We start from the raw sequence: 144,179 nt of genomic DNA on the forward strand, positions 1-144,179 counted from the left end.
AAATAACTCACTGATATTCATTTAAGGATTCTTTGTGAAATGCAACACCCATTAGGGGTCAAGCCCCCTTTGAAGGGAGGGTGAGGCTCCACGCTTGGTTGGAGCCTTGTTGTAGTTGTAGTGAGAAGCCCCTCCCAATTACATCCTATGGTTGGGGGGTTGGGGTTGACTCCCTTCCCACCTCCCAATGTTTTTGTTTTGGTACTTTAAAAAAAATCTCTTTTCATATTTTTTATTTTAAATATTATTTCTTCTCTAATTTTACTTTAAAATAATCCATTCAATTTGTTATTTGTATTTTTTACAATAAGAACTTTTTAAACTTAAATCTAATAAATATAATTATATATATTTAGTATATATAAATATACATAATAAATATATTATATTTGTTTATGAAAATTTACATTATACATATACATTAATAAACATGTATTTTTATCTTTTCTCAAATCCAACAAATATATTTATATCTCCCCTTAGTAAAAATGTCACATTTTGATAAGAAAGAAAATATACATATTTTTTCAATACACATGCATTTTTCTCAATAATTTTTAAATCAATAAGAGACTTATGAATTAGCCTTATGAATTAGCTTGTAAATATGATAATGAAGAAGGAAAAAATAGTTCAAAACTTCCACTAAATGCAAGTCAAGAATAGGGAGGTACATGTAATTTTCAAATTTATATGATGATTTACTGAAGTGAAGTTTTATGATGCATTTTTTGAAACAAGTAATCAAGAAAAACACCTACAACATTATGTTATTGCTAGTGAAGGGAGGAGTCATTCTATAGTTGAAGAAATATAATTCAATGTCAAGAATAGAGCTACTTGTGAAGGGCTTCATGCAAGACATTTTTTCAACCTTTAGACCTTGGAAGTGTTGGTAAGGGAACTTCTATTGATGCCAATCACTTAGAAACATTTAAAGTTACTTGTGAAGCTAGTTCATTTTATAAAATGTGAACTATCATGAATAAAAATCATGATACAATAGAGAGCAATTTATTTTTGGATGAATTTGTAGATGATCTTATCTTTCTTCTAAATGTTGGAAATGAGTAAAACTTTTCCATGGGTAAAAAAATGAATTACAAAATGTTGGTTTTTTTTTTGGGGGGGGGGTGGAAGTTAAGGATTTTGTACATGGGTAGGACATGTTAAGTATTTTTTTTTTTTTTTTTTTTTTGAGTATGATCATGGGATGACCATTAGAAGATGAACTAAGTTGATATGCATATTTGTGGATGGAAATGAACTAGAAGAATAAAGTCAAATGATTATTTGTCTTCATAGCTTAAGAAAAACTATGGTAAGTATGTTTTGTTTTATTTCAAGATACAAAAATATTGGATATAATGTGAAATCATCTTAGATATATGAAATACTAGAAATACAAGATGGAATGAATTCAAAGAGTTGATTAGACTTTGGAACAAGAGATAAAATCTTGTCATGCAAGTCAAGATATTATGTTTGAAATTAAAATTTTAGAGAAAAATATTCACATGGATGTTCATATTGAATTTAAAGATCCTTTGGTTGTGACTCGTATGCGACTTCTATCAATCAAGAAGGTTAACTTTATGGTCACTTAAGTGCTGATGTAAACACATGCATTGATGAAAAATAAAGCTAATTCTTTATTATAACGAGAAAGGATTAATAAAATTCAACTTAAGGAAGTGAAAGAGGACCAAGAGTGCCATGAAGAGTCTATTATTGATCCTAGACAACTTCAAAATGACCATAAAAGTAAAACAAGGGAGCATCTTTGTGATTTTAGTATTGTTGATCCAATACATTTGAATGAGTCATTTGAGGAAAGTTAATGATCATCCTATATTCATGGTTATAACCTTGGCAATTATGAACTTGGTTTTGATTCCTATATCATTAATAGTGAATGTTGGCGTAATTCATGTCTCATGTGATTACACTTTACTTAATTTGACACAGGATAATGCATTTCATACTAATTTTGCATATGAGACACTTAGGGAATTGTGCATATAGGGAAGATGGTTTTAGGAGAAATTCCACTTTCGTGGTGTTATCTTGTTATCACTTTCCACCTTTGGTGGGTGATCCACCTTTAGTGGAATATCCTATTATTTCTCCTACCTACCCCTACCTACCCTTGTATCTCATTGAGCCACATGTCATGATTGTGTGCTATCATTTACCTATGGACTTGCTTTTATAAGCAGGCTCATTTACATTTTATGTTAATCCAATTGTATCAGTTGATTGATTTTTGCATCTTGATTCAAGAATACAATTTGTTCTTTTCTATTTTATTCTCTCTTGCTTTTGTGCTATTCATTGGCCTCTAGATCTTGGTCATTATAGGCAAATTCTTACAATGCTACATGTAAGCTTGATAAAATAACCCATCTCATGAGGTAGAAGATTCTCAAACTAGAAAAATTAGCAAGTAAGATGGCTTGCAAGATTCTTCATTGGATGAGACTAACAAGGTGCTTGACCTAGATTCCATATTAAGTAAAGAGATATCAACTCACATGTATTCCATGCATATATCAAATGTTTTATCTCTTGATTCATGCATAGTTCATCCATTTGATCCACATCTTAAAGTAATTTGTCATGAATTCTTGCTAGCTTAATAAATTGCAATAGTAGAGTAAGGTTGGTTTTGATCATGTTTCTTTGGGAGCTAATCAAGGTAATGATTTGTTTAATTATATTCAAACTTAAAAATTCTTGTTTATAACTAAATTGTTTAGTCCTAATAAGGTTAAACTTGTCAATTTCATATCTAGGATTAATTTTGATTGTAATAGGGATGATCTATACATGGTGCTTTGCCTCTTGAACCTTGTTATGATGTTGATAATCACTATATTGAATTACTAATGAATACTATTTATTTGAACATGTATGCACTCACGATCAAGATGGAGTGGTGCACCATGAGTTGAGACTCTCAAAATTTGTGAAATCCTAATGCATAAGCATGTTCTTGAAGTCGAGGTCATTGTAGTCTTCTAAGATGATTATTATTAAATTATTTATCAATTTGGGTGTGTATAAGGTTGTTTGTGATAAGTTTTCAAGTATTGATGCAAACAAATTATTTCTAATTGACGTCTTACACTATTTAAAATGAAGGTAAATATTAAACTATTAAATTATTGAATTTATACACATATTTCTAGTAAGGAATATTGCTTGCATCAAAATACTAAGATAATAAATACTAGAATGAAATTATATAAATTGAATTTTCCTATATCTATCTATCTTTCTTGGAATCAAAAGAAGAATGAAATACTAAAAGGGAATTTTTTTTTTCTTTTTTATAAGATTTACACTTGCAATTTTTTAAATAAACAACTTTGCTGATAATTACATGAACTTATTTACTTATGATAACATGAAATTTAGTAAAAACAAACACTAGGGATTTCTCCTTGAGGTGAGTGGGTTTGACTTTCTTTTTCAATCTACCTATTACTCCAAAAGAAATGTCAAATTGTATGTTATTTTCTCACAACATTAGTGAAAATAGGGTATGAAGTTAATTTTTTTAATTACAAACAAGAAGTCATGTCCTACTTTTAGTCTAAATAGAAAAAAAAATTCATCTATGAATTCTTTGGCAATTTCTCTATGGCCTTTCTAGTCTCAAGAAGGAAAAATTCACTAATCTATAACCATTGGATTTTATTTGACTAATAGTCCTATTTATTTATTGAATTGCATGGAGATAAGCTCCAATTCCATGGAAGAGTCGTCATAGAAATCCTTGAGTCAAAACAAGTTCAACTTGCACTGATTAGAGTGCTCAATTTTTTTTAGGAATGTTCAAAGACTTCAGAGTTTTAGTCATCCTATATTGAAGAGGTTCACCGGGCACAAATTAGTCAAGGCTAGCATAGCTCACCCAAAGAAATAGCAAAGAGCAACATATGCAACAAGATGGTTTTAGCTTGATAATGGGAGTTCATTTGGTTCCTCCATGTGTGATTTATAAGGGAAGACTCATTTGGTGATTGCATGTGTAACTTGGAAGGCATATGGTTGAATTAAGAATATTAAAATTTAGTTTCCATAAATCTAGGAATAAGTGATGCCACCTAAATCTACTTCTCTAAACTACTAGGGTCATGATATTACATGTTTTAGAATCACCAAAAGTGGTCTTGAGCTAGCTGAGATAACTCCAAAGTTGGTTAGATTCATTCCAACTTGTTGATCACAATAGTATAAGTAGAATGCTTATTTAGAAACTGTTCCTTCTTTAGATCCATACTACATTGTTGTATTTAAGTCCCCTGTTCATCATAAAGATACAAATATATATAGAGAATAGAGTTTACATCATAATTTGGAAATAGATATATGAAGAAGAAATAAGTAGGAAAAAACATCTTATATTCTCTTTTTAATAATTTTAAAGCTAATTAGTTCTACAATTAGTATAGAAATATATAAGCATATTTTAAAAAAAGAAATGTTTAAAATGAAATACAAGGCATTCTCATTGTCTCATTGTTTCTCCCCCCTTTTAAAGTAGAACAATGTCCTCATGACATAAACTACATCTTCACCTCTTCATCTAGGGTCTTCTCCTCATGCAAATTTTTGCAACTATAGTTCTTTTCCTTGTAGGAAATATAGGACCCTTGAGATTCATAACCTTGAGTAGAACTAATTTGGTCCTACCATTTCAAAAAATTTCATGGTGGAATCAACATGTGCGTAGTCCGAATTAGGGCTATCATAAGAAGGAGAGGAGGTTTGAACCTCATCCACATCTACACATGTCTTTGCCTCTAGATATACACAATGAGAGAACAATCCCTTCTAAGACTCCTAATGATGTTGGTGGGGGAGATGATTTTCAGTTCTCTTGAGATGTCATGAGAGAGTATCCCATCATCTACACTTGATCTATAAGAAACATTTGAGAGATAATTGTCATGGTGTTGTAAACACACTATGCTCTAGAGCGTATTTGTAGCATATTGGGAGGTACCCTAAATTTTATAGATTATAGAGAAGGCTTGTGTAACCCTAATTTTGAAGATCTTTAAAAAAAATGATAAATATACTAATTACGAATCTAAAAAGTTAAAAAAATATTTCCAAACAACAATTGCCACAAAATCTTAAAATATAAAAATTGAAGGATGCTTTCCATAAACCCACAAACTACAAGAAATAAAGGAACCCATAAAATTAATAAAACATAAAACATGATACTCAAAAGAAAAAAGATTGTAATGACCAAACTAAAACATGGTGGAGGAGTTGAAGAAATTGTGAAGATTGAACATAGTACAAGGGTTCTCTATGACATTCTAGATGTAATTAGTATTAGAGGCCCATTTGACCAAACAATCGACAAAAATATTTCATTCCTTAGAAATATGAATAAGAGAGATAAAATCAAAGTTTTTTGAAAGGAAAATAATCTACTCCATGAAATATGTCAACCTTCAAGAAGATTCATGAGACCCATTATTTAGAAGGGAGAGGAAAATCATGGAATCCATCTTACAAATTATCTTCTTCTAACCCAACTCACAATTTTTCTCTACATCAACAAGGATGGATTGAGCCTCCATCTTATTCTCAAACCCCAATAATAAAATATACAAATTATTAAAATAAACTAGAATTATCTCTCCCAACTCTAATGATTCCAAATATAGACATATTACTACGAGAAGAAACATCAATGCTAATTTAAGAAAAGAACAAATGGAGGAGTAGATAATTTATCTAGTCTATTCACTCTATTAAAAGGTTTGATCCTAGAGCCAAAAATATTGGAGGCAACTAAATGACCCAAATCTACTCACCTTAAAATATAAATATGATAAGGAGCTAAGACTTCATCAATATAATACTTAGCAACTAAAGTGTATTCTATTGATTCCAAAATCTACTACTAGTCATATCTATAAGGCATTGATAGCCTTGGAAGATCTAATAATTTATTTCCACGTAGAATTTTGAAATAATAAAAATGGCATCAATATCCTAAGTCATCAAAAATAAAGAGGCAAAAGTAGGAGGATGTCCCAATATTTCCTATAATTCAAACAAAGAAGTAGCATGGGCTATAGGCTAGTTCAAGATATTACAAAGTTGATAGCATGAGCTTGTATGGTTATCATTGATGTCAAACCTAGTTATCCAGATGGATGTTGGTCTAGATATTGCTTTGTCAGACCGGTTATCTGGATGGATGCTTTTCTGTATATGCTTTTGGTGTTGGTTGTATCATCATGTGTTCAAGGTGGTTCAAAATTATTTTGGTGCCCTCTAGATATGTTGCTAATTGTATTGTGGTTTAGTGGATCATATTATTCTGATCCGAATATGTATTGAAAATGTGTTGGGATGCTATTTTGGGCCTCACCATGGCATGTTGAGATCTGCATGGAGTATTTTGCATTGAAAGTGGTTATGCGACCGACTAGTTGATTATGTCTACACGTTACATTTTATAATGCCTTTGGAATATGTGTTAGTGTGTGCGGATTGTTGGATCAATCGTGGAAAGATGTTTTGTGATATGTTTTAGTTCCCTCTTTCTCTTGGAGTGGACTGATCTAAATATTTTAGGTTCGGGTGGCTTATTTTGTGAAATATTGCTTATCCTATTTTGGTTGACCCTTAATTAGGATTTCAATGTTGTATTTCATATTTAAGATGTGCGGGTGGATGAATTGTATATGGATGTGAAGTGAATTGTGTGATAATTGTATGCAAATGATTTGCAAGAAGATTTGAGTTTGTGGTGCTGTGAAAGTCACTTTGAGAAGAGCTTTGAAGGTGATAGATTCTACAAGACTGTGTGTTGGGATATTGAAGATTATCAGAGATATTTGACATGATGTTGGTCGCTTGATTCAGATGTTCAAGGACAATTTCATAATTGGGAGATCCTTCTCAATTTCAATTCAACTATTTCATTCATTACTGATTGACAGTAAGTCCTTTGACAACAATTTGTATCTTGTCCTGAAGAAGTTTTCTTTAGTTGTGCAAATCCTCTTTTTATCTTACCTAAGGTTTTGTGCCTTATTTCTACAAGCCAAATAAGCCATTTGGGTGTTTTTCGCTCCTTGATTGTAAGCCTAAAATGTTGTAAACATTGTTATTCATATTGTGAGTTAGATTCTCACCGTGGTTTTTCCTTGTTTGGGTTTTCCATGTAAATCTGGTGTTCATGTGTTTGATGCCTTTGTGCTAATGGTTAATGCACTATTTCTTAATAAGTTGATATTGTTTATTAATAATTGATTTTGAAGTTTCGAATTGATTCATCCCCCATCTCAGTCCTATTGGGTGTTCAACAAGTATTAGGCCTTGCTATGCCTACTTCGCTCATTTCTCACTACCATTGGGGTGGTGGCTCTTTTTTTTTGACTGCTGAGTGCTAGGTCACATGGGTGACCAAACCCTATCCCTTAGGTGCTAAAGGGGGTTGGGCCTTTTTTGACCACTTTTGGGCTCCATATAGGCAATTTTTTCAATTGGCCATAAATTGGGCATACAACGTCATTTTTTTTGGCAAATAAGATATTGTTGGAAAGGTGATTCCATGCACTATCTATTGATGTAGGTATATTTATCATTTTTTGTAGTTGGTACATTTTGGGGCTTGTCGAAGTTAGTATTGCATTTCGGGTTTCCTAGCTCATAACTTTTGTGACTAGTTTCTTTGTTTCTCACAATTCTTGTAGTGTTGTTAATGTATTTTAGTGCACTTTCAGTCTATTCATGCACTTTTTCTATATTTTACCCCAAGTATAATTAATTCACGATTTTGTGTTTTTACAGTATGGTTAATTGCTTGGTTGTTTTGGCACTTGGAAACATTTTGTTTACGTGGGATACCTTCTTTTTGGTTGCATCATATGTATATAAAATATTTTTATCCTTATGGATCATTTGAGCATTTTTGTAAGCACTTTCTTTTGTAGACGCATTGAGATAAGATGACACATCTTGTTCATGTATTTTGGGGGATTTTACAAAACATTTGTACCATATTATTGTACTCATACTATAATATAAAGTGCCTTGGGGGTTTGTGTAGTGCCTTTGTTATTTACCAATCATAACTTTGTCAAGTGAGTGTCCCTCCATAACAATGCCAAGATCTATAGGAATCTTATATCATGCATGTGTGTAGTCTTGGTGCACAACCTTTTTGTTCAGTTGCAGGTACTCTATTGGTCACTTCAAATGTTGTATCAATCTATGAATTTTTGTGCAAATTATCTTGTCATTCTCTTGTGGAAGCTTTTTCTATTCTTATAGGGTTCTTGGGGTGTTGAGGAGTCACTTAATTACTCCTACATCGATTTCCATTCATATTTGGACCATGAGGTCCTTGAACCGATATATTCTTTGAAGGAAAATGTTAACATAAAACATAACATTCTAAAGTGGTTTAGAGTGAAAAATGAATGATTGAAAGAAATAATGCCTACTTTATACACATTGGATATTGGTGAGTCACCTAATGAGGACATAGTATTTGTTGGATTGTTGGCATTAACAAAACTGGTCAATCCAGAGAACCAGTATATGTGCTAAGATTTGTCATTGATGTCCGACACTTACCGGTGAAGACACCAATGATGAAGTGGTATAGGTAGAGTGGTGTTTTGCAGTAAGCAAAAGTGATGAATTACAAACACATGGAAACAAAATTGGTAATGAATGATCAAAGGTTCAATCATCTCAAGGAAAGATAGGCTAAGTCAAACGGTCTGTCATTCAAGAAGATCGATCACTTTGATGATGATGAAGTCACAAAAGGTGACTCAAGCAAGAAAACTTGAAGTTGTATGCAAATCGGATTCACATTGGCAAACCAGGGAAGAGACTTGATGCTAGCACAACAAACCAACAATCAAAGGATGAACCAATAATAGAGAAGTGCAGTGGCATACCGGTACACCAGTATTACCGAAGGAAGATAGGTGATCACCATAAATTTCAGAATGGTGATCAATTATTTAGTTGTGGTGGCAAAAGATGAGTTGGTGGGATTGTGTCTACACCAATTCACTTGTTGGTAAGGTCAACTTCAGTTATCATGCAGTCAAGCATGATTACCGATGGATTTTTTGGTCTGCACTTAATTGACTGAGCACGACCCATAAGTTACTATCTTTGGGAGATGCGGTGGCATAATTTGTTGAACACTTGGCAAAATTGCTGTAAGGCACACAAAGAAAGAGTGGGAGATTTTTGAATTTAAAATATTCTGAAATCCATGATTGCTTTGATTGAGGGAATGCCTGAAAGTGTCAACAAAAAATGTATAAAGTGTTCTTGAGTTCATTCAGAAAGTTTTTGATCATGAAATTTACAACAAGCAGATCTTGTTGAAGGCAATCCAAAGTGAAGAGCAGAGAGAGAGGAAGTGCTAAGAGTTTTTAGCACAGTAGAGTGTGTTTGAGGTAGATCAGCAGAGTGCAGAGCCGGAGGACAGAGAACCAACAAGTGGAGAGCTGAAGGTCATAGGATCGACAGACTGCAGTGTCGAGGGATAGGCAACCGATTGAATGAAGAGCTGAAGGTGTAAGAAGAAAACTAGTGTTGTGCAGAGAAGACACAACCAGTGAGGATTGAAAGTGATGCATATTGAGATCTGATCAAGCTATCAATAGCTTATTCGACATATCATCCATCTGTTTCTTTCTAACCACTGCAACATAAATCCCTTAACCAGGTGGACTTTAACAGGTCTCTTTTGTAATATCCCTTAACCAGGTGACATCTTAATTGATGTTCTTAAGTCCCCTAACTAGGCTACCTTTAACAAGGTAAAGGCACTAACCGACCTTGAACAAAATCCCTTAACTGGGTGACACCTAATAGTGTCTTTGTAATCTCCTAATAGGGATGACTCCTCACCGGGCGTACTTCAGAAGAGTAAATTTTTTGTGAGTTCCTACTGACACTGTGGTTTTCTCCCATTTGGGTTTCCATGAGATAACTTCTTGGTGTCATTGTCAACTTTTCATGCTTGCATATTTTACTTGAATGGTTAAGTATATTGTTGGATATTAGATGAATGCAGATTTAAGTTAAAAGTTTCATTGTGAAAATTTGATCAAGTGTTGATTCGCCACTCCCCTCTCAGCACTGGTTGGGACTAACAATTGGTATCAGAGCATCAGGTCCTTAGAATTAGAAGAAGCTTAATCAGCTTAAGGAAAGATCCAAGATGATGCGTAAGGAGGGTCCTAAGTTCTCTAAGGAGAATTACACCTTATGGTGTAGAAGAATGAAACTCTATCTAAGATCCCTAGGTGAACACTACTGGAATCATGTGATCAAAGAGTTCAATGAACCTTCAAGGGCTCTTACTTCAGATTAGATCAAGGAAAGGCAAGATAATACTGTTGATATGGATCTGATTATCAACACTCTTTCTGATAATAAATTTGCTGAGGTACAAGATTTGAAAACAACTTTTCAGATATGGAATAAGATGAAGATAGTCTATGGGGGAGATCCTCATGTTAAAAAGGCCAAAGTAGATAGCCTCAGAGGAAAATATGATGAGATGAGGATGTAGGAAGGAGAAAACATAGAGCAGTATAGCAAGAGGATACATGATGTAGTAAACTCCATTAAAAGTGTTGGAGGAAAGCTTGAGGAGGATGATGTGGCTAGAAAAATCCTAAGAACCTTGCTACTAGAATATGCCATTAGGGTCTCTACTATCCAGGAACTCAAATCCTTGGGAAAAGCCAGTGTAACTCTTGACTCATTGATTTTTAATTTGACTACTTTTGAATTGAGCAATTATGAAAACATCATACCAAAGATTGATGCTTCTTTCAAAGCCTCCATGATGCATGCACCATAAAGGAGAAGGAAAGAAACTGGTAGTAGCTCTACTACCGGAACCAGTCATTTCCATGAAAGTGACAATCTACTATCTGAGGAACAAGAGAAAGATGAAATTGAAGCTCTATTGGCAAGAAGATTGCCAAGAGGAAAAGGAAAGTACAAAGGTAAATTACCGTTAAAGCGCTTCTCCTATAATAAGATAGGTCATATTTCTTCAAGATGTCCTGACAATGATAGATACATAAAGGATAATTTCAGAGGCTACAGGGACAAGAGCAAGAAGGAGCCACTGATGAAGAATCAAAAGGATCTGATGGAGATGATATTGCATTTGTGGTAGTCAAGGAGGACAATACAAAGGAAGGATATATGGCATTGATCTCTAGCACAAACTAGTGTGGAGAATGGGTGATCGATAGTGGTTGCACTCACCACATGACCGGTGACAGAAACAAATTCCTCAGCATGGAGGATTGCAATGGAGGAACTGTGAGATTCGAAAATGATGCTCCTTGTGCAGTAAAAGGTAAGGGGTCTATAGCCCTAAATGATAAAACAAATTTTGTTGATGTCTATTGGGTAGAAGGGTTAAAATATAGTTCATTAAGTGTTAAACAACCTAAGAATAAGGGTTACCAAATAGAATTCGATGAAGGAATATATAAAATAAATGACAAATTAGGAAGTCTGATTGCCACCGGTAAACAGTCAAGAGGCAATATGTTTCATCTAGACACCACCATAGGTAACTATCTAATGGCTAAGGTTGAAGATAGTTGGTTGTGGCACAAAAGATTGTGTCATGTTAACTTTGATAGCATAGAAAAAGTCAGTAAGGCAAAATTTGTCAGAGGTATGCCTGACATAGTGAAACCTGAAAATGCTATGTGCAAAGAGTGTCAACTAGGAAAGTTGGTCAGGTCTAGTTTCAACAGTAAAACCTTTTCATCTGAAAATGTGCTAGACTTAGTTCATACAGACTTGTTTGGTCCCATGAGAACCAAGAGTTTCTATGGAGATCGGTATTTTGTGTTGTTTGTGGATGACTTCTCAAGAATGATGTGGGCTATATTATTGAAGGAAAAATCTGAAGCCTTTCACATGTTTAAGGTTTTTAAGGCTCGAGTAGAAAGAGGAACTGATAAGAATTTGTAGTGTCTAAGATCAGATAGAGGAGGAGAGTTCACCTCTCAAGAGTTCATGAATTATTGCAAGGAATAAGGGATTATGAGGCAAATATCTGCACCCAGAACACCTCAGTAGAATGGAGTTGCTGAAAGAAGAAATAGAACTCTTATTGATTGTGCAAGGACTCTGATGATACAGAAGGACGTTCCACATATCTTCTGGAGAGAAGCAATAAACACTGATGTATACACTTTGAACCAGATATAGGTAAAGAAAGGGACAAATAAAACTCCCTATGAATTATGGAGTGGATACTCACCTAATGTTTTCTATTTCAAAGTATTTGGAAGCAGGTGCTATATCAAGAGGGACGAGTACACTAGAAAATTTGATCCCAAGAGTGATGAAGGAACCTTCTTAGGTTACTCAACAAAGAGAAAGGCATACAAATGTTTAAACAAAAGGACTGGTAAGATTGTGGAAAGTGCAAATGTCAGAGTAGATGAGTACTCTGCGAAAAATGAATAGGACAATAAGAGTGAACCAGAGGACTATAAAGGGTTTGAGTACAATGTATCGCTGGAACCTACTGAATAAGATCCCGTTGGAGTGGCTAATGAAGAATCCTATGAAGTAGAACCTACACAACCGGTAGAAGAAGCTTCGAGGAGTGAACTGGTATTGGCTAAGTATGTCAGAAATAATCACGTTGCAGAAAATATCATCAGTGACAAGGATGCAGGAGTTCTAACTAGAAGAAGAGCAAGAGAGAATGGATGTATGCTCTCCATTTTTTAGCCCAAAACACCAAAGGAGGCTCTAAAAGGTGATGACTGGGTCAAAGCCATGGAAGAAGAACTAGAGCAAATTGAGAAAAATGATACATGGACTCTAGTGCCTAGACTGGAAAACAAAAATGTAAGAGGTACCAAGTGGGTGTTCAGAAATAAAATGGATGAAACTGGTAAAGTGATAAGAAACAAAGCAAGATTGATCTGTAAGGGCTATGCTCAAGAAGAAGGTTTGAAATGTGGAGAAACCTTTGCACCGGTGGCCAAGCTGGAAGGGGTCAGAATTTTGCTGGCCTATGCTGCTTTTAATTTTTTTAAAGTTTACCAAATGGATGTCAAATCGGCATTCTTAAATGGGGTGTTAGAGGAAGAAGTATACATAGAGAAACCAGAAGGGTTTGCATATGAATATGGAAGGAATATGGTATGCAAGTTGCAGAAGGATCTGTATGGGTTGAAGCAAGCACCGAGAGCTTGGTATGAGAGGTTACACTCATATCTGCTAAGCATAGGGTTTAAAAGAACCAGTGATAACAATAACCTATATCTGAAGAGTGGAGATGAAGGAAAACACCTAATAGCTGAGATCTTTGTAGATGACATCATCTTTGGGGGAGATGTTGAGATGAGAAGAAGCTTTGCAGAACAAATGAAGCAATAATTTGAGATGTCCATGATTGGCGAGATAAAGTTTTTTATTGGCCTTCAAATCTCTCAACTAAAGAAAGACATCTTCATTAGTCACACTAAGTACATAAGGGAAATTTTGAAAACTTTTGGAATGGAAGATTGCAAACCTGTTGGAACTCCAATGGTTACAGGTTGCAAGCTATCTAAATATGATGAGGATGAAGAAGTGAATGAGACACCTTATCGGTCCATGATCTATAAGTTGCAGTATGCAGTACATAACACAAGCTGTTGGCTTGGTTGCCATATTTTCTGCAAATCCGAAAGAGACTCACATGGTGGAACTCAAAAGAATATTCACATACCTAAAGGGGACTGATGAGTATGGCCTCTGGTATCCACATAAGGGAGACTTCAATTTAAGTGTCTTCACTGACTCAGATTGGGCTGGGAACATTGATGACAAAAAGAGCACTAGTGGAGGTGCATTCTTTCTCAAAGACAGGATTGTATCCTGGACAAGTAAGAAACAAAACCACATATCTCAATCCACAACTGAGGCCGAGTATGTAGCTACTGCAATCAACTGCACACATATAGTTTGGATCAAGCAATTGCTGGAAGGAATACAAGAAAAAGTGGTTAGACCGGTAGTGATTCATTGTGACAACACCAGTGCCATTGACATATCCAAGAACCCGATGATGCACTCCAAAACAAAGCATATAGCTATCAAATATCAATATCTAAGGGAAAAAGTTCAAGAAAAAGGAAGTGATATTAGAGTACAGACCAACAAAAGAATAGGTGACTGATATCTTCACCAAGCCACTACAGAAGGACACCTTTGACTATCTCAGAGGTAAGTTGGGGGTTATGCCCCTCCATTCAGTAAAGTAAGCAAATAGGGCTCTACATCAATCTGGTATGATTTCAAGTTTTTATTTTATTTAAAAGGACTAGATTGATGAGTGTGGACTACTCCAGTTAGAGGGAGCAGTCTTGTAAGTGTACATAAATGACTCTTTGGCATTGTTGTCAAAGGGGGAGATATGACTAGAGTGCTTGAGTAGTGGTAAGTAGTGATTGAGTTGAAGTTGCTACATCAGAGTATTACCAGTGATAGGGGGAGATATTCATTACTCAGGGCAGAAGTAATGACCAAACTGGTACAACAATGAAGGAAGTAAAAGAACATGCATCCAATTAGCCAGATTCTGATGTGTTTGCCATCAATGCTAAAGGGGGATATTGTTGGATTGTTGGCATTGACAAAGCCGGTCAATCCAGAGAACCAGTATATGTGCTAAGATTTGTCATTGATGTCCAACACTTACCGGTGAAGTGGTATAGGTAGAGTGGTGTTTTTTCAGTAACAAAAAGTGACAAATTACAAACACATGGAAACAACATTGGTAATAAATGATCAAAGGTTCAATTAGCTCAAGGAAAGATAGACTAAGCCAACAGGTCTACCATTTAGGAAGATCAGTCACTTTGATGATGATGAAGTCACAAAAGGTGACTCAGGCAAGAAAACTTGAAGCTGTATGCAAATTAGAATCACATTGGCAAACATGGGAAGAGACTTGATGCTAGCACAACAAACTGGCAATCCAAGGATGAACCGATAATAGAGAAGTGTAGTGGCATACCAATATGACCGAAGGAAGACAGGTGATCACCATAAATTTTGGAGTGGTGATCGGTTATTCAGTTGCGGTGGCGAAAGATGAGTTGGTGGGCTTGTGTCTACACCAAATCACTTGTTGGTAAGGTCAACTTTAGTTATCATGCAGTCAAGCATGATTACCAGTGGATTTTTTGGTCTGGACTTAATTGACTGAACACGACCCAGAAGTTACTATCTTTGGGAGATGCGGTGGCAAAATTTGTTGAACACTTGGTAGAATTGTTGTAAGGCACACAGAGAAAGAGTGGGATATTTTTGAATTTGAAATCTTCTGAAATCTATGATTGCTTTGATTGAGGGAATCCTTGAAAGTGTCAGCAGAAAATGTATAAAGTATTCTTGAGTTCATTCTAAAAGTTTTTGATCATGAAATTTACAACAAGGAGATCTTGTTGAAGGCGATCCAAAGTGAAGAGCAGAGAGAGAGGAAGTGCTAAGAGTTTTTAGCATAGTAGAGTGTGTTTGAGGTAGATCGACAGAGTGCAGAGCTGAAGGACAAAGAAATGACAGAGTGGAGAATCGAAGGTCAGAGGATCGATAGAGTGCAGTGTTGAGGGATAGGCAATCGACTGAGTGAAGAGCCGAAGTTGTAAGAAGAAAACTGGAGCTATGTAGAGAAGACACAACCGGTGTGGATTGAGAGTGATGCATATTGAGATATGATCAAGCTATCAGTAGCTTATTCATCAGATAATCCATCTATTGCTTTCTAACCATTGCAACATAAATCCCTTAACTGGGTGACATCTTAATTGATATTCTTAAGTCCTTTAACCAGGATACCTTTAACAGGGTAAAGGCACTAACCGACCTTGAACAAAATCCCTTAACCGGGTGGTAGCTAATAGTGTATTTGTAATCTCCTAACAGGGATGGCTCCTCACCGGGCGTACTTCAGAAGAGTACAAATTTTGTGAGTTCCTACTCACACCATGGTTTTCTCCCATTTGGGTTTCCACGAGATAACTTCTTGGTGTCATTGTCAACTTTTAATGCTTGCATATTTTACTTTAGTGATTAAGTATATTGTTGGATATTAGATGAATGCAAATTTAAGTTAAAAGTTTAATTGTGAAAATTTGATCAAGTGTTGATTCACCCCTCCCCTCTCAGCACTAGTTGGGACTAACAATTTCAATTTTTTTGAGAAGGACCGAGATAAAATAAAAAAATATGGCGTGTTGTTTGTAGAAGTGGACAAACCCAAGGTGAATGGATGTTGAGTTAAGAAGAAAAACATAATAAACTAATGAATTCCTTGGACAATGTGATTCAATTGAGCAGGTTGACCATCGATAACTTGAATGCTAACTTATATATATATATATATATATATATATATTTTTCATGATAACCTATTAAAGAGAAACAATCTAGTTGAAGTTGAGGGTCCTAGTTAGAGGACTAGGTCTTAACAACTAAATGCCAATGCAATGATTTACGTAGATTGGGACATTCTAGTGGATCACTATTGAACCTAAGGCAAGACTAAGAGTGAGGGGGGTTGAATCAGTCCAAAATAAAAATTAAATGCAACACATAAATAATTTAACTTCAACACATATACAAGACAAGAACACCAAGATTTATATGTGGAAAACCCAAACAAGGAAAACCATGGTGAGCACTTGCCCAAAAAATATATCCACTATGTATATTAGATTACAAAGAAAATATCTAACTTCTCTGAACTTGCACACCAAGGTTATCTATTCATGGGGCAAGAAACAAAAGAGGACTTGCAAAACCTGAAGCTAACTGCACTCAAGACAAGATACAAAAATGATATGAAAACAAGGATCTCCTGAACATGAAGCTATCCTTGAACACTGCATCAAGCGACCAACATCAACACACACAACTCTGATCTCAACTGCCAACACTCTATCTCAAATCTTTGTCACATTCTCATCACAAGTTACATATCATTCAAACACAACTCTTCTTCTGCTCTTTAGTGAACCTCACTGATTATCTTTGCATCATACATCTACACTCCACACTTGATACACACACTCTTAACTCAATCACACTCATCCTTATATACAAGATAGATCATCAAAGCTTAAACCAAGTCGACCTGAATCAAGATACACTTTTCGAACCAAAAATACACACATTGATCCACTCCAGGAGAAAGAGAGGACCAAAACACATCTTCAAAAGATCAATTCATTGATTCAGAATCACCAGAACATAACCAACAACATATCCACACACTACACATCCATATAAGAAATTAACGATCAGGAACATACTCACCAATACAAATAACTCAAATCTGGATCTCCACACACTATGTTGAGACCCATAACATATAAGACATTCTTCCACAAATCGTATCCAGACCTAAGGATATGTCAAACATAGAATCTCACAACCAACAATGATCAGTGTCACAACACATGAAGAACACAAAGATGTTTCCAGACCACAGAACCATCATATTCATGATACCAAAATTATACCCAATGAAGATAGCAATAACACTCAACACTGGAAACAAACTACAAACCCAAGCACTTTCAAATCAACCAATAGAAAAACTGCAACATCAACAACACAACAAGATAACTCTGCACCGCAGACATTCCAAACCAATAGACATTTTGGACCAATCCAGAACATCAAGTTTGACATCAATGACAACCACAACAACACATCAATGCATACTTCCAACAATCGCTTGGTCTTTCATCATGAAGAGTGGGATGCAGTTAATGGACTAAAATAGATGTCTTATATGTAGTACTAGTGCTAGACAATTTTATTATTTATGTGGTGTTGTTCTCCTACTTAATTTTTTTTGTTGGTTCTATCTTGGTAGTTCTCACAGGGTTTACTTTTTTAGTTGCTAGATCATTAAATATTTTGCTAAGCAATTATTTTCCCATTGTAAAAGTGTTTGGGCCCTTTAGACAACCCACCTTTACTTATGACAACAAAAAATATATCAATCAATCAAGTGATTAAAAAATAATAGATTATAAACTATATAATTGGTTCCAATTAATTTATGGCAATCAACCAATTTATACTAGATAATAAAAATGATATAAAATTTATTAATTCATAAGAATTCATCAATATGTATTAATCATTGATATTAATTTATATCAATCAATACAAATTAATCAAAATACTTTTTTTTAAAAAAAATTGTAACTTGTAAAAAGATTATAATCTATATAATCGATATGAATTTATTTATATCAATTAATCCATTTACATCAATTAAAATTGGTCATTTGGCTTAATGTTATCTTTATTGCAAGCATAATTTTATTGGCGTGGCTTCTTTGTGGAAAGATGTTCTTCCTTCCCTTTTACTATCAATATCCCTCTTCTAGATTCTTGTTCCTTTTAAGTTCCATTAATCTAATTGTGCTTGTTCTTTCTAATAAAATTATTATTTTTCTTTCTAAGAAGATATCGTTAGATCCTCTTGAGATAAGGTTGTTTGACTATAATTTTTAGCTTCGAATTTTCCTGTTGTGGTAATTCAAATTTCCTCATCTCTAGTAATTACCTATTTGAAACTCACTAACTCGATTGGTGTCCCTTGTGTTGGTTAATATACAATTTCTTCATTTGGCCTTCATCCCTCTTGATGAGAGTGATGGATTTTATTTGATTATTGTACAAAAGAGGAAGAGAGAACCTCCAAAAAAAAATTTCAAACCCTCACATTTGCAATAAGGGTACGAGGAAGCTAGGTTTGGTTTAGAGATTGTATAGTTTGCTAATTTGTAGTGTTGTAAAGGTTTTGTTGGGATGTTGTAATCTTATTTCTTCTTACCTATTTTATAGGATATGTTTCACCGGGTTTGTAATATTTTTCTTTTGGCTATATAGGGGTTTGAGACCTTTCAAAAATCCAACTTTTCCCATGATAAAATAAATGATAGGTATTGATACATTTTTTTTTGATAAATTCATAGTAATTAATCTACTAGCATAGTATAAATTTATCAATCAGTTGATCCAAATTTATATATAGATCATAAATTTTAAAAATATTATACAAATAATATAATCGATATCAAATAATCTATATCAATCAATCAATGTATATTAATTGATAGATATTCACATAAATTTATCAATCAATTCATGTCAATAATCTATCAATTGATTCATATTAATTAATCATATAAACTTCAAAATCTATATAGGTTGTAAATTATAAATTATATAATCGATATCAATCAATTTACATTAGTCTATTAGTTGATATAAATTTATCAATCAATTGATAAAAGTATATATAAATTATAATCTATATAAACTCATATCAATTCATACAAATTTGTCAATCAATCAATTGATGTCTTGAAAATTTATTCATATTATACTTTATATAATTGATATAAATCGATTTATATTAGTATATATTGATACAAATTTATCAAGTAATTAATATCCATACGCATGCCTTTACTCTCCATCCCTTTTACCATTGTAAAACACCTTCCAATATAAAGTAGATTGTTAAATATTAAATTAAATTTGAATGAGATTATAAATTACCACAAAATATATCTTTATGAATTAAATTGTAAATTAGAATTACAAAGTATATTCCAAACCATAGATTTCAATTAAATTGTAAACTTGTAAGTTTTATATCACAAATTAAATTATCATAGTTTAAATTAAAAATAAAAAAATAAAAAAAGTAAAAATCAACATTTTCAATGAGTATTAGAGCACCTAGACCGCCCTCCTCGCCTCACTATACATCATCCCCTAAAATTAAATTGTAATCAAAGCTTCACATCCATATATTTATAAGACATTCTAATAGATTTACAAATTAGTGAAATACTTTTATCCTTTATGGTAGTTGGAGCCAAGTTCATTAAATGAGTTCGAGGATTTTTTTATTTTTTCTCGAGAGGAATCAAGAGTTTAAGGGAAGCATAGCAGTAATGGACATAGGTAACTTTGGGCATTTTTAACTCTTAAAAAAGTACATTAGATTTTGATTTTGATTTTGTTGTCTCCGTATACGACTTAACTGATTATAACTAAGGATTTGATTTCTGTATAGTAACGATGTCACAAAGGTCAAAAAGTGGTCATTTAAAAGTGTCGCCCGATACATAATCACCTTTGCACCAATAGTAGATAACTCAAAATATCTAGTAGTAGTCCAGTAGTAGTGGATAAATGCCCTAATAGTTATGCACAAATGTCCCAATAGTGGTGCACAAATGGGCCTGTAGTGGTGCACAAATGGGCTAATTATGGTAAAAAAAAGCTAAAAAATTATCCACTACTGGTACATGAGATATTCATTAATGAAATTTTCATTATCAATTTTTTGGGCTCTTTTACAATTTAGTAATGGGGGGTTGGGTTGACAAAAAGTTGTCCACTATTGGAACTATGTCCACTACCGGTACCCTTCCCTTAGTCCAATTACTTGGAGCTTAGCTCTTTATATGATGAGCTCCTCTATAACCTCTTGAGTGATGTGCAACAAACCCTCATCCACATTGCGAGCAAATCTAGAGTTGAACCCACAATTTCGACTACCTAAAGCAACAAGTTCTAGGATGTTGTCACAAGTAGCAAATGGCTAATGAAGAAGCTTAGTTTTAACAATTATGTATGGAAGTCAAATTCATAGTCTCAAGTGCCTAGTGAAGTGTTCAAATAGAGTTGAAGTAATTTCTTATATGAAAAAAATTGACGATTTTCACAAAGTTTAAGGACAATGAGTGAGTACAAAGGTGATCAAGTGGCATGACGTAAAAATTTAGAAGTCCAAAATTCTAAACTTTGAGTTATTAGGTAGATTTTTTAAAAAATATCATTCGAGACCAATCCTATTCAATTTATAAAATTACCATTTTAAGATTTGAAGCAGTTACCTTTGTGCAAAAAAAAGGTTGGTGATTTGACAAAGTTTATTAAGGACAAAATTAGCTAAGTCCATTTAAGACTTGAACTTTGCGAAAATGGGTGAGTACAAAGGTGACCAAGTGGTATGAAGCAAATTCGAAGTCCAAAACTCCCTTCATGTTATTAGATAGATTTTAAAAATTACTCAAATCCAATCCTATTCAATATTTAACATGTCATTTTAAAATTTGAAGCAATTACTTTTATAAAAAAAGGATAATTTTGACAAAATTTAGAAAACAAAACTTAGATACATAATTTCTTTACATATCAGCTAAAGAGAAAACAATGAAGCTATAGACCCCTATTATTCTATCTATTTTAAGGGTCTATACCATAAGTATGAAAAGATACAAGTGGTATGACTCATATCTCACTCTTGATAGTAATTGCAAAGTTCAAGGGTCTATACCACAAGTATGAAAAGAGACAATTTTTAAGACCCTCATAAGTTATTTGAAATTTTATAAAAAAGGACAAAGCAACGGTCATTTATTTGTATTTACGAAGTCATAACGGCCCCCTCAAGGAACGAACTACCCGTTACACCGTTGTACAATGCTCTTCAAATACATCATAACTATAACTGGACCCAAATATCGTACAAGCACTCTGCCATTCCTTTCACGCTCTAAATTTCTACAAATTAAGCGATTCCTTTTCTGCCATTTGCTGGTGAAACACCCATTTGCAGCAATTTTCTGATTGATTCACAATTATAGTTTTTAGTAGAGTTAAGATCTAATTTTGTTAAGATGGGCGCTGATGAAGGCACCGATACTGTTCTACGTGCAGCAAGTATGGGTGGTGATCATCATATTGTGGAGATCCCTGTGGATGAGGAGCAGATAAAAGTCAATTCTTTTTCTTCTCCACAACACCCATTAGAAGAAATTGCAGATAGCAGGGGCCACCTGCTCCTGCTCAAACTGTGGCAGAGGGAGGAGGAAGTTGTTGCCCACCACATTCAATCGAAAGAGTCTAGGATTGAGAGCATCAGATCAGAGATTTTCCAACTTACTTGCTTCTTTTTTGCTTTTCATGGAATTTTTCTGACTCTTCTTTTTACTGCTGCTACCCAAGAGAATGCTGATACTTGTAGGAGATGGTGGATCCCTGCTACTATGTCATTTCTGACCTCTTTGGTTTTCATTTGTGTTCTTCTGCACAAGCTGATTGTTCAAGGCAATGTTGTAAGTATCTTGCAGAGGGACAAGACTGATTTGAGGGCTCTGAGCAGATGCATTCAAGAGTTGAGAATGAAGGGTGTGAGCTTCGATTTGTCAAAAGAGCCTCAGCCTGCTAAGAGGTGGAAGAGCTCTAGTGTGGAAGTTAAATTAGGCCCTCTCAAATGGTTCTCTCAATTTACTCTTCCCATTGCCTTAACTTTTGTATCAGGCCTGCTCTTCTGGTCATGCAAGGTGATTTCTTGCAGCTAGCTAGTTGGTAAGGTTATTATATTTGAGTCGATTAATGTTAACAGCAGAAGAATTTTTAAGGGATGAGGATGAAGGGCGTGAGCTTTGATTTGTCATTTGTCAAAAAGAGCCTCATCTTGCTAAGAGGTGGAAGAGCTCTAGTGTGGAAGTTAAACTAGGCCCTCTCGGATGGTGCTCTCAATTTTCTCTTCTAATTGCCCTGACTTATATATCAGGCCTGCTCCTGTGGTCATGCAAGATGATTTCTTGCAGCCAACTAGTTGGTAAGGCGATCATATTAGGGCTGATTGATGTTTAACAGTAGAAGAATTTTCAGCACATTTTGCCTAAGGCTTACTTTGCATGAAATTTTTGTGCAGTGGAAGAGCAGAAGTGAATTAATTGATTCTCTTGCCCTGATGACTTGCTGCTTTGATGGTTGTTCTTGAATACATTCAAGCCTCAAGGTATGTCTTAAACTTTTGAATGCAGTGTTTTTGTCGATTGGAGATGTCTATTATAAAAAGGCTAGTTCACTCTGTGGCTTGAACAAAATAAAATGGTAGAACATCGGCAAACCTAGAGGTAGATTTAGTATATGGATTTTTTCATTTCTTTGCAATTGATTGGGAATGCCAGAGATAACATTTTCAAATTGAGATTTACCCTGTTCTGAATATGCTTTTCATCTATAGGGATTTATCAGGTACTTCTGATATACGTGTGGTGTGTTTTCAAAGTGAGATTTTATTTTTTGCCTATGAAATTATGAATATGTTCAGTATAAGGGCTTTATAAGCCTTCTGTTCATGATCCTTGGGAACGCCAGAACGCCAGAGATAAGATTTTCAAATTGAGATTTACCCTGTTCTGACTATGCTTTTCATCTATAGGGATTTTTCTGGTACTTCTGATATCCATGTGGTGTATTTTCAAAGTGACAAGTTGTTCCTTGCGTTCAAAGCATAATTAACATGCTGACGTTCTTATAACTGAAACCTATAGAAAAATTTACCTATCCTATGATGATGCTTGAATACCCATGAGACATACTGTTCCTGAACAATCTTCACAATTGTACTTAGTTAATATTCCTGAAAATCTTATTAACTAGTGCCTATACCAATAAAAATAATACATCTCTTGGTTGGGTGTTCAAATTAAGATCAGCATTGGGGTACAACACCAAGCTTATAAGTGCTGCTTTTTCCAGAATGTGTTTGCCCTTAGTGATTGTATCAGTGCTTTGCTGATATTTTTCAATATACATGATTTATTTCTTCAAAATAGATTCCTTGGCATCTGGCTTATTGCTTAGAGTCATGTACTAAACATATATTTCATTTACCTATAAACATAACACATCTCTTGGTTGGGTGTTCACATTGAGATTAGCATTGAAATATACCAGTTTATCTCCTTATAACCCAAAGCGATTAGATATGTTTTGAGCTTTTCTAACCCTTTGCAAACAATTTAGAGATGTTACAGAATGGGGATTTTGAACTATGTCAGTTTAATGAATCTAATTCTGTTGATTCATGAATATTAATGATATATACCTTTTTACTGTTTTAGCAATGATCTTGTATAGTAATGATCTTGTATAGAAGATTGGTCAAAAACCATTCTTTGGAATGAGGAAAAGAGAGGAATTGTCATCCCTAAAAAATGGTCTGGTTCTGGTTCTTTATTCTTTTCCTATGTAGAAATCTTTGCCTATTTTAGATATATTTGAGTCTACTCAAGGTAGTATTGGCGTGCCTATAAAGCACCCCATTTTTAAATATGTTTCAGTTCTATTACTATAATTATTACCCATTATAAAAAAAATGTTTCAGCTGTAAGATTTAATCAATTCTCTGCTGATATATATAAATGTTTAACATATATACAATAAAAGAATTAGTATAATAGATACATATTCTGTGGCCTGGCCTGGTCATCTCTCGAGTAGCCTGCCCAATAGATTAATGTAATAGTAATTTTTGTTTACTCGATGTAGATGCCCCTCTTTTTTAACTCAATATGGATAAAGAAAAAAATGGAAGAGACAGAGATGACCTCATGTGTATCTTATATTCTGTCCATGGCAACTTACTACAGGGATACACATACAATCACAACCAAATCCTCTCAAAATAATATTGAAGTTTGATGTCGACATCATTGTGTGCAAAGTGTTTGAGTTGATAAATTTGGGGAGAAAACACCAAGCACAATTTAGTCAAAAATACACAATTTTTTCTTGATTAATGCTTCTATGAGCAGAACACTGAATGAAAAAATTGGAATTGAGAATTTTGGTCAATGGAAATGTAAATTTCAGATGATACTGATGGAAAAAACCTATGGATTAGTGTAGAATCAACACATTACATAGAAAAAGAAGGTAAGGTGTTATAACTAGATCTCTTATGACTGTGTACAAAGATAAAGAGTAACTAGGAATGATGGGACAGCAGATTTTTGCTTTGTTACCTGATCCTTTGTTACCATTGATCCAAAGTCTAAAGATGTTTTTGCGATAACATATTGTAACAAGGATTTCATTGTCTTGTAAGTGGAAATTGTTTATATGATATCTTGTGAACAATAACAAGAATTCCATGATAAAGTGAATGAACACACATACTAATGAAAGAAATTGCTAAGCAATATGAGAATTGTACTGATGAGTTGTACCAATTTATTTATTCTACAAATTTTTAACAAAAAATAATGGGTAGGTTATAAAACTCACGTTTTTAGTCGTTATAAAACTAAAAACGAGGTTATAAAACTCACGTTATTGACTTTTCCAACAATTACAAATTGTTGAGCGTGATGAGCATAACAAGCTGTGGCTTTTATTTTTGGGAAAATAAATAACACGATTTTTGGCTAGTTTCATCGCGTTAGTACTCAGAAAGCCTTTGTGTTATACACACGATAAGAGTACTCCGCAGCTATTCGGTTGTAGCTAAACTGGCTCCAAAACGACACGTCAATAACACAAAATTTTTCAAAAACTGCAGATCGTGTTGATCATGGTTAGCAGATTTGGTTGCGGTTTTGATTTCTCAATTTTTTTTGGGAAGTCAATAACACGAGTTTTATAATCCCTTTTTGGAGCCAACAAACTCATGAATTGCATATAATATTGACCTGTTGTTAGGAGGTAGTAATCTCACAGAGACTAAGCCACAATTGTAGGCGAATTCGACAAAGAAAGCCAAACAATAAGTAGTGAGCAAGAAAATGTAAACACCAGAATGATACCTAGTTTTGGAACTAGTGTAAACGCGTGCGTAAACACAAAGATTTGTTTTTGATTGACCCACTTGCCCCAACAAATGCATAAAAACGCTTGTTTTAACATTTTTCCCTTACGGGTTTTTATTGCAACTTCATAGTGGAGAGTATTCAAGCAAATAAGAGCCAACCATCGAGTTTTGATTTTCACATACCTTCAACAGATTCACAGGCACCTAACCCTCGCCCACGCTGCTGCCGTCACTCGTATAATACATGTTTTGCCTTTCTCTTAAAACCCTCTGCAACATATCAAAGCTAAGTTCTTTCTTTTTTGCTAGACTTCAGAAACGAAAACATCAAAGAAAAAAAAATCATCTCAATAGATCTAATTTTAATGTACCTACCAAGTTCCACAGGCACCAAACCCTCACCCGCCTTGTTGTCGCCGCTCGTATAATGTGCGTTTAGCCTTCTTTTTCAAGCCCTCCGCAACATATGAAAGCTAATTTCATTCATTTTTTGCTAGACTTCCAAAACGAAAACGACAAAGGAAAATCATGTGAACAGATCTTTTAACATACCTAGCAAGTTTCACAAGCACCAAACCCTCGCCCACGCTATTGTCGTCGGTCCTATAATGCACGTTTTACCTTCCCAGATATCTGCTTAGTTCATGTTTTTCTGTATCTTGCCTTCCAAGTTAATATTTGCATATTATTGATCACAACATATGGGTGGATAAACTTAAAACGCGTAGTTATTGACACCCAACCCTATGTGTTATCGTACAATAATAGCAGTGGGAGACACTGTCTCCCACTACTTTCCCGCTCGCCCAATTAAGCCTTGTGCAGTCTGCAACCTGGTGGTTTGCAAAGGACTAATTGCGTGTTATACACACCCCAAAATTCGACGCATGACGTGTGGTCTGGACGTCCTTTCCGGGGAGTCCACATCGTCAGAGCTCTAGCCTATGCGATGTCTGTTAGATGTAATGACAGTCCCAAGGACACTAAGAGAGGGGGGGGTGAATCTGTGTCCAACCGGTGAATATAATATTTGAACTTATTTATAACTTTGCAACCCAAATCAATGTACCGGTAAACAAGAAATAATGCAGTAAACAGAAATAACAGAGACAACATAAACGCACACCATAACACAAGATATTTTAACGAGGAAACCTGGTGTGGGAAAAACCTCGGTGGGATTTTTGACCCATAATATTTACTCACTGGCCAATATGAATAAATATTACTTATAATAGGGGCCTACACATGCAGGAAGGCCAATAGCCTAGAGTTCACTGCTCAATAGAAGAGTCTCACTGACTACAAAAAGGATAATTAAATCCAATACAATGTACTGCTCAAAATAACATCTCTAATGCCTGGTTTAGTACCAGTTTAAGCTCAGTCAGATACCTTAACCAAAAACCTTCGTTGTCCACTATATCACCTCATACATAAATAATCTCCTACCATACAAAATGACCTATGAGATCTCATAGATATATGAGTCTTTACAATATACCAAGTCGGCTTACAAAAGATAATTATATTTACAATACAATTCACATAAACAAAACTTGTCTCATGTCGACTTGGGTGCCGATATACTTCTTTGCCGGTGTAATCTGGATGCCGATGAATATGCCTGCCAGTGTCGGTAGATGGTATCGATGTTGACCCTGTTGTCGGTGTGTGTGTAGAGACCTAATACCGGTTGGTTGCCATCAATGACAACATCAACCATTCTCATATGAGTGTAGAATGCCAACAATCTCCCCCTTTGGCATTGATGGCAATGCTCATGAGAAAAATCCAAAACTATTATCCCAAAACTGAAATTCAAAAAGAAGTGTGCTCCCCTGAGCAAGTAATTTCCTTTGTGCATATATTTTTCTTTTCACTACTCCCCCTTTGACATCAATGACAAAGGATGTCAAAAAAAGAATACAAAATTTCTACCTCAAAGTCTGTAATCGGTTGGTTACAATCTGAAAGATATCCGCCAAAACTAAGTTCAAACTCTGCATAAACTTGTTACTATCAAAAAGAATTGTAGAATTGAGTACCGGTAACAGTGAATCTAAGTGCTCTGTACAACTTTTGATGCTTTGCTCAAAGAATTCACTCTTCTCTTTATCAACTCTCTCCTTAACTGTTGCTTCATTCACCTTCTCTAGAGTTAAACATTTTCAGCAATGAATTTGGACAAGGTGTCCAATTTACCTAAAGAATTGTCAATGTGATCTATCTTACATGTTGGTGCAATCATCCTCAAGATAGGTAGTGTGTAATCAATAACCTTAAATTCTAAGGCATTGCAATCTGTTATCCTTTTGATAGAATCCAAAAGAGCATCTATCACATTAGTAGGTCTAAATTCACCTGAAGATGTGCTCGGCTTAGCAATAGCTTTCCTCTCAACAGATACTTCTCCATTAACCTTAATTATTTCTTCCTTATTACCAACAATTGATTCCTCTCTATTCACATTTTCTGTCGGTTTCTCTGTCTCAACATGAACCTCTGCCTCAGATTGTTTCTTAGTATTAGTTCCTTTATCTTCTGTCGGTGTCTCAGTATTCTGAGAGTCAACAGTATTTGCTGGTGTCTCAAAGATCTTGATATTATCACCATCGGCTGCCTTAACTTTTTTAGTCTCCTTATCTACAACAATGTTAATATCTTGTTTATCAATGTTCATAGAAAAAATAATCTCAGAATCTGGGTTAGTATTATCAAGAGTAACATCTTCAATTCCCATATCAGGTGGACTGACTGTATGTACGGGTGGGATATCTTGAGTTGGAGGTGGAAGATTATTTGTAATCTTTATTGCAGGAACACCACCGACTTTTCCTTTACCCTTATCCTTATCCTTCTGATATACCTTAAAGGTTTTGTCCATTTTCAGTCTGCTCCTTTCTTCTTGCTTTTCCTTTTCAACAAAAAATATATCCCATTTGTCTGCAGTCTCATCAACAATCTCCTTAACTCTCAAGTGTGTCCACTGACAAAAACTGACCGGTTTGCCTCAGAAATTAATTTATCAATTTTCTCTTTAGAATTCACAAGATGTATTGCCAATAATGCTTCAACTTTCAACTTCTTATCAAGTTCCATTACTGATAATCTTTTTGCTTCTAATCTCATATATAGATCATTTGGCAAATCATCTATTACTTCAATCAAAACCTTCTTATAGATATCTATTGTTTCCTTGTCAAAATCCTTAAAAGAATGATACAATTTGTTTACATTAATCAGATTTCCTTCATGTGTTATCTCATTCAATAGTCCTTCCAGAGTAGGGGTATCCGGTATCCGGTGTCTGTTTCTTCTTCGATGTAAGCTTCTTCTTAGGTTCCCTAACTGCCTGCTACTGCTTCCTTAGTATTCTGGTTCTCTTGGGAGAAGGAGAAGGTGTCGGTGAGGGTTTTCTCTTCTTCCTCTCCAATCTCTTGAATTCAGCTGTCTTTCCACTGTCGGTATCAGAAGAAGTGACAACTGGTGAAACATGTGCTTTCAGTTTCAATCCTTCCAGTTCACTAGCAGATATACCACTTAAGTTCATTACATTTTCTTTGACCTCCTTGGTCATCTTGGATGCATCTCTAATAAACTTTTCACTCCTTTTTCTCTGCTTTTGCATTGAAACAACACTCTCAATGGTCTCAGCATTACCAAAAATTTCTTCAAATGGTTCTCTAGGTGCATCAAGTAGTGTTTTTGCATATGTTTCAAGAATGGATACATCAACTTCATAACCTATTTCAGTAACCCAAATAGTTCTAGGGCTAATTGCTTCCATCCATGTCTCATTACGTTTAATAACAAAGCAGATTTGTTTGTCATACTTGTCAACTATACTTTGCAGTAACCTCTCTCTTGCCTTCATTTTGATTGAAAAAGTTTTGAAATAATCTGTGATGATCTTGTCACAGTCAGTGCCCATACCAGTGAAAGCTTCCAGAATCTGTTTTCCTACAGAGATGTCATATCCAAAATCCTTATGACCAATGCTGGGTATCTCTTTGGTGAAGTAAAGCATTAGACAGACAAGCAGGTTGCCAAAGCGAAAAGTTCCTTTCTTGTCACCTTTAATCTTCTTCAAGTTATCAATCAATTCATCCTTAAGCCATTCACAAACATCGATTTTAGTGTTGTTCTTTACCATCTCATATGCACTGTGAATACAAAGGCTAGAAACCGAATTCAGTGTTACTCTATAGCCAAGTACCATACTCACATATCTCATATTTGCATCTCTAACATAATTGACTCTAAGGGATCTGTTGTCGAAGGTAGCTCCGATTAAGCTCATCACACCCTTGTTAGGTATTTTCTTGGTTTTGTCAGGCCTACTACCAGTTGAGGGTAAACCAATAACTGTCTTAATTGCTTCCTTGGTTATTTTGCAAACTGACTCTAACCACAAATTCTCCATGGACTCTGCTCAACACAAGACAGACTACTTCCTTCAGAAATTCAGGAATGCTTAGAATTTCAACAAAACCTAAGTCTTCAACAATCTTATGTTCAGGTTTAATCAGACCTTGCTCATCAGTAATAACATCATTAAACATTTTCTTCAAGTCCTCAGTCCCTAGGTCTTCTATGTTGCAGTGGATATAGATTCTCGGGTCTTCGGCAAAAGCGACACCCTTCAGAATTTTCAAAAAAGCTCTGATAGAATCATCTTGTTTAGCAATTTCAAGGATAATCTTGAATACAGGTCTAGGGCGCTTGATGTTCTCTACCACAGTAGGGTTTGCAATAAACTTTGGTGCATAAGATGAAGATGCCATTTTGAAAGATAAATACCTCTTAACTTGAAATCCTTGAATGCTTGAAAAATCACTTCACTACTTTGCCTTTAGATTGCCTTCGCTCAATTTCGCGCTCTCTGAAAAATCAGTATCCAACCGGTGAATAGAATATTTGAACTTATATATAACTTTGCAACCCAAATCAATGTACCGGTAAACAGGAAATAATGCAGTAAACAGAAATAACAGAGACAACCTAAATGCACACCATAACACAAGATATTTTAACGAGGAAACCCAGTGTGGGAAAAACCTCAGTGGGATTTGTGACCCACAATATTTACTCACTGGCCAATATGAATAAATATTATTTACAATAGGGGCCTACACATGCAGGAAGGCCAACAGCCTAGAGCTCACTGCTCAATAGAAGAGTTTCACTAACTACAAAAAGGATAATTAAATCCAATACAATGTACTGCTCAAAATAGAATCTCTAATGCCTGGTTCAGTACCAGTTTAAGCTCAGTCAGATACCTTAACCAAAAACCTTCGATGTCCACTATATCACCTCATACATAAATAATCTCCTACCATACAAAATGACCTATGAGTTCTCATGCATATATGAGTCTTTACAATATACCAAGTCAGCTTACAAAAGATAATTATATTTATAATACAATTCACATAAACAAAACTTGTCTCATGTTGGCTTGAGTGCCGGTATACTTCTTTGTCAGTGTAATCTGGATGCCAGTGAATACGCCTGCCGGTGTCAGTAGATGATATCAGTGTTGACCCTGTTGCCGGTGTGTGTGTAGAGACCTAATACCGGTTGGTTGCCATCAATGACAACATCAACCATTCTCATATGAGTGTAGAATGCCAACAATGTCCCACCTTGTCCACCTTGTCACTGCCCGTACATGGGACCACCTCCAACTAGACATGGGTATGGATGTATGTTATGCATGCCTTCAGTACGACACTGATGTTTTGGAGCCAGAATAGCTGCAACAAACCCTCGTCGTACCGAAGGCATGCTGAACACATGCATACTCATGTCCAGTTGGAAGTCCCACGCATGGGCAGTGACGAGGTGGATAGGGTAGGACATCGTGTAGGCCAAGGCTCTGACCATGTGGACTCGCTGGAAAGGAGGTCTAGATCGCATGTCATGTTGTCGGATTTTGGGGTGCCTATAACACGCAATCAATCATTTGCAAACTGTCAGGTCGCAAACTGCATAAGGCTTAATTGGGCAAGCAGGAAAGTAGTAGGAGACAGTTGTCTCCTTGTCTCCCATTGCTATTATTGTACGATAACATGTAGGGCTGGGTGTCAATAACTTAGTTAGGTCAATAAATACGTGTTTTAAGTTTATCCACTCATATGTTGTGGTCAATAATATGCAAATATTAACTTGGAAGGCAAGAAATATAAAAAACAAGATCTGAGCAGATATCTGGGGAAGTAAAACGTGCATTATAAGACTGACGACAACAACGTGGGCGAGGGTTTGGTGCCTGTGAAACTTGCTAGGTATGTTAAAAGATCTTTTCACACAATTTTCTTTTATCGTTTTCGTTTTTGAAGTCTAGCAAAAAATGAATGAAATTAGCTTTCATATGTTGCAGAGGGTTTCAAGAGGAAGGCAAAACACATATTATACGGGCGACGACAACATCGTGGGTGAGGGTTAGGTGCCTGTGGATCTGTGAAAGGTATGTGAAAATTAGAACTCGATGGTTGACTCTTATTTGCTTGAATACTCTCCACTATGAACTTGCAATAAAAACCCATAAGGGAAAAATGTTAAAACAAGCGTTTTTATGCATTTGTTGGGGCAAGTGGGTCGATCACAAACAAATCTTTGTGTTTACGCACACGTTTACACTAGTTCCAAAATTAGGTATCATTCTGGTGTTTATATTTTCTTGCTCACTGCTTATTATAGAAGATTGGGTGAATTAGATGATATTGTTTGACTTTCTTTGTCGAATTCCCCTGCAATTGTGGCCTACTCTTTGTGAGATTACTGCCTCCTAACGACAGATAGTTCATGGAGAGATCCATATTTTTGTAATACCTACCTTCATGTTATACGAAAACCAACAGTCAATAATGTGCGTATGACGTTCATGTTATACGCAATTCATGAATTTTTGGAGCCAAAATAGTTGGCTCCAAAAAGGGGTTATAAAACTCATGTTATTGACTTTCCCGATTTTTTTTGAAAAATGAAAGCCGCAACAAAATCTGCTGATCACGATGAACGATCTATAATTTTTAAAAAAATTTGTGTTATTGACATGTCGTTTTGGAGCCAGTTTAGCTGCAGCTGAATAGTTGGGGAGTACTCTTGTCATGTGTATAACATGAAGGCTTTCTGAGTACTAAAAGTCAATAATGCAAGTTTTATAACCCTGCTTTTAGCCGTGGCCCGCCCATGTAGGCGACCGCTAAATTAGGGGTTAGAGAACTCGTGTTAATGGTTTTTTCAAAAAATCAAAGCCGCAGTTTGTTTTGGTCATCACAAACAAGTATCTATAATTTTGAGAAAAGTCAATAAAATGGCTATGATCGATGGTCCTGTCGATTCTCTGTAATGTTTATGCATGTTTAATATACTCATTTTGACAGACACCTTGATGATCTTGTTTTTTGCAGCATGTTGAGGAAGAGAGATTCTTTCATAACACGAAAGAATGTTATGAACGTGGCGGCAAGGGTCCGCTCCATTCGATCACGAAAGCATGTGAACGATGCCATGAGCATCTTAAAATAGAAAAAAACAAGATGAGGGTAATTTCTTTTTTTTCTTTTTTTTTTTTTCTTGCAGCCATAAGGTCCCCACACACCTTTCATTATGGGAATACAGACACCTTGGATGCTCGACGTGATGCTTCGACACTCACATGTGTCAATCATCTTGATGGATTTCACATTTGCAACGAATAAGTACGAGGCAAGTCTTCTTAATGTCTTTGTAATGAGTCTTCCTCATATTTTGAAGTTGCCCATTACATTTAATTGTAGATGGAAATAATTATCACATTTGTTGCTTAAAATAGTACCAATTGTATTTGTTGCTCATGTTTGACGAGCAGCAATCGGGGGTGCCCGTTGCATGGGCAGTGACATCGAGGAACAAGATCAAGGACCTTGAGGTGTGGTCGGTGGAATTGCAGAGATGAGGAAAGGAAAGAGGCTTGATTGGAGGATCAATGCATTCATCACAGATGATGCAAGTGCAGAGATTCAAGCGATACAGTACATGCATGTTTCAATTGTTAGTCTACTTCAGATCAAAAAGTAAGATATGTTTCTCTATCGTTTCTTGTATATTGATCAGGCATGATTAATCATTGACTTTGAAACAGGACCGTTTTTCAATGCCATGTGATACTTTGTATCTGGCACGTGCAGCGAGCATGGTTGAAGAATGTCTACAAGTATGCAACAAAGGAAAGAGCAATGGACATTTTTTGCCGTTTAGGGCAGATAATGATGGCAATGCATGAAAGTGAAGAGTGCACTACTCAACAAGTGCACAATTTTTTTTTGAATTCGCTAATCAGCAATGATTTCTAGAGTACTTCCACAACACATGGTGTCAAGATGGCCGTATTGGTGAGTTTTGTGTTACCTTAGATTTGCCCTCCCTGACTTGTTAACTCTTTCATTTTGACAGTTGTCGCATTCGTTTATTCGTTGACATATTCCTTTTTTTCATCTTTTGGGTAGGAATGTGGGCAAAAAACTTCAGGAATTTCCCTCACACTAACCAGGACACAAATAATGTCATCGAATCATACCATGAAAAATTGAAGGTGTTGCACCTAAGAGATAATAAGAAGATGTGCACAAGGAGGATGGACAATTTGTATCACAAGATTGCCTATAAAGTGGATGTTGGCATATGATGAACTGGTATGATGATAATGTATGTTGTCATTGATGTCAATAAGTGCAGGTGAACTAGTATGAAGATTGGAAGAAGTTGTTATTGATGTTCAAATAGGAGAACCAGTATGAAGGGATGAAGTGCACCGATTTCAGGGTTTCACTAAGTGTGACTACTGATTGGTAGCCTCAGCTCTAGGGTTTCTAGTTTGGCAATCTAGCTTGTGCGATGCAACCGATGACATTCTGTGATGAGTTAGCTAAGAGATAAGGATGAGATCGAGATGCCACATCATTTTTGTGCACGTGAAGGATTTCCTTGAGGAACTTGCATGTGAAGAACGATTGCATTAAATGTCTACCTCGGGAATGAACATTCTTCTTAGTGGTATGTGAAGAAGCGTGATGGGTTACTGATTTCCATGTGCAGTGAAGAATGGACGATGCATAATGAATTGATCTGTTCGAGATTGTTTTATTCTATGCAAAGTGTTTGAACAATCGAGATTGGACCGCTTGTAATTGTAAACCTAAAATGTTTAGGGTTTAGGGTTTATGCTACCGACCTAATTGTTGTCTATAAGGTCGATGATGGTTGTTATTGTTTGTGTTGGCAAATGTTGTGTTTGTATCCGAGTGATGAGATACTTGCTAGACCAGTGAGTGGAAAATTGCAGAGTGTGATTGCAGAGTAGAGGAGCTGAAAAGGATCCGCCTTAGCATGTAGTGTTGTTATCAGATAAGAGCTTTACCTGTTGTCTTCTAACCATTTCAATAGTAGGAAAATCCCTTTACCGAGTAGGTTTAACATGCTTATTGCAAATCCTCTAACCAGGTAACTCAAGATCATTGAGTTCTTCAAATCCTCTTGCAAGGTAACCTTTAACAGGGTACATAGTCATCCCTTAATCAGGTGATCTTTAACAGGATCAGTTCCTAACAGAACCTTATTGTAAAGTCTTTAACCGGACTAGGCTCCTAGTAGAGCGAGCTTCAAAAGAGTTCAAAAACAAGCTTGTGGGTATTCATCCCCACCATGGTTTTTCCCATTTGGGTTTCCATGTGAAAAATCTGTGTCATGAGTTGTGCATTTTTCATGTGATGATTGAGTAGATTGTTTAGGTGAATATGCATGCAAAGCTAATGGTTATGGTATTACTGATACAACACATGCATGAGTATATTGGTGAATTAGTTATCAAGTGTTGAATGTTATTTGAAGTATTCAGTTTTACTGGTTTAGCTATCTGAAGTCTTACTGTGTTTAACCAATATTGCCATGGTTAAGTTCAGTAATGAAGACAACCGGTTAGCATTGTTTTAACTTGATAAGTTGTGGAGGAGTTTTTGTATGTACTGATTCACCCTCCCCCTCTCCCCTCTTTTAGTACTGATTAGGGTATTTGTTGTTCATCATTATTCATCAATTGGTATCAGAGCAACTCCAGGTCCTCGATGATATAAGCTTAATCGCTTGATCCTGCTTTAATGATGAAGAGGGAAGGTCCTAAGTTCAATAGAGATAACTTCAAAATATGGAAGGATAGAATGAAGATTTATATCAAGAGTTTGGGTGCTCAACACTGGAGCTATGTTGAGAATGCTTATGTAATCCCCAGTGGCACTCTAACCGATGATCATAAAAGAGAGATTCAAGAAAATGGGCAAGTCATGGAAGCCCTTATTAGCAGCCTGTCTCATATTGAGTTCATTGATGTACAAGATAAGGACACTCCTAAGGATGTATGAGACACACTGGAAACCATTTATGGTGGTGATGAGCATGTCAAGCAAGCTAAGGAAGAGAGACTTAGAGGAAAATTTGAAGACATGAAGATGGTTGAAGGAGAGACCATTCAACAATATGACATAAGGATCAAGACTGTGGTTGGAGATATCAAGAGCACTAGTGGAACAATTGATGATGCCATCATTTTCAGTAAAGTTTTGAGATCATTGTTACCAGTCAATGCAATCAGAGTTGCTGCTATTCAGGAGCTAAGGTCTATCGACAAAACCAAGGTATCCTTAGACTATCATTGCAAAATTGACTACATATGAGTTGAATAGCTATGATGTTAGTGTTCAGAAGATTGAGTCAGCCTTTAGAGCATCTGTTGCACCAACCAAAAAAGGAAAAGAAGTGAGTACCAGTTATGAATCCAAGCAATGCAGAGATATGGATGATGAAGAGATTCTGATGGAGTTTGAAGCTCTTCTTGCCAAGAGATTTCCAAAAGGCACTGGAAAATACAGAGGTAAGCTTCCTTTAAAATGTTTTTCCTACAATAAGATAGGACATATAGCTGTTAACTGTCCTAACAATGACAATAAGGATAAAGCGAAGAGGTTTAGAAAGTATAAAGGAGGGGGTAGGAGAAATTGTCTTGTTGCAGTGGATGAAGGTGTTACTGATGAAGAATTTGAGGATGATGAGAATGAGGACATAGTGTTTGTAGTTATAAAGGAAGAAGTGTCTAACAAGAAAGCCCTTGTCTCTCGCATTGACAACTCTAATGAGTGGATTATTGATAGTGGGTGTTCTCACCACATGACTGGTGACCAGAGAAAGTTTCTGTCTCTAGAAGAATATGATGGAGGTGTTGTCCGGTTTGGCAACGATGCACCATGCTTGGTGAAAGGTAAAGGATCTATCTCACTAAATGGAAAGAGTAGTGCAGATGATTTCTACTAGGTAGAAGGTCTTAAGCATAACCTTTTGAGTGTTGCTCAGCTAAATGACAAAGGACTCATTCTGGAGTTCAAAGGTGGAGTCTGCAGTATAATTGGAAAGAGTGGTGAACTTATTTCCACCGGTAAATAGACTAGAGGTAACTTGTTTCAGTTGAATGCCAAGATTAGTCAGTGTGATGGCGAACTTTGATGACAATTGGATATGGCATAAGATACTTTGTTATATAAACTTTGACAATATTGTAAAAGCCAGTAAGAGGATTGCCTTTGCTGAACAAACCTGGTAATTCTTTGTGTAGAGAATGCCAACTTGGGAAGATGTTTTCCTCAACTTTCAAAGGTAAGTCTTTTTTAGTAGAGAACTTACTTGATATTGTACACATCGATCTGTGTGGTCCAATGAAAACTAGAAGTATTCAGGGAGATAGGTATTTCGTGATTCTTACTGATGACTGCTCAAGAATGATGTGGGTCACATTCTTGAAAGACAAGTATGAGGCATTTGGAAAGTTCAAAGCCTTTAGAGCATTTGTAGAGAAGGAAAGCGACCAAAGGATAAAATGCCTAAGAACTGATCAAGGAGGTGAATTCACTTCCGATGAATTCAACAAGTACTGTGAAGAGAACGGTATCAAGAGACAGCTGTCTGTCCCAAGGACATCACAACAAAATGGCATAGCAGAAAGGAATAACAAGACTGTAGTTGAAGCGGCCAGAACAATACTGATCCAAGGGAAGGTTGCTCACACTTTTTGGAGAGAAGCAGTGAGCACTACAGTCTATACTATGAATCGGGTACTCATCAAGAAAGGTAAAAACAAAACCCCCTATGAGTACTGGATCAGAAAGACTCGCATTGTGAGTTATTTTAAAGTATTTGGCAGTAAGTGTTATATCAAGAGAGGTGAGCATCTGAGCAAGTTTGATGCTAAATGTGATGAAGGAATATTTCTAGGATATTCCACTAAAAGCAAAGCTCTCAAGTGCTACAACAATAGGACTCAGAAAATTGTTGAGAGTATCAATGTCAGGGTTGATGAATCCCCTAAGAAACCTGAGGAAAACAACAACGAGCAAGTGGAAGATGAACTGGGTGTAGCCTTCTGAGAACCGACTAAGAAAGAAACAAGCAAAGACCTCAACATTCCTGTATCGGTAGAAGTTGCAGTAGGTGAAGAAGAAGATGAAGAAGAAGAAGAAGAAGAAGAAGAGGAAAAGCAAGCAGAACCAACTAGAGTCATTCCTAGATATGTGAAACTACATCATGATCCGAAGCAGATCATAGGAGATAAAGATGCAAGGATACTCACAAGAAGAAAGGTGAAAGAAAACTCTTGCATGATTTTTGAATTTGAGCCTAAGAACACTAGAGAGGCACTTACCGATGAAGACTGGATAAAGGCAATGGAAGAGGAGTTGGACTAGATAGAAAAGAATGCAACATGGTCTTTGGTACCTAGACCGGAACACAAGAATGTCATAGGTACCAAATGGGTCTTCAGGAATAAGCTGAGTGAAGAAGGCACAATTGTAAGTAACAAGGCAAGACTTGTATGCAAGGGATATGCTCAGGAAGAAGGAGAAGACTATGGAGAAACCTTTGCCCCAGTGGCTAGACTGGAAGGTGTTCGAATGCGACTTGCATTTGCAACATTTAAGGGATTTAAGTTATACCTGATGGATGTGAAATCTGCATTCTTGAATGGAATCCTAGAAGAGGAAGTGTATATTGAGCAACCAGATGGGTTTGCTTTATCAAAAGATAGTAACATGGTGTGTAGATTACACAAGGCCCTATATGGATTGAAACAAGCACCAAGGGCATGGTATGAACGATTACACTCTCATCTTGTGAAGATAGGATTTCAGAGAACAAGTGAGGACAACAACATCTACCTAAAATTTGAAGGTGATCAGATTCTGATCTGTGAAGTGTTTGTAGATGACATAATCTTTGGAGGAGATGATGAAATGAGCCATGCATTTGCAGATGAAATGAAGAAAGAGATTGAAATATCTCTGATTGGAGAGATAAAGTTCTTCATTGGTCTACAGATTCAGCAGATGAAAGAGGGTATCTTTATTACCGAGTCCAAGTATGTCAAAGAGGTATTGAAGACTTTTGGTATGGAGGAGAGCAAACCGGTTGGTACACCGATGGCGACTGACTGCAAATTGACTAAGGAAGATGATTCAATATTGGTGAATGAGGAGTACCGACCGGTCAATGATTGGTAAGCTGCACTATGTGGTACACAACAGACCAGATATTGCTCATGCAGTGGGCATTGTGGCCCATTTTCAGAAAAGTCCAAGAGAATCCCACTTGGTAGCAGTCAATAGGATTTTGAGATTCCTGAAAGGGACAATTGATTATGGATTGTGGTATCCATACAATGGTGATTTTAATCTCAAAGTATATACCGATGCAGATTGGGTAGGTAATGTGGATGACCGGAAGAGCACAACCGGTGGAGCGTTCTTTCTTGGTGGAAGACTAGTCTCATGGATGAGTAAGAAGCAGAGTATGTGGCAGCATTTATGAGCTGCACTAAGCAATCTAGATGAAACATGTATTGGATGGTTTCAAAGTACCTATATCTGAACCGGTGAGTATATTTTGTGACAACACAAGTGCAATAAATATTTCCAAGAATTCGGTATTGCATGCTAGAACTAAGCACATTGAGCTCAAGTATCACTTCTTGAGAGAGAAGGTTCAAAACAAAGAGGTTGTATTAGAACATGTGTCCAATAAGGAGCAGCTAGCAGACATATTCACTAAGCCCTTACCGAAAACTACATTTACCTATTTGAGAGGTGAATTAGGGATTCTGCCCCTTCATGAAGTAAATTAAAAATGTGTGCTCCACATCTGTCAGGTACTATAGTGTCAAATCTTTTAGGATTGATGTGTTGAAGGATGCTACTCAATAGGACGAGCAACATAGTGGTGAATGGAAGCTTGTGCCTCCACTTTGGCATTGTTGTCAAAGGGGGAGAAGATATATGATGTATGGGGGAGAAGATATCAGAAGTAATGAAGATATATGATATGGGAGAAGATATATGTTATAGTTGCACTGGTCTATGTTGTTTATAGTTGCAATGCTACACTGAGTATTGCCATCAGTGCCAAAGGGGGAGATTGTTGGCATATGATGAACTAGTATGATGATAATGTATGTTGTCATTGATGTCAATAAGTGCAGGTGAACCGGTATGAAGATTGGAAGAAGTTGTTATTGATGTTCAAATAGGAGAACCGGTATGAAGGGATGAAGTGGACCGGTGTCAAGGTTTCACTGTGTGACTACCGGTTGGTAGTCTCAGCTCTAGGGTTTCCGGTTTGGCAATCTAGCTTGTGTGATCCAACCAGTGACATTTTGTGATGAGTTAGCTAAGAGATAAGGATGAGATCGAGATGCCACATCAATTTTGTGCACGTAAAGGATTTTCTTGAGGATCTTGCATGTGAAGATCAATTGCATTAAATGTCTACCTCAGGAATGAACATTCTTCTTAGTGGTATGTGAAAAAAGCATGATGGGTTACTGATTTCCATGTGTGGTGAAGAATGGATGATGTAGAATGACTTGTGATCTGTTTGAGATTGTTTTATTCTATGCAAAGTGTTTGAATGATCAGGATTGGACTGCTTGTAATTGTAAACCTAAAATGTTTAGGGTTTATATTTTATGCTACCGACCTAATTGTTTTCTATAAGGTCGATGATGGTTGTTATTGTTTGTGTTGGCAAATGCTGTGTTTGTATCCGAGTGATGAGATACTTGCCAGACCAGTGAGTGGAAAACTGCAGAGTGTGATTGCAAAGTCGAGGAGTTGAAAAGAATCCGCCTTAGCATGTAGTATTGTTATCAGATCAAAACTTTACCTATTGTCTTCTAACCATTTCAACAATAGGAAAATCCCTTTATCGGGTAGCTTTACAAGGCTTATTGCAAATCCTCTAACCAGGTGACTCAAGATCATTGAGTTCTTCAAATCCTCTAGCGAGGTAACCTTTAAAAGGGTTTCAACCTTTAACAGGGTATATAGCCATCCCTTAATCGGGTGATCTTTAACATGATCGATTCCTAACAAAACCTTATTGTAAAGTCTTTAACCGGACTAGGCTCCTAACAAAGCAAGCTTCAAAAGAGTTCAAAAACAAGCTTGTGGGTATTCATCCCCACTGTGGTTTTTCCCATTTGGGTTTCCACGTGAAAAATTTGTGTGTCATGAGTTGTGCATTTTTCATGTGATGATTGAGTAAAATTTGTTTAGGTAAATATGCATGCAAAGCTAATGGTTATGGTATTACTGATACAACACATGCATGAGTGTATTGGTGAAGTAGTTATCAAGTGTTGAATGTTATTTGAAGTATTCAGTTTTACTGATTTAGCTGTCTGAAGTCTTACTGTGTTTAACCGATATTGCCATGGTTAAGTTCAGTAATGAAGACAATCGGTTAGCATTGTTTTAACTTGATAAGTTGTGGAGAAGTTTTTGTATGTACGAATTCACCCCCCCTCTCAGTACCGATTAGGGTATTTGTTGTTCATCATCATTTATCAGTGAAACCATTCTACAAGAAAAAGTGATTGTTGCAACATTATGGATTCATTAGAAACTATAGGTTGTCACATTTGCAAACTAGCATGGAGAAGGCAAAGGAAATTCCTAATACCGATTTTGTTCCAGATGACACGAATCCTGGTTCGTATTGGGTGAAAAGTCAGTCCTCTTGCAATTGGTATGTGGTTACAAAATGCGGTGATCACTTGTACATATGTGACTGTGTAATGCCCCGCCAGGAACCCTAAAGGAAAACAACAAAACTAGGCAACTAAAGGATGAAATAATTTTTTTTTAAAGATTAAGTGCATTAATTATAACCATTGCACGTTTAATAACATAGCGGAAGTCTAACACATGTTTTCCTAAGGGTTACCAATGAAGATTAATTTGTAGATTATATTAACACCATGGTTAATCCCATTGCCCATTTAATTACATAAATTAAATGCTTAAGATAAAACCTACACATACAACTAAATTCCATAATGAAGAAATCAAAGTATTCCAATGCATTCAATTTTCCATAAATCATTTATACATAAGATCAAAGCATCTGAATTAACATACATTCCACTGACATAATATTACAATATCCATAAATACATGGCTTCCAATAATACCACATATTGCAAAGTTACAATATCAAGGTTACATAAAAGTCCGATACAATGACCACAAGGTCTCAATTGAACAATGATCTCGAACATGAGCTGGTACATGAACCACAAACCAAGAAACACCAACGAAGCCTTTCCTTGCCTAAAGATACAATCCAGAATATCTAATGGGAAGTGGCACTACCACCTGACCATGTGATCTCGAAATGGAACCACCACACCGTGCTAGGAGATAGTAGAAAACCCTCAAGCAACCAAAATAAGACAAGTATGAAAGAACTACATGACTCCGCAAACATCCATGTGACTCAACTCACAAAATACTAGTGACTCTAAGGAGAGAGTGTCATCACATAGCTTAAGATGGATACCATGGTACAACCTCCATAGGTCCTGACTCACTGTTCTGGTAACCTCTCCCAAACCTCCGGTTCCAACTAAGTCTCATGCGGACCCTACCAATCCTTTCGTGAAGACAAGGTGGTAAGTTTGCCATTCCAGGCCTTCTCGTAACATTATGAGCCCTGTAATAGCACTTCACCTATGCACGAGGTATATTATCTTAATTAATATTTATTCCACACCCCCCCCCCCCCCCCCAAATTAATTATTAGGTTATCACTTTTTAACTAACTTTCGACGGGTTATCCTATCATCCACTTCTGGCACCGTCTCCGCTCGAAAGCCATTCTTTCATAGGACACTAACAGGAAAGGTCTCTCTACAAGAACTTTATGGTGAAACAAACAACCATAACTAATCCTAACAAACCACGGGTGAAGGATACAAAATCACTAACCCAAGATTGACCGTTTGGACAAAACACATAATGGCTCACATCAATAAAGTTATACAACGACACCTGACCAAGGAGATATAATAACATATGACATAATGACAACTCAACCAGAATTGCAATGAAATTAAGCTTGACTGCAAACACCATTTACACAAGATCCTAATACAGACAATCTTTTCTTAAAACAACCAAAAGCATAAATAACTTGCAATTAAAGATTTTCCAGAAAATAAGAAAATACAACTATATTAATAAAAAGAAATCAATGTTGTCATTTGTCCAATAAAGTTAAATAAAATCACATAAAAATTAACCCCATAATTAAAACCACATAAAATACTACACACACACACACACACACACACACACACACACACACACACACACACACACACACACACACACACATAAAAGAAAGTAGGAGAAATAGGTCAATTTTGAAGGAACTCAATACCATGATGGTTGCTATTATTCCTAAAAAGGAGATTGTTAAATCTTTTGCTGATTTTCATCCTATTGCTCTATGTAATACTTTATATAAGATTTTCACTAAGGCAATATCCATTCGGCTATCCAAAATCCTTCCTAAACTAATTTCGCTGGAACAAGGTGGTTTTGTACCAAACAGGGAAATGCTGGAGGGACCTATTGTGGCTCATGAGGTTCTACATTCTATCTCCATTCAGAGATCCCTGACCATGATCTTAAAGTTAGACACGATGAAGGCTTATGATAGAGTGTAATGGAGGGCTTTAGGTCTTGTTTTGGAAAGATTAGGCTTCTCTAGGGCTTGGATAAAATGGATTAATGCTTGTATCTCTTCTGCAAGGTTCTCGATTTTAATTAATGGATCCCCTTGTGGATTTTTTTCCTCCTCTCGAGTTTTAAGATAGGGAGATCCTCCTTCCCCATTTCTGTTTATACTTTTAGCTAAGTCTTTTAGCTGGGCTATTGAGGCTGCGAAATTGAAAGAACTTTGGTTAGGGGTGAAAATCCTGAGAGTACCAGGATCTATATCACACAGCCTATTTGTAGATGATACCTTGTTATTTGGTCAGGCATCTATGCAGGAAGCTTTAGTCATTAAAGAAGTTATCCAGAATTATGCTTCTTTTTCAGGACAAAAAGTGAATACTGAGAAGTCAAAAATCTTCTTTCTAAACACCCCACAATTAATCCAAAATAGATTATTGTCTTTTTGGGGTTTTGAGCCTAGGATTCTTCCATGCACTTATTTGGGTATACCTTTCTTTATCAAACAAGATAATTTAAACTTTTGGGATAAAATCATTTTTGTCATCTCAAAGAGAATTCTTTCTTGGAATCATAGATGGTTGAGTCTAGCTGGGAAAATTGTTCTCATCAAGTCTGTGTTTAATGCAGTTCCTATTTATCTCATGTCAGTGTTAAAATCTCCAAAGGATGTGTTGGTAAGCTTACAGGATACTCTTAGGTCCTTTCTCTGGAGTAGCAATAAAGATGGGAGAAATAAACTTCCTCTGGTGGCCTGGGATAAAGTTTCTTTACCTAAGGACTTAGGGGGTACATGGATCAGAAATCCAGAAAAGCAAAATCTGGCTTTAGGGGCTAAATTGGTTTGGAATTTGTATGAGAAGTCCAGTTCTTTATGGGCACAAATTATGTTTGCTAAGTATCTTAATAATGGTCCAAGGGAGTATATTTTTCAGATTTCTAATTTACCTTCAGGATCAGTTATGTGGAACTTCATATGTAAATGCAGATCTGTTATTTTGCCTAATCTCTCCTGGATTGTCCATAAAGGCACAAAGGTTAGATTTTGGGAAGAAAGGTGGAATGACCACCCTCCATTATGAAGCCTAAGGAATTGGTCTCCTCTGATATCTATTCTTTCTTCCCTTTGGGGAACCTTTGTGGTAGATTATTTTGACATAATACATAGTGGAAATGTGAGGTTGGCTAAATGGAAATCGATTGACTTTTTGGATATTGATCATGATCTGAAATTGCAATACACCAAGGTCTTGAGTGAGAGGGTGGTTATTCTCTCTGACTATGAGGACGAACTAGTTTGGACTAAGAATATTTCTAGCAAATATATAGTGAGGGATGGTTATAATTCCCTTGTGAGAAAGAATGATCTTCCTTCTTGGCCTTATAAGCTTTTCTGGCAATCGGCCTGCTTGCCAAAAATTGGTGCTTTTCCCTAGTCGGCGGTCCAAGATAGGGTTCTTATAGGCATGAGATTGGATAGGCTGGGTATCACTATTGCCTTCACATGTGTGTTATGTCATAAAAACTTGGAATCCTCTTCCCATCTCTTTTTGCATTGCGACTTTACATATCAATGTTGGCAATGGTTGTTTGAAATTGAATTTGGCGTTTGTTGAGGGAAAAGATCTGATTACCTTCTTTAGTTCTTGGCCACTTTTGTTCACTTCATCCTTTTATGCGTGTTTATGGGTTATTTCTCCATCTATTGTAATCTGGAATATTTGGTTAGAGCGTAATAGTAGGATCTTTAGAAACACTAGCTCTTCTCTTCCAGAGGTCTTACTGAAAATTGAATCTTCCATTTTTGAGGTTGCTTTGTCTCATATAAGCAGGAATTTGGAAAACCTCACATCTTTCTCACATTGGGATAGTAGGGTGACTAGAATTTGGAGAATGTTATCTGTCCTTCCCTCTCATGGATCAATTTTGAAAAAGGGTGATGCCTTAAACAAAACAAAGTTGGCCTCTTGGAAACCCCCGCCTCTCGGTAAGTTTAAGTTGAACTTTGATGGAGCCTCTTGTGGAAATTCTGGTTTGGCTGGGGTAGGTATGGTGATTTTTGACCATCATACTCGCATTATTCATGCTAGGTGTTATGCAATTGGTATTCAAACTAATAATTTTGTTGACTTTAAGGCTTTGTCTTTGGGTCTGGAGTTGGCTATTTCTCTAGGAATTAAAGACCTCATTATTGAGGGGGATTCATTGGTGATCATTTAGAGTGTGTTAAAAAGGAACTCTCATTGTTGGCAATTGCAATATCTTCTTGATCATATTCTCCAGCAATTGGAATTCTTTGATTCTTTCTTCATTACTCATTGTTATAGAGAGATAAATAGAGTAGCAGATTTTTTGGCTAATCTCGCTATTGACAGTAAGGCTAATCTACGTGATGTAAGTTCTGTTGAAATTATTGTTTCAGTTTTGGAATACTTGCAATGATATGAGGTTTTCTTGGTATCTGATTTTTGAAAGTTGACTCTCTTTTGCCAGTCAGGGTAGGCATGTTTATTGTTTATGTCCAGCTGGCAATGTGGCTTTGTATGCAGGAATTTGTTCTCATATATATAGCTTGGTTTCGAGCTGTCATAGGCAATAAGGGTGGCTATGTTTATTGGCCTTTAGAGTGGAGGCTTGGTTCTGTTCTTTTTTACTTCTAAAGTCTTTAAGAGTGGCGGCTTGGTTATGATATTGTTTTTCTCTCAAAGTTTTTTCAAGTTGTTCTCACACGAGGGGTTTTCATTTTGTGGCTCGATAATTGTGACGTGCTCAATCCTTTCATATTATGATTATTTTTGTACTGTTTTTCGGCTTCGGTGGTGATATTTTGGTACTTCTCACAGTGGTCATAATGAGGTATAATCATTATATTTATTTGTTGTCTTAATGTGGATCAGCCGAGATGCATCTATTGGAATGATTTTTTGGATACTTGGCTTTTCACATGAGTGGATTATTCATTATTATGTAAGGTGGTTAATTATAATAGGTTTTTTTGGCTTAATTTGGATCGACTGAGATGCATCACTTGGAATGTTTTTCTTGGATACTTGGCTTTTCACACAAACGGATCATTCATTATTATGAAAGGTGGTAAATTAATTTAGGTTTTAGTTGCTTTTTTGCTTCGGCTATATATTGATTTTTGGTGCAAAATTCATTTTGTTATTTGCGTCGAAGGTAACTTGGTGAGTATTTCTCTCTGTGGGAAAGGTAACTATCTCTCATGTCTATTACACTTCCAATTTATCGTGTTTCATTAGTTTCTCCAGAGGTAGACATTGTTGATAACTATGGGTATGATTCTAAGAAGCTTGGGAGAGTTTTTGTTTTGCATAATTTGAAGTTGGAGTGTGAAATTCGCAGGGTGGTGGGGAATCGTTGGTTGCTCTCTCCTTCTTTTATCTCTTCTTCAGAAGTTTTGTCTCATTTTTTTACTATATGTTATGATCTTTTGTGGGATAAGACTCTGGTCCAACTTATTGCATCAAAATTTGTGGCCCCTCCATTGCTTGATATGCATTATCTTGCGTCAGCTTTGGATAGTTATAATTTTGATATGGGTACTCTTCCTTATGGGGGTTTCCTTTCTGTTCAAGATCTTTTGGAGAATGGACACTGTGGAGAATTGCTTTTTGAAATTAGAATGGGCCTGATTTGTGATACTATTGATGAATCATTAAAAGCTGTGGAGAGGTTGCTTGAGTTCATCTCTCCCCAGGTTTTGACTAGGGCACAAGATGTGTTAATTGGCCTTCATGCTCTGATTAATTTCTATTTTGTTTCATTTGCTACTCCTCTCCCAGCGGTCCCTATACAGGCTCTTGTTCCTCATGACGCTCGACCTACTCCACTGGTGGAAAGCTCGAGTAATTGCTTTATGGCTAATTGATTACATGTTTTTTGCAAGTATCTCTTACTCTTTTTTGGCAGGTTGTCTATGGGATGGTGGAATTGGAAGCCACATTGCACTATGGTGTAGATTTTTGGGCAGTTCTCATTGGCTCAACTTTTTGGAGTTGGATATAATTGCTCTATTTCAGTTTTGGCTCCCCTATGGTTCAAATTTATGGGCTCCTTGGTGTCTTTGCATGATCTTCTTGAGGAGATAATTTTTATGATATCCACATTTTGTAACCTACTGCTGCTCCCAAATTGATAACAGCTGATGGACTCCTAGATCTTCTTGAGGAAACTTTTTTGGAGTTCAACTCTTCATTTTGTAACCAAATGACTATATAATTAGTTGAGGTTCTTTGTATCTGGATATGTCCTATGGGACCTTTGTATATAGGTCAATTGTATGGGCATGGGTGGAATTTCGGATCAGCTGGATCCAACTATTTTGTAAGGGTAGTTTAGTTCTTTATTTAAGGCGACAACCGAAGGTTTTCTTGCGAGTTCTTTCCTGCCGGTATGCCTTTTGAACCCGTTGTAAAAATTTCTAAAATTAATAAAAAAGTTTAGTGGCTTGGTAAATTTTATTAAAATAATAATAATAATAATAATAATAATAATAATAATATTATTATTATTATTATTATTATTATTATTATTATTTTATTTTTTTAATTTAATTTAATTTGTATTAATTTTTTTTAAAAATTTATTTATATATATATATATATATATATATATATATATATATATATATATATATATATATATATATATATATATATATATATTATTTTTAACATACAATAACCTAAAAACCAGTAAATTCTATTTTCAACCAAAATTTATTTCCAATCAAATTTATTAAAAGGGAAATTAATTAATACATAATTTCTCCAAAATAATATAATAAAATAATTTCTCTTAACTTTTAATAACACAATAAATTTAATTAATGATTAAATTTATTTCTAAAATAACTAAATAATTCCACAGAGATACACAAATATTAAAAAGGACTGCCATAGCCAAATATCGAAACAAAAATCAAACAAGAGGGAATGATTTCTCTGGTAAATCCCATTCCTCCCAAATCTTGCAATTTCCATGCACAATGAAAATCTTGGCAAAATTTGCCATAATAACTTTTCCAAATCTTCTCAAAATTTTAATCTAAAAACACCCAGAAAATAACTTCTTTCCATAAACCAAAAATTAACTTCAGGAATGGACTTTAGCTAAGAACAAGAAATAATCAGACAAGATTTTAGATTTGACAAACATCTTAACACACATCATTCAAAAAGAAGAAATAAATAAAGTATTTTCTTTAAAACAAACAATCAAATAAAGCCACCCAGCCTGGTATAGCTTTCTTGGAAGAAATTTGTAGAAGAGAACCAATCCTTCAACAAGCTTCCAAATAAATTTCTCTTCACCTAAATCCCTGAGACCTATTCCCCTTTTTAAACTAAAATTTTAGGTTGAATATATTTTTCCCAAAAACCTAAATTTAGTAATAAAAGCAATTTTATTTTCTTTTCTAATTTTCTAACAAAGAGATAAGTTAACATGCAATAATTAAAAATCATTTTTCTTTCTTTTCTTTCCTCGTGCAAATTAATTAATTTTCTAAATAAAGAAATTAAAGCAATACTTTAATTCTAATTAATTCTTTTATTCATTTATTTATTTAAAATTCTAGGAAACAATAAATGAAATTAATCTAATTTATTTTTCACTAAAATTTAAATAAAATATATTTTTAATATCATGCAGCTTGCAACTTAATTTAATAACTTCTTTTAATTAACTAAATTTATAATCTCAATGCATAAAATACATAATTCAAAAATACCAACTATGAGATAACTCCATAAATTTAATTAATTAATTTAAAACCACTAAACACACAAACTGAGCAAACCTCAAGCAAATACTCATAAAAAGATCAACCGACAAAATATGAAGGCCGAACAAACTGACATGATGACCAACTGACAACACTCACAAGAGTGTAACTGAGTAAACTAGGGTCAACTACTACCTCCTCCACTTCCATCAAAAAATATAAGGCACACTCAAACCTGTGAAGCCAAGTGGAGACGATATCCCGTACCTACCCGGTACTTGTACCTACAAAATCCTGCATCACCGAACCACACATGCATATATACAATATAGAAAACACAACATACACACCGATGAAGGAGAATCACGACGTTCCCTGTCTCACCGAAATGAGTGAAGAAAAATCATCCCCTTGCATCCAATACACTTGCAGATACAACATATAATTCTACATTCCATAGATAAAGTAAAGTGTCAGTACATAGCAATAATCCATAAAATGCCATAAATCACAAGTACTGAAATACTGCAAATAAATTATCCATCTCATATCCAGATAAAGCATGAAATAATGTCATATAAGTCTGAATAACACATCATGGTAATGTATCCACTAAAAGTAAACAATAATAAAATATGAGTCTAATGAGTTCAAACGAGGAAGGGTACTACAGACTATCTGTGGAGTTTGCAAGTAAACACATGCAAGAATGCTTTGACAGTTGCTGCAATGGTTGACCACTCATTTAATGGTTCATGTCTCTCGGGTAAGTCGATGTCAAGTGCAACTCAACTTGTTTGGTTCGTCAATGTTTATGTATGGTGATTTAAAAGATCTGCACTTCACTCTAAGATACTTTTTTGTGTAGAACCTATTCCTATGTCAACTCTAATATCTAATAACATTAATGAGCACCCAACACCTCTGTTGGTTGTCGATACCATTTCCAGTACAAAAGCACATATATTGGATGCTGACAACATGACGTGGAATGAAGTGAGCACAAATTTGAAGATGGTGTCGCGAACAATGGCACAGTCAAGCGAAAAAATAATGGCATTTGTAGGTTGTGTGGAGAGGTTCATGGTTGATGATGTTATGCACCACGAGGCCTTTGAGTTCCCCTCAGAGACTTCTAGGAGGCGGAAGGGCAAGAGGCTATTCGACAAAGCACCAGAACCTCACGTCCTTGCTACAAGATATGTTGTATCTAATACAGGTTGGTACACAACTGTGTCACGTTTAAGTGGTTTCCAAACATGTCAATAATCTACCATGTGTAAGATAAGATAGTCAATAATCTGCCATGTTGAAGACGAAAAAGGTCAATAATCTACCATGTTTAATAGAAAAATGGTCAATACTTTGCCATGTTAAACACAAAATGGTCAATAATTTGCCATGATTAAGACAAAAAAGGTCAGTAATCTGCTATGTTAAAGATAAAATGGTCAATAATCTGTCACATTTAGGACAAAATGGTCAATATAGGTTGGTACACAAGTGTGTCATGTTTAAGTGGTTTTCAAACATGTCAATGGTGCGTGTGCTTACTTAGTAGTTTTGTTTCGTAGTTGGTGAAAGTGGACCATAGACAGGCGTGAGAATGTTCACTACACCCTCAACATCTAGGTAGAGGAGCCTTGCAGACAACTGGCTTTTGACTTTGCTCAATCCAAACAAGGATCACAAAATGTCCCTCGCTAACACAACATTGGTATTATTGGTTCAAATTTGGATATGCGTTATTTATGTATACCTTCCATATCTGCAGATGACTACATGACATTTTCATATTCATGTCAACAACTAAGATGTGCTATACAGGTCACTCGGTATATTTTTTTGCAACGAATAACTCGTCGCGTTATGCAGCTTTGATCGTGAAACTTTTTTGTTTCACTCTGCATGGGAGGAGGTAATCGCTATTTTATCTGTATCATATTTTAAACCATGTATTAGTCATTACCTTCGTACTACATTTTTTCTAGCTCCATGTTTAGCTTTTTATCTTTCAACATGTTTATTAATATGGACTGGATTTGTTTGTTGTAATGCTTTGTATTATTGTCCCCAATGTTTTTACACACCATGTCTTTCTCAATAGGTGTCATTTTAGATATTTGTTTGCCTTCTATGAAGCAATGACAAACACGTACACCAACAGTGACAGGAGGAGGTTGTAATTTTGATTATGCCACTATTTTTCAGTATTACGCCTTTATGTGTCACATTTATTGAATGCTATAGTTAAATAAGTAAGACTCTTATTGTATGAATGTCTTACAATTATTGAATGGTTTAGTTAAATAACTGACATGCTTATTGTAGAAATATTTGTTGCATTTATTGAATGCCATTGTTAAATAACAAGCACTCTTGTTGAATGAATGCACATATTGCATTGAGAGATGGAAGAGCGCAACCAAGAGGCTGCATGACTGACGATGGCGGGTCGATGTACACAAACATGACAATGGCGAGACATACTATATTGTCCACATAACAGACCAAAATATATAGGGTGCTATGGCCCATTTTCAAAACCTTTGTCTGTTAGATAATTTAAATAACCAAAAGACAACTGAGAGGGGGGGGGGGGTGAATCAGTTGTCATAGATTATCGGAACTATTAGTAATTTAAAACTTAAATACCAGAACCCAAAACATTAATACTATAATAATAGTTAAACCAATTAAGCATAAACAATAATCATATAATAAGAGCCATCCACATGACACCAAGATTTATACGTGGAAAATCGGGTAAAGGGAAAAACCACAGTGGGAAGCCTACCCATAGTCAGATAATACTTCTACAGTAAGTATGTGAATTACAATTGAGGGGCCTACACTTGTACGAAGGCCAATAGCCTAGAGCACACTGCTCATCACAAAAGGACCCTCACCGACTACATAGAAATCCATACTACAATCCGGAGAAGTGTTGAACTGCAAAAGATAGCATCTCCTATGCCTGAGTATAGTTTCGGTTAAGTTCAATACCGGAGGACTAAATCCTCTTACATAAACCCAATTCGATCTCCAATGATCGACCAAATCCTTTGCCTGAATGATATTACATTATTCACACATTACATCCCTTGACCATGACCTTTAACCTATCTATCATAACCTACAATGAGATCTTACATCTATATACAAACCCTCGACCATAAACAATTAGGTCAACCACCAGATAATAAACCAATTACATAATTGCAAACCATGTTGGTGTTTAGACCAAACAAATAATATCCAACACATAAGACATCCCGAAAATACATCGAGAGGTCCAATCCACACGTTACATTAAAGCCAATCCATAACCTAAATCAACCTGGACCCAGTATAGGTCCACACGCTACAACAATGATCTTCATCTGCCAAGGTTCTTGATTGAGTAATTTGGGGGGGTGTCTTGTGTGATTGTGCCTCTATCTTGTGTTTTTTTCTTTTTGCTGCTATGGGTTCTCCTAAGTTTCCTCTCTTAACTCCTCATAATTATGCCACTTGAAAAATTGATGCATGGAGTAAACTTATAGAAAATGGACTAACTCATTATATTGATGGAACTATTGTTGCTCCTGTCAATCCTAAGGCTGATCTTGTTGGTCACTTGGATCGACTCACTAAAAATATCATGGCAATTGGTACCTTAAGAAAGTATGTATCAAAGGATCTCATTTTTCATATTGAGAAATGTACTCTAATCAAGGATGCTTGGCATACGTTTCAAGACTTGTATGGTCAAGTTGATGAGATTAGGGGTATCAAATTGATAGTGATCTCACCATGTTAGATTCCAAGAAATTTGATACTATACAAGATTATGTCACTAAGGCAAAAGAGTTGAGGGCACAACTCAAGGATTGTAGCATTGATAAGAAGGATACTCAATTGATCTTCAACTTGATGGGAAAGCTTCCACAAGAATACGTAGCATTTGTTTCTAGTTTCCAAACCCATAGGATGACAATAGGTTCAACCTACACAATGCCTACATTTGATGCTTTCATCGAAATGTTGATGATGGAACAAACTAAGCTGATAAACATGGGCATTGTTAAGACTTCTAAGTCTCAAGCATTAGTGGCAAATCAAGGGAACAAAGAAAATCAAGGAAAGGACAACTCCAACAAGAAGAAATGACAATCAAAGCCTAAGGACAAAGCACCATCTTCTCCACAATAAGGAGATTCATCCTCTTCCAAGAGGGATAATTAACCAAAGAGAGAGAGACCTACTTGTGCCTATTGTAAAAAGTTTGGTCATGAGGAGTGTCGTTGCCATTCTAAGAAGATTGATGAGCTCACACATATCCTCAAAAAGCATAACATTGATTTGCCTAATGTCTAGAAGAAGGATGATTCATCAACTTCCACTCCTCACATTCAAAAGGAAAAGGGCAAGCATTCATGGCTTCTACAAGGGGGAAGAATCAATCTTTTGGGACAAGAAAAGGAAAAGATCTTTGTGCTACTACAAGTCACGATTTAGGGAGATGGCTTCTAGATTCAAGGGCTTCTCATCATATGGCATCTTCGCAGTCTATGTTCTCTTCATTTGAGCCTTGCACCATGCCACAGATTTTGATGGGCAATCATACAGACATGGATGTGATTGGGAAATGAACTACTACCATTGGGGATAACTCCTTCAATGATGTGTTGTGTGTACCCCATTCGACAAACAATCTCCTTTCCATCTATCAAATCACACATGGTGCAACTAAGAGAATTGTGGAGTTCACACTTGAGTCAATTTTTATTAGAGATTTGGAGACTAGAGATGTCATTGTGACTGGGGTGGTTGATCATGCATCTCGGTTATATTCTTTTCAGATTTTGTTGATGATAATGATTTCACATATGATGATTCTTCACATGATGATCACACTTCTTGTGATGATTCAGATTTTGAGGAGAACTTTGGGTAGTTGAACTTGGGGATTCTCACATTTGACCCCATTCTTGAGCCTTGTGTTTCATCTCCTCTTATTGATATCACATCACCTATTGCACCTGATGATGCAGATAGTGCGATAGTTTTTCCTTCATGTGATTCAGTGCAACAAGATATTTCATGTCTTCCAGCTTTAGTTTCATGGGCTGAGTACTTGACAGACATTGCAGGTTTGTTTGTGGAATCCTACATTGCAGATTTGGGAGACATCATTGATGATATTCATCTTCTCTTTGATGAAGATGATCCTTTTTTTATTGTTGCGAGGGATCACTTTGACCCTCTTGTTCATTATCTACGTGATCATTCTTTTGAGGTTGACATGATTGTGGATACTTATGTACAACAGTTGGAGGAGGTCTCTTTATCCTTTGAGGAGACATGTGATTCTTTGGGACTTGTTCTACATTCATCTCCACTAGATCTTGGAGTACCTTTTTAGCAGTGTGGAGTAGTTTACCACCTTTGGATAGGGTATCTTTTAACATCGACATGGAGACACTTGAGCAGTTTTCAGAGATTCCTTTCATCATAAGTTTTTTTCCTACATCTTCCCTTCATGATTGGGGAGACTTCATAGATGCACCTTTGGTTTTGTTTCTTCCTAAGGGGAGGAATGTTGTTCGACATTCATGGAGCAGTTTCTTCATTCATCATCGAGCTTCTATCATTGGTGCAGATTCTACATTGAGGGGAAGCTTCCTAGCTTCTCTTCTTCTCTCATATGGGGGGGGGACTTTTTCCTCACATGGGGTTTTGTTCCTCACATACTTATATGAGAGTTCTCTTGTATAGCTTTCATCTCTCTTTTGGGGGAGGGTTTTTTTCCATTGGGTTTTTCTCTCTTTCCCTACTTCATGAGAGATTTCATTACATTGTTTTGCATGCATTTGCATTTGTACATGAGTACCTAACATGGCCTCGTATTCAGGACCCATCTTGCATTGAATAGTTGCATTGCAGACTTAAGTTCATTCCCCTAATTTGCACTTAAGGGGGGTGTTGGTGTAAATAATTATTCATCTTGGATATTATTACACCCTACTTAAGTTTACTTAGAAAATGCATTTCATAGTAGTTTGGGTATGAGACACTTGGGTGTTTATGCCACATTGGGATAGTGTGTGTAGGAGAATTTCCACCTTTTATGGTGTTGATCTTGTTACTACTTTATCATATCCACTTATTATGGGGTTATAATTCCACCTTCGGTGGGTGATCCACCTCATGTGGAATATTTTATTGTTTTTCCTACCTACCTCACCTATTTCCTACCCACCCTTGTTTCTTATTGAGCCACATGTCATGTTTGTGTTCTCACATATCCATATAGCCTTGCCTATTTAAGCATGCTCATATTCATTGTATGTAACAATTGATGATCCAGTTGATCATATTTTGCATCTTGATAGAATACAGTTTATTCCTATCATCTATTTTGTTCTCTCTTATTTGTGCTTTCTATTGCCTCTAAATCTTGGCAAAATCTCACACAATTGATATTGAAACAACAATTAAGTGTGAAAACAATTCAATTTATCAATAGAATAATCAATTAACTCATACACATTATGTTACATTTAATCATACACATTTTGCTACTATGTTATTGACAGAATTTAGTTCATTTGCTACAAATGAAATCCATCAACACACATACATTTTCATTTGAAAAGACAAGTTGAAAATGTTTCAAGCATATGAAACTCATATAACAGATGGACAACAAAATGAGATCAAAACATAAAATGATATCTTTTATTGATCTTTAATAAACTGAGTGTTGGTACTCAAATCTATAGGTTCCCACACTTTAGAGAAATAGCCATTGACTCATGGTTAAGTGGTAGGAATGGATTTGGCCAATGAACAAAGTGTAGCACCCTGACTACAACTTTCTACTCTTTAGGCTCTGCAAAACCTAGGTGGGTATCCCTATAAAAATATCACTTCGATATTCTTACTTGCCTGACAAGACACTGTACTTTAGCAGATGTTTCAATGAAAATATACCAAGGAAAGGCTGAAAAAACTTCGTACTCTTTGGCTCAGACCTTATTCTACGTCACCTTTTGGTACATTGAAACTTGTTCTAATATATGCTATTCCTAAACTTAATTCTAGTGCTAAAAACAAATAAATTTTAATGATTGATTGATTCTGAAATTTGGAAAACATGATCGGTGCTTACTTTCTAGGGAATACAAAGTTAAAACAAGACCAGGACACTTACAACAATGTGGATTTAGGTTTAAAACTTGCAAAGATCTTTGAACATAAATGCCTTGCATAAACATTCAAGTCAAGAAACAGAACCTTAACTTTATCTCACACTAGTTCATCCTATGTTTTTGATTAATGAAAAAGCAAGATTTGAAGGGGCCCCAAAACCCTTTACAAGCAAGAATTAAACAGCAAAGCCACGAGAAATAGAGAGGAACAGAAATAAAAGAAAAAACCAGCGGAAAACCGAAGAAAACCCACAAAAGCCCCAAAAAGCCAGCAGGCCATCCAGGAATCATATTTTATCCAAGGCTTTAGCTAGGGTGCTGCTAATTTCTTGCAGCTCTTTGATGTTGTCTTTGAAGTTGGGAGGGTCCTTGGCCACAACAGCCACAACTTTCTTGATACTAGCCTTGGTTCTCTTCGCAGTTTTGCCCGTCGGGGTAGCATCACCACCACTTCCAGTTTGGATGGTCTCCTCCTCCAGGTCAAGATCCACAACCGGTTTAGGAGTATGGTCAAAGACCTTGACAATGTCTTCCAGGTTTTTGGTGACAGCAAAGAGGATACTTGGGATAATTCCCATCACATTTTTCATCGCTTCTTTTCCCTCTTCCAGCGATTTTACCTTGTTTTCCATTTCCTGCTTCCAATTAATATGCTCTCTATTTTCATCCTCCCTCTTTTTATCCGAATTTATCCCTTTCTTCTCCAGGTTTTTCAGGGTTTCGTAAGTCTGTCTGTCAAAATTCATTCTGGCCTCCGAGAGCTTCTTGAGATTATCGAGGATAAGCCCCTCACCAGCAGTTTCCTTGTCCTTGCTATCCCTTTCCTTAGTCAGGTTCTTCTCAGAGCCTTTGTTTATTTCCTTCTCAGAATTAACTTTGGTTTCCTCATTATCCTTGGGAGCCGTCTCCTCCATCAGATGGCTATTGTCCTTACTAGGGTGATCACTTAGAATAGGGCTATCTTAACCAGGCTCAAAATCTCCACTTTCTTCCTCATTGCCCAACTCCTCTTCTCTCCAGCTGTCTTCACCGTTAGAGTCGTCTATCTCCATACCACTGCTTTCCTTGACAATGTCCTCAATTTCCAACTCGAGGGTGCTTTTCCTTTTCTTGCTGGATGATGCCTTCTCCTTGCTAGTATCTCCCTCTTCCATCCTCCTTTTACCTGGGGAAACGGAAATCCACTTATTTTCCTGCAGAGTGAGGGTTTTGCATTGCTCATAGATGAGCAGTAGGAGCCCGTAGTGGAGAATTGGGCTAGAAGGGTTAGTCCTGTGCTTGTTCAGGGACCTGGAGAGGGATCGAAAAAGGTAGTAGGGCAGAGACACTTTTTTGTCATCTCTGAAATGGTTTAAGAGCATAAAGTGGTAGGTGTGGGCCCTGGAGAAATGGCCTTCAACCGTAATATACTCCATGATTGCGTTTAGGACCCAGCCCCACAACTTCTTGATGTTTGCAGCATTGTAGTAGCCCCCGGTAGCCTTGCCAATTTTGGCCCGCTCTTTCTCTTTCCACGGGAACAGGGTAACCACATTGTTGGAGACCTTGAGGTCTCGAAAGAAATTAAGCTTAGCGTGGGGCATTCCAGTCACAGTTGAAATAAGCCCAGCGTCCAACTTAAATTTAACTCCATAAAGTTTAAAAGAGCCATTAGACCAGTTTTTAGAAATCTTGGAAACGGCTAAGTTAACCCTACCTTTTTCATAGTTCTCAAGCTTTTCCATGAAGGTGGTGAGAGAGCCCTTCTCCAGCTTTTCCTAGACTTTAGGCATTTCTTTCCAGGTCGACGTGTTGTCAGGTTCTTCGCATCTTAGATCTCCTCCCATTTTCGAATGCAGGCTATCGACTCTGTTTCTCTACAAATTGAGACCTTCTTTCCTAATGCAACTCAAATTTTCACTCTGAGTAACCCACAAAGCATGCGGCAATTTATTGGAGATAGTAGGAGATTTGCCGCAGTGCCAGGTAATGATGGCCTTTCCAGCAAGGCGTAAATGATGCTTTTTACTTGTCATGATTTAATTGTCCTTCTCTCCCCGTATAACGGTCCTTTCTGAGTATCTCTTTAATATTTAAATTGAGATCATCCTCATGCCAAATCATTTGAGCGTTAGAGTTAACTCCAGTATTCGCTAAACAGTCAGCAACATTGTTTTACTCTCTGAAGGTATGTTGTAGAATAATTTCTTTGAAACTGGCGATAATCTCTCTAGCTTTCATGATGATATTCTCAATAGACCAAGAAGGCTTTGATTCCCCCTTTAAGCACTTAATAATATTAAGTGAATCCCCCTCAAGCCATATTTTATCATAATTGAGATTTTTGGCTATAATTAAAGTATGCAAGGTAGCAGAGGCTTCAACAAAATGGCTAGTTTGATTCCCCAGACGACCAGCTACCGCCTTAAGGCAACTTCCAGCAAAATTCTTGATAATGCCCCCATATCCAACTTTACCTGGATTTCCTTTAGAAGCCCCATCGAAGTTAGCCTTAATCCATCCCTGCGGGGGGAAACACCAGACAAGACCTTCTCTACCTTTCTCCTTGCTAGTAGTGGTAGTAGAAAGATTCCATCTGTCTTTGAAATCCTCTTTAGCAGCAAGTCCCTGATCAGTACCATAGAGGCATTCAAAAATACTCCTAAAGATTTTGTCTGCAACCACTTCAGGAATAGCCCTTTTACCTCTGAAAATCCTGTTGTTGCGCTCTTTCCATATATTCCAGATAACAATCGGTAGAGTAAGTCTCCAGGTCTCCATAATTTTAGAATTAGAGTTAGGACAATGCCATTGAAGCCAAGTGTCACCAAGAGAGTTTAGGAAGACCCAGCTCAGGTTCCACCTAGACAGGATGATAGTTCATCCTATGTTGCAGTAGTTTTTGAAAGAATTTAATTCATTTGCTACAAATTCAACTAACAAAGCATACACATAATCATTTAGAATAGACAAGCTTACAACACTCTAAGCATTTGAAACTCATACAACTTATTAACACAATATGAAACTAGAAAAGAGAATGTATTCTTTATTGATCTTCAAGTCGAAACAAGTACATTCACAGAATTGCGATGCAATACTCTTGCAGAACTATGTCCTTTTACTTGTAATCCTTTCTTTAGTACATATGATCACAAAATTTTCACATGTACTTAAAGCCCTGAATTCCCTTTTGTGACACAAGGGAGCGAAACAAGATTCAAGCCAATGGGTATAAATGTCAAAAGACCCTAACTAGGAAGAAGTACATCAAAAGGTGTCCTTGCTGATAGCGTGGTACCCTCCTTGTTAGTCATTCATTCCTTGCTGCTTGAGAAGTCACTGTCTGGTGTAGCAGGCCTGCAAGGAAGGGAGAGAAAATGGCAAAAACAGAGACTAGTCCTCTTCTTCTTCTTCTAAGACTTGTTGGAGGACAACACAGTACTTGTTATGCCACCCCTCCATCTTGTCAATTGGCCATTCAAAATTTTAAGGCCTTCCAACCTGTTAGAGTATTCGGGTATTTATTTGATTAATTAAATAATATTTTTTTAATTATTTAAGTTCCCTTTATCTCTTTTACACTTAAGCTAACTTTAGGTGCATAATAATTAATTCTTTTATTAATTATTATGTGCAAACCTAGGTTTTCCCTTTTAGGGTTTCTTGACCTATTTAAAGTTGAGTTATTTCTTTTCATTGTGAGAAGAAGGATTATTACATTACACTTTTTGTGAATATTGAGCTCTCTCTTTTTGAGCATATTTTATGTGTATTTCTTTCTTCTGTGATTTGCTTCCTTGCTTCTCCTTATAATAGGTTTTTCAGCTTGCAAAGATCATTTGGGCTCCTGTGGTGTTGTATTTTCTCAACTCTCACATGGTATCAGAGCTTCAGATCTGCAGCTATCTGTTCTTGTTTTGAGAATTTTTGCATTGGAAACAAATTTGGGGTTTCAAGAAGTTTTGTTTTGTACTTAGGGATAGGATTTTTTTTCTGAGCACTTTGGGCCTAAACGGACCTCACCATCATACTCAGAAGGCTCGAAAACCCTTATGGTCATATAAAACTTGACCTTTTTTTGGTTTCTGAGCCTCTCGGAGTATTTTTTTCTCCAGATCCAGGTCGTACGACCTTGGCACATAGTTCGAGAAATAAATTTCAAAAAGAATATTTTTGTCTTTTTACGGCATGTAGGCCGAATATTGATTTTTTATCAAAAAATCTTCAAAAAAAAAATCAAAAAGAAAAAAAGGAGAAAAAAAGCAAGGGTTTTAAAAAAAAAAAATTTGCAAATTTATTTTTGGGGGGTTCCCCATGGTACGCAGGGTACCATGGGGCCCCTAACACTACCCCTGACCTGACAAGCCTTGGGCCCCACACCGCCATCCTCAGGTCCCCACTGTCGGCTTCTACCTTTCGGCCCCCGTCGGCTCTTGTTGCTACCGGCCTCCCTGCGGCCCCCACCGACTTTGGCCCCTGCCGCCGTAGCTCACGTCGGCCTCCCTGTGGCCCCTATCGTCGTCTTCTCCTGTCGGCCTCCCTTCTGGTCCCGGTCTGGACACTTCCGCTCACAGCGCCTGCTGGCCCTGCTGCCACCGGAACCACCGCCCGACCCACCGGCTGTCCTGGTTCCGTCGCCCGACCCACCAACAACCATGGCTTCGCTGCCCAGCCAATGGAGCTCCACCCTACCGCCACTAGAGCGCCACCCACTGGCCACCTCCGCCCGCCCAGCCACCAGACTACCCCTTCCTCTTGTTTTGAAGGGGGGTTTGGTTTTTTGGGCATACGGAGACATTTTTTTGAAAACGAATAGGCATCGAAAAGCTGGTTCCGAGCCATACCTCATGATATTGGTATTTTTTTCCAGTCAAAGTGAGGTCTCTTTTTTTCACTCTGGGAGCTGTAGAATGAGCATTTGAACTCCGTTTTTTGAAAAGTTTATATTTTTGGAAAGTGTGTGTTGTGTACTTTCTAGCCATATGAGTTTTATTTCTGGATTTTGCTCCATGCATATTTTATTTAGTTTTTTCTTTTTAGCACTTTCGTGGATATCTTGGTTTTTTCAGGTCCTGGGATCTCTTCTCTGAGTATGATGTCTCTATTTTGATTCTCATTTCTATTTCCAGTCTTCTTATCATTGTAGCATTGTATTTATGCAAACGCACTGAGATAAAGTGTCATCATGCATTTTTTACTTGGGATCTTGGATATCTTGTGCCTTATTGTACATGCACTACTTATAAAGTGCCATGAGGGGGTTGATGTTTGCCTTGTTTGCCATCCACCTTTGTCAAGTGAGTGTTCCTTCCACGACATTCACCTCATGATTTTTGTCAAGTGAGTGTTCCTTCCTCGACACCATGTACTTTTCTCAGCACCTTTGATGTTCCTGATTCTTTATCATGCACTTCTTCTTGGCCATTCTTTTCAGTGTTCTTGTCCCTCTCCTTTCTCAACATTATGGGGAGGTTTGTCCTGTTGGTTCTAATGCTTTTGTGGTTTGATTGATCACCCCTTCAGGCTTTGGTGTTTTCATGCCATCTGTATCTTCGATTTCAGTTGTTTGCCTTGTTTACCTTCTGATTCGAGTAGTGTCATTTGAGGGCACTCATACAGATTACAGTCTTCTCTACCTGGTCATGTTCTATTTCAATGGAGGTTCTTCAGGTCAACAGTTATTCTTCGACAATGTTTGCAGGTTCTTCATGCTTCAGTGGTGTTCTTTTCCATCTCTTTTTGGAGTAGAGTTTTTTCCCACGTGGTTTTCTCTATTTCTTCAATTTATAAAGATTTCATTGTATTTGGGTACCTGACCAGGCCTTGTTGTCGGGACCCATCTTTCTTGCTTTCAGTAGCTATTCTAGGTTTTAGCTTCTCCCTAAGTCTAGCTTAAGGGGGGGTATTAGAGTATTCAGGTATTTACTTGATTAATTAAATAATATTTTTTTAATTATTTAAGTTCCCTTTATCTCTTGTACACTTAAGCTAACTTTAGGTGCATAATAATTAATTCTTTTATTAATTATTATGTGCAAACCTAGGTTTTCCCTTTTAGGGTTTTTTGACCTATTAAAAGTTGAGTTCTTTCTTTTCATTGTAAGAAGAAGGATTATTACATTACACTTTTTGGGAATATTGAGCTATCTCTTTTTGAGCATATTTTCTGTGTATTTCTTTCTTCTGTGATTTGCTTCTTTGCTTCTCCTTGTAACAGGTTTTTCAACTTGTAGAGATCATTTGGGCTCCTGTGGTGTTGTATTTTCTCAACTCTCACACAACCTTTTTGCCTATTCATAGCTATCATAGTCGCATGTGTTGGTACCCCTGTTGCTTCCACAACAAACTTATGGTACAACCCCTCAACATCCATGATTCTATCCAAAACTGTATTGTACGAGGCCTCCTGGTCCAAGTCTGATTTCAAGGCTTCTAGAACCCCTAAAATAGCCTTTTCAAATTATGCACGCCTGGAGACCAAGTCTTTAATGTGTTGCATGGGTGTCAAAATTGAAGGGATATCCCATCGCTGCAGTCCTTTGAATGATTCAAATATATCATTCATTGCTTGCTTCTCTTTCTCAATGACATGGAGTTCTTTGATTAATGTATTATAACTCTTCCATGTGACTTCTATCTCTTTAGCTTCATTCCCTTTCCTTTGTGAAGCAGCCAAGAGAACCTCCTTTAGTTGTTTCCCTTTAAGAATCCAAGTAGCTCTAATGGGCAAAAAGAATGAAAGAATGGAATCTAAATCAATGTCAATTTTTGTTAGGGAGGAATAACTAGCATGGACCTCCTCTAATCTATCCATGACTCTTCCAGATATGTTCAAAATTGTATCTCTCCTGATTTCAAAATATGTCTTGGAGGCTTCTTCCTTAGCCTCTTGAAGCTCTCTAGTAGCCCTTTCCAATTCCTTAGGCCTTATTACCCCAGAGGTCTCTGTCCCCGCTTTATTCAATTTCTCCTTTAGTTTACAATTCTCAACGAATAACAAATTATAATCATGATATTGCTTGGCCAAAGTATCCCTCAAAGCAATATATTTTTCTTCTAATTCCTAGACTACCAACTGAGAAAATTGTGTTGCATGGGAAGTCAAAGAAACAACCTCTCCTATTGTGTTGTCACCAACTATCATTAGGATTGCTTCTCCCTGTTGTTACTCTAGCTCAAAAGTTACAATTGGCCTATTTACATTTGATCCCCTAGCCCAAACTGCAAAGGCTTTGATATTTACATTAACTCTGGACCCATAGTTTTCATATTCTTTCACATACCTTGGGTCATTATGCCTAACAACTTGGTCTCACAAAAATAGTTTCACGTGATCCCATCCAGGAACTAGAATCATGCCACTATTGGCCACCATTTCTATGGCTTCCTCGAGGGTGAATTGAATGTTATTGGGGCCAATATTTACGTCTTCCCCTGAAGCTACATTTCTTAGTTTTTCTTTAAACCAAAAAGACTTAAACTCTAGGGAATTCACAAAATTTTCATCTGACATGAATTCCCTTGCAGTAGCCACCCTTTCATCATCCACTTCCTCAGTCGGAATAACACTTGGGACTAGAGCTCTGTCATTTTCATGTAATTGCTTGGTAGGTGCCTCTTCATGGAAAAAATACTTTGGAGGGGAAGAAGGGGGTACATTTGGATCATCAGTATTAGGGATATCAACAAAATTTGAGATCCTATTTTTACCTTTCTCCACCCTTCTGATCTCTCCCACCAACAGTCCTTTACCCTTGGTGGTTGACCTTGAAGCCTCTGGTTGCCCCTCTCCTTTGATGACAACTCCCTCCTTGTAAAATGTAGGGATGTCGATGATAGGATGTTCTTCTAGCTTATGTCCTTGTTCTCCCACAACCGACCCTTTACCCTTAGTTGTTGTCTTTTAAGACTCAGGCTGCACCTCTTCCTTGATGACAACCCCTTCTTGGAAAATATGGGGATGTCTGCAATAGGACGCTCTTCAAATTTTTGCCCTTTTTCTTTAGTCTCTCTCCTTTCGATTTCCTCTCCGATGATCTTATCTCTAGATCGGAGAAGGATAATCATCCTTGCAATATCAGATTGGAACTCTATTATGAGTAGCCCTGTGTAGTTCTTATCTTCTTCCATCCTCTCCCTTTCAATTTTCTTCAGCGTGTCCCATTTTTTCTTTCTTTGGATGACTTCCCTAGGCAGAGCATTTCTCAACAAATCTTTAATTTCATAGAATTGTTGACGATAGTTCCTATTCTTGAACTTATTTAGCCTTAAGTCCCCTATATACCCCTTAGGGTCATAATTCCTGGCAATTCCCACCTTGAATTTTTAGTTTCTGACCAAAGACTCTTGGATCTTTTCCAAGTTATCACAACCAATTTCAAATTCTCCGAATATAGTGGCTTTAGGGAGATGCCTCTCCTTCCTCTCTAGGATTTGATCCTTGTCAACCCACATCATTTGCCACATGAATTCTAAGAATGCAACCCTAGGAGAAACAAAAATGGGCAACCTGTGGGGAGCCTTTTCAAAACCATAGCACTGAATGATGGTGCAATCCTTATAGAAAAAGAAGTCTCCAAAATTATGGCTAAAAGCCCCCTCTGCATATTGTACATTTGGAGCTCTGCATGCCCGAATTCTCAACACTTAAAGTTTATGCTCGGGCAGCCTTTGCAATTCAACACTCAACATATCCAAAATCTTCTTGACAAAATAATCAGAGAATAAACAATAGTCTCCAAACCAATAGCCCTTGTCCCACACATGTGTCCATCTCTGAACCAACCATGGCAACCATGTCTGTGGATCCATCATCCTGATATTTAGCTTTGGGGACTAGACTGATCTATTCTGGTAGAAAAGGAGATGACACACCAAAGAATAGTGCTTGGAATTCAGTGCATTCTTTTCATCTTTTGCCTTAACTAGGCTCTCACATAACTTGGTCTGAAGAATGGTTGCAAAGTCAAAAAGCACATTGGTAGCCGGGTCCTAAATGAATACTACTAGCATCATGTAATCCACCGGTAATAATGTGATCCCACAATCCTCTCCCAAGACTTGGCACAAGGCATAATATGTTCTTATAAAATATGTATCAAATTTTTCCAGTGCAAATGGCTCTGTCTCAGATTGCAAAATGTAGCTGGGGGTGAACTTGGAGAGATTTCTTAAAAACATTGGCATATATTCTCTTCTTATCCTTCCCTTCTTCTTTTCATACATTTTCAACAAGGCCTGCTTGTTGATCCCCTTGATGGCTGTCCCATCCATCCCAAAACATTATGTGATAGCTTTCTAAGAAATGTCCAAAATAACCTGCCCGTGGAGGTTTCTGACAGTGAGGCTTGGGGTGTCAAACTTCTTGGCCAATTCCCTAATCATCATTGGCTCCACAAACACATTTGGGACCACCAACTTCCCTATGTTTAGCTTCCATAGGTTGCAGATTGGGCTTGGTTAGTCTCTATTTCTATAGAAGGCATGATAAACATCCCACCCCCTGTTCCCTATGATGGCATCTTTGCACCCAACTGCCTTGTCTCCCCATCTTATCTTTGTTGACTCTAATGTGCTTAGGCCGGGGAACAACTCTAGAAAATCTTGGCTTAGGACCCAGGTTGCTCTGGTTTGCTTCTGGGCTAGTTCCTCTAAATCTTATCATAGTGTCCCTCTTAACCTCAACAACTATTTTGGGAGGCTCAACTGAGGCAACTGTGGGGTTTCTTCTACAATGGAGGTAGACTCAGCCTTGTTTTTGGGAGGGGTCTTCTTCTTCACCTCCTTTCTCTTTGGTGTTTCTTTTGCCTTCTCTGCCACCTTAGTTGGCTTCTCTATAACTTCCTCCTTCTTAGTCACTAGAGGGGTCTATTGTATGTGTGCTTCCTCTATGGAAGCCTTTGCCTCACCATCTTTATTTGATTTTCTCTTCTTGGGAGTCACCTTTCTTGCCTTTGGGACCGAGGTTTCCTCTACAACGGAGGTAGACTCTGCCTTCTTTTTGGGAGGGGTCTTCTTCTTCACATCCTTTTTCTTTTGTGTTTCCTCCTCTGATCCCTTCGACACCTCAATTATCACCTTCCTTGAACCCCTATTCCTTTTGGCTTGCTTTAGGGGAGCACTAGTCTCACCCTCCTCAGTTTGGGTAGGAGTTGCTTCAGGATTGGGCTTAGGGTTTGACTCTACAACGGGGGTATCTTGTAGCTCTTGTAATGGGGCAACCATGTTTATAAGAACGACTGGGATAATTTTTGGGTCCTTAGAACTGGCTTCAGCTTCCTAGGATTTCTCAGTAATGGGGCTAGCGGCTTTCTCAATTGGGGAGGCCATGACTAAACTTGTAGAGAGCAGAAAATAAAACCTAGGGCTCTGAAAACACTTGCAATTCCTACGAGTACTTCAACTAAAAACACACAGAGAAAAAAATTGAATTGCACTTACTGGTTTGTTGCTTGTGATTGGACACCTTTGAATTGGTTAAATTCACCCCCTGCTCTCTCTACAAATGCTCTCTGATCGCCTGAATGCTTTGTGAAGATGATTGTGGCATAGTTCTTTCTTTTATTGTGTATAAATGTTATTTATGGAAATTGGCCTAATGAAACCAATGTTAGTTACATGAACCTTATATCCAAATTCCTGCAAATGATATGTGCATTGCAACAACTGTTCCATATATATGATATTCATCTAGATAAGAGTTTACATTCATCTGTCAGTTTGCATAAATATAGATTAGCAATGTTCCTCAACGGAAGAGTACCATGTGTTTTTGACATTCCAATTCTGATTTGAAATGATATGTGGAGTGCGGTGGGAGATGAGGGGATATTGTATGCATGCTATTGTAGTGATGGAGATCTGTGATTGAGCCCCCATCATCTATCTATCATCCTTGTTCTCCATTTTTCTACATTGAATCATTCATACCAGGTTATTAATAATATCCCCATAGCAAGTTTGAGATAGAATCTTTAGAATAGATACTTATTTCGAAAGAGACATGTCTTTCCAATAATGAATTGGTGCTCTCTATTGACATTAATTAGCGTCAAATAGTATTTTCTGAGTTTGGGTGCTATTGCGAAGGGCTCTCTTGTTCTACTGCAATCCACAAAGCAACAAATGTCTTTTCCTGGGAATAATTTGGACAAGCATTTATTGATAGTTCTAGAGTCAAATCATCCTCTGGTTCTTCATGTCATCAAAAAGGTGCTAGGGCAGAAATTTCATCGTGCCAAGCATAGATACCGAGTGAACACGAATATCACCTCTATGTTTTTGGCTATGTGCATTGAAATGGGGGTCGGGAAACCCAAAACAAAGCTATTGTGCCCGAAGCTTTTTCACCACTATTTTTTTGGGGAAAGTGACTTGGTGTTGGACAACATTGATGATCAGAAATGTATCCCCATGGCTAATCAGTATTACATGTTGCATGAGGGAGCGAATGAAGTTAGGAAGTTCTAGTTAATTCAGACCACTGAACTAAAGGATTTCAATCAAAATATGCTAGAAAGACAACACAATTTGAATGTCCTGCTTTATGTGCCAAACTATATGATGCACCCAGATTTCTTTGAAATGGGGTAGTTTGTTTGTGATGAAAATCTTCAGGGGAGGCAAGATATCGGTGTGACCAAGGATGGCCAGATTGAGGAGGGAAACAATTGGGGTTTGGGCCTAGGTGAAATTTGTATACTGGAGGACATGAGGCTCATTGAAGAAATTGTTGTTGGTTCAACCCATGTGAACTGTGAAATGGATTATCCGATGATCGCGAAAGATCATGTTGCACAGATGGATAAGATCCTTGAAGAATGGGTCGCAATAGCTCATCAATTTCTTTGTCTAGAGCATGTAGGGCAAGGGAAACCAAACATTCTTCAAGGATCTTATCATTTTGAAAAATTCCTTTTATTATCTCCATCGAATGACTAATTGATCTATGCTCTAAGAAGGAAGATAGACCATACTTAGTTATATTAGTAAATTGGTGAGATGAAATTTTTCGTAGTTTTGTAAATTACTCAGACTAATAAAGGTATTTTCATTTTTCAAACTATGTGAAGGAGTTACTTAAGAAATTTGGACTTGAGAATTCTAAACATGTCAGTACTCCTATGATAACCGGTTGCAAATTGTCAAAGGATGATGAATCACCTAAGGTGAACTCGATCATTTTATACTTGTTTGTTTCTTACTGGTTGATCATAGATCTGGGCACATGTACCAGTCAACACATTTTCAATCACATTTGATCTTATAAAGTTATTGAAAAAAAACCAAGTCAATGAAGGCTTGCAAACAACAAGTATAAGAAAATAGATGTGAAGCAATAACATAAAAAATATATTCTAGAAATATAAAAAAATAAATTGTTTTCCGTTTTAAAAAGGCTACAAGAAACATTCAAATTTCAAATGATTGTGCTCAGGTTCACCTTAGGTGATTCATCATCCTTTGACAATTTGCAACTGGTTATCATAGGAGTACTGGCATGTTTAGAATTCTCAAGTCCAAATTTCTTAAGTAACTCCTTCACATACTTAGTTTGACAAATGAAAATACCTTTATTAGTCTGAGTAATTTACAAAACTACGACAAATTTTATCTCATCAATTTAACATCAATTTGTGATTTCTAACTCTAACACTTGGATTGTTTCTTGTGTGTTTGTGTTTGTCTTCCTAACATATTAACATCCTTTTTGCAGAGCATCATTTGGTGAACCCAACGTGAATCGAACACGCAACCTTCTAATCCAATTTTTGAAACTACTAACATTCTGACTCCTCTAGTAGCGAGGAATGATGTTGGTCCTCTCTTTCCCTATGTTTAGATATATTATTGTTTCTTTTTGTTTGGTTTTAGAAAGTTTTTTGTAATTTTTGGACTTTAAGTGGTTAATAGTAGATATGGAGCATATTGACTCTCTTTTTGTTTCCTATGCTCACTTTGAGCAGGTGAAATGCTATGATTTCTTGTTGTTTATTTTATCATGTATGTGACAGAGGAATAACGGTACATAGACACCTCTGCTAGAAGTTTATAATTTATAGGATACAGCCTGCATGAGGAGTTTGTGGGCATTTTTCTTTGACAGAGGTTTTAATAGCATATAGACTCCTCTGATTCTTGTAAATTTTTCCAACACAACAATACAAGGTGCTGGCCTATCCAGCTATTTATCGACTAAAAAAAAATTAGTGTCAAAGAGGGAGGAATTGAATTGCTACGCAATAGATTGTGATGGAATGATTATCAATGTTTTGTATGCTTTTTTATCGATCATTAACAAAGTATAGTGACTGTATTATAATTTGGATGGGGACATCACATGCACCCTTTTTTAGAAGATGCCTGATGGATCATAATCCATTAGATGTTGCAAATGCAATAAAACCATTCCTTATTACTATTAACAATGATCTCGAGTGGCAGGCATACAAATACTTAGGAGGGTCATTGCTTGTTGGTCGTATATAACAAAGGCATCTGCGAGCCTCATTTCGCAATGTGCGAATAACCGATTGTGTTGCCATTCTGACCTTTGTCTTCAACGTTCAGTGTTATTGAGGTGTGTAGAGAAAAATATATCTAAAAATTTAGGAGACAAGATATGGACTTACTTGATCATTGTCAATAGAGAACCTGTAATACCCACACAATGCAAAGCCAAATGAACTAAGGAATACACACATATAGTAAAATCTACTCCATTGCACTTATATCATCAAAGACCTTGTGTTCAAAAAATGATGCTCTAAAAAAGAACATGCACAAGAATCTATGGTCAATGAATCTATGAAATATACCCGATGCAAAAAAATATGTTAGAAGGCATAGAGTAGGCTCTGATGCTAGATTGGCAGATTGCTAAATTGCGTATTAGGGTTGATGAAGATGAAAGAATCTTGTTATATACAAGACCTTTTAGAAAATGGAGGGATAGAATTAAGATGGTTGGCTAGGATTAAAGGGTATGTATACAATGATTAAATAATAAGCTGGCATATAGAAGAAATAATAAAATAATGAAGGGGTTGGGCAGACAAAGATTAAGAGATAAATGTCAAGTATCATAGACTAAAAAGTAAATGATTTAATTGTCCAAATAAAATATTATTTATTTAATAGAGGAGGTAGGAGCAATTTAATGAATAAAATATGTATTTCATTTACAGAAATGATGATTGAAATAAAATAAAATATTTATTTGAATGATGAAAGGCTTAGAAGAGGAAAAATGAATTAATTATATAAATTAAAATTTATAATTTTTTAATTGTTTTTTGAGATAAGTGCTATCTATAATGGGGATAGCTCCCTATATTGCTTCAAAAAAGAGATTACATATTTCAACTTGACTCATACTAGCAGTTTGAAATACTTGTCATCCTTCCCTAACCAGACACAAACATACTTAAACACACAATCAACCACACTATCATTCACTACACAGCCTTCTAAGACACACGTACAGAACACAATTTACAAATCTTATCATTAATATTCTACATTCAGGCCTTAGTTGCTTCATTTTAAAGCCCACACGAACATCTGCATTCAAACAGTTCCTAACCTCTCATGAATTGGAGGATTAGCGTTGCATACTCACCCAAATTGAAGAGATTTTTTTGTAGATGCCTCCAAAATCCACCAATCCTCTGAGTTCCTGAGCCTACAAAATGGAGCCAGGTTGCCATTCATCACTGCACATCTGAACACAACCCATTCCTCCTCCCCAAAATTTCTTATCCTCTCCCTCTCAACCTCCCTTTCCCTCTTCTCTCTTCTTACCCTCTCTTTCTCACTATCCTCTGAATCCTCCTCGTTGCCTTCTTCAGATCCACTCGATTTACTACCTTCATCTGAATCCGAGGAGAAATAATTTTCAGTGTTGAAGTATACTTTCAGGACACTCTCTTTAACCCCTTTGTACAACTCAAAAATGGCTTCCACCACAACATATCCATTAACTTCTTTCACGAATCCCTCCATCAGCTCGAAACACCTTTCCCTTGACTCTAATATGTCCACCAAAAGAACCAACACAACCTCATATATAAACCCATCACACCAATGCCTATCTACGTTCAAAGAGACTTACACCATGCCACAAATTGCATCATATATATTCTTCTGTGACAAAAAGGTATCTAATCTAGACTTCCAGAAGCTCCTCACAATTATGGCAACTGAGCCCCACAAATTTCACCATCTTCTATGCCCTCTCTTTGGCTTTTGCACTATAAAAAACTTGTATGCTCCCATCCTCTCCAACCTGTTCTCTGTATAAGGATGATGAACATCTAGAACATACCGGGAATCCAGGAAAAATCTCTACAACTCTTTGTTCGAAGCTCTGAAAATCTAATCTCAAATCTAAAGCACTTGATTACAATCTTCTATGTGGGTCAAGCTTAGAATGCCAACATAATTAGAACCATCTCTTTGTTGTCAACTTGGCTCTGACAAGACAGACCAATAAATGCAACCTCGTTTCTTTAAAATAGCTAAAAACCACGTTGTTCGAAAGATCAATCCATTTAAAATTTATGATTATTACAATACTTAGGATATAATAATTAAATAAATAAAATATTTATTTATATGAACATGACATTCTTAGTCGTCTACAATTGATAGTGTCTTTTGATATAAATTGGATCTTTGTTCCTTTTTCAGATCAAAGATGTCACATGCATTCAGAGCTATGTTCAAAGAAGCTAATGTTATTGCTTCACCTCTCTCTGAACCGAATGACATACCAAGAGTTGGTCGTGTTGCCCGGTTGGTTGTGCCATATGACACCTACTTGCATGTAAGTGCAATAGACTCAATCGATGAGACAACATGTACTTTTTCTTGATTTTTTCATCATTTTTAATTCTTGTGATTGGGAGGTCAAATTTGTATACTCAAGAGGGAGTTAGGGCTTCAAATCTAAAGCAGGCACCAGTTGGCCGTTCGATTTTGAATCCATTGATAGGTGATCTTCAAACTGACTACACGACCATATCGGTAATCATATCTCTTGTTTGTATTACAATTTATTTCCACATGTGTGTGTTGTAATTACTGGAAGTAGGGCTTCATAAGTGGAAAATTGGACTACTTTATGGAGTTAAAAGCACTGTTGATGTCTACTTTTTTATTCAACAACAACATGATAATGTGTCTGTTGGTGGGGAAGATGAGGCCATTGGGAATGTAGAGGAGTGCGATAATATGGTTGAGGATCATGGTGATAGTGAAAAAGAGGACATCCATAGCGATTACGAGGCTACGACTGAGGACAACGAAGGGCAGGGTGTTGATGGTCACGAACAGGGACAACGAGGGGGCAATATTGAGGTGTACTATTTGTTATTATATTTCATATCATCTTTATAATACTTTATTCTAACAAAATTGAACATGGTGTTTTGTCGTGTACAGACTATGCAACAAAAGTCCGACCACAAAAGAGAATATGTCGATGGTAGGTTGTTCTACTTTTGTCTCTTCGGCAAATGTTCATGTAATGGAGGCCATAGATTTTGGGATCTGGGGAGGTTGAACCTGCATAGATTGTCAATGAACAACCTCCCATTATTGCAGGCCCTAAGACGCGGTCGTGCACTGCCTACAAATAAACTCAGTCAGTGCCGCATAGAGACATCATAGAGATACATGAATATGAAGTTGGATGATGTCGAGTACCATATGGCAGTACGATACAATATGCAAAAAAAGTGTCACTGATCAGGTGTGCAGAGATTATGGGACATAATTATTTGATGAGCTTCCTGCCGAAGGGAAGAAAGAGATAAACGAAGCAATGTAGGTGTATAGTAGCAGTCCATTGAGGGAGGAGAGATTGAAGAAGGTTTTACAGTTAATGGAAAGAAAGAAACCTGGAAGAGAGGTAATTCCTAGTGATTGTTTTATTTTATACTTCACTATAATGGATGTAATTTTCCAACGTATGCATAATTGAGCTATCCTAGGCTGCTAGGCAGGTGGTTTGTAATAGCAGAGGCGATATTGAAGTGAATATGAGATTGTATGCACTGCTTGCAACAAATGTGCGACTCAATGACCGTGCACCTTCTTCGTTGGGGAGGCAAAAGAAGCCAAAGGCTGACTTCAGTTGAGGTCAAATATTTGTCATGAAAGGTGAATGTTTGTTCATATATTTGTTTGCACTGCATATTATTATTTGTACTCCATAGGCTTCTATGTTGATTAATCCATCCCTATGATGTTAGGCTCATGTTGACAGGGATAGTGAAGGGAGCCCGCAGTTGTACGGAGCTCTGGCTGACATTGTATGTAGTGGGCCAGAAAAAGTATCCCACAAACCTCAGATGTCCATTAGGACGAAGCAGCAAAAGGAGACAATGAATGAAAAGTTGAGTGTACCCAGAGATGAGATGAATGCAGGGCAGTCTCCTGATTTGGGGCAGACGTTGGAGGATATAAGCAAACATCAACAAGTAATATAGTCAATTTTACGCAGCTAAACTGATTGCAAAAGGAGTTATAAATCTCTTGTTACTCACTTTTTCGAAAATTTTCCAAAAAAAAAAAATCGGTGCTAAATCTGCTCATCTCGATCAAGGATCTCTAATTTTTGAAAAATTTCGTGTTCTCGGATTTTTTGTGTTCTTGACGGGCAGTTTTACAGCCAGTTTTCCCTCATATGGTTTCATATGGTTTAATTATGTAGTTACAGTCCTTTTGAATGTGCGCTCTTTTGTAGCACAGTGCGCAGAAGGAAACGTTGATGGGAAGAAACGTTCCATGAGAAACGACAGTGACTTTCCAACTGCAGGCCACGATGGTGATGAAGGGGATAATGTGTGTCAACCATCTATTTCAGTATTATTCTATTGCATTGACATGAATTTATTTAGTTATGTTGATGGCCAGCTATACAAAAATGTTATTTACGTTAGCACATGGATATGTTACTCATGCAACCAACTGTGCAAGACGAGGAAGATTGTATCGATGAAGACGGGCACACTCCTGCTGTTGGAGATGAAGTGCACCTTCAACTCGATGGGAAAGTTTTTGGTAAAGGTATTGTTGATGGGGTTGGGAGGGGTGTGCGATTTCACGACAATTCGCTCCAATGAGGTTGTGCTAAAGTTTGAATTGTGGATGTCTTTGATGGCAATGCCACGTTGCCTTATCAACATTCCTTCTCTGAGTCATTATCAGACTCCCTTAAGTCGTGGGAGGTGTGGGATATCAAAGACCTCATTTGTGTCCCATCTGAAGTAAGATTGCAAGATCCTTTCCTCTGTTCTCTCATGCAACCGTGTAACTTTTTTGAATGCAACAATATTGGTAGTAGTCATTTGATGTTGCTTTTTATGTGGTAGGTTATAGTTGTCAAAACTGTTGAGCCAGAAAATCAGGATATTAAATGCAAACCTATGATCAGATGGACAAGTGCAAGGCTACAAACACTTGGAATCACCCCTCCTGAGTTACATAAGAACCCGAAGAAGTGTCAAGTCTTCTACTCTGGTGTCAACTCCGTTGCGCAAAATAGGCAGAGGAGGCAATAAATATATCTTTGTTGTGTTTGTCCCCCTCATGGGACTCAAAATAGAAGCTTGAAAGATCAAACAGTAGACAATAATAATTATAGCCAAATACTCTAGTGGAAGATTACTCTTCATAAACCATTTGCACCCTATCTCAGCTACTTGGAAGCTGGAATTTGTTTAAACATTGTGTGTATCTGCGAACAATTATTTCTGCATTTATTCTTTGTTTGTGTGTACATGTGAATAATTATTTGTGCATTTTTTCATTGTTTGTGTGTATATTGTAATGCATCCCAGGGGATACCATGATGCAACATCCTAATCTACCTTGTAATATAATGCAACATAGCCTTTTCCTCAATTTATCGTACTTCACAATTTTCTCTGTGTTACTATAATCTGTTTTTATATATGTTACTACCATGTTTTCCATGTCTCTTCTTTTGTCCAAGTGTATGCTGAATTTGTTTGTTGTAATTATTGAACATGTCCTGTTTCCATTGTAAGTTATGATAGTTGAATAAACTTTTCTTATTGACTATTTTTAAACATACCATCTGAAACGAATTAAAAATATAAATTAACAATATAAACACACAAAATTATGAGACCAACACAAAACTTCCATGAAAAAGATGTTTAATGAGTCAATTGAAAACAACGGGTGGAGGAACAGTGAGTGATGGAATCGATTTCCACATAAGTGCATTCCCAATTGCAAGGTAATATGGCACCCACTGCCCCCTCCCCATGACGGCTATTTTGCATCCAAAATGTTAAAATCGTACATTGTGTTGTTGACTTTTTTGTGCATTATTGCCTATTGATTTTGTGTGTAAGTATTGTGATTTTACAAAATGTCAATAACACGATGTACGATTTTAAGATTTTGGATTCAAAGTAGTTGCAGCCCCAATTGTTGGGCCACTGAGCATCACATCTTTAGTTCAGAATTGTAGTTTCTAATTTTCAGACAAAAATGGAAGACAAACTTGCTCATTTCATGTTCTTCTACACTTTTCTTTCATGCATCTTTCATTGTCTTTTACATTTTCTTTCTTTTTTGTCTACTATTATGCCTTTTTTGTTAATGTTTGCAGGAACGATAATGGGAAAAGCAAGGGCAGGCAAACGAAAGGTCGTTGAAACACATCTTAAGTTGGATGGAAATCCTACAAAGAGTTCATCCAAGCTTGGGGCCTCAGATGTTTGCACCTTTGACAGGAAAGGGAAGACGGAAACAAAAGCAACAGCCGCATGGGGCCTCCAATGTTCTCACCTCTCACGGTTTAGGGAAGACAACAACAAAAGAAACACCCAAGCATGGGGCCTTGAATGTTCTCACCTCTCATAGTTTAGGGAAGATGAAAACAAAAGTAACAACCCTCTTGCTAGAGTCGAAGGATTGTCAGAGCCCTCATTGCATGGCCAATTTGAAGTTTGACGCCCTGCATGTACAACTGCTAATGGACAAGGTTCAAATTACCGAGGTTGAAAGAAAAAGGCTGAAGGAGAAGGTTACTGAACTAGAAAGGAGATGTAGTGAACTCATGAAGAATATCATGGAGTTGACCAATAGGAATGTTGAGTTGGAGATGGAAGTGCGTAAACACTAGATGCTAACAGAGAAAGCAGAGGTAGCACGTGAGGCGATAATGAAACAAAACAATTTTTTTAGCTGACTAGTTTAATAACATGTTGGATGTATGTGAGACAAACATTGAGCACTGGAAATGGAGGTTCAAGGAGGCAACTAGTCTTGCAAGTGATGAAGTTGATGAAAAGGGTGTGCCTCCTATTACCTGCGAGGAGTGGGGGACTATATGAATTTATTAATTAGTTGTCGTTTGCCTCCATAAGAGGCTTGTTCTGTTATAACTTTTTTCTAGATTATATGGCTAGCTTCTCTTCAATAAGACGTCAAAAATGATGCAGACTATTTGCCAAAAAATAAAAAGACATTTTGAATTGATATGGGAATGTTATATTTCAATGAAATCCCATGTTTATTGTATCACGTATGGTTATTCTATGTAAATCACATTGAAGTTAATTTAAACAAATTGAATGGTTATTTTCAATATAATAGATTGATTTCATTTAAACATATTCAACAGTAATTTTGAATAAATCAGATTGAGTTCTTTTAAACACCTTAATTGGTTTTTTGTATGCTTATTTTCAATAAAACAGATTGTTTTGATTTGAACATTTTCAATTGTTGTTAAAAAGAAATATGATAGATTATATTTACAAATCTTCACTAGTTACAAATCTAATTGAGTTCATTTAAACACCTTGAACAGTTACAATATTCAATGCATCATATTGAGTTGGTTTATACATTTTGAATGTTTTATCGTATTTAGGGAATTTAAACATCTTTCATGGATATCTTTACTACCTTTTTATATTACATCATGATGCAGAGCATCCACACACAATGATCATCTGACACACACGTTAACACCAAACCCTCTCAACACTGCTCTTTCTCTGACTAAGAGACAGAGCAATCATCAAATATCTTCAAACCCACGTGTAATTTGTTTGTAACACCCCTACAATTTTAAGACAATGATAAAACACAACATAATACAGGTTTGTGCCCATTGGTGGGCTTATTAGCCAAAAAACATGAAAGATACAGATTTTAAATGTCGTTGTTTATCCTAGATCAGGGTTTTAACAGTTTTGACAAAAATTGTTAGATCTCCATCAATTTAAAACCAAATCACGGGAAACGAATAGCAAATGGAAGAGAACTCTTTAATGTATCATTCCAAATTGATTTCCACAACTAAAGAATGAGGAATCAATATGTTCTGAAGGTTGAGATCAGACTATTACAAGGGAACAAGAAGGAAAGTGCATAAATGTTTGTGTTTTCTATTGATTGTTGTTCAATACATTAAAAATATTTCAACAACTCTTCATGGCCGACCATCCAAGGCCTATTTAAGCCTTTTGATGGCAGGTATAGCTTCCCTTAACCACTATTCGAACCAAATGTACGTCGAAGACCAAACTTGACAACTTTCACATGACAACTTTGAGACATAATTGACACATCATGTTATTGACTCGCCATTTTATTGACTCATCATGTTATTGACTTGTCGAGTTATTGACACGTCATGTTATTATCTCGTCATGTTATTGACTTGTCAAGTTATTGACACGTGATGTTATTGACTCGTCATGTTATTGACCCATAATGTTATTGACTCGTCATGTTATTGACTCGTCATGTTATTGGGGTCAATATTTTCTTCTTCCCCTGGAGCTGCATTTCTTAGTTTTTCTTTAAGCCAAAAAGATTTAAACTCTAGGGAATTCACAGAATTGTCATCTCTACTTTTTACGTCGTGTCAATCACCACATGGGGCAATATAGGCTCTGAAATCATCGTGTTTCCTTATCCTGGGCATCACTTTTCACCTTTTCTCATTTCTCCGGGATAACTTTTCATCGTTTCTGGCTTTTCTTCCTATCCTGGGCCCCTCTTCTATATCTATCGCATCCTTCTGGGATATGAATTACTTTGGAAATCACTATTCTTTTATCCCGGAGCATGCTTTCATCTTTGTCGCTCATACTTACTGAACACTATGCCCTTCGTCCCCCAAGATAAGTCTCCCCTTGTCTTTCTTCATTATTTTTACCCCAGAGCCTCAAATGATGCTCCTCTTAGCCCCCCGGGATAAGCTTTCCTTTGTATTTCCTTTGCTTCCTTATCCCGGTCCATTTGCTTTTAGTCTTCACGGCCTTCAGGGATAAGGCTTTCTCTGTTTATTATTCCTTTTCCTTATCCTGGACGTCAACATATTGAGGCTAACTCCATGTATATTTTCTTCCTCTAGGATAATTCTCTACTTATATTTTCTTTTTACCATTATCCTGGGTTCATTTAAAATACCTCACTACCCGATCTAATGTATTTTCCTCCATGCCAATGGCTTTCTATTTTTATCCCGAGCTCTTCTTTCCCTTTTCTTTGAACCTCGCGGGATAACCCTTTCCTTTGTATTTTCTTATCCCAGAGCACAGTCTTTGACTTTGAAAAGCCGTCTGGGGAAAGGAAAGCATTCCTTGTTCCTTTGCAAAATTATCCCAAGGCCTATGGAGATTGGCTAGAGACTTCTCCAGGGCAAATTTCCTTCTTTGTGATCCCTCAGTAAGATTTTTCCCGGGTCTGACCTTTGGATGTCATTCTTCGCTCCCTGGGATAACTTTTCCTTCTCTGCTCCAATATTTTCTTATCCCGGGCAACATACTGGAGAACCTTATGACTCGTCATGTTATTGACTCGTCAAGTTATTGACATGTCATGTTATTGACCCATCATGTTATTGACTCATCATGTTATTGACACGTCATGTTATTGACCCGTCATGTTATTGACTCATCATGTTATTGACTCGTTGATTTATTGACTCGTCATGTTATTGACCCGTCATGTTATTGACTCGTCATGTTATTGACTCGTCATGTTATTGACTTGTCATGTTACTAACTTGTCATGTTATTGACCCGTCATGTTATTGACTCGTCATGTTATTGACTCATCGAGTTATTGACACATCATGTTATTGAATCATCATGTTATTGACACCATTTGTTATGACTCGTCATGTTATTGACACTATTTGTTATTGACTTGTCATGTATCATTATGATTCCTGCGGGATAAGTTTTTTCTCTTTGTTTAACTCTGCTTTCTTATCCTGGGCCCCATTTCTTTAACCCTTCTAGTCCCCCAGGATAAGCAATGTGCTTCCCCAGAGAGTCAAACTTCCTAAGAGTCAAGTCAGTGAATAAAAGTTGCAACAAAGAGATTTCAAGTTGGTTCCAAAAGGCCCCATAATACAAAGAGATGTGGAGTGCTTTCCTTTCCCCAGGAAACTTTTCAAGGTTAAAGACTGTGCCTTGAGATAAGAAAATATAAAGGGAAAAGGTTATCTTGGAAGGTTCCAGAGGAAAAGAAAGCGGGGCCCAGGGTAAAAAATGTAAAGCGAGAGACAAAGATAATTTTATCGCAGAGTAGTTAGCAAAGCATTTCTAGTGGACCTGGGATAATAATATAAAGGAAAACTAAGAAAAAGTTACACAAAGCTAGACTTTGGATTTCAGTGAGAATATGCATATGGTAATTGGGGCTTCGGGATAAGAGAGTTAGTAAATAAGCAGTGAAATCTTTATCCCGGAGGGTAGCGTAGATCAAATAAAGATGTCTCGGGATAAATAAGTGAAGAGAAATGAAAAAGAAGGCTTATCCCAGGGTGGTAGAGAAAGGTATCCTGAGAAGCTCTGAGATAAAAATAACAAATGAAGGCGAAGTGAAAAGTTATCCCAGGAGGCACAAGGTGTAGTGGTGACTGGATTTTGGGTTTTAGTGAGAATAAATAAAAGAAAGTCAAAGCTCTGCTTCAGGATAAGAAAAGAATGAAACTCAATGTAATTTTATCTCGGAGAGATACGAAAGATAGAGAGAAGAGCCCCGAGATGAAAAACAAAGCCGAAGATAGTGAAATTTTATCCCGGTGCAGTGAGTAAAGTTGCAAAAGATCACGCGAGATAAGTAAACACAGTGATATCAAGATTTTTATTGCCCCACTAAGTGATTGACACGACATTCAGGTGGCGAAAGAGGATGGCGGCAACTCAGTGTTCTAAACGGAGTCAAGGGATGATCATGGTTGTTCAATTGATCATCAACGGTGGAAATTCAAACTTCTGAGCTAACGACCCCTTTGCTTCGCACGGAGGAATTAAATGGCGTCACAATAAAACAAAGAACTCTATCATATTCATCTTCATGAAGCATTCAGGTGATCAAAGAGCATTTGCAGAGCAAGCAAACGGCGAATTCAACCAATTCAAAGGTGTCCAATCACAAGAAGCAAACCAGTAAGTGCAATTCAAGTTTTTTCTCTGTGTGTTTTTAGTTGAAGTACCCGTAGGAATTGCAAGTGTTTTAAGAGCCCAAGGTTTTATTTTCTGCTCTCTACAAGTTTAGTCAAGGCCTCCCCAATTGAGAAATTCGCTAGCCCCATTACTGAGAAAGCCTAGGAAGCTGAAGTCAGTTCTAGTGACCCAAAAATTATCCCGATCATTCCTAAAAGCATGGTTGCCCTGTTGCAAGAGCTGAAAGATACCCTCGTTGTAGAATCAAACCTTGGGCCCAACCCTGAAGCAGCTCATGCCCAAACTGAGGAGGGTAAGGCTAGTGCTCTCCCAAAGCAAGCCAATAGGAAGAGGAATTCGAGGAAAGTGATAATTGAGGTGTCAGAGGGATGAGAGGAGGAAACACCAAAGAAAAAGGATGTGAAGAAGAAGACCCCTCCCAAAAAGAAGGCAGAGTCTACCTCCGTTGCAAAGGAAACCCCAGCCCCAAAGGCAAGAAAGTTGAGTCCCAAGAAGAGAAAATTAAATAAAGATGGTGAGGCAAAGGCTTACATAGAGGAGGCACCGGTACAATAGACCCCTCCAGTGACTAAGAAGAAGGAAATTGCAGAGAAGCCAACTAAGGTGGCGGAGAAGGCAGAAGAAACACCAAAGATAAATGAAGTGAAGAAGAAGACCCCTCCCAAAAACAAGGTTGAGTCTACCTCCATTGCAGAAGAAACCCCACAGTCCCATGAAGAAATAGTTGCCTCAGTTGAGCCTCCCAAAATAGTTGATGAGGTTGAGAGGGACACTGTGATAATATTAGAAGAATTATCTCAGAAGCAAACTAGAGCAACCTAGGTCCTAAGCCAAGATTTGTTGGAGTTGTTCCCCGGCTCAACCACATTAGAGTCGACAAAGATAAGATGGGGAGACAAGGCAGTTGGGTGCAAAGATGCCATCATAGAGCACATGGGATGGGATTTTTTTCATGCCTTCTATGGAAATAGAGACCAACCAAGCCCAATCTACAACCCATGGAAGCTAAACATAGGAAATTTGGTGGTCCCAAATGTGTTTGTGGAGCCAATGATGATCATGGAATTAGCCAAGAAGTTTGACACCCCAAACCTCATTGTCAGAAACCTCCAGGGGCAGTTTATTTTGGACTTATCTCATAAAGCTATCACAGAATGTTTTGGGCCAAATGGGACAACCATCAAGGGGTTCAACAAGAAGGACTTGTTGAAAATGTATGAAAATAACAAGGGAAGGATAAGAAGAGAATATTTGCCAATGTTTTTAAGAAAGCTCTCCAAGTTCACCCCCAGCTACATTTTGCCATCTGAGATAGAGCCATTTGCACTGGACAAATTTGAAACATATTTTATAAGAACATATTATGCCCTATGCCAGGTCTTGGGAGAGGATTGCAGGATCACATTATTGTCGATGGATTACATGATGCTAGCAATATTCATTCAACACCTGACTACCAATGTGCTTTTTGAGTTTGCAACCATTCTTTAGAGCAAGTTATGTGAAACCCTGGTTAAAGAAAAATATGAAAAGATTGCACTAAATTTCAAGCACCATTCTTTGGTGTGTCATCTCCTTTTGTATCAGAATAGGCTAGTCTAGTCCCCAAACCTGAATATCAGGATGTTGGATCCACATACATGGTTTCCATGGCCGGTTCAGAGATGGACACAACTATGGGACAAGGGCTCTTGGTTTGGAGACTATTATTTATTCTCTGATTATTTTGTCAAGAATACTTTGGATACATTGAGTGTTGAATTGACAAGTTTGTCTAGGCATATAGTTAAAGTGTTGAGAATTCAGGCATACAAAGCTCCAAATGTACAATATGTAGAGGGGGCTTTTAGCCACAATTTTGGAGACTTCTTTTTCTATTAGGACTGCACCCTCATTAGGTGCTATGGTTTTGAAAAGGCTCCCCATAGGTTGCCCATTTTTGTTTCTCCTAGGGTTGCATTCTTAGAATTCATGTGGAAAATTATGTGGGTTGATAAGGATCAAATCCTAGAGAGGAAGGGGAGACATCTCCCTAAAGCCATTGTATTCAGACAATTTCAAATTGGTTGTAATAAATTGGAAAAGATCCAAGATTTTTTTGTTAGAAACTACAATTCAAGGTGGGAATTGCCAGGAATTATGACCCTAAGGGGTATATAGGGGACTTAAGGCTAAATAAGTTCAAGGATAGGAACTATCATCATTAATTCAATGAAATTGAAGATTTGTTGAGGAATTCTTTGCCCAGGGAAGTCATCCAAAGAAAAAAAAAATGGGACACACTGAAGAAAATTGAAAGGGAGAGGATGGAAGAAGATAAGAACTACATGGAGCTACTCACAATAGAGTTCCAATATGATATTGCAAGGATGATTATCCTTCTCCGGTCTACAGATAAGATCATCGAAGATGAAATTGAAAGGAGAGAGACCAAAGCAAAAGGGAAGAAATTTGAAGAGCGTCCTATTGCAGACAACCTCATATGTTCCAAGAAGGGGGTGGTCATCAAGGAAGAGGTTCAGCCTGAGTCTTCAAAGACAATAGCTAAGCGTAAAGGGCCGGTGGTAGGAGAACAGGTACATAAGCTAGAAGAACGTCCTATCATCAACATCCCTACATTTTATAAGGAGGGAGTTGTCATCAAAGGAGAGGGGCAACCAAAGAATTCAAGGTTAAGCACCAAGGGTAAAGGACCGGTGGTTTGAGAGATCAGAAGGGTGGAGAAAGGTAAAACTAGGATCTCGGATTTTGTTGATATCCCTGAGACCGATGATCCAAATGTGCCCCCTCCTTCCCCTCCAAAGGATTTTTTCCATGAAGAGGCACCTGCCGACCAATTGGATGAAAATGACAGATCTCTAGTCCCAAGTGTTATTCTGGTTGAGGAAGTGAATGATGAAAGGGTGACTGTTGCAAGAGAATTCATGTCAGATGACAATTTTGTGAATTCCCCAGAGTTTAAGTCTTTTCGGCTTAAAGAAAATCTAAGAAATGTAGCTCCAGGGGAAGAAGTAAATATTGACCCCAATAAAATTCAATTCACCCATGAGGAAGCCAAATAAATGGTGGCCAATAATGGCATGATTCTAGTTCCTGGATGGGATCACGTGAAACTATTTTTGTTAGACCAAGTTGTTAGGCAGGATGACCCAAGGTATGTGAAAGAATATGAAAACTATGGGTTTGGAGTTAATGTAAATATCAAAGCCTTTGCAGTTTGGGCCAAGGGATCAAGTGTAAATAGGCCAATTATTCCTTTTGAGCTAGAGAAACAATGGGTTGAAGCAATCCTAATGATAGCCAATGACACCAAAAAAGGAGAGGTTGTTTCTCTGACTTGCCATGTAGCACAATTTGCTTAGTTGGTAGTCCAAGAATTAGAAGCAAAACATATTTCTTTGAGGGATACTTTGGCCAAGCAGTATCATGATTATAATTTGTTATTCATTGAGAATCGTAAACTAAATGAGAAATTGAATAAAGCAGAGGTAGGGACCCCGGGGGGAATAAGGCCTGAGGAATTGGAAAGGGATACTAAGGAAGAAGCCTCTAGGATATATTTTGAAATCAGGAGAGATACAATTCTGAAGGTATCTGGGAGAGTCATGGATAGATTAGAGGAGGTACATGCCAGTTATTCCTCCCTAGCAAAAATTGACATTGATTTAGATTCCATTCTTTCATTCTTTTTGCCCATAAAAGCTACCTGGATTCTTAAAGGGCAGCAACTAAAGGAGGTTCTCCTGGCTTCTTCACAAAGGAAAGGGAGTCAAGCTAAAGAAATAGAAGTCACATGGACGACTGTTATGACAACTTAACAGTAAACAACTTTAATCTTGTAAACATCAACAATGCTTAATCATAACTCAACGTATTCATCTCTCAATGCTTCTAGTTATCATGCCTTATCAGAAGTTAATCAAATCATCAAATAATATCATAACCACAAAAACATTCACCACTTGACACAAATTTTTATATGTGGAAAACCCAAATAGGTAAAAACCACGGTGAGATGAGACTCACAAGGATAGCTATCTAAACTCTTCTGAAGTTTACCCTATTAGGAGCCAACCTTGATAAAGCTTTACAATAAGTCTTGTTAGGAACTAATTCTGGTTAGGAATCACTCGATTAAGGGATTTACAAATATGCCTTGATGAAAAGCACAATACCCTGTTAGCAGTAACCTCGATGGAGGATTTAAGAATCCAAGCTAATGGACCACCTTGTTAGAGGATTTAATGAGTAACCAAGCTTGTTAGAGCTTACCCAGTTAAGGGATTTCACTTCTGTGTTACTACTTATCAAGTTGCCATTAGTTTTATGTTCAAAGTTATTCTATATACTCTAATCGGTTATCTCTACCGAAATATTCAGTCGGTATGCACAATCTAGTCGGTTATAGAAGAAGGTATTCTCAGAGCGCAGTATGCACCAAGCTATCCACCGAGTATCATTTCATGTCTACCGAGCACCAAAGATGACACACCGAGTTGTTATACACCAAGTGAAACGTGTTACCAGATTCATTGAACCTGGACATACATATGAAAATGTGTTACAAGATCGAGGAACATCTAACCGTTATCACATTGGAAATTGCACTTAAAGATTGTGTATGATTTTGAGGTCATCTAACCAATGAAATATTTTGCATGGTTATTCATTCGATAAAACATGTTTGTAAGATCGAAGCAATGAATGGATCACTAACATAAGAGATCTATTTATACAACATGGATTAAGATCAGAAATATACATGTAGCATGACAGAAAGGAAGATATAGAGATATATGAAGCAAGACATGTAAAATCACTAAGTGTTATGACTGTTACAGAGACACAGAGGTCACCGAGAAGGATTTCAGAGAACAGTCAAAGAACAGAGTAAACAAAAGGGTTTACCGAGTTACTATATGGGTTACCGAGGTATGCTATAAGCAAGGTAATCTATTCTGAGCACATAGAATCTGCTATAACATTCCAGATGTAAAGTTGCAGATATTTGTAATGATTTTATTGTAATATTTTGAAGTTGTAAGAGAAACCTTTAACAGGGTAAAAGACTCTAATCAAGTCTATAAATTGTAAAGCCTTTAACCAGGTGCAGCATTTAGTTTAAGTGTTGTAAAATCCTTTAGAAAGGTAGATCTAATAGATCTTGATACTCCTAATAGGGTAAGCTATCAGAAATAGCTAAACATGTAGCTCTAACTGAGCAACCTTTATTATTGCAGTAGTGAAGTTGTGGGTGCCATCCCCACCGCAATTTTTCTCTCTAACCAAGAGTTTCTGCATAACCAAAATATATGTGTTATGGAGTGAATCATGTATGATTGTTATCTATTTGTTTTAGCTTTATATTATGTTACTGCACTATTCGGTTTATGCATAACAGTAAAGTTATTATTGAAGAAAAGTTTTGAAGTACTGATTCACCCCTCCCCTCTCAATACATTAGCTTTCCATATTGGGCCTAACAATTGGTATCAGAGCTTCAATCTTGGAAAAGGGTTTAACTGCCTAAAGAGAAAGATCTTATCAATGGAAGGCTATAAACAATCTCGGAGGATTGTGTATCTGGAAGAAGAGCTGGATCATGCTAATCAAGTGATTGCAGACATGCAAAGGCAAATGCAAAAATCTTTGAAAGTAAGAAAAAGATTATCTAATGATTTGTAGGACTCTCAAGAGTTAGTGGAACAAATTGAGACATCATCTGAGAATAGTATGTCTGAAGAGACTAAACAAATGATTGGAGTATTAAAATAAAAGAACAAAGCACTGGTTGATCAACTAAAAGCAATGAAAAGAGAACATGACCATTTCAGCACACAGATGACTGAAAATATTGATGCATTGAGGACAGCCAAGGATAAAGTGAGAGATCTAGAAAGAGAGAAACAATGACTTGAAGTCTTAGTATCTGATAAGAATGATGAAATCACAAGGATGGCTGGAATTCAACAAAACCTGTCAGATCAACTAGGTTATGCACATCATGAAGCAAATCTGAAAAATGACAAGAATCAAGCATTGAAACTTGAAGTATCAAGGTTGACTGATGAACTTGAAACAGAGAAGAAAACTAAAGAAACACTGAAGAAGAGTTATGAAGCATCAAATATGTTGGATGAGCAACTGAATACAAGATGACCCAACAAAGATGCAGGACTTGGTTACAAAGGAAAAGACTCTACCGAGAAGGGAATTCATACTACCAAGAGAGGGGAATAATCAAAGCAAGCTAGAAACAAGAATATTTATGATCATGCCCGAGCTCAAAAGATGATATCATAGAAGGAATTAATCAGTTTAACCGGAGTGGAATCTGATTGCAGAGGACTGAAATTGAACAATGTCATAGATGAAGAACTAAAATTTTCCATTAGAGTAATAGGTTACTGTTTCTTCCAATCAGCAAGGGAAAACAGTGTACCCTGTGCAACAGTAGACCTAGCATACAAAATTGGGAAAAAGGGAATGAAAATTGATCTATGTGAGGTGTTGCTGAAGAACCTGTTTGAGAACCTGAACACCATCAGGAAGCTGAAGAAGAACAACTCAGCTAATACACTAAAGTTTGGATCACTACTTGTATGCATGTTTATCTATTTTGAAAAATTATTTCCATCAGTCGGTAAAGTTATTTGGGAACTACACCAACCAATCACCCATCATATCAATGATATTATGGATGATTACTTCAGTAAGTTCCAAGAGAAAATGCATAACAGGTATAGAATTCCACCCCAGCTAGTGGAGAAATACAAAAATGACATATGTTTTGAAGTAGACACTGATTACTATTATGTGAATGTTGTGGAACCGAGAACTCAATCTTTGTCACCTATGGGTTACGAAATTGATTTTGACATCACACAACAACAAATTGATGCATTTCTCTCATTACCAAGGCATGCTACCGGGCTGAGGTATGGAACCTATGAGGAAGTGAAGGAAAAGGTAAAGATGAGCACTGTAGTACCCAAAGCTACAAGAAAGGCAACAAAGATGATAAAGGCATTATTGGAGAAATTCAGAGAAGATTCTTCCTCCACACCTGTCAAAGGAACTTTAGCTATTACCAAAGAAGAATTTGAAGCCCAAGAGGCAGCTATAACACTGAGCACTAAATTGCCTAAGGGTAAAGTGTTGAAAAGAAAGAAACTGGATTCATCAAAGGCCTCACCGACTCCTCCAGTAAAGCGACCTAACACTAGAGCATTTGCAGCTTCACCGAGTAAGAAAACAAAGAGTGTTACTGTTCCCAAGGTAACAAAGACCTACAAGAAGTCTACTCGAAGACTCATTTTGGCAAAAGAGTCTAGTGACACCGAATCTGAGGATGCAAGCAAATTTCAGATTGTCAAGAGCAAGAAGGGAAATGTACATAGTGTTGAAAACTTTTGTGCTAATCTGAAAGAATATGGTGGATTTGGATCATTCAGATATGTCAAGTATGAAACCAGAAATAATGATGAAAAGAGACAAATTGAAGAAGTTGTCATCTGCTCACTTCTAAAATTACGGTTAGCTCCATTGGAACTATCTAAGTCACTTCCAAATGAACTTTATTTGCATATTGATAATAGGTGGAAGTATGCAATGGACTCAGAGAAATAGATTAGAGAAAGAAGTCGGGTTCATCTCTTTCCTGACATGTCAGTAGCTAAAATAAAAGAACATCTGACAACCTACAACTCAAAGTTTCTCATCAAACAAAGAACCTTAAAACTGATGAATGGGTTGTATATTGAAGTAGAAAATGAGACAAAAGTAAAGTGGCAGGAAATCTTTAAAATCAAGGATGCTGGTGAGCAAGCTACAGCTGAAATTGTTGATGCCATCGAGCAAAATCCTGATCTTACCAAGCAAGACCCTGCTAACACCATTCAAATAGATGAAGATGTCATGGATATAGAGGCACTAGAATAGGAAATGATAGAAGGCAATGCATATGCAAAACTTGTATCTAGTGAATCGGTCTTAGAACAAGTTCAGCCTTATCCACTGGTCAATGAACCTGTCTCCATCGAAACCCCTCAGGATACAGATCAAGGCACCGAAGGTCACAAGTCTACAACAGGAGAAGGTACTACTCAAGAACATACATATCAAGCACCTTCTAGCACTGAGAATGTTGCAACTGAGACACCAAGTATCGAGACACCAAAGGACTCTACAGAGGCTAAAGAAACCGACCAAAGTGTTGCCTCTACTGAGCAACCTACCGAGGGTCATCAAGCCTCACAAGCCATTGTCTTAGTTCCATCGGTGAAAGGTAAAGAAAAGAAGATGAAAAAGCAAAGTTTTAAAGTTGATTTTTCAAAACCAATAGTGTTGCCCAATGTAGACATATCAAAATTAAAGGGGCAAGCACTCATTGATTTCAGTGAACTATGCAAAGCAAAGGCCAAACAAGAGAAGCAAATGGCGATCCAAAAGAAAAATAAAGTACTTCAGAACGTGAAAGCACTCTTAATAGATATGCTACCTGAAGTTACAGTGTCAACAGATGCAACCATCCACATTCAACTGGATGAACTCCTAACAAAGATAGAGACATCTGGAGTAGATACATTGGAATATTTGAGCAAGCTAAAAGACAAGGAGCTCACTGCAAAAATGATAGAAGGGGTACAGAAAGCTATAGCTATTGGCAAAGTTAAACTTGTCAAATTTATTGCTGAGTTGACTCCTCAACTCAAGCACATTCTTTATTTATTTCAGAAAATCTGCACATTTTCTTTATTCATTAAAGACATCAAAAATAAAACAGAAGCAATTGAGAAAGAGATCACCGATCTCTGAGATAAGTTGACCACAGAGCCAAATTTCGTTCAGAATTTCTATACAAAGCTACAACAACTCTTGGCTCAACAATTGGACCTAAGAAATGAAGAACACAAGATTAAGATGGACATAATGACACTTCAGACGTTATTCCTTCCTCATCTTTCATCCGTCCAAGAACAGATCAATTGAGCCAACTCCTTATCTACTACACAAGAGGGAAGCACTCTAGATGGCTTAATATCATTATTGGCTAATATTCAAGCAAAGAATTATTTAATGGACAGTATAAAGGATGCCCTCTCTGTCGCTCTCACCGAAGCACAGACAAAGTATAAATCCATTTTTGACCAGTTGCCACCACCACATGGTAACTAAGTTTTGATGTTTGTCAAAAAAGGGGAGTGATATAGTAATAGAGGAGTGACATAGTATTCAAAGCATCAAAGTATAATATCAAACAAAAGGAGTATAGTATACAGGGGAGTATACCGAGGAGAGAAAGTAGAGTATCCAAGAGCAGTGAACCGAGCAGTGAACAGGAAAGTAAGCAAAGATCAAGAGCAGCACACAGAACATTGATCACCGAGCATGCAAAATCAGAAGTTTTGTACAGTATATTGATAAGGGGAGTATATCTGGATATATTATTTCATTGACTATTGTATATACTGTCAGTATAGTCAAATTTTGCAAGTATATAGATTATTGAGTTATAACTTTGAAAGTAGTTTTTGCCAAACATCTCAACTAATGTCAAAAGGGGAGATTGTTACTACTTATCAAGTTGCCATTAGTTTTATGTTCAAAGTTATTCTATATACTCTAGTCGGTTATCTCTACCAAAATATTCAGTCGGTATGCACAGTCTAGTTGGTTATAGAAGAAAGTATTCTCAGAGCGCTGTATGCACCGAGCTGTCCACCGAGTATCATTTCATGTCTACCGAGCAGAAAAGATGACACACCAAGTTGTTATACACCGAGTGAAACGTGTTACCAGATTCATTGAACCTGGACATACATATGAAAATGTGTTACAATATTTTGAGGTCATCTAACCAATGAAATATTTTGCATGGTTATTCATTCGATAAAACATGTTTGTAAGATCGAAGCAATGAATGGATCACCGACATAAGAGATCTATTTATACAACATGGATTAAGATCGGAAATATACATGTAGCATGATAGAAAGGAAGATATAGAGATATATAAAGCAAGACATGTAAAAGCACTAAGTGCTATGACTATTACAGAGACACAGAGGTCACCGAGAAGGATTTCAGAGAACAGTCAAATAACAGAGTAAACAAAAGGGTTTACTGAGTTACTATATGGGTTACTGAGGTATTCTATAAGCAAGGTAATCTATTCTGAGCACATAGAATCTGCTATAACATTCCAGATGTAAAGTTGCAAATATTTGTAATGATTTTATTGTAGTATTTTGAAGTTGTAAGAGAAACCTTTAACAGGGTAAAAGACTCTAATCAATTCTATAAATTGTAAAGCCTTTAACCAGGTGCAGCATTTAGTTTAAGTGTTGTAAAATCCTTTAGCAAGGTAGATCTAATAGATCTTGATACTCCTAATAGGGTAAGCTATCAGAAATAGCTAAACATGTAGCTCTAACCGAGCAACCTTTATTATTGCAGTAGTGAAGTTGTGGGTGCCATCCCCACCACAGTTTTTCTCTCTAACCAAGAGTTTTTGCGTAACCAAAATATATGTGTTATGGAGTGAATCATGTATGATTGTTATCTATTTGTTTTAGCTTTATATTATGTTACTGCACTATTCGGTTTATGCATAACAGTAAAGTTATTATTGAAGAAAAGTTTTGAAGTATTGATTCACCCCTCCCCTCTTAGTACATTAGCTTTCTATATTGGGCCTAACATTCTGTTGTAATTGTTAGAAAACAACAGGTTTTCTTGATCTGTCTAAATAGAACTACATTTGCTTGATCAGATCCTTTTGAGCTTCAATCCGCCTTCACTCAAAGTACAAATCCATTCACCGGTTAGGCAACGACACACTCAACAAGTTTCTACCAATCTTGCCAACAACCTTTACAAACAACTTCATCGACCTTAAATACAAATCAATTAGGTCAGTAACACAACAAAACCCTAATTCTCATCATCGATATTACAAACAAGTTGGTACAATATTGACCATTAGAAATCATGACAATCTCTTCACATTCTTCAAGAAAATTCCAACCGCTTCATGATCAATGCTAAATTGGACTTTGTAACTCATCAGGTAGTGTGCATTAGATGCAATCCACCTTTCTCTTTCCCTAGACAATAACCAAACACGCCAAAATAATTTGAACTTATCCTCATACAATGATCACACGTGTCTCCATCATTACCGCTCATCAGATAATAAACCAAGAAACTTGATCGGTTAGGGTTAAACAACTGATAGGGTTTACCGGTTACATTGCATAGAAAGGTTTAACCCTTTTCACAAATTTACTAGTTCAACTCAAAAACTTACCATACCGGTTTACAACATCTTCCTCTTCTTACTGATTACTAGCCAATATCAAAAACAACAATATCGGCAATAAAATGAATACCATTACCGGTTCAATTGACATCAATGACAACATATCATTAATGCAATCTGTATGCAAAATGCCAACAATCTCCCCCTTTGGCATTGATGGCAATACAAATATCAACGCCTCTGATTGCTGCTGAGATTAGTGAATAGGAATCCTGGTTTACATTACCAATTATTCACCTTGCTTTGTTTGTCTTTAGCCTGCTGTTGGTTCACCTAATCAAACACATAATTCTTCTCCTTAATCACATAATTCTTCTCCTCCTTTGACAAAAATGCCAAAGTGAAAGTAAAAACATGTAATTTTGCTCTCACTATGTATCAACATCATTATGCATTTTGATGCTCCCCCTGTGGAATACATCCACTTCTTCATCAATCCATGTAAAATTCTACAAGTAATTCAGGGACTGATGCAATCAACATCATGCTCAACTAACTTCATGAAGAGGGAAAACTCCCAATTGACTTCTAAGATACTCGAAAGTGGTCTTAGGCAAAGGTTTGGTGAAGATATCTACAAGCTGCTCCTTGGTAGAAACATGCTCCACGATAACATCTTTACTTTGAACTTTTTACCTCAAAAAGTGATACTTCAATTCAATGTGCTTAGTCCTTGCATGCAAAACAAGATTTTTAGAGATGTTTATTGCACTTGTATTATCACACAAAATCTTTATTGGTTCTGAGATTTTTATCTTCAAACCTTCCAAAATGTGCCTCGTCCACATAGCTTGTGTGCAATTCATATAAGCTGCTACATACTCAACTTCAGCAATAGATTGTGAAGTACAACTCTGCTTTTTACTACTCCATGAAACTAGCCTTCCTCCTAGAAAGAATGCTCCACTGGTAGTACTCTTTCGGTCATCAATATTTCCTGCCCAATCAGCATCTATGTATGCCTTCAAGTCAAAATTTCCACCATATGGATACCATAACCCATAGTCAACAGTACCTTTCAGATATCTAAAAATTCTCTTGATTGCCATCAGATGTGCCTCCTTTGGATTCTTCTGAAATCTAGCAACAATACCAACTGCATGGGCAATATCCAATCGAATGTGAACAACATAGTGTAATTTTCCCAATCATTGACCTGTATTCCTTTTCATCTACAGACTTAGATGCATCTTCCTTGGACCATTGGGGTTCCAACTGGTTTACAGTCACTCATATCGAAATTCTTCAAAACCTCTTTCACATACTTGGATTGAGCAATGAAAATACCATTCTTCATTTGCTCTATCTGTAAGCCTATGAATTTTTTTATTTCCCCTACTAATGACATCTCAAACTCATTCTTCATTTCATCTACAAAACAATTACTCATGTTATCATTACCTCCAAATATAATGTCATCAACAAATACTTCACTTAACAGTATTTCATCTCCTTCAGACTTGAGATAAATGTTGTTATCATCACTAGTTCTAGCAAATCCTATCTTCATCAGATGAGTATGAAGTCATTCATACCATGCTCTAGGTGCCTGCTTTAATCCATACAAAGCTTTATGCAATTTGCATACCATGTCTTCCTTATCTGTCAATACATAACCATCAAGCTGCTCTATATAAACCTCTTCTTCCAATATCTCATTCAAGAATGCAAACTTAACATCCATTTGGTATACCTTGAACTTCTTATGAGCTACAAATACAAGTAATGTTCTGACACCTTCCAGTCTTGCTACTGGTGCAAAAGTTTCTCCATAATCTTCTCCTTCTTCTTGTGCATAACCTTTGCATACTAATCGTGCCTTGTTGCGAACTACAACACCATCTTCATTTAACTTATTTCTGAACACCCATTTAGTATGTTGGTATTATGAATGTGTTGCATTATTTTTTTCATTGATGTCAACACTCATCCTTCTAAAGATCTTTGGTTATGTTGAACCGGCACATTGTGTTCATCGGCAAGTTTAGTGACTTATGCACAGTCACCAATATATTATTCACCAGTATTGAGGATGACTTGTTATCATCTGGAGATCACTTGATTATGTCGAAGACATGGTTTGGATACTTGGTTTTGATATTTTGGTTAATGGTCTAATCGGGTTGACATATTTGTTGTTACCGACAAATTGGTCTAGGTTATGGACCAGTATGCATTGTCTATTCCAGATCAGCATGGCACGTTATGGAGATGATTTATTAATTGGATATTATTGTAAATATATTGAGCCGACATTATGCATCTCATAAAGACATATTTGTAATTGATTTAAATGTAATATTCTTAGTAAGCCGACCTACACACTTGGTCTTAGGTTTTTTATATATGTAAGATCTCAATTAATGAGATATAGGATATGGGATATGGTATGTAAGGTTATGGTATTGCAACATGGTATGTGCGAATATTGAAGATCATATGAGCAAACCATAGAAAAGGTTCAAGGAAGGTTTTGAAGGTGATTATCAGAGCTTAATCGGTACTGAATCTAGCATTGGAGATGCTATTTTGAGTAGTACATTATTATAGGATTTAACCATCCTACTATAGTCATTGCGACTCCCATTTGAGCAGTGTGCTCTAGGTGGTTGGCCTTTCTGCATGTGCAGACCCCATTTGTATACACATACTATCTGCAGTAGTATCATCTAGTTGTGGGTAAGGTTTCCCGCCGTGGTTTTTCCCCTTACAGGGTTTCCATGTTAAAATATTTGCATTATGTGTTGTGTATGTTGTTTCTCTTTCTATTTCATGCATTAAGTTTCACCGGTATTGATATTAACTATTACTGTTAACCGACATTAAGTTTGGTTTACCGATATTAAGTATCAAGTTTGATTAAGTTGTATTTGGGTTGAAATTAATTGACAACTGACTCACCCCCCCTTCTCAGCTACCTTCTGGGTCCTAACAATTGGTATTAGAGCCTAGTCCTCTTTTTGTAGAAGCCTAACAGCTTGAGATCATCTTATGGCAACAAACATTTTTCAGGAAGGACAGTCTGAAACTTGATGGAACTAACTATGGTATATGGAAGATCCGAATGGAGACACATCTAAATTGCATTGGAAGAGACATATTGGAAGTTACAAAGAATGGCTATGTTGGTCCTACACCGAATCAACCTAATCCACCAACATTGGGTAAAGATCAAGAAAATGATTGCAAAGCAAGAGAAGCACTTTTGAGCATATTATCAGATCAGCAAATCATGGGATTATCAGACCGATCTACTATTAAATCTATTTGGGACAAATTGGAGACATTGAATGAAGGAGACACCACTGAAACTGGAATGTTTCTGGGTCAGGTATGAAAATTTGAAAATGGAAGAAGATGAAATAATTCCTGCTTTTATGGAAAGAGTTAATGAAATTGTTTTAGGAATACAATATTGTGGACGATCCTTAAGTGAAGATGAAATTGTTTCTAAAGTTTTAAGAGCATTGCCATTAGCATACAAAATGAAAGTAACTACTATTAATGAGTTGAGAACAATGCCTAATACATCAGTGTCTAGAGATACCCTGGTTGGAAAACTTTCAGCATTTGAGCTTGAGGAATTTGGTCTTGTTGCTACAATTAAGAAAGATTTAGCCTTCAGAGCATCATCATCTACAGCATCATCATCATCATCTGACAAATCTGATTGGAAAACACTTTATGCAAGAGAACATGAAGATATCAAAAGGGAAAATGAAGAACTGAAAGAACTTGAAGCACTATTTGCAAGGAAAATGCCTAAAGGTCCAGTTGGAAGTAAGTATGAAGGTAAAGCACCGTTTAAATGTTTTAATTGCAATAAAGTTGGTCATATGGCATCTAGATGTCTTGACAGACATGAAAGATTAAGAGAGGAAGCTAAAAGAACATATAAGCCTAACCTTGAATATCAGAGATACAGATTTAAGAAGAATAGAGATAAATCTTGTTACTATGATGATGAAAGAGTTACTGATGATTCTGATGAAGAACCGACAGACAATGGATGGGATTTTGTTGCAATAAAAGAAGATCAACTGGTTCCTATTGTTCCACTAGTAGAGCAAAATTAAAGAAAAGGATGAATGGATCATAGATCCTAGATGTTCACATCATATGACTGGTGATAAAAGTAAATTCTTATCTTTTCAAGAATATAGTGGAGGTCTAGTAAGATTTGGCGATGATAAAGATTGTTTGATTAAAGGAAAAGGCACTATATCTTTGGATGGTAAGCACAATACTGACAATGTTTATTATGTTGAAGGTTTGAAGCATAATCTTTTGAGTGTTGGTCAATTAGTTGAAAAGGGATTTCAGTTACAGTTCAAGAATGGTAAATGCAAAATCATGAACAGAATTGGATTGGAGATTGCAATTGGTAATCAGACTAAAGGTAATATCTTTCATTTGAATAAAAATGATAAGACATGCTTGATTGCTCATATTGATGAAAGTTGGTTATGGCATAAGAGACTTTGTCATGTGAATTTTGATTGCATTGTAAAGATCAGTTCAACTAAGGCAGTAAGGGATTTACCTAAGATTGTGAAACCTCATAATCCGGTATGTAAGGAATGTCAAATGGGAAAGCAAGTTAGAACAACTTTTAAGAGTATTTATGAGAAATCCAATAATGTTCTTGATTTAATGCATACTAACTTGTGTGGTCCGACAAGAACAAGAAGTCTACAAGGAGATAGCTACTTTATGCTAATTATTGATGATTATTCTAGAATGTGTTGGGTTACTTTTCTCAGGGAGAAATCAGAAGCTTTTGGAAAATTCAAACTATTCAAGGCAATGGTAGAGAATGAAACCATTAAGAAAATCAAATGTTTGAGATCAGATCAAGGAGGTGAATTTACATCTAAAGAATTTAACACATTTTGTGAAGTGAATAGAATCAAAAGACAACTATCAACACCCTAGACACCTCAACAAAATGAAATTGTGGAAAGGAAAAACAAAACTATTTTGGAAGCAGCTAGAAGCATGATATTGGAAGCAAATCTACCTCATGTGTATTGGAGAGAAGCAGTGAATACAGCAGTTTACACTTTTAACAGAGTTCACATCAAAGGTGAAATCGGTAAGACCCCTTATGAACTATGGTTTGGTAATACTCCTACTCTTAAATACTTCAGAATTTTTGGAAGCAAATGTTATATTAGGAGAGATAAGTATATTGGTAAATTTGATCCTAGAAGTGATGAAGGAATATTTCTTGGTTATTCATCTAAGAGTAAGGCATATAGATATTTTAATAAAATATTGCAAAAGATCATTGAGAGTGCAAATGTGAAGATAGATGAACAATTTAGAGGAAATTCAAGGTCTGTAGATTTTGAACCGGTAGTTGAGATGATCATAAATGAACCTATACAGAGTGCACCGGTACAGAGTGTGGATCCAGTCACATCGACATCATCAGAGAATTCCATAGTGACTGAAGAATAACAACATGTGAATAAACCCAGGTATGTAAGATTGAATCACTCATAAAATCAGATAATTGGGAATAATTATCAAGGTGTTATGACAAGAGGAAGACTGGCAAATGAAGAGGTATGTTTCATTTTTCAAATTGAACCGACATCTATTATTAAGCTTGTCAAGATGAACATTGGATTAAAGCAATGGGAGATGAACTAGATCAAATTGAAAAGAACAATACATGGACATTAGTTCCCCGACCTAAAGACAAAAATGTAATTGGAACTAAATGGGTATTTAGAAATAAACTTAATGAAGATGGTAAGGTAATCAGGAACAAAGCAAGATTAGTGTGTAAAGGATATTCATAGAAAGAGGGAATTGATTATAATGAAACCTTTGCACCAGTAGCTAGAAGTGAGGCAGTTAGATTATTTCTTGCATTTGCATCTCATAAGAGCTACAAAGTATATCAGATGGATGTAAAATGTGCATTTCTAAATGGTGAACTTGAAGAGGAAGTTTACATTGAACAACCTGATGGATTTTCATTGATAAATGATAAAGATATGGTTTGTAGATTAAGGAAAGCTTTGTATGGATTAAAGCAAGCTCCTAGAGCTTGGTATGCTAAATTGGACAAATATCTTTTGAAGCTTCGTTACACTAAAGGTAATGTTGACAACAATTTATATTATAAAGTAACTAATGATGACATCTTGGTTATTGAAGTTTTTGTTGATGATATCATTTTTGGAGGAGAAGATGGATTGTGTAAAGACTTTGCTAACAAGATGCATGAAGAATTTGAAATGTCTTTAATTGGCGAGATAAAATTCTTTTTAGGATTGCAAATTTCACAAACTGATAAAGGTATATTCATATGTCAAATAGAATACTTGAAGGAACTTTTGAAGAAATTTGGTATGGAAAACTCTAAACCGGTAAGTACTCCTATGACTACAACTAATAAATTGACATTGAAGGATGACTCAGCTCCTGTTAATCTGACAAGATACAAATCTATGATTGGAGGTTTATTGTATTTAACATAAACAACACCTGATATAATGAATGCAGTATGTATTGTCTCAAAATTTCAGAGTAATCCTAAAGAAAATCATGAATCAGCAGTAAAAAAGGATTTTTCGGTATCTACAAGGCATAACAAATCTTGGTTTATGGTATCCTAAAGATGAAAATTTTGATTTACGTGCATACACCGATGCAAATTGTGCAGGAGATGTAGATGACAGAAAGAGCACCATTGGCAGAGCATTCTTTCTTGGTAGCAGATTGATTTCATGGTTGAGCAAAAAATAGAGTTGTACATCATTATCAATAGCAAAATCATAATATGTTGTAGTAGCAACTAATTGTACTCAGGTATTATGGATTAAGCAAATGTTGAAGGACATAAAGGTAAAATACAAAGAACCTATAATCATTTATTGTGATAATTTAGCAACAATTGATCAAAGAATCTGGTATTTCACTCTAAGACTAAACATGTTTTTATCAAATACAATTTTTTGAAAGAGAATGTTGAAGCAAAAGAAGTAAGATTGGTTTATGTGAATACTAAAGAGCATATTGCAGATATCTTTACTAATCCTTTGCCTAAGGAAATTTTTGAATATCTCAGAGAACAGCTTGGGGTAATACCCCCATTGGTAGAGACTTAGAAAGTTGAAGATTGGCATCAAACCGATAGAAAATAACAGAGAAACCTTTTTCCGGCTTTGATGGAGGAGGGCTACTTCTCAAGGGGAGTAGTTGGTTGTATTAATTGGTTGTATTAGTTGGTTGTGTGTTCTGGTATTTATTTTCTTTGGCATTTGATGTCAAAGTGGGAGAGATATCTATGGAAAAAATTTGTATTTAGGAAACATTATCCTAGGGGGACAGATCATTTGTTGAGGGAGAGATATATACTCTCTATATTTTGGTTTTGATTTCTGATACTAATCTATTTTGGAGATTGTTGGTTTTTGGTTTTTGGCATTCTGTTTTTGGCACTTAGATATTTTTCCATCTAGTGTTGCCATCAATGCGAAAGGGGGAGATTGTTGGTATTATGGATGTGTTGCATTAGTTTTGTCCTTGATGTCAACACTTATCCTTCTGGAGATCTTTGGCTATGTTGAACCAATACATTGTGTTCACCGACAAGTTCTGTAACTTATGCACAGTCATCGATATATTGTTCACCGATAAGTTATATTGTTCACCGGCACTGAGGATGACTTGTTATCATCTGGAGATCACTTGATTATGTCGAAGACATGGTTTGGATACTTGGTTTTGATATTTTGGTTAATGGTCTAATCGGGTTGACATATTTGTTGTTACCGGCAAATTGGTCTAGGTTATGGACCGGTATGCATTATCTATTCCAGATCAGCATGACACGTTATGGAGATGATTTATTGATTGGATATTACTATAAATATATTGAGCGGACATGATGCATCGCATCAAGACGTATTTGTAATTGATTTAATTGTAATATTCTTAGTAAGCCGACCTACACACTTGGTCTTAGGTTTTGTATATATGTAAGATCTCAATTAATGAGATATACGATATGGGATATGGTATGTAAGGTTATGGTATTGTAACATGGTACGTGTGAATATTGAAGACCATATGAGCAGACCATAGAGAAGGTTCAAGGAAGGTTTTGAAGGTGATTATCAGAGCTTAACCGATACTGAATCTAGCATTGGAGATGCTATTTTGAGTAGTACATTATTCTAGGATTTAACCATCCTACTATAGTCATTGCGACTCCCATTTGAGCAGTGTGCTCTAGGCGGTTGGCCTTTCTGCATGTGTAGACCCCAATTATATATACATACTATCTACAGTAGTATCATTTGATTGTGGGTAAGGTTTCCCACCGTGGTTTTTCCCCTTGCAGGGTTTCCACGTTAAAATCTCTATGTTATGTGTTGTGGATGTTGTTTCTCTTTTTGTTTCATGCATTAAGTTTCACCGGTATTGATATTAATTGTTAATCTGTTAACCAACATTAACTTTGGTTTGCTGGTATTAAGTATCAAGTTTCATTAAGTTGTATTTGGGTTGAAATTAATTGACAACTGGTTCACCACCCCCCCCCCTCTCAGTTGCCTTCCGGGTACTAACATAGTACCTATAACATTTTTGTTTACCGGTCGGGGTACCATGGTCCAAGTGTTGTTCTTCTCAATTTCATCCAATTCCTCCTCCATAGCTTTCACCCAATGATCATCACCAAATGCCTTCTTAGCACTTCTAGGTTCAAAGGTGGAGATCAAGCAAGAGTTATCTCTAATTCTCCTTCTAGTTAGTACTCCAGCATCCTTATCCCCAATAATCTATTTAGGACTGTGATTTAGTCTCACATACCTAGGAATAACATGATCATTCTCTTCAGGTTTAGCTTCTTCATTATCATCTTCTTCATTTATTTGTTCAGATTGAACAAGTACATTAGGATTTGCTTTACCTATTTCTGATTTAACAGTTTCAGGTTCCAAATGAAAAATGCAAGGATCTTCATCCTTCTTCTTTGAACTAGTTCCTTCTGAAACTTCAGGACATTCATCTACACAAACATCATCACTCTCAATATTTTTATGTTTCCGATTGTTGAAGCATTTATAGGCCTTACTCTTGGCGGAATAGCCAATAAATATGTCTTCATCACTCTTAGCATCAAACATGCTTATGTAATCACCTCTTTTAATAAAACATTTTGCTTCCAAATATCTTAAAATTGCTAACATCAGGTGATCTCCCATACCAATATTCATAAGGGATCTTGTCCTTACCTCTTTTCACCAGAACTTAGTTCATTGTGTAGACAGTTGTACTTACAGCTTCTTTCCAAAATGTTTTTGCTACACCTCCTTGTATCAACATAGTCCTAGCAGCTTCAACCACTGACTAGTTGTTTCTCTCTGCTATACCATTCTATTGTGGTGTCCTTGGTGTAGAAAACTGTCGATTGATACCATTCTCATCACAGTACTTAGTGAATTCTTCAGAAGTGAATTCACCGCCTTGATCTGTTCTCAGTCATTTTATCTTTTTTCCACTCTCTTTCTTAGCTAAGGCTCTGAATGCCTTGAATTTGCCAAAAGCTTCATTCTTGTCCTTCAAGAATGTGACCCACATCATCCTTAAACAATCATCAGTGAAGATCATGAAATATTTTTCACCTTGAATGCTTCTTGTTCTTATTGGTCCACATAGATCTATATGAACCAAATCTAACAAGTTCTTTGCTGAGAAGGACTTGCTCTTGAAAGTTGAAGAAGTCATCTTTCCTAGTTGACATTCTTTACAAAGAGCATTAACTGGTTTGTCTAGATGAGGCATACCTCTTACTGTCTTAGACTTGCTTACTTTAACAATATTGTCAAAATTTATATGACAAAATCTCCTATGCCAAAGCCAGCTATCATCTATTTTTGCAATCAAACAGTTGCTAACTTTAGGATTAAGATGAAATAGATTACCTCTGGTCTGTTTCCCAATTGCAATCAATTCACCTTTGTTGTCAAAGATTTTGCACATTCCATTTCTAAACTCTAGTGGGTATCCTCTATCATTAAGTTGTGTCACACTCAAAAGATTGTTCTTTAGACCTTCAACCCAATAGACATCGTCAGCACTGCTCTTCCCATTAAGAGAAATAACTCCCTTACCTTTAACCATACAGGGTGAGTCATTGCCAAATCTAACAACAACGCCATCAAATTCCTTCAAGGAAATAAATTTTCTCCGATCACCGGTCATGTGATGTGAACAACCACTATCAATGATCCAATCATCAGAGTTATCCATTCTGGATACTAGTGCCTTCTGATATGATATTTCTTCCTTAATAGCTACAAACATAATATCTTCACTAGCATCATCATCAGATTCTTCATCACTAATACCACTGTCAATAGCTACAAGACAATCTCTCTTGCCTTTACCCTTATACTTCTTAAATTTGTCTCTCTTATATTCATTTTCACCATTAGGGCAATTAGTTGCCATATGACCAATCTTGTTGCATGCAAAACATTTTAAAGGTACCTTACCTCTATATTTACCAGTGCCTCTAGGCAGTCGTTTTGCCAACAATTCTTCAAGTTCCACTAAGTTGTCTTCATCATCAGCATCTCTGCTAGATCTAGATTCATAACCATGGTCGGTATCTCTACTTCTTCTCACAGGTGGGTTAGAGACAGAAGCTCTGAAAGCAGATTTTGATTTCTGTACACTACCATCATAGCCATTTAGTTCAAAGGCAGTAAGTTTTCCAATAATAGAGTCAAGAGTTACCTTAGTCTTGTCAATGGATTTCATCTCCTGAATAGTTGCAACTCGGATAGCATAGACCGGTAGCAGGGTTCTCAGTACCTTACTAATTACTGTGGCATCTTCACTTTCCCTCCTGCACTCTTTATTTCACCAATTATCTCTTTAATCCTTTGACCATACTGCTAGATATTCTCACCTTCAGACCTTCTCATGTCATCAAACATTCCTCTTAAACTCTCCTCTTTGGAAATCTTAACATGTTTATCACCGCTATAAATCTCTTCAATTTTTTGCCACACTTTATGTGTAGTTTCAAGACCATGAATATCTACATATTCGACATCAGACAAGGAACTGATAATAGCCTCTAATGCTTGGTGATTTTCTTTTTATTTCTTTCTTCTAATCATCAGTTAGGATTCCAGTAGATGTAATATACTTAGTTCCTATATGATCCCAATACTGACTGCCAAGACTCTTAATGTAAATCTTCATTCTGTCGCTCCATATTCTATAGTTATCTTTGTTGAACTTTGGACCTTCTTTCTTCATCATGATCTACAAGATAATATCATCAAGCTGTTAGGCATTTAGATTAAAGAGGACCTGAGATGGTCTGATACCAATTGATGGTATGATGAAAGAATAAGTATATGGTAGAATACTAAGAGGGGGGTGAATCAGTATACTGAAAAACTGATACAAAGTTCCCAAACTCTAATTCAATCACACAAAGTAAACATATCTCAGTCAAGATCAATATTCATAAGAATACTTGACATCAACCAATTTGACTGTTATGATAACTTAACAGTAAATGACTTTAATCTTGTAAACATCAACAATGCTTAATCATAACTCAACATATCCATCTCTCAATGCTTATAGTTATCATGCCTTATCAGAAGTTAATCAAATCAACAAATAAGATCATAACCACAAAAACATTCACCACTTGACACAAATGTTTATACGTGGAAAACCTAAATAGGTAAAAACCACAGTGAGATGAGACTCACAAGGATAGCTATCTGAACTCTTCTGAAGTTCGTCCTGTTAGGAGCCAAGTCTGATAAAGCTTTACAATAAGTCATGTTAGGAACTAATTTCGGTTAGGAATCACCTGGTTAAGGGATTTACAAATATGCCTTGATGAAAAACACAATACCTTGTTAGGAGTAACCTCGCTGGAGGATTTAAGAATCCAAGCTAATGGACCACCTTCTTAGAGGATTTAATGAGTAACGAAGCTTGTTAGAGCTTACCCGGTTAAGGGATTTCACTTCTGCTGTAATTATTAAAAAACAACAGGTTTTCTTGATCTATCTAAATAGCACTACATTTGCTTGATCAGATCCTTTTAAGCTTCAATCTGCCTTCACTCAAAGTGCAGATCCATTCACTGGTTAGGCAACTACACACTCAACAGGTTTCTTCCAATCTTGCCAACCTTTACAAACAACTTCATCGACCTTAAATACAAATCAATCAGGTCGGTAACACAACAAAAACCTAATTCTCATCATCGAGATTACAAACAAGTTGATAGAATATTGACTATTAGAAATCATGGCAATCTCTTCACATTCTTCAAGAAAATTCCAACCGTTACATGATCACCACTCCATTGGACTTTGTAACTCATCACGCGGTGTGCGTTAGATGCAATCCACTTTGCTCTTTCCCTAGACAATAACCAAATGTACCAAAATAATTTGAACTTATCCTCATACAATGATCACATGTGTCTCCATCATTGCCGCTCATCAGATAATAAACCAACAAACTTGATCGGTTAGGGTTTAACAATTGATAGGGTTTACCAGTTACATTGCATAGAAAGGTTTAACCCTTTTCACCGGTTTACCTATTCAACTCACAAACTGACCATACCAGTTTACAACATCTTCCAAAAATCTCTTCTTATCGGTTACTAGCCAATATAAAAAACAACAATATCAGCAATAACATGAATACCATTACCGGTTCAATTGACATCAATGACAACATATCATTAATGCAATCTCTATGCAAAATGCCAGCAAACTCAAAATGCCAATAGAGGCCTCATACAGTACAGTTTTCGATAGAATCATGGATGTTGAGGGGTTGTACCACAAGTTTGTTGTGGAAGCAGTAAGGGTACCAGCATAGGCAACTAGAATAGCTATGAATAGGCTGGAAGGCCTAAAAACATTTGAATGGCCAATTGACAAGATGGAGGGGTGGTACAACAAGTATTGTGTTGTTCTCCAACAAGTCTTAGAAGAAGAAGAAGAGGACTAGTCTCTATTTTTGCCATTTTGTCTCCCTTCCTTGCAGGCCTGCTACACTAGACAGTGACTTCTCAAGCAACAAGGAATGGATGACTAACAAGGAGGGTACCACACTATCAACAAGGACATCTTTTGATTTACTTCTTCCTAGTTAGGGTCTTTTGACATCTATGCTCATTGGTATGAAGCTTGTTTTTCTCCCTTGTGTCATAAAAGGGAATTTAGTTCCTTGAGTACATGTGAAAATTTTGTGATCATATGTACTAAATAAAGGCTTACAAGTAATAGAAGGACATAGTTTTGCAAGAGTATTGCACCGTAATTATGTGAATGTACTTGTTTCGACTTGAAGCTCAATAAAGAATACATTCTCTTTTCTGGTTTCATATTGTGTTCATGAGTTGTATGAGTTTCAAATGCTTAGAGTGTTGTAAGATTGTCTCTTCTAAATGATTATGTGTATAATTTGATGGGTAGCATTTGCAGCAAATGAATTAAATTCTTTCAAAAAATACTGCAACATAGGATGAATTAGTGTGAGATCGAGTTAAGGTTTTGTGTCTTGAGTTGAATGTTTATGCAAGGCATTTATGTTCAAAGATCTCCACAGGATTAAAACCTAAATCCACATTGTTGTAAGTGTCATGATCTTGTTTTGACACTGTATTCCCTAGAAAAAAAAGTACTGGTCATGTTTTCCAAATTTCATAATCAATCAATCATTAAAATTTATTTGTTTTCAGCACTAGAATTAAGTTTAGGAATAGTGTAGATTATAACAAGTTTCAATGTACCAAAAGGTGACATAAAATAAGGTCTGAGCCAAAGAGTACAAAGTTTTTTCAGTCTTTCCTCGGTATATTTTCATTGAAACATCTACTAAAGTACAATGTCTTATCAAGAAAGTAAGAATATCAAAGTGATGTTGTTATAGGGATACCCACCTAGGTTTTGCAGAGCCTAAAGAGTAGAAAGCTATAGTCAAGGTGCTACACTTAGTTCATTGACTAAATCCAGTCCTACCACTTAACCATGAGTCAGTGGCTATTTCTCTAGAGTATGGGAATGTGTAGATTTGAGTACCAACACTCAATTTATTAAAGATCAATAAAAGATATATTTTTTTGTTCTGATCTCATTTTGTTGTCCATATGTTATATGAGTTTCATATGCTTACAACATTTTCAACTTGTCTTTTCAAATGAAAATGTATGTGTGTTGATGGGTTTCATTTGCAGCAAATGAACTAAATTATGTCAATAACATAGTAACATAAATTGTATGAATAAATGTAACATAATGTGTATGAGTTAATTGATCATTCTATTGATAAATTGAATTGTTTTAACACTTAATTATTGTTGCAATATCAATTGTATAAGAAAATGATTATTACTTCTATATTTAATTAACTTTCCCTTCTCTGTGTATGAGTTTAATGTTCCTTTGTCTAAAACCCAATATCCTCCCAAGAAGAAGTCATGGTCTTATGGATTCATACATGTAACATCTACCCTTTTCAATGAGTTTTGTCATGGTTACAATGAACGTACTTTGCAAGTCAGTGGGCATTCAAATTTTTAAGAACAGGGCATCCTCATTTTTATCAATTTATATGCATTAGTAATGGCATTGTATCACATACATGAAATCTTATTTCAAGGATATCAACGTCACATTGAATTTGTTAACGACACCACACCTCATCAAAATTTTCATTATAACATGTTGATGTAAAGGAAAGATAGAAAGAAATAATATAACATGTCGCGTTATTGTGATTTATGTAATTTAACGTATCGTATTAGTGTAATGTGTGTAATATAGCATATCATGTTACTCTAATGTATGCAATATAGGGACCACTGGTGTGGTCTCTCTATTGATATTATTTTTGATATACATGGAGTGATTTTTAAATTTATATTAATAATGCAGGAAACATTGAATTTTGACATGTAGGTTGCACATGCAAGAAAACAAAATAAAAATGGACCAGTTTAACTATAAATAAATAGTCAATCACAAAAAATGTAGGAAAATACCAAAAATATAAATTTTGTCCATGAAAATATACCATCATGTCCCTCTGTATACATAAATTTCAATGGTTTTATTAAAAACCATTGTTATATAGCTAAGAAAGATAATACAATTTTATGGGAGAGACCTCCTCCATGATGATAATCTTCTTTCAATCCTTGCAAACCTCATCGATGGGCGGGGACTATTTTTCCTATGAAGAGGTGTGTATAATTGAGAACCACCAGAATGGTGGGAAAAAGGGCACTGGCAGCAACAACATCATCATCCAGGTGTGGCGGTTGGACCCGCCCCCTTCGTGGATTTGAATCTTGGCTGACGGTGCACATTATGTGCATCCTCGAGAAAGCCACAGGCCGGTTGACAAAGGATCTGAAAATGGGCCATAGCACCCTATATATTTCGGTCTGTCTCCAAACACGAAATGAAAAGAAGAGGTATGTTATGTGGATAGTATAGTATGTCTCGCCATTGTCATGTCTGTGTACGTCGACCTACCATCCAATGCTAAGGCGAGAATGCATCCTCAGTCGTGCAACCTCTTGGTTGTGCTCTTCCATCTCTCGGTGCAACCTGCACATTCATCCAGCAAGAGTTCTTGTTATTTAACAATGGTATTCAATAAATGCAACAAATATTCCTACAATAAGCTTGTCAGTAATTTAACTAAACCATTCAATAATTATAAGACACATTCATACAATAAGAGTCTTACTTATTTAACCATAGTATTCAATAAATGTGATACATAAAGGCACAATACTAAAAAATAAAGTGGCAGAATCAAAATTACAACCTCCTCCTGTCACCGCTAGTGTACGTGTATGTCATTGCTTTGTAGAAGGTGAACAAATATCTAAAATAGCACCTGCTGAGAAAGATACGGTGTGTAAAAACATTGGGGACAATAATACAAGCATTACAACAATATTAAAACAAACAAATCTAGTCCATATTACTAAACATGTTGAAAGATAAAAAGCTAAACATGGACCTAATAAAAATGTAGTACGAAGGTAATGACTGCCACATGGTTTAAAATACTATACAGATAAAATAACGATCACCACCAAAGTGAAACAAAAAAAATTCATATCAAAGTAGCATAACACGACAAGTTATTTATTGCAAAAAAATGTACCGAGTGACCTATATAGCACATCTGAGTTGTTCACACAAATATGAAAATGCCATGTAGTCATTCGCAGATATGGAAGGTATAGATAAATAACACATATCCAAATCTAAACCAATAATACCAATGTTGTGTTAGTGAGGGACATTCCGTGATCCTTGTCCAGATTGAGCAAAGTCAAAAGCCAATCATCAGTGACAACTCCTTTGCCCAGATGTTGAAGGTGTAGTGAACATTGTCATGCTTGTCTGTGCTCCATTGTCACCAACTACGAAATAGAACTACTAAGTAAGCACGCACACCATTGACATGTTTGGAAACCACTTAAACATGACACACTTGTGTACCAACCTGTATTGACCATTTTGTCTTAAACATGGCAGATTATTGACCATTTTGTGGTAGATTATTGACCATTTTGTGTTTAACATGGCAGAATATTGATCATTTTCATATTAAACATGGTAGATTAGTGACCTTTTTCATCTTCAACATGGTAGATTATTGACCATCTTGTCTTACACGTGGCAAATTATTGACATGTTTGGAAACCACTTAAACGTGACAAAGTTGTGTATCAACCTGTATTAGATACAACAGATCCTGTGGAAAGGACGTGAGGTTTTGGTGCTTCATCTAATAGCCTCTTGCCCTTCCGTCTCCTAGTAGTCTCCAAGGGGAACTCAAAGGCCTCAGGGTGCATAACATCATCAAAGATCTTAGTGCTCCTATTCTCCCTAGGTTGCCTTCGAATCCGACCATGATCCCTACTTGCACTGAGCCAAGGTTGCATTCGAATGGTGCTTGTAGCGGTTGTATCGATATGGGGATTGAAATCAAATGCCATGGCACCAGAATTATCAAGATCAACCATGAACCTCTCCACACAACCTACAAATGCCATTATTTTTTCGCGTGATTGTAACATTATTCACGACACCATCTTCAAATTTGTGCTCACTTCATTCCACGTCATGATGTTAGCATCCTCTATATGTCCTTTTGCACTGGAAATGGTATCAACAATCGGCAGAGGTGTTGGGTGTTCATTAACATTATTAGATATTAGAGTTAAAATAGGAATAGGTTCTGCACGAAACAATATCTTAGAGTGAAGTGCAGATCTTTTAAATCACCATACAAAAACATTGACGAACCAAACAAGTTGAGTTGCACTTGAAATCGACTTGCCTGAGAGACATGAATCATTAAATGAGTTGTCGACCATTAAAACAACCTTGAAAGCATGCTTGCTTGTGTTTTCTTGCAAACTCCACGGACAATCACATATATACAAGTGATCACCGCATTTTGTAACCACGTACCAATTGCAAGAGGATTGACTTTTCACCTGATACAAACCAGGATTTGTGTCATCTGGAATAAAATCAGCATCAGGAATTTCCTTTGCTCTCTCCATGCTAGTTTGCAAATGTGACAACCTATATTTTAATTTCTAATGAATCCATAATGTTACAACAATCACTTTTTCTTGTAGAATGGTTCTACTTTATAGGCAAGCTTGTGATACAGATTGTCCATCCTCCTTGTGCACATCTTCTTATTGTCTCTTAGGTGCAGCACCTTCAATTTTCCATGGTATGATTCGATAGCATTATTTATGTGTTGGTTAGCGTGAGGGAAATTCTTCAAGTTTTTTGCCCATATTTCTACCCAAAAGACAAAAAAAAGGAAGATTTCAACGAACAAATGAATGTGACAACTATCGCAACGAAATAGTTGACAAGTTGGGGAGGGAAAATCTAAGGAACGCAAAACTCACCAATACGGCCATCTCGACACCATGTGTTGTGGAAGTACTGTAGAAAACATTGTTGATCACTGAATTCAACAAAGAAATTGTGCACTTACTAAGTAGTACACTCTTCACTTTCATGCATTGCCATCATTATCTTCCCTAAACGGCGAAAAATATCCATTGCTCTTTCCTTTGTTGCATACTTGTAGATATTTTTCGACCATGCTCGTTGCACGTGCCAGATACAAAGTATCACACGACATTGAAAAATGGTCTTGTTTTGAAGTCAACGATTAATCATGCTTGATCAATATACATAAAAAATTAGAGCAACATATCTTACTGTTTGATCTGAAATAGACTAACAATTTGAACATGCACGTACTGTATCGCTTGAATCTTTGCACTCGCATCATCTTTGATCAATCAGGCCTCTTTTCATTTACTCGTCTTTGCAACTCCACTAACCACACCTCAAGGTTCTTAATCTTGTTCCTCGATGTCACTGCCCATGCAATGTGCACCCTCAATTGATGCTTGTCAAACATGAGCAACAAATATAATTGTTACTGTTTTTAGGAACAAACGCGATAATTATTTCCATCTACAATTAAATGCAATGGGAAACTTAAAAATATGAGGAAGACTCATTACATTGAGTTTAAGGTGACTCGCCTCGTATTTATTCATTGTAAATGTGGAATACATCGAGATGATTGACTCATGTGAGTGTCAAACCATCATGTCGATCATCCAAGGCATTTGTATTCCCATAATGAAAGGTGTATCGGGACCTTCTTCTTTCTTCCTCAAAATGTTACAAAAAATAGGATCATCAAGGTGTCTGTCCATTATAGTGTCGACACTAACGTCCATCTCCAACAAGCTCTCTATATATGCTTTGCATTCGTCGGACAAATTTGGTGCAAATTGCGAGTGCAACTCGTTGTTGGTATCATGCACACCATGAAAGAATGCACCATTGTTGTCTACATGCAACGATTGCTTGTATATCAAGATGGCCACGTCTGACCTACCATATAACACCTTGACAATGAAATGGCACTACAACCTCATTTTTTCTAATACACACGATTCTGCTTCGAAGGTGGCAGCTTATTCCTACTGTCTTTTGGTCCGTAAGAACACCAATACCTTAAACATAAAAACTGTCATATTTTTAGCTCGAGTCAATATGTCATTAAACATAGACAAAGCATACCAAAGAATGTGACTACTAACCGGCTATACATCTTTATCGTATGGTTGTCGTGCACACTACTATTATCATCTTCAGTATGCCTCTTTCGAACAAACTTGGTTTCAAAACCTTCAACCAACGATTCCCCCTTGATGAATGCATCCAATCTAGCAAATGGAATCGTCACACAAAAGTCTTTAGTTGAATCATCATCAACACAAATTTCAGTCCACCAAATATCTTGTGAAGAGAAGTGATGGAGACCTTCACCACCATCTTGCACTTCCAATCCAAACATCTATTGTCATTTTTGGTGAATCGACATCCTAGTGAACTACATATCAGCCAATATCGCTGAATTACACACCAATTGCCAAACAATTGCAAGTACACAGAGCATACAAATAATCAGTTCATACTCAGAGTCATAAACACCATAAAAATTGTAAAGAGCCAAATTCGGATCGGTCCATGGCTACTTACAACAGGGATGCACATACAATGAAAACCAAATCCTCTCAAAATAATATTAAAGTTTCATGTCGATATCATTGTGTTCATGACTAATGCCAAACCATTGATACACAATTAATTCATGCAAAGTGTTTGAGTTGATAAATTTGGGGAGAAATCCCCATGGACAATTTAGTCAAAAACACACAATTTTTTCTTGATTTATGCTTCTATGAGCATAACTCTAAATGAGAAAATTGGAATTGAGAATTTTGGTCAATTGAAATGTAAAATTCAGATGATACTGATGGAAAAAACCTATGGAGTAGAGTAGAATCAGCACATCACATAGAGAAAGAGGTAAGGTGTTATAACTAGATCTCCTATGACTATGTACAAAGATAAAGAATTCCATGATAAAGTGAATGAACACACATACTAATGAAAGAAATTGCTAAGCAATATGAGAATTGCAGTGATGAGTTGTATCAATTCATTTATTCTATAAATTTTTAACAAAAAATAATGGGCAGGATTTATGAACCACCAAGACTGGTGGCTGCATACAAAATTGGTGTCCCAACCTTATTCAAAATGTCATAATATATCTATGTGTTAGCTTGGACATATAAGGATGAGCACCTATTAAACAGATAACCTGCTATAAAACCATCTGAGAGTATGCTTTATGAAAACCTCTTGTATTGTTATGCACATTCAGACATGATAGTAAAACACACAAATTAAAGAAAATGAATTATGTTTAAATTGATTGATTTTGAGTGTTATCATTGATTTTGATTTTGAGCATTTAATATTAATTTCAATTCCATCCAAAGACATATCCAAATGCAAATATTAACAATCGCTATAAACAAATGTTATAACAATTATTCAGTTGTTGTTTCTCAAATATCATGAGTATATGCATATATATTAAACATGCATAAACATTATAGACAATCGACAACACCATCGATCACAACCACTTGTTTGTGATGACCAAAACAAACTGTGGCTTTGATTTTTTGGAAAAACCAATAACACGAGTTTTCTAACCCCTAATTTAGCGGTCGCTAGTACGGGCGGGCCGCGGATAAAAATGGGGTTATAAAACTCGTGTTATTGACATTTCCAACTGTATGCAGGAAAAGTGGGCTGATAAAACTAAATATGTGAAAATATTTCAAAATACTAGTCCACACACACACACACAGGACTTCTTGATGCAAGCTATGGAGTAATAACATATTACTCAGCTTCCCAAGGAGGGTCCCATGGTTCTCTATCTCACAATGTCCCTCAAACCAATGTTTTTGCTCTCAGATCACTGAGCAAAATGGTTTAGGGATGGCAAATGCAAGAACGAGGGATGCTATGATAGTTTTTAGTATGAAAGGTATGCTAAGCTGTGCATGATCTTAGAAATGCAATAAACTAAATGATAAGATGACAAGATTAGTATGAATACTATCCTAACATGATATATTAGTCTATGATTGAGCTAAATGATAAAGAAATTATTCTAAGCATGCATATTTAGACTAATTCCTGATTTCAAAGAGGCTAAAATGATGAGCATAAAATGATATGAAAGCTTGAATGTATTTGAGCATAAGTGTGATACTACAAATTTGGATGATGATTATTGAAAATGGAGGAATGAGAGCTCTATTTATAGCATAAACATGGCAATAGATGGTCAAGATTGAAAGGTTTAATCAAGGGTCAAGTTTGAAAGTTGGGGATCCATGTGCACAATTTGTACCAATGAAATGGTGACAAGTGTCAACATAGGATTGGGTTGAGAGAAGAGGTTGGACACATTAAAGGCCTGAGAAGACCTCATGGTTATCTAAAGGCTAAGGGTCAAGTCCAAATTAAGGTTACCCACTGGATTAAGAGTTAATCCAAGGATAAACCTTTGTGCAAATGATTAAGAGATAATCATGATCAAAGCATTAATGACCTGATGAGACCTTTGGGTTGGGTAGAGGTTGAGTCAAAACAAATGTTTTAACCATGTAGGAGGGTTTGAGTTAACCATTAATGGTTATTGGAGACTTTGGGGATTAAGTGGTTGAAGGTTGAAAGCCTTCAATGGTTATCAAAGACTTTGAGCCATTTAGTGGTTGAAGGTTGAAAGCCTTTAATGGTTATCAAAGACTTTTGAGGGTTTGAGAAGTGACTTCCCTTTGCTTAGGGATGTGACAAAGTTTAGAAAAGGGGTTAGGTTAATTAGAAGTGTTTAGAAGATTCTAGAAGGGATTAGAAAGGGGTTTGGAATTTTGCAAGTGGATGGAGGGATAATAGGATTTAATTGAAATAATTTAATTCATTCAATTTGGTTGCAATTAAATAAATTTGATTTATTCAATTTAGGATAACTATTTAATTAAATTTTGAATTTAATTAAAAGTGGATAGGGGGGATTTAATTGAATAAAATGATTTATTCATTAAATGGTATAGTGAATTTAATTTAAATAAATTGAGTAATTTACTTAATTAAATAGAGGAATGTGGATAATTTAATTAAATTGGATTTAATTAAATAGAGAAATGAACATAAAATATTCATTTAGGAATATGGTCATTTTTATATGTCTACACCAACAATTACAAATCGTTGAGCGTGATGAGCATAACAAGTCGTGGCTTTTATTTTTGGGAAAATAAATAGCATGACTTTTATAACCCCTTTTTGGGGCCAATTTTGCCGCATTAGTACTCAAAAAGCCTTTGTGTTATACACATGACAAGAGTACTCCACAGCTATTCAGTTGCAGCTAAACTGGCTCCAAACTGACACGCCAATAACAATAAAAGTCAATAACACAAAAAATTTCAAAAATTATAGATCGTTGATCATGATCATTAAATTTTGTTGCGGCTTTGATTTTTCAAAAAATTACGGGAAAGTCAATAACATGAAATTTTTCAAAAATTATAGATCGTTGATCATGATCATTAAATTTTGCTGTGGCTTTGATTTTTCAAAAAAAATCAGTAAAGTCAATAACACGAGTTTTATAACCCTTTTTTGGAGCCAACTATTTTGGCTCCAAAAACTCACGAATTGCATATAACACGAATGTTATACGTACATTATTGACCGTTGGTTTTCATATAACATGAAGGTAGGTATTACAAAAATATGGATCTCTCCATGAACCATCTCTCGTTAGGAGGTAGTAATCTCACAGAGAGGGCCACAATTGCAAGCAAATTCAACAAAGAAAGCCAAACAGTACCAACTAATTCACCCGATCTTCTATTATAGGCAATGAGCAAGAAAATGTAGACACCAGAATGATACCCAGTTGTGGAGCTAGTGTAAACGTATGCCTAAACACAAAGATTTATTTTTGATCGACCCACTTGCCCAACAAATGCATAAAAATGGTTATTTTAACATTTTTCCCTTATGGGTTTTTATTGCAAGTTCATAGTGGAGTGTATTCAAGCAAATAAGAGCCAACCATCGAGTTTTGATTTTCACATACCTTTCACAGATCCCATAGGCACCTAACCCTTGCTCACGCTGTTGTCGTCGCTCGTATAATAAACATTTTGCCTTTCTCTTGAAACCCTTTGCAATATATCAAAGCTAAGTTCTTTTTGGATGTCCTTTCCGGCGAGTCCACGTCGTCAAAGCCCTGGCCTATGCGATGTCCTACCCTGTCCACCTTGTCACTGCCCGTGCATGGGACCACCTCCAACTAGACATGGGTATGCATGATTGTTATGCATGACTTCAGTATGACACTAACGTTTTGGAGCTAGAATAGCTGTGTTCATGTTTTAAGAGGTGTCAACACACAGCTTTAAATAATGGTTAACATTCTTCTTCTAATTTCTCACTTATACCAATGTTAAATTTAGTTCCATATTTGGTGGCACATCATCTATCTCTCATTTTTTATATCTTAACTTCTTAGTGTAGTCATAAATGTGACATAAAATCAACTCAATGCACATTTTCCTAAAATCAATATAATGTCCAATTTATCATTTTTGCAACATTCTTCACAACATAATTCCAATGGTCTTTTCACATTCTATGAAGTATAACTTTGTTCCCAATTTCATGAGCCAAAATCAAAAATTTTAAATCACCCTTTTGAAAAGAGGTACCCAACACCATATTTATACAATAAAATTTATGTTAGAACCATTTTTAGAAAATTTGTGCATGATAACCTTGTTTTTAAAAAATTCATAAAAATTTCTTAGATTTAATTCTCTATACTTAAATTGAATGATTTTTTTTTTCTTTCGGCAAAAGGCATATAACCTATATATATTGATATATAATAAAGATTACAAAATACAAAAGTTGATCAGAAAAGGCTCTTGGCAGCCAAATAACTGCACATGAAGATTGTGCATCTAGAGAAATAACACCCATAAACTATGAAGACCCTACATATGGATTCCTATACAAACAAAAATAACAATTTAACTAACTCTATCCCTTGATCAAAATGACAGAATCACAACAAAATTGTATCAAAGATCTTCTTACTCCATCTCATCAACCTGAACATCATTTTCACCCTACTGTTCTTCGAATTCGCCAACTACAGAATGAGAAGGCATGAGACTATTCATGTTAGGAATTTGAGCAGGCAAAGGAGGAGGATGAGTTGCGAGATTATTTAGACCATCACCCTCATAAGCAAGAACTAGAATATTGTTTCGACCAATGCCTTGAGAAGTGGTATGAGAAGAACTGACATAATCTCGCACAAAGATCAATGGAGCAATTGGGGCTTGAACTGCAGAAACTGGAGGTGGTGGAATAGCTACAACTGTCGAAATTGGCTCATCATGAACATGAGCGAGCAAAACCAATATTGCATTTACTTTTTGGTGAATCTTGTTTGTAAGGTCTTCTCCAACCATTGAAATATGCCTCTGAAGAGCCTACAGTAGACCATTTGAATTCTGCAACTCCAACAAAGTTTTGATGGCATCATAGACTGCAATATATACACTACCATTCAAGGGAAAATGGCACAGAAACATACCACCAATTTTCCCTTGCCCTTTCCACAGATCATACACTTGCATTGCTCTGAGAAGCTTCTTGTCTAGCAAAAACTCATCCTTAACTACCTTATCAATAATCATTTGGAATAATGATAGTGATTGGAGTAAATCAGAAGCATTAGAGAGGAAAATGGAGATGACTTGGGAAGGGAAGATTACCCTTCTAGCTTTAGGGAAAAAAATTTAGTCCCCAATCACTCTTTTGACACTCCTTTTGAACTGGAAGCAATGGGCTTTGAACATTTAACTAAGTTGATCATCTCTAATGGACCTTGAAAACGGTAGCTCCCATTTAGAAACAGGCACCCAAATTCTATAGTTGCGTGGGAGGTATTCCATTTGTACCTAGTGACAAGCCTTGCAGGACCGAATGACACTACAAATTTCACCCTCTTCCTTCAAATAAATTTGTGGATGCATGGCCCTAAAATTGGAACTCTCCTGGATATATAGAGAGATTTATAATAAAATAGAGAAGCTTGATGGGAGGATTTAATTAACCTTCATAAGCATTGTATGAATGGAAGAAAAACATGTGTTGGAAATACCTTACTGTGGTACTGTCAAAATTGTAAACCACACATGCAAAAATCGTACCACCTGTCACTGAAAGATAGAAATGGAATGGAATAAGGAATAATCTCATACCCTGAAGTACCTGCAAATAGTCTGAACAAACATTAGCATTAAAACTCTTATCCTTAGCACACTTGTTGAGGATGTTTTCTCTTTGAGGGCAGGGTTTCACATGTGCCACCCGTAGGATGCGTACAAAGCCAACTCAAAATTCAAAAAGATATTGATAAAATGCAATGTGCTTTGATCCCAATTTGCTCCTGTAATGATGATACTTGATGGCAACTCTAAATTTGACCTTCTATAAAATAACAATGTCAATAACATGTGTGAGTTGCATTGATATTCAATCCCATATGTGTGAAAAAATGGAGGTGAAATGAAGCTTTAATTACTCATGCAAGCAATTTCTCCTGATATTATATCTGCTAGGTCTGGGAAAACATCATCTTTAGTACCATCCTCTAAAATAAATATCTTCTGGAAAGAGCTCTAACCAGTGATAGATTATCAAGATTAGGATTTATAGACCCCTTTAATTGTGTTTTATGTAATGAAGAGGTTGAAGATGGGATCTCTAACAAGCCTGGCCAATGTTATATAAATCTTCTCTTTTTGCATGCATTTGGCATATTGTTCTAGCCATAGTAATTTGGTCTATTTGGTGGGAGTGAAATAAATGGATTTTCAAGAAAACATTTTCCTCTTTTCATATTCTCCAAGATGTCATTGAAATAGAAATTGCAGAATCCACCACTACGTTTGTCCAAAGCCACAAAAATTGCACCTCCCTCTTTACAACAATTGATGATGACATTCTCAAAAACTGGAAAAAGTATAACTTTACCATTCAAAGGTGCTTTCAAGCAGCCCCCTAAGGCAAAGATTGACAAGAAAAGTATAAAGTGACAACCTCCAACTGCAAGGTTTGTTAAGATTAATTTTGATGGAGCTTCGAGAGGGAATCTGAGGGTGTTTAGTGCAGGGGTTTGTATTAGGAATTCTTAAGTTGTTTTGATAGCAGCCAAATCAATTTCTCTCCCTTCAAGCACATAAAATTTAGTATAATCATTGGCTCTTCTACATGGATTAATTCCTGATCAAATTTTAGATATACCAAAATTTATAGAAAGATATTCATTAATAATCATTAATGCTTGCACGGAAAGTTCTTGCTTGAATTGCCAATTAAAATGTGTGTTACGAAATGTTTGGGAGTTGCAAGATAAATTTGATTCTTTTTAGTTTTCACATACTTATCGTGAAGGTAATATGCTGGCAGACCGTTTGGCCAACATGGGATATCAAAAATAGGAGATATTTATTTCAGAGGATGGTACTAAAGATGATGTTTTACCAGACCTAACAGATATAATATCAATAGAAATTGCTCGCATGAGTAATTAAAGCTTCATTTCGCCTCCATTTTCATAACCCTCTTTTTGGACCTTGATATGACTTGTTATTAATAATAATAATAATAATAATAATAATAATAATAATAATATTATTGTTGTTGTTGTTGTTGTTGTTGTTGTTGTTACTACTACTACTACTATTATAATATTAATTTTATGAGTAATGTTAGAAAGAAAAGATAAATTAAAATGAGGTTGAAGTTTTTAAATAAAAAGGAATTTAAGTGGTGACACACACATGAGGTCATAATTTATTTGAAATTTGCTTATTTTCTCAATATCCTAATTGAGCACATGGTGTAGGAGAAATAAGAAGATTATAGAAAAGAAATTTAAAATTTAAAATATTAAAGAATAAATATTATATCTAGCAAATATATGACATGGGAGTTACAAAATTATTCTATGACAAGAATAACTCTATTCATGGCATTTTTATGACAAAGGAGTTACAAAATGCATTTTTGGGGGAGAATTCAAATTTGAATTTCAAATGCATGGTCAAGTGTAACCCCCACTATGACAACAATCATTTTGCATGAAATTAATTTTGAAAATACTTATTTTCTCAATATGTTAATTTAGCACATGTCGTAGGAGGAAATAGAAGCTTCTAGAGGTAAAATTCAAATTGCATATTCTTGCATGTAACTCCTCCACCAAGTGATCAATCAATTTTGCATGAAACCAATTTTAGAAAAGAACCTCCATTTTCAATTAATTATCTTGATAGTGGAATTGGTGCATCTTTTCTATATAATGTATGCAAATCTTTCAAAAAAGAGTTCATAGTTTGGGAATGAAAAGAAATTTTCTAGAGTTCTTGTTCTTGTTGGTAGAAGTAGAATTTGGTAGTCACTTATATAGTAGGTTTCTTTTAAGTTTGGTTGAAGAATTTTTCATGAAGCTACAAGGAAGGATCTAAGAAGGATAGCTGGAAGATTGGACTCAACATCAAGCTTCGTCAATCCAGGTTCTCGTCCCTTGCATTCTCTCATTTACATGTGAAAATTTTGTATTTTTTTTTATATATAGATTTTATCTCTCTCGAATCTTCATTTATATATAAAAAAAAAGTGCTCATCTTAATTGTTTAGAAAGATTAATCAAAAGAAAATCTACTTTCATTATAAATAAAAATAACTAAATAAAAAAAAGTAATACACAAATAAAAGTTCTTTTTCAGAAAAATGCATATGAATATTCTTTTTATATATTTAATCTGTTTTAGAGAAAATGAAAGAAAAATCAAATCTTTGCTTTTGCTTTCTTGAATTTTAAAATCTAGAAAAGATCTTTGTAAAAAAAATAATCTTATTTTCCATATGTAATTATCTCCATGTGAATAAACTTATCTTTCTGTGAATATATGTTGATCATCTGTGTATAAATCCTTAATTTATTTATTTTATTACTTTCATGTGAATAAACTTATTTCTGTGAGCATATGATTACTTGTGTATAAATATTACTTCTCTTATTTATTATTTTTCCGTGAATAAATATTCTTGTGAATATAAATTTATTCATTTGTGTATAGATCTTGTTTTACTCTTTTTGTGAGCATAAAGCATAAAATTGTTCCTCTGTGTAAACATCTGTGAATATAATCTTTCCTTCCCTGTAAATAAATTTTACTCTCCTTGCAAATTAATTTAATTATTTTTCTGTGAACATATACTTGTTCATCTATTCAAAAAAAATTGCAGCTCCCTGGGAACATGTGTTTTTCTTTCTCCTTGAATAATATCACTTCTCTGAGAAACTTTAAAAAAAAAAAAAATACCCATCTCAGAATGCATCAGAGATAAATTTATTTATTTACTTATTTATTTTCTTTCACTTATTGTTCTCTGTGAATTAATTATATCTTTTAGTGAATATATTATTTAATTCCAAAGTCTATCTCTGTTTATTTTTTTTATATAAACTCAAATCAAATCAATATATATAGATAAATACATTAAAAATATATATAAGTATCCATGTTATTTTTATAATTTTGTTTTTAATTTAGTTATTAATAAATTATTAATATAATTGATATATTATATATAGTTGACTATAATAAGTTTATGATATAAAAACAATATTGGTATATGCTGTCTTAAAATTGGTACTAATTGATTATAAATAACATCTTGTTAATGTTAAATCGATTTGCATTGATTCGAGTTGAGTGAATTAAATTATAATTTATTAATTGTTGAATGATTGAATTTTGGCCTTATTAAAAGTAAAATACAATTAGGATTTACAATTAAAATTTATTTTATGTATATATACTAAAGGGTTTATTTAGTTAAAATTTATTCATTAGAATTTGGTAATTAAATTTTATTTATGTCAATATAGTTGAAATTTAATTTATAACCTACTCTTATAAGAAGAGATTTATTCTTTAGTGTATAGTAAAGTTTGTTTATTAAAGAAAAATTTAAGAGGTGATTAATCCCTTAGAGGGGAAAATGATATTTCACTAATGATACACTTATTCTATAGTATTGGTTTTTTCTTCTTCAAGTGTCTCTATTTAGTCTCAAATTGTACCTAGTAGTAAGTAGATTTTCCCAAGACATTTAATACATTTCAAATATCTAAGTTCTTTATTTATTTATTTTTAATTTTTGGACTCCAAACTATCTTTTGTATATTTCAATTAGTACAAGCATCAAATGTTAAAGGAATTTACCTAACAAGTAGATGTGTTTAGATTCATAGTAACCCTTTTAGGTATTTCAGCAATATGAGTTAATGTTAGACAAATTTTTGCCTCAATTTGAAAGGTTGATTATTTGATTTGTTTCTTTATTAGATTCCAAGATATGAGTATATAAGGCATTGCGAATAGTCACTTCTTTTAATAGTTAAAATCATTTACCTTCTAGCTAAAAGAAACATAAGACTAGTAAAAAGGAAAAGTTACACTTAATAATACAAGTAATTAGTAAGGATAAATTTAATTAACATTAAAATTAGAGGTAAATTGCATAGTTAAATATTCATATGGTAATAGTATTAATTAGGATGCAAAGAGAGTTTATTCAAAACCGAAATTGTTTTAGCAAATGAGTTTCAAGAAACCTATTCCGTGATCACTTAGAAAATTAAATAACAATTCTAATTGAGGGTAATTTAAGGAGCAAACATTAGCTCCCTTTGAAGTATTTGAAATTGATAAAGAACTATTATTTGTAGAATGTATCCAACAATAAAGTTAACGTTACTTCAAGTGGAAGGAGTAATTAGTTATCACTTTATAATCTTGCAAAGGTATTAGTTCAAAAGCAACTAGAAGTTTATTGATTGGAATTGTTTATTAGGAAACTTAGTATTATTTACTTGGTTAACTAGCAAGTGTTTACACTCTTGTCTAATCTCTTTTTCAAACAATTAGTAACTAAGAATAATGTGGTTAATTTGAAGCTTATTGTTGAATAGTTGTTTCCTTTTCCCTTCAACCAGTGAGTATTAAATTCATTTCCAAAATATAATTATTTGATAATTTAAATTCTATTTCAAGCAATTTAGTACCTTTCAAGTATTAGGATTCACATTTAAAGTAGTGTTATCATTTGTAGATTAAATTTGTATTACTTCATATGGGAGAATTAGTTGGGATTATTATTAAGTACTTTTCACTTCAAACAAGTAGGTGTTAAAATTCATTTCCAAATTCTTGCTATTCAATCATTTAATTTTTTTCAAGCAAATCAGTACTAGGATTCATACTTATTGTGTAATGGTTTGTCCAAAACAATTATATCTTGCAAGTAATTCAAATCTTTTTCATAAGTTATCTTTGAAAGTATCATGGTTTCCAAGCAATTAGTAATTTCATGTATTTAGTTTAAGTTTTCAAATTTTTAATTATCATAACTTTCCTTCGGAGAAAATACTATTCCAAGTAGTCGATTTGTTTATGTTCCTTTCAATTACGTAAAATTCATAGTTTAGTTTTTAAATTCAAGCGATAATTCCTTGTATATAATAGTTTCTTTTTCATAATTGTATTGGTATATTGCTTCTTTTAGGATTCATGAATTCAAAGTTAAATTCCTAGTTAGATAACTAAACAAGAGGAGTTGGAACCAAAAATTAGCGACATTCGGTATCTATGGTGCCTCTGGGTCACACTTACGGGTAATGTCATCGTGTTGAACTACTGCACTTAACGCCTAATAAAGCTGCAATAACGACATCTATGGCATCGTCCCTCTAAATCGTCGGGGAGAAATAAGGGTCATTTGGAAGCTAAAATCCAAGGGGCGGGTAATCCCCCTTGGATCAATAATCTAAAAAGATTAATTTTTAAATGAATTTACATCTGCTCAATTAAACCTTAGAAAACCCCATAAGGGTTTGGCAGTGTGTGATAATTTGGAATTTATCTATCTTGATGATTTTTTTTCAAAGTATGATAATGGATTAAGGGTGACGTATTTAATAGAAAATAGGACCTAGTTGTTTTAGGCCACAAGCATGAGGTCACCTTGAGCCTTTTTGCTATAGAGCTACCATCGTGGGTAGCAACCGCAGAGAAACTGTCTAGGACATTGACCCTAGAAAGGGTTGTGTACCCTCCAAATAGTTTACATTAAACCATAGTTAGAAACCAGAACTACATACTTTATGCCTTGATCCTGTGCCGAAACGGGTATGTAGGCAGTCTAGGGACGGAGTTGTCCCTTGTACTCAGGCGTTCGGGGATGGGGGTTAGGATTTGGTTATGGGTGAGTAGTTGGTTCTTGAAGCTCCTTGATCTTTTAAATCAAATGATGCAAATAATAATTGAAATGTTAAAATTAATTCAATGCATACTCAGAAGGAATCCCGTATGGATTCGCTTGACTTCCTGAGGCTTTAGGCCGAATTCTGAGGTGGAACTCAAGCTTGTTAATGTAATTATTTTTTATACTCCTAAGGACGACGACCTCGATGCACTCCTAGTAGGGGAGTGTAGTCTTTAGAGAGTGGCTCAAGACCCAGATGGTCCCGATGAGTCTAAAGTCTCTGGCCAGAGCATATCCTATTCTTATGAATAGATGCCTACCCCGTTTGGGTAGATGCCTATCCTAGATTGGATAGATGAAACCTCTTATCCCGTATGGACAGATTCCTAACCCGTATGGTTAGATGCCTACGCTGTATGGTTAGATGCCTAGTCCCATATGGATAGATGCCTAACCCGTATGGTTAGATGCCCATCCCGGTTGGATGGATGCCTATCTCGTTTGGATAGATGTACCTGAGTATGTGATTGAATAAAAAGTAAATAAGAATAAGAAATCAATATTTTTATACATTAAAAAAAAAAATCAGTTGAGTTTTTGGATTAAGTAAGTTGGTTACTACATCCATTTTTTCACACATATGGGATCAAATATCAATGCAATTCACGCATGTTATTGGCATGTTTATTTTTTAGAAGGCCAAATTTAGAGTTGCTATCAAGTATCATCTGTAGTACCCCTCATCAATCAGACTCTTTTTGTATCTATGGTTGTGTTCAGTGGAACATCATTTTTGTTTATTTGATTCAGATTTTATGTGATGCTATTTCATGCTTTATCTGGAATTGTGGTGTATGCTTTCATGCAGTATCTCAGTGCTTATGATTAATGTTATTTTTATGGATCATTATCATGGACTGACACTTTTACCTTATATGTGTGATGTGTTATTTATATTTTGTGTGGTTGCATGTGTATGGGATGCGAGGGGATGATTTTCCTTCACTCACTCTTGTGAGACAAGGAACGTCACAATTCTCCTTCATCGATGTGCATGTTGTGTTTGTTATATATATATATATATATATATATATGCATGTGTGGTTCTTTGGTGCAAGACATTGCAAGTACTAGTGTCGGGTAGGTGCGGGGTATCGACTCCACTTGGTTTCACAGGTCTGAGCATGCCTTATATGTCCGATGGGAGTGGAGTTGATAGTTGTCGGACCCTAGCTTGACCCGCAGTCACACTCGTGTGAGTATTGTTATTCGGTTGTCCTTCATGTTTGACCAGTATGCGAGTCATAGTGCTTGGTTTGGTTATTTGTGAGTCGTCATTTGATCATTCCTCATTTTGCGTGTTTTTGTTTATATAAATGGTTATTTAATTGAGTGGATGATATTATTTTTATGTTGGTGTAATTAGTTAATTAGTATGCTCTTGAGATTATTGATTTAATTAAATTAATGATTTGCTAGAATTAAATGGTTAAATGGCTTATTTTATTGTGTAAAGTTTTTATTAATATATTGTGAAAGGAAATAAATAATTGCCTAGCCATTTAAATTTTAAATTCTTATGTTGAAAGAAAGTATTATAGAAAATAAAATAAATAAAAGCTTTTACCTTTTACCTATCCATTTGACTTTTGTTTTTTATTTGTTGGAAAAGAATTGTTTATGGATAAAGGTAAATTTGATTGTTTTTACTTTTTACAATAATTTAATCTGATTGGTGGAGAAAACTTTTAACCTAGAAAGTTTAGGTTGAAATTATCTTTCCCATATATTCCTGGGAGTTCACGGGAATAGGGGAGGCAAAATTTTGAAAGAGAAACCTGGAAAACCATTTTGGAAGAGGAGCTGGAGTTGGATTTGGTGTGCAAGATTGGGATTCTTCCATCAATTTGCTTCCTGGTTTGCTTGAAGGTTGGATAATCTCTTCTTATTTTGAAATTTAATTTTGAATATTTGAGTTGCTTCCTGTGTGTTGTAAAAATGCAAATCTCTTTTTAGATTCTTGTTGAATGATTGGAATGGAAGAAAGAGTGTCTGACATTGATGATTTTGTGGAATTCATATCAAATGGGTGTATGTTGAAAAGAAATGACTCACCTTTCCATTTGTTGTTTGTTATTTGTTCATGCAAAATCAAGTTCTTGAATTATCTCTTCTATTTGGAATAGAAAGGAATAGATTTAGTTTGTTATGTGTTTTCTAGTATCTATTTGTCCAAGATTTGGGGTTTATGTTGGCAAAAATTGGTTATTTGCCTTTTGCAAGATGCAAGGAATTCTTCCTGTGTAATGGAAGTGAAGAAATTTATCATAATCCTTCTCCTATCTCTTAAATTCCTCTATGTTGCCCAAAATCTTTATTTAATTAGGGCTCTTGTATGTTATTAATTCACCATTTTCCTAATGGAAAATAATCCTTTCTTATCGTTTTGGATTTTTGCACTATGCTTGTGTTCCCGTGAAAACGGTGAACAGTGGATGAATTGATTTCTTGTTAAATTGTTTTAATATTGCAAGAAAGTAGAAATTTATTATTTAATTGTTTAACCTTACCCATGTGGCGGGCTAGCCCCACCACGTAAGACAGTAGTGTCTGGCTACCCGCAGGTAGCAGCACTACCCGTCGGTAGGGCTACTACGCGGTAGCAGCACTACTGGTCGGTAGGATTGCTACCGCGTAGAAGCACTACCGGCAGGTAGTGCCTGCTGCTCTGACAGCAACACTACTGCGGGTAGGCTTTGGCCACCGCATGCCTCCCTTCATGGTACAATTTATTATGTGTCGTTTATTTATTTTATAAACGCAATGAATTTTAAAGTTGGTTTTATAGTTAAATTTTAAATGGTAATTTATAAAGTGATTTTTTTATCTTGATTTAATAAATTTATTTATTAAAATCAAGGCTTGAATATTAACTCTAAATTAGTAATTTTGGATGTATTTTGGAAATAGGTTATATGTTTATATAATTCATATTGTTATTTAGTTAAAAAATTAATATGGATTTTATGCTATATTGGTGTATTGAATTTGGAAATTAAATAGATGTGAATGTTGTATAAGGGTGTTTTATTTAATTTTCAATCAATTAAGTTGCAAGTGCTTATGATGCTGATTTTCTCAAAGATTTTCTGAGTGTGGACTTAGTGAAATTCGCTTTCCTTGCAAAGAGTTATATTTGTGTTATTTCTCATCTTTGGTGTAGTCATCTTGTAGTGGTGTATTTGACTATTTTGACCGAGTGATATATGATGACCTCATTATCTTAACCATGTAGTGTCTTTGCCTTATGGTTAACCAAGAGTCAGTATATCCTCATTTTGACCATTTGTATTTGGATAGTGGTGTTATGATTGTCTGTTTCGCCATAAGGTCCTCGTGGAGTGACCATGTTTGTTAAGTGTTCTTTGAGAGAGTGGCTTTCGAGTGGGGGTCGCGCCCAAAGTGGATGACAGAATAACCCCTCGAAAGTTAGCTAATAAGTGACAATCTAATAATTTGATTAGGAGGTGGGTATTTTATAACATTATATAAGATATTGTACCCCACACATGGTTGAGTGCTCGTATAGGCTCAAGGTGTAGTGGGAAGGCCTAGAATGGCAAACCGACCACCTTGTCTTCACGAAGGGTTGGTAGGCTCCGCATGAGACTTAGTTGGAGCCGGAGGTTCGAGAAAGGTTACCAAGATAACCTAGGATGGAGCTCGGGACCTATGGAGGCCGACCATGGTAACCATCGTAAGCTATACGATAACACTCTCTCTTTAGAGTCACTTGTGTTTTGTGATGTCAAGTCACTTGAGTATTATGATGTTGAGTCACCTAGAATATTGTGGAGTCGTATTGTGCTATCATGGAGTTGTATTGTTTTGTCAACCATGTCATGCTTTTTCCTACTTGAGGGTCCTCTTCTATCTCCTAGCACGGTGGGGTGATTCCATTTTGGGGAATTACATGGTCGGGTGGTAGTGCCACTTCCCATCAGATGTTCTTATTCGTACCTTCATGCAAGGATTGGCTTCGCAGGTGTTCTTGTGGTTCGTGGCTCATGCTCTATTTCATGTTTGGAGATTATTATTCTTTAGAGACCTATGTGGTCAATTGTATTATGAACTCTTGTAACCATGTATTTGATTAAGATGTTATCTTTATATGTATATTGAGAGCCATGTATTGGAAGATCAATGTAATCCTAAGTTTGGGATGTTGTTTATCAGCTTTCTTAATGATTTGTGTAAATGCTTATTGAAGAGAAATTATGTTGTATCCTTTCAATCTTCCAATGGTGTAACTGTTATTGCATATGGCTTATTATGTTTTTTTGAGTAAACGATGGAATAGTGGATTAATCGTAATTATGGAATTTAAACTGTTTGTTTAATTCTTCATTGGTAACCCTTAAGTAATTTTGGTGTAAGTCTTTCGCTTGTGCTATTATTGTGCAAACATTGTAACTTATGCACTTAATATGATTTATTCTTTAAAAAAAAATTGTTTCACCTTTGCTGTGGTTTTTCCTTTGGGGTTCCTGGCAGGGCATTACATCATCTTTACGGGAGCAAATTGGGATCAAAGCACATTATATTTTAATTGCAGTGTCATCAATATATTTTTGAGTTCCAAGTTGGTTTTGTACGCATCCTACGGGTGGCACATGTGAAACCCTATCCTCAAAGAGAAAACATCCTCAACAAGTGTGCTAAGGATAAGAGTTTTAATACTAATGTTTGTTTGGACTATTTATAGGTACTTCGAGGTATGAGATTATTCCTTATTCCATTCCATTTCTATCTTTTAGTGACAGGTGGTACAATTTTTGCATGTGTGGTTTACAATTTTGATAGTACCACAGTAAGGTATTTCCAACACATGTTTTTTCTACCATTAATGCAATGCGTACGAAGGGTAATTAAATCCTCCCATCAAGCTTCTCTATTTTATTACAATATTTTTGCAAACCAAGAGGGTTCCAACTTTAGGGCCATGCATCCACAAATTTCTTCAGAGGAAGAGGGTAAAATTCGTTGCGCCATTTGGTCCTGCAAGGCTTGTCACATGGCATAGATGGAATACCTCCCACACAACTATAGAATTTGGGTACCTGTTTCTGAATGGAATCTGTGATTTTCAAGGTCCATTGAAGATGATTATCTTAGTCAAATACTCACAACCCATTGCTTCTAGTTCAAAAGGAGTGTCAAAAGAGTAATTGGGGATGAAATTCTTTGCCTCATCTCTATTTTCCTCTCTAATGCTTTTGATTTACTCCAATCATTTCCATTACTCCAAATGATTGTTAAGAAGGTAGTTAAGGATGATTTTTGGCAAGACAACAAGATTTTTAGAGAAGTGCAAGTGTATGATTTGTGGAAAGGGCAAGGACAAATTGGTTGTTTGTTTCTATACCATTTTCTATTGAATGGTAGTGCATACATTGTAGTCTACGATGCCATCAAAACTTTGTTGGAGTTGCAGAATTGAAATGGTTTATTGCAGGATCTTCATAGGCATATTTAGTGGTTGGAGAAGACCTTGTGGACAAGATTCATTTAAAAGTAAATGCAATATTGGTTTTGCTTGCTCATGTTCATGATGAGCCAATTCTAATAGTTGCACCTGTTCCACCACCTTCGGTTTCTGCAGTTCAAGCCCTAGTTGCTCCATTGATCTTTACACAAGATTATGCCAATTCTTCTCATTTTTCTTCTCAAGGAATTTGTCAAATTAATATTCCATTTCCTTCTTCTGAGGGTGATAATGTAAATAATCTTGTAGCTCCTCCTCCTTTGCTTGCTCAAATTCCTAACCTAAACAATCCCTTGCCTTCTCATTCTGCAGTTGATGAATTCGACGTGCAACAAGGTGAAAATGATGTTCAAGTTGATGATATGTAGGAGTAAGAAGGTCTTTGATGCAATTTTGTTGTGCTTTTGTTGTTTTCAAGGAATCTAATAAATTAAATTTTTACTTTTGTTTGTATAGGGATCCATATCTAAGGTCTTTGTATTTTATGGGTGTTATTTCTTTGGATGCAGAATCTCCATGTGCAGTTATCTGGCTGTCAAGAGCCTTTTCTGATCAACTTTTGTATCCTATAATCTTTATTATATATCAATATATATATAGGCTATATGCCTTTTGTTGAAGAAAACAAACATTTCAAAACAACTGAAAAAGAATCAATAATTTACCTCAAATTCTAGCAAGAATTTTAAACAAAGAGATGATGTGTTATAGAAATAGAAAGTTAGAGATAACAAAGTGGTTGTAGTGTGAGTGGTTGACTAGGTTAGTGTTCTAGATTGATTTTCTAGAGGTTTGTAGCATGTGCTCACCTGAGATAGCATGTGAATGACCGTTGGAACCATATATGTCTACATTGGTTAACATAGTTTTTTCTTTCTTTGAGAGTAACACATGGGCTTTTGGACCTAACCTATTACACATTTGGGTAAGGTTTATGCTTTTATCCAGCTTGACTTGTGATTGCTGCAATGGGAGAAGAGAAGGAGGATCCAAAAGTGAGTTAAGTAATCAATAGGGAGAGAGAGAGAGAGAGAGAGAGGGGGGGGGGGGGTGAGGGGGACTAGAAGCTAGGAACATGTAGTGAGGTGCCATCTAGATGAGAGTAGAGATAGACTGAGCAAATGAAGGTTGGAGACATGGACTTCTCTATGAAAATGCCATAATTTTTACTTGATATTATTGTAATATTGGGCAAAATGATGACATAATTCAGATAAGTAATTATTTGACTGAGGATGTATGAAGGAAGGCTTCCGAAGCTTTCTTATCTAATAATGACTTTATACATTCCCAGGAATTTAATTTTTTTATGTACAAATAGAAAGGGAGGGAATTAATTGGTAAACAACTTTATCTCCCTAAAGAGCAATGTGAGGAGTATAGTAGAAAATTTTATGTAGGTTTGAAAGAGGAATTTGAGCACATGACACCTAAGAAAGGAAGGCGGTTGTTGAAAGAAGTTGGTTGTTTGATCATCCTAGGAATGAATATTTTATCTTGTATTATCTTTTGACAATTTAAGAAGAATCCAGGAGTTTGACTGTAACCTTGCTGATGAAGGGTTAGATAAATTGTGTTTCAAGGTTAGAATTCAGGCCTTTAAATCGAACTTTGTCAACATGATGCCTATATTTAGAAGGCAAGAGGCCAACAACGATCACTGACCTACAACAAATCTTGGGTCAATTTATGGTCTATAGACTCAAAGTTGTTTATGCTATTGATGTAGCAAAATTAAACATAAATACAACCCTTTTCAACAAAGAAAAGGTTGAGGAGAAAAATGAAAGGATTGCACAACTCATCTAGGAAAATAATGATTTGAGAGATGCACTGGGAGTGTCAAAAGGGAAAGGCCTTTTGTTGGAAGTTTAAACTATAACTACAAAATTATAGGCATATCTTATCTTTGAAAGGAATAAGAGAGAGGAAACAAAAAGATAGTTGATCAAATTGCAACAGTAAGTTGTGTCCTTGAAGAAGGACTTCAAAACGAGTAAGTTTACAATGGCACAAAATCACGTTAAGTGCAAATTTGAAATTCTTCCATTTTTACAAGTTGTGTGGACTAGACATCAAGAAATACTTTAGGTTACATAAAGGTAGCGAGTAGTGGAAATCTAATTGAAGCTTACAATGAGATATTTGTTGAAGAAGTAACGATTGATTTATTGTCTTTACAAGTTTGGTGAATCTATTGATAATAAAGATAAAAGGTCATGGACAGATATATTGAGCGAGTTGGAACTTGTATTATCTAAATCTGATATATTGCTAAGCATGCATAACAAATTTCATGGACAGGTTGCCCAGGCTGTACAAGGGTTTTCTCAATTGCAAGGTACTCTTCCCCCTCCATTTATAAAGGACAATGGAGAATACAAAACATAGAAGGAATAGAAGGTTGAAATTGGGAAGCATCTTTTCCATGACATAATTGATAAAGTTATAGATGATGCAGATAACTTAGAGGAAAATCTGCAGATTTAACTGAGTGGTTTATACCGGTTGGAGTTTAGTGTTAGAATCCTAAATAGATTGAATGCTTCCTTGGTAAACCCAACGTATAACACTCACCTGGATGCTTGTCAAAAAATATTTTCTAGAGATAAATAACTCATATGGAAGGTGAGCCTTAAAGGCCATTTGTGTGGTTTTGCATCTCTCTTTCATGTGATCAGTTGTATCCATGCCAGTGTTGTTTTTGTCTTCTTTCATTAGAAGGTGATTTTGCTTGAATCATTATCTGTTATGAAAGAGAATGTTTCTCATTTCTTATGCTTTTTATTCACAAGATGTTATAGAAGAGCTCTCTTAGGTATAGGAATCAAATTCTGAGATGTGGCAAGTCAACCTGAAGCTTTGCTGCTCCCTTGTTTCTATAAAAGGGAATTCAAGGTCATTTTGAAAGGGTTTTGAATAGTGTTTTGAAAAGATAGTGTTAAAATAGAATGTTCTTGATACAAAAGTTTTTTCTAGCAGTTGCAGTCCACAAGAAATTAATGAAAATATTACCATGAATTATCTTGCATTAGCTTTCTTTTGGTTATATGATCTCATTCATTAAGGATGACTGGAATTGTCTCTATGAATTTCTCTTAAATGTGTGATATGATAGTTGGGTTTTCTTCAAGGAAGAAATTAAATTCTAACTATGTATTGTAATAACTTTAGGATGACTGTGTGATTTATTAATAATGATTCATGTGAATGATAATGGGATAGATTTGTAAGGCATGTATATCTATAATCATGCTTGCAATTCACGTAGATTTTTTAGGTCTATGACTCTCTTCCCATGAACAATGCACTGGTCTAAGAATATGCATGTTCAACAACCATTTCAGGTTAATATCCTCTTTTCTTCATTTACTTAGTTGTTTGTGTTGTCCGTTAAAGGTTTTACTCTCAGACATGAATGTTACATGTTAAAAGCATAATAGAGCCAATTCTAGGTAAGATTTTATATATTTTATCCTAAAATGCTAAGAGTTTTCTATTATAAACATTACCTGTTTTAATTAAGTATTAAATTTATAGGTATTATAAAAGGTCCACCTGCCTGGGTCCTACAGAGCTCGAAGAGTAGAAGGGTTTCTCATCTTATTCGTAACCCTTGTTAATTGGCCAATGATCTCAAATTTTTGTTAAAAGAAGAAGGCTAATTCTTAGGTAAGTCTAAGAAGTCAATTGGAGCAACCAACAGAAGTGGCGACTCTGCTGGGGAGCACATCATAATTCATTATTTTCTTCAGATCTAAAGTGGGTTTAGTCTATTATAAAAAAATTCACTCTTCTTTTTGAATTATGTGTCTTGCTTTATACCTAGTGATTCTATCTACGTCTTAAGAAGAGTCTTAATAGCTCAAGATCAGTGTTTGAGCGTGTATTATGTGAAAATATATCTGAGCAATGATATTTGAGGACATTTCTCACAATTTGTAATCATTCCCATAAAAGGGTGGTGACTCTGATATATATTGAACTAAATTCAAATTGTGTATGATTGGAGGAAAGGTAGTGTGCAAAACTACCTCAACTAGTCTTAGAATGTGAAGGTTGTAGTTCTTTGTTGAAAAAATAGAGAGCAAGATGCACGAAAGAAGATCTTTACATCAGGGGCATCCAAATTCACCTCTACAAATGAACAATCAATGTTGGAAAGCTAAGGGGAATAGAGGTAGGCATTCTTCTTATAAAAATATATCCTTAGTGCCTTTGAATGCTGATATGGTTGATATTGAACAAAGTTCTTTTAAAATCCTTTAATGGGTGGTCACTAAAGGTCCTCTTCTAATGAACAATCCCCTAGATCCCATAAATATTATTCTGAAATCCCTAAGAATACTGGATACTATTACTATAATAGTGTTGGGAAACAAGTTTATTATGACGAAGAAGAGGGAATTAAAATTACATCCTATACTTGTTAGAAGTATAGTTGTCATTGCACCAAAAGATCGACTTGTTAATGTCTGATACAACCACTAGACTTGTAGAATCCATAGGAGGCAGTTAAGCCATGTCACTGTAAAGCGGAAAATCGATCGAACCCTAGTTGCTCTCCCCTCTTCCAACTCCAAGGAGAGAGAAGGGAGGTTGCTAGGGTTGATGGTTTCACTTAGGGGAGACTTTACATTCAAAAGAGGGGTTGAAACCCACAAGATCCAATCCCACACAAGGCAAGATTGGATGCTAAATGCGTTTCAAGGGTTAAGACAGCAAGGCTACCCTCTTTTGTAAAGAATGTTGATAGAAGAATTAAGCTAGGAATGCATAGAAAGTGAGAAAGATTCGCTTATAAACTGAGATAGGAATATAGGATGAAGCTGCAGACCTGGAATTAGCAGTAAAATGTCGATACGGTGCTATCCTGCAAATTTGAGCAAAAGTTGACGGGACGATGGCGCCCGACGTGCACACGGTCCTTCAAAAAATCCGCGAAACGAAGGGGGATCTGTTCGTCTCTGCGCAAGGATTCCAGATCTTCAATTTCAGCCGCGTACCTGCAACCTACACATAGAAAAGAGAAGACGATTGGGGGGTTAGGAATTAGGGGTTTGCCTTTAGGTCAAACCTCGGTTTTGGAATTAACCAAGAAATGAGAAATGCTGTAAATGTAAATGTCTGTAATGTAAAACAAGTACTAATACCTTGTTGTAAGGATGTTTGTATCCTTATGTGCGAAGGTATAGAGTTTGTTGTATGTTGCATGTTGTAGTAGTATGTAGTAAGTGATCTCCTCTTCAATGGTTGAATCCTTGTCTTGAATGCAACACTTAGCCTTGAATGGAGACTTAGAATGATCAATTGCTTGAAGGAATGCTTGAATGCTTGAATGTCGTTTTCACGCCTTTTCCATCTATTTTCCATCCATCCAAATGAGAGAGGAAAATGTAGTTTATATACTTGTCAATTAGGGTTAATAGACTGATTTTCCCGACCTTAGGCCGACCAGGAAAGATAATTTCCAATTTGCAAACAAAAAGACCCGAAGTCCCATAGGAGACCGGGCCCAAAATAGGGCCAGGGACCAGGGCGCTGGGCGCTCTGGTGCCACCTCCCGGGACAGCAGGTTGCAAAGGAGGTTCAGGCCAGGGTGCAAGAAAATGCAGTTTTTGGTGTCAGAAACAGGTTTCGGGGTCTCCATTCAGGTTTCGTGTTGCGTCGCCATCGTGAACACTGAAATGCAGTCGAAATTGCAAGTGTCGCAATTTTAGGACGCTACATTTAGCCCCCACTTTAGCGGGAGTATGTATGCTCATACTTCCGGTAAAGTACAAGGAAACAACATTGAAAGACTTTCACCACATCAAGAAGGCAAGACACACCAAGTCCCCCAGTGGACTAAGGATCTTACGACTTCGATTGACAAAGTAAAAGGGAAGATCACGAGGGAGAACCATGACTATCAGTAGTAAGGTTCCCTCACTATGAGTCATGCAAAAGAAATATCAAAAAATTTCAAGGCAAAGCTACGTTCGCCAAGAAATTTTCGAGTATCCTGAAGGGATAGACGGGGTGTATGCCCCCCTACGTTAAAGCGATCGCACACGCCTCAACGGGGGTGATTGCTTTAACGTAGTGATACACATAAGAACTGAGAAAGGAAAGGAGCACGTTATCGCAAAGATTTAGCCCCCAAGTGTGAGATAAACCCAAGGATAATAGACACAAACACAAAGCACGAGGTGACTTCGCTTTCCTCGGGGTCAGTATGCTGTATGATAAGTCATGTATATATATCATATGTATGTATGCATAATTGTTCTTCATTCTCCAATCAAGGAAGGTCACCTAGAAGAAGGGAACACATGTGTCTTTTGAGTCAACATGAGAGAGACCAAAAGAGATCTCAATGCTTTGCATCGTCCTCAAGTAGACAACACTAAGGACAACAAATAGAAGAATGAGAATAACATATAGAAGAAGTAACAAAAGAGAGGAGGAGAGAATCTGCTATGCTAATGTAACTAGTCTAGCACGTCATCTACCCCCCGATCTTGCTGATCAATGTTTCGGGAAGGCAGGGAACACGCTAGAGGAGGAACATCCAACACAGCAGATGGAGCTATCACAAGATCCAAACAAGGGCTATGTTCATGTTCCAAGCCACGTTGTTCTTGTCTAGGAGCTAGGATAAGTGCTTTAGAAAATTCATTAGATAAATGGTTATCAATATCAACAAGTTCATATTCACTATCGGAAGCAAGAGGAGTAACATTTTCATCATGAATAACATTTTCATCTATAGCATCATCAAGATTTATAAAAATAGGGTCTTTAATTCGCACAAGATCAAGACCATCATGCATCTTATGTTTAGGAGATTTGGGAGAAAATGGAATAATGCTTGTTGAAGGTGTTTTTGGAGATTGTAAAGTTTGAGAAGCAGCTGCTTGAGCTCTAAGACGACGCTTTCGTCAGCGTTCACGTGCAGAACGATTTCGTCTAGTCTTAGTAGGAAGTGGAGAAGATTGAGGAGGAGGAATGTTCTCATCCTTATCACTTGGGTGTTTAGGTTGTGGTCTCTTAGGTTGGATAATAGGAGAAGAAGAAGGTCTCTTCTCTCTATAAAAGGAAGGAGGAGGAATTGCTCCATATAAAGGAGGAATATTTGGTTTAGGAAGGAGACCAAGTCCATCATGATGAGGAGGTATAGGTCTACTTTTAGAAGGTTTATTAGGCATAGACATAGTCACATCCATAGGGATGGGTTGGGAATCTTCTTGAGGAAAGACATTAGTTTTATCTTTCAAAGGAAGAACTTCCTTCTCAAGAACGATAGTAATATCAAGTTTGGGTGTTCTAGGTTCACTTAAAGATAGGATCATATCTGTTTTCCACTTTTGATAAGATTTGAAAAGATGATCACTTCGCGGAGGAAAAGATTGGAATTGTTTAGGCCAAAAATAATCAATAGGAACGCTAGAAGTTCTTTCAGCTGGTTTAAAGAGACTATGATTGACAGTAACAACTTCACCATTATTGGGAAATTTCAAACACTTGTGAATAGGAGAAGCAATAGCTTTCATGGAAGATAGCCAAGGATAGCCAAGCTTCACACGAAATTGTTCGGACGAAGGAATAATAGCAAAGTTCACATCAAGGGATTTGTTATGAACTTCAATAGACAATGTAATAGAACCAATTGCAGGAGAAGAAAATGCATCAAATAATTTCACAACCACATCTGTTTTGTCATAAATCACTTGATTCAATTGCAAAGTAAAAATAAATTCTTCAGTAATAACATTAATCATGCACGAAGGATCAATAAGCACTCCACGGCAAGGTGTATTCTTGACTTTTGCAACTATGTATAAAGGACCATCAGGTGCCCTGATAGTTTCACTAGAATCAAATGTGATGGAAGGTTCTTTAGGGTTTTCTTGCTGCTCTACAAAGTTAATCACATTCGGAGTCATAGACACAAGACCATCAGATGAGAGAGAGGAATCATTAGTCTCAATCACATTAGAGGTATGAGAAGGTAATGGATCAGTAAAAATCTGAAGATTTTGGTTAGGAGGAGCTACAGATGTATTGCCTTTATCATTCACTCCAGAAACAGAAATAGTATTAAAATCAATCAAATCTTGAATTTTACCCTTTAAAGAAAAACATTTTTCAGTATCATGCCCAGGCTGACAATGAAATTGACAAAAAGATTTGTTATCAAAATAAGGTGAAGTAATCTTTGCAGGATCAATTTGCCTTATAGGAGGAAGAGTAAGCACATTTTGTTCCAATAACTTATTCATAATACTATGCAATGATTCATTCAAAGGAGTATACTTTCTTTCTTTCTTGAAAAATTTAGAAATAGGAGGCACACCTGATGCTGCATTCACATTGTTGTTGATGATGTTTTCATTGAATTTGATGGAATCTCTGTTCGGTTTAAACTTCCCAAATGGTTGTTGACTGCTATCACCCTTATCACTCGGAGCCATAGGATGTGATTGTTCCATTTGACTCACAGTCAGTTGATAATTGTGAAGAGTTGCACACAACTGTTGGAAAGAAGTAAACTCAGAAAACAGAAGTTTGTCTCGAATATCTTTTTGTAAATTAGAAATAAAGATTCTTTGAATATCATTATCAGGCACTGGAAAAGAAATTTGAGCATACAAATGCTTATATCTACCAATGAAATCAGTCACTTTTTCTTTAACACCTTGTTTACAATGCATTAAATCAATCAAAGTAACTTTAGGACTTATATTGTTTTGAAATTGTTGAATGAAAGCATTTGCAAGTTGTTCGAAAGAAGTAATAGAATAAGAAGGCAACGAGCAATACCATTGTAGGGCTTTATCTCTTAATGTCCTAGTAAACAGTTTTGCAAGCAACCTTTGGTCATAAGCAAAATCAGTACATATTGTTTGAAAAGTCTTAACATGTGTTAGAGGATCTCCTTTACCATTATAAAGCTCCAAATGTGGAATTTCAACATGTTTAGGAGGGATAGCTCGAACAATGTCAAGAGAAAGTGGGCTCGCAACATCAAATGTGGGCACACTAAACTTGGATTGATTCATAGACGCAATTTGTTGTTGTAAAGAAGAGACAGTTTGTGCAAGATTGTTAATGGTCGCTTCAGTCGAAGAATTCATATTAGATGTGTTAGATTGAGATGGAGGTGTTATGTTATTGAAAGAAGGTAAAGAGTAAGGTGGTGGAACTCTATGATAATTAGTCATAGTAGATGATTGGACAGGAGGAACACTACAAGGAGGAATGGAATGGTTAAATGAATTGCCCCCTTGCGTCATGTTCATTTGTGGAGATATAATAGGGACACTCATTGAAGGAGTGAATGAAGAAATCGGATTGAATGAAGGAAGAGGGTTAATTGAAGGATTGCTCCCATGACTGGTGATCACAGGAGGAATGTCTTGTATAGAAGTAGTCATTATGTTTGATGTAAAGGTAGGTATGCTAGCAATAGAAGTTGTCAAAGGAATAGAATGATTGACTTGAGTAGGAGGTTGTGTATAACCCAAAGTTTTGGCACAACCCTTCATAGGCATCACATTCGAATCCACAATGTGTGCAATACCACGCAAAATATCAATTCCATTCTTATCACTTTGAAGCATATGTTTTAGACCCTCAATTAAAGGAAGAGCTTGACTATCAGGGTATTCTTGAGACATCCATTGTCGAAAATCGTCAAATTGGTTATCCAATTTTGAAAGTTGTTCTTCAGAAACCTCATGGAGAGCTTCTTCATCATTAGGAGGATTAGAGGAATTACCCATGTCCTCGTTAAAAAGGCTATTCAAATTAGGTTCCATCTCCTCAGTAGTTAAACCTCGGAAAGACTTAATTCTACGGCTTCGTCTAACGGGAATAGTGTAAGTAGGGCTTATTGTTGTAAAAATCATGCACTAGAGAGAAAGAGAAAATTTTGATTTTTAGAGGTAGCAATTTTCAGTAAAATCAACCAATCTTCTGGATTTAAGCTGTTAAATGCAATCACGACAGTCTCCCGAAATTTCAAAAAAAATGTCCGGGACTGTGGCGCTCGGAGTGCACACGGTCCTTGCAACTTTTTTCGAAATTTGCAGGGATGAAAGTTATGATGATTTTAGAGCTAATTTGAAAAAATTGAGTGATTTTACGATCTGTAGATAGGTCAAATTAAAGTTGCAATCTCAAAATTGAACCCTACCAAGATTGTCGAAAAATGCAAAATTTGAATTTTGAAAAAGAGAGGGAAACTGAAATTTTGAATTTTATGATTTTAGAGGGAATGTTAAAAGCAATGCAAGTTTTGAAATTTAAAAATTGACTCAATTTCACGCAAAATTCAATTTTGAAAGCGGAAATTAAAGTTGTTGTAATTAAGCACTTAATTTCAAAAGTCACAAATTGCAAGAATTTGAATAAAGCACTGAAATTTCGAATGAATGCAAACACACTTTTCAGATTTAGGACAGTAAGAACACAATTTTGACACAAAATTTCAATTTCAACAATTTTTGAATGATTAGAAGCCCTAAACCAAGCAATCACAAGACCAACTTTGACTGTAATTTTGAAAGTGTTATAATTGATAAAATCAGCCAAAATTCTGGATTTTAGCAGGAAAATACAGTAAGATCTAGCTCCCGAAATTTCGGAAAAAATGTCGGGGACGATGGCGCTCGGAGTGCACACGGTCCTCGCAACTTTTTTCCAAATTTTTAGGGATGAAAGATATTGTGATTTTATTGCGGAATCCAAAGTTACAGCTGATTTGGAGGTGTTTTGATCAGTGAAATTGTCGGACAAAGGTTGAATCAAGAGGGTTTCAAAAATTAGGGTTTTGACACTTAACCACTTAATTTTCAAAATTAAAGCACAAATATGAATTGATAATTTGTAATAGAAGGGCAGATCTAAAACAAGCATTAACATTTAGACATTTCACAAGCTTAATTACTAAAAAGAAAATTTAGGGTTTTTATGCAATTAACCTCTAAAATTTGCAAAAGACCAAACATGGAAATGTAATTTAAGGAAGCAAATTTTCAGATCTAACCATGAATAATCAGAAAGGATGTTCACGTCGGGTTCACCAAAATGTAAAGCGGAAAATCGATCGAACCCTAGTTGCTCTCCCCTCTTCCAACTCCAAGGAGAGAGAAGGGAGGTTGCTAGGGTTGATGGTTTCACTTAGGGGAGACTTTACATTCAAAAGAGGGGTTGAAACCCACAAGATCCAATCCCACACAAGGCAAGATTGGATGCTAAATGCGTTTCAAGGGTTAAGACAGCAAGGCTACCCTCTTTTGTAAAGAATGTTGATAGAAGAATTAAGCTAGGAATGCATAGAAAGTGAGAAAGATTTGCTTATAAACTGAGATAGGAATATAGGATGAAGCTGCGGACCTGGAATTAGCAGTAAAATGTCGATATGGCACTGTCCTGCAAATTTGAGCAAAAGTTGACGGGACGATGGCGCCTAGCATGCACACGGTCCTCCGAAAAATCCGCGAAACGAAGGGGGATCTGTTCGTCTCTGCACAAGGATTCCAGATCTTCAATTTCAGCCGCGTACCTGCAACCTACACACAGAAAATCGAAGATGATTGGGGGGTTAGGGATTAGGGGTTTGCCTTTAGGTCAAACCCCGGTTTTGGAATTAACCAAGAAATGAGAAATGTTGTAAATGTAAATGTCTGTAATGTAAAACAAGTACTAATACCTTGTTGTAAGGATGTTTGTATCCTTATGTGTGAAGGTATAGAGTTTGTTGTATGTTGTATGTTGTAGTAGTATGTAGTAAGTGATCTCCTCTTCAATGGTTGAATCCTTGTCTTGAATGCAACACTTAGCCTTGAATGGAGATTTAGAATGATCAATTGCTTGAAGGAATGCTTGAATGCTTGAATGTCATTTTCACGCCTTTTCCATCTATTTTCCATCCATCCAAATGAGAGAGGAAAATGTAGTTTATATACTTGTCAATTAGGGTTAATAGACTGATTTTCCCGACCTTAGGCTGACCAGGAAAGATAATTTCCAATTTGCAAACAAAAAGACCCGAAGTCCCATAGGAGACCGGGCCCAAAATAGGGCCAGGGACCAGGGCACTGGGCGCCATGGTCCTGGGGGACCAGGGCACTGGGCACCCTGGTCCTGAAGGACCAGGGCGCTGGGCGCTCTGGTCCCACCTCCCGGGACAGCAGGGTGCAAAGGAGGTTCAGGCCAGGGTGCAAGAAAATGCAGTTTTTGGTGTCAGAAACAGGTTTCGGGGTCTCCATTCAGGTTCCGTGTTGCGTCGCCATCGTGAAGACCAAAATGCAGTCGAAATTGCAAGTGTCACAATTTTAGGACGCTACAGTCACAAACATGAGTGTTGTGTTGGACAACACGAGGAGACCAAGGGAACACACGTTGCAATAATCCCCCCTAGTGTAAGCAACGAGATTTGAACCTGTGACCCAGGATATGATACCACTTGTTAGAAGTATGGCTGCCCACCAAAAGATTGAGATGTTAATGCCTGATGCAACCACTAGACCTATAGAATCCATAGGAGGTGGTTAAGCCATGTCACAAACACGAGCACTATGTTGTGTTGGCATTTTGAGTTTTTTGGCATTTTGCATAGAGATTACATTAATGATATGTTGTCATTGATGTCAATTGAATCGGTAATGGTATTCATGTTATTGTTGATATTGTTGTTTTTGATATTGGCTAGTAACCGGTAAGAAGAGCTTTGTGGAAGATGTTGTAAACCGGTATGAAAATTTTGTGATTTGAACCGGTGGACTGGTGTAAAGGGTTAAACCTTTTTTATGTAATGTAACCAGTAAACCCTATGAGATGTTAAACCCTAACCGATCAAGTTTGATGGTTTATTATCTGATAAGCGGTAATTATGGAGACACGTGTGATCATTGTATGAGGATATGTTCAAATTGTTTTGGCGCGTTTGTTTCTTTTCTAGGGAAGGAGCAAACTGGATTGCATCTAATGCACAATGTGTGATGAGTTACAAAGTCCGATGAAGCGGTGATCATGGAGCGGTTGGAATTTTCTTGAAGAATATGAAGAGATTGTCATGGTTTCTAACAGTCAAGATTGTACCAACTTGTTTGTAATCTCGATGATGAGAATTAGGCTTTTGCTATGTTACCAACCTAATTGATTTGTATTTAAGGTCGATGAAGTTGTTTGTAAAGGTTGTTGGCAAGATTGATAGATACCTATTGAGTGCGTAGTTGCCTAACCAGTGAATGGATCTGCACTTTGAGTGAAGACAGATTGAAGCATAGAAGGATCTGATCAAGCAAATGTAGTGCTACTCAGACAGATCAAGAAAACTTGTTGTTTTCTAACAATTATAGCAAAAGTGAAATCCCTTAACCTGGTAAGCTCTAACAAGCTTGGTTACTCATTAAATCCTCTAACAAGGTGGTCCATTAGCTTGGATTCTTAAATCCTCCATTGAGGTTACTCCTAACAGGGTATTGTGCTTTTCATCAAGGCATATTTGTAAATCCCTTAACCGGGTGATTCCTAACTAGAATTAGTTCTTAACAAGACTTATTGTAAAGCTTTAACAGGCTTGGCTCCTAACAGGGCGAACTTCAGAAGAGTTCAGATAGCTATCCTTGTGAGTCTCATCTCACCGTGGTTTTTACCTATTTGGGTTTTCCACGTATAAACATTTGTGTCAAGTGGTGAATGCTTTTGTGGTTGTGATCTTATTTGTTGATTTGGTTAACTTCTTATAAGGCATGTTAAGTAGAAGCATTGAGAGTTGAATATGTTGAGTTATGATTAAGCATTGTTGATGTTTACAAGATTGAATTTGTTTACTATTAAATTTGTCATAATAGTTAACCTAGTTGATGTCAAGAATTCTTATGAATATTGATCTTGACTGAGATATGTTTCCTTTGTTTGACTGAGTTTGAGTTTGGGAACTTTGTATCGGTTTTTCAATATACTGATTCCCCCCCCCCCTCTTAGTATTCTACCGGATACTTATTCTTTCATCATAACATCAATTGGTATCAGAGCATCTCAGGTCCTCTTAATTTAAAAGCCTAATAGCTTGAGGAAAATATCTTGTAGATCATGATGAAGAAAGAAGGTCCGAAGTTCAACAAAGATAACTATAGAATATGGAGTGACAGAATGAAGATTTACATTAAGAGTCTTGGTAGTCAATATTGGGATCATATAGAAAATAAGTATACTACACCTAATGGACCCCTGACTGATGATCAGAAGAAAGAACGACAAGAAAATCACTAGGCATTAGAAGCTATTATCAGTTCCCTATCTGATGCTGAATATGTAGATGTTCATGGTCTTGAAACTACATATGAAGAATGGAATAAATTATAAGAGATTTATAGCGATGATGAACATGTTAAGATTGCCAAAGAGGAGAGTTTAAGAGGAAAGTTTGATGACATGAGAATGTCTGAAGGTGAGAATATCCAGTAGTACGGTCAAAGGATTAAAGAAATAGTTGGTGAGATAAAGAGTGCAGGAGGGAAAGTGGAAGATGCCACAGTAATCAGTAAGGTACTGAGAACCCTGCTACTGGTCTATTCTATCTAAGTTGCAGCTATTCAGGAGATGAAATCCATTGACAAGACTAAGGTAACTCTTGACTCTATTATTGGAAAACTTACTGCCTTTGAACTAAATGGCTATGATGGTATTGTACAGAAATCAAAATTTGCATTCAA

The 144,179-nt window shown here is 36.1% G+C and overlaps 1 protein-coding gene across 1 annotated transcript; it reads left to right on the plus strand.

Moving 5' to 3' along the window:
- Positions 1-21,662: 21,662 nt before the first annotated feature.
- Positions 21,663-24,142, plus strand: LOC131073482 (uncharacterized). Its single transcript, XM_058009917.1, has 2 exons — positions 21,663-22,723; positions 22,820-24,142. The coding sequence occupies exon 1, from the start codon at positions 21,777-21,779 to the stop codon at positions 22,458-22,460; it is 684 nt and encodes a 227-aa protein (XP_057865900.1). The 5' UTR covers positions 21,663-21,776; the 3' UTR covers positions 22,461-22,723; positions 22,820-24,142.
- Positions 24,143-144,179: the final 120,037 nt, after the last annotated feature.

This window comes from Cryptomeria japonica, chromosome 1 (genome assembly GCF_030272615.1).
Source record: "Cryptomeria japonica chromosome 1, Sugi_1.0, whole genome shotgun sequence".
Classification (NCBI taxonomy): domain Eukaryota; kingdom Viridiplantae; phylum Streptophyta; class Pinopsida; order Cupressales; family Cupressaceae; genus Cryptomeria; species Cryptomeria japonica.

Excerpts from the sequence above, each read along its gene's own strand:
- LOC131073482 (XM_058009917.1), top strand. The coding sequence starts at position 21,777 with ATGGGCGCTGATGAAGGCACCGATACTGTTCTACGTGCAGCAAGTATG.